The sequence below is a fragment of the Pelobates fuscus genome, chromosome 5 (assembly GCF_036172605.1).
Source record: "Pelobates fuscus isolate aPelFus1 chromosome 5, aPelFus1.pri, whole genome shotgun sequence".
Classification (NCBI taxonomy): Eukaryota; Metazoa; Chordata; class Amphibia; order Anura; family Pelobatidae; genus Pelobates; species Pelobates fuscus.
Window position 1 is genome coordinate 268,872,225 of NC_086321.1, and position 110,544 is coordinate 268,982,768.

Consider the following 110,544-nt stretch of genomic DNA (forward strand, 5'->3'; position numbering starts at 1 on the left):
ACTATTCATTGGGCATTGCCCTATCTTATAGTACATGAGAGTGTAATCGTTGTGCCCATTTCAAATGCTAGGTGCATGTATTTCATATCTGTCTTCCGGTTGCTATATGATGGTCAACACTATTTTTTGTTTTGTCAAGAATGTGAGAAGGAAAGTTGACACTTCCTAGAGGGCAGTTTTCCCAAGGTTCCCATATCCTCTGGAAGATTTTTAAAGTGCCTCTAACTCTAGCTGTTAGATCGTCCATTTGGTGAACCTCTTTTATCCTATTTATCACCCCTGCTATGGATGGTGTTTGGCTTAAGCCACACTGAGGCTACGGCTCTCCGTGCTGCTAATGTAATTTTGTGAATAAGCTTTTGTTCGTACCTAGTCCATCCATCTATGGGCCTGCTTAATAAGTATAGCCATGGATCTACCTCGCCTTTATCCGGTTCCAGAAAGTGACCATCTGTGGACATTCTCACCACATGTGGATATATGTCCCTCTCAATCCACAGCCTCTCCAACACTCATCCGTAGTGTTTTTTTCATTTGATATAGTTTGACTGGGGTAGTGTACCCCAGTTTTAATTGATTGTTCCTGTAGAGTGACACACACCGATGAGGTGTGATTAGCCTCCCAGATCTCCTGCCACTCTATACCCTCTAACTCCTCCCCTAGGTCTCTCCCCCAATGATCCGTGTAGGAAACCTTTCCCCAGTCTCTAGTTTCTGAGCAGAGGTGGGCATACATGAGCGTAATAAGGCCTCTCGGTATGGCTTCTTGTAAGCATATGCGTTCAAAGAAGGACATCTTTTGTTGAGCCGCCACTCTTATATGTTGAAGATTAGCAAAGTCCCTGATTTAGATATATCTAAAGAAATCAGATGGGGTAAGGTGACCCCTTTGTCTCAGCGTATCGAAAGGTATAACCTCCGCATCTTGGTATAAGTGGCAGATGCGCTGTAGCCCTATTCGCTCCAGGATTTTGAAGTCTCTGGCTGCCATTCCGGGGGTGAAAGCCCTATTTCGGAGGTATGGCATCAGAGGGGATGGGTTGGACGCCAAGTTAAATTTGTAGTTAAATACATCGCAGACTTTAAAGGAGTTGAGAATGGTCTGACAGGTGGCTCTAATCATGGGTCTGTTCACTTTGGGTACCCATATGAGGAATAGTGGCAGGTCTGCCCCTGTCATGAGAGATTATACATCTGCCCATTTCCTTTCTCCTGGGGGGGAGTGCCACATTGCCACCTGCGTCAACTGCGTTGCTTTATAATAGTAATAAAGGTTAGGTAAGCCCAGTCCCCCCCCCTCGTCTTAGGTCTGTATAATATGTACCTTGAAATTCTATTTTTTATTCTGCCAGACAAAGGACCCTATGGCCTGCTGTAGGGGCTGTAAGTGAGATTTGGAGACGCGGATAGGCAGCGCCTGGAACAGGAAAAGAATCCTGACATTCATTTTAACGGCATGGACTCTTCCGATCCATGAGATAGGTCTGTCTCCCCACGTTTCCATCTCCCGCACCAGTTGCTTCATCAATGGTTGTATAGTTTCTCTGGTTTTGCCGTCAGTCGGATGCCTAGGTATTTAAGTGCCTGGTGCTCAATTCGTATGTCGTGCGTATCGGTGTTGTTTCTGTCACTGGAACACCTATAGAGAGCGTACTGGACTTTGCCATATTGGCTCTGTAGCCTGATATTACCCCATAATCCCCTAGTACCTTCTGCAAGGCCTCCATCGAGTTCACCGGGTCGGTGAGCGCCAAGAGCACATCATCCGCATGGCTGAGACCAAGAATTCTCTCCCTCCCACGTTTACCCCCTCACTTCCGGGGGTTGCCACAGCGCCTGCAGTAGGGGTTCTAGCAATAAGACGAATAAAAGGGGAGTGAGGGGACGTCCCATTAGAGAGTTGGAAAGGGCATAGCGGGGCCCCTGAAATTTTCACCTGAGCTCTTAAATTGCTATACATGGCTCTGAGCAAGGCCATAAACTGTTCTGGGAAACCCAGGTGTTTCAGGAGTGTAAACAAATAAGGCCGCTTCAGTCTATCGAACGCTTTTTCTGCATCAAGCGATACTAGTAGCGTTGGGTTTCAAGTGACTGTCTGCTTCCATATCAGGTCCACGTTCCTTCGGGTGTTTTCAAATAACTGTCTGCCCGGTATGAAGCCTACTTGGTCGGCATTGATCATATTCACTAGGAAGGGATTAAGCCTGTCCACTTGGAATTTCGCAAGAATTTTCATATCATAGTTTATGAGGGATATGGGCCTATAACTTTCGGGAAGTAGTGGGTCTTTATCTGGTTTTGGCAGTAATATTATGGTAGCTGGAGACATATCTGGGTTTGGTGTGCCTCCCGTCCTAAACCTATTAAATACTGTAGTTAAGTGGGGTGTGAGTTTGTCTCGGAACGTCTTATAATAGCTACCATCGAAGCCGTCTGGTCCAGGAGCCCTATTAAGGCGGTGATTGATCTAACTATTTCATCCGGGGTGATGTCCGCAGCCAGAGTTTCAACAGCTTCCTGTGGTAACTTGGGCAGACCTAGGTCGCTAAGGAACTTATGCGTCAAGTCCTCTTCTCTTGCCGTCGACGTCTCTGAGCTCGGGGAGTGATTATTTAGTGATTTATAAAAGTCTGTGAATATATCTGCAATGTCTTTGGGCATGGTTTTTATGGAGTTATCGGGGTGGCGTATAGATGTAATGTGACCACGTCTTATTCTGGGTTTAAGGACCCTGGCTAGCAAGGTATCCATCTTGTTAGCATGTTCATAAAATGTTCTTCTGGACCATGTCATGGATCTCGCCGTGTCATCTAGCAATAAGGTGCATATGTTATGTCGTACCTCTTCTAAGCGTCTATATGTTTCATCATCTGGTTGTCCCTTGTGTCTCTGTTCTAAGGTCCGTAAATCGGTCAATAGGAATTTTAACCTCTTTTTAGCAGTTGCTATCTGTATCAGGGATCCCCTTATGACAGTTTTGTGTGCTGCCCATATAGTTTATGGCTGCATATCAGGGGTAGTATTGGTGTTTAAAAACTCTGAGATATTTAAACGGAGCCGTTCTACAGTCTCTGGGTCCCGTAATAAGGATGCGTTCAATTTCCACGTCCACGGGGATGCGACGCATAGGTTCCCCAGTGTAAGGTGGACATCCGCATGGTCAGACCAGGAGATGGACCCTATCTCCGATCCCACGACCCGGGCCAGCGCTCTGTCGTTAATGAGGAACATATCTATTCGTGAATACGTGCTATGTGGGGCTGAATAGAAGGTGAAATCATTAGTGCTCGGATGATGTGCTCTCCATACGTCCACCAACCCGGCGTCCGCGATAAACCTGTGGAGCAATTTTTCTTGTCCACCCTGCCCTTGTGATCTGGGGACCCCTCTTTGCGAGCTCCTATCTATGGCAGGGCTAGCTACAGCATTAAAGTCACCTCCTAGAATGATCATACCGTGAGGCAGAGCCTGTATTTTGGCGTTTAGTATGTCCCAAAACTCTGCGACGGGTTGATTTGGGGCGTAAACGTTAATAAGGTGAATCGTGTGTGAGAGTAATATGCCTGATATGATGATGTAGCGTCCGTCCTGGTCTATGTCATAAGTTGTTATTCGTATAGGACAGCTGTTGCGAATGAGAATAGCGATGCCATTGCGCTTGCAATGCGTTCTAGCTTCGTAAGTCCCTCCAAATGTATGGTCTTTTAATTTGAATTTAGCTTGTTTTGAAAGATGGGTCTCCTGTATAAACGCTATGTCTGACTTCATCCGTTTCAATTCTCTGAAAAGGAGGCGTCTCTTGTTCGGTGTGTTAAGGCCCTTTACATTTAAGGACGTAAGTTTCATAGCCATATTCTTGTCCCGAGGGTGTCGCTTCTTGTTATGCCCACCTCTGCTCCCGTGGCGCGTTGCTCGGCCCAATTTATGGGCCCCTGCCCCCAGGGAAAGAAGGGGAAAGGAAGGGCAGGAGAAAGAAAGGGGGTAAACAGAAGAAACATGTAAAAAGAAAGTTGAGCACTACTGGTGCTCAACCAGAATTGTCTGGTCTTACCATTTGCCAGACTAATGTAGGGTTCACGACCCCCCATCTCGCCCGCGACCAGCGCTGGAAATAGATGTGGGTCAATGAGCCTCTAACCTGACAACGCTGCTTTGTAACTGTCCTAAGCTGTGTTGAGAGAACTACTTTTCACCAATGGAAGGTTGGCTTGTGGATCGGTGTTTACTAATTCACTGCTATCATGTACATACAGTTAAAATATTTTACAAGAAGGATCAATAAGAAAACAACAGTAATGAACTATTGTATCATACGTAATTTAACATTGCCTAGACAAGGTGTTGGATGCCTTTAGTGTCTCAGTGGGTACAATCCCCTTGTGCATCATCTGGCACTCCCGATTTCTATCCCCAGCATATGTACATATTATATGATTGTGCCGTGTCTTAGGGTGGGGGAACCCCCCTCAGGTGTTGTGGGCAAACTGTGTCTCTATAAGTAAGTTGATCATAGCTCGACATCTTTCTCCACGGGGTTTCAGCCCACGTCCTCGTAGGTTTAATGGGGTCAATCCCGTTACGAGCCCAAGTAGGTAGGTCGTTAGCTATTAAGTTATGTTGGGCTGATCCAGGCCACTGGCTGTTAGGGTGTTATGCGTGTGTGTGTGTGTGTGGTACAGGTCGTATTGGTCATCTAAGGATGGGGGTATAGAGTGTCTCCAAGCTGTGTAACCTGGAGTCCTGATGGTGGTTTGGGTGTATCTGTATGGATAGGGTTTTTGTTTGTTTGGTTTTTTGTTTTTTGTTTCTATGCCAATTTTCTGTTTCTGTTCCCCCCCCCCCTTTTTTTCGGTGGGGGCAATCCAGGACCCATCAAACCAAGGATCGTTAATATCTGTAACCCCCTCCTCAGTCCACAGGGGATCGGTATCTCTCTACTCCCCACCTAAACCTGGGGTTGGCACACTGCTTTCCCCGGGGGTATAAATAGGCAGTTCCAGATGAAGTTCGATACCCCTGGGGGTGTTGCCGGGGCCTATCATTCGTTAGCTGTCTCACCGTAGAGAGTCATATCGTTAGCGGGTGATATTTACAAGCACTCCTTGTAGCATTACATGCCTCCCTACGCTCTCCTCCGATAGGAGATCTGTGCGCTCCCTCCACCTCCATCCCCTCGCCAGAGTGATCCTAGGCCCATACCCAGTATCCCCTCCCAATGGCTTCAGCTCCTCCCACCCGGCAGCTCCTCCCACCCGGCAGTAAGTGAGCATTGGTTTCCTATAAAATATAGAGCTCAATTTAAAATTCTGGTTCTTGCTTTCAAATCTCTACATAATGCTGCTCCCACCTATCTATCCTCCCTTATGCACAAGTATGTCCCGTCTAGGCCCTTACGATCTGCTGAAGACTTACGTCTATCTTCTGTCCGTACTCCCACCTCTGATGCTCGCCTTCAAGATTTTTCGAGGGCTGCACCTTTCCTGTGGAACTTGCTTCCCTCCTCCGTTAGATGCTCACCCAGTCTCCACTCTTTCAAAAAATCGTTAAAAACCCACTTCTTCGTAATAGCGTATCAATTAAACTGTTAATAGCTCCCAACTGGTTCCTCTTCTGCAACTGTCACTAGTCTAATACTATCCTTACCTTTTGTGTCACTATACCGCACTCCCTCTAGTATGTAAGCTCATTGAGCAGGGCCCTCAACCCCTCTGTTCCTGTGTGTCAACCTTGTCTGGTTACAACTACATGTCTGTTCGTCCACCCATTGTAAAGCGCTGTGGAATTTGACGGCGCTCTATAAATATCATAATAATAATAATAAGGGGCACAAAATCTCCAATCCCGCTAGTGAGTCCCAATAGCAGGGGGCAGGATCTTGGTTTACCTGTTTCCCCAGCAACTCAAGCCCATCCCCCTGCTATAAGTAATATAGTGTCCCATATCCCCTTAGGCCTTGACGTCCCCATTGTGATAGTACAGTACCGGTATTATTCATCAGTGTCTCCGGGCTCCAGCTTCTTGCCAATCCGTGGGTAGTGGACTCAGCTCTTCCGCCGCCATCGGAAGCAAGGTTAGCTGTGTCGGGGCTGTTGCTCCGAGATCTCTCAGGAATCTTGCCGGGTCTCCGCCAGCTGTCAAGACATGGGCTCTCCCCTCCCGGAATGCCAACAACTTGAAAGGAAATACCCAAGCGTATTGCAGGTTAGCTCTTCTTAAGGCCTCCGTTATGGGCTTCCAATTTCTCCTCCTCTGGAGGGTGCTAGGTGCCAGGTCCTGATACAGCTGTAATTCCGACCCTTCATAGTGGATCGCTTCCTCCCTGCTCCTCTGCATCAGGGCCTCCTTCATCTGGAAATGGAGGAATCTTATAATTACATCCCTTGGGGTGTTGGATTCCAGTCTCCTGGCGCAGAGTGCCCTATGGGCTCGTTCAATACACCATTGGTCAGCTGGTAGATTGGGGAGCAGCGGTTTGAAGATGGTCAGTAGTAAATCTTGTAAGGGTCTCTCTCCCTCTGACTCTGGGAGGCCCCTGAGGTGTAAATTGTTCCTTCTGGATCTATTGGCCATATCCTCCATAGCTAGCTCCATCTCTGTCATCCTGGCTTTGAGCTTATTTACATGAGTCACCACCTGATTATGTGCCCGGGATGTGTCGTCCATGCGGTCCTCCAATCTTGAGGTTCTCATGCCCAGGGCCGAGATCTCGGCTCTCAGGACAGACGTCGATCGTTTGATCTCCCCGGCCAGGTATGTTTGCAATTCGGCCAGTCTGGCCAATATCTGCGAAGTGTCTCCCATCTTGGGGTCTGCATTTGCCGCCGCACGTGGCAATGGGGGTTGCGATGAGCGGCCTGCTCCGGTGCCATCTTGAGTATCGGCCGGTCCGGTCCTTTGGGCTGCAAGCATGTCTAGAACCGTGGCGCTCCGGCTTCAGACCCCTTCTTGGGGCATTTCTTAGGGTTTCGCTTGTCCATTTGAGATTGAAGTAGTTTAATGAGTGTGCTTTTGTAGGCTATATGCAGCGTTTTGGGAACAGAGCTCTACACAGATGCGTCCAGCTTGTTCACTGGTTAGGCCACGCCCCTCCTGGCTCAGTATCTTGAATTATGTTTGGTCATAACTATAGTAAAGTGTATGGCTTTACTGGGATTATCAGCAACAGGTGCCTATTGTGGTCGTTCCAAATCTGTTTTTTTTGTTTGTTTGGTTTTATACATTTAGGCACAGATTTATTAAGGCAAAACATTTGTTACTATAATAATACATTTCTGCTGTTCTAGTATTGTTTTTTATTTTTTTTTAAGCAATTATGCTAACAAGAAATTGCACTTCATGATAATGGGTCTGTCACATATGCTATGCTGAATCAAAGTATGTGGCAAGTGTCAGATACCGGTAATTGTTGAAAAAGCTCTGTGTTCTGCCTTTGCTTTAGACTTGTTCTAGCTGGTTTTAGTAAATATTTCTTAATTCCTTCATGCATATATAGAGTGACTTTTGATATCTAAGACCATCCTATGTGACAATTAGATCCAATTACCGGTAAGTCTGCATATTTTGAAGGTATATACGCCTTTGCACAATGCTCAAAGCTTACTCTTTCACTGTGATTTTTGGTTTTACTTTGGGTGAGTCATATTGCAATATTAATAAACAGATCAGACCATTAAAGGACCACTCTAGTGCCAGGAAAGCATACTCGTTTTCCTGGCACTAGAGTGCCCTGAGGGTGCCCCCACCCTCAGGGACCCCCTCCTGCCCGGCTCTGGAAAGGGGAAAAGGGTTAAAACTTACCTTTTTCCAGCGCTGGGCGGGGAGCTCTCCTCCTCCTCTCCGCCTCCGTTCCTCCCCGTCGGCTGAATGCGCACGCGCGGCAAGAGCTGCGTGCGCATTCAGCAGGTCACATAGGAAAGCATTTACAATGCTTTCCTATGGACGCTTGCGTGCTCTCACTGTGATTTTCACAGTGAGAATCACGCAAGCGCCTCTAGCGGCTGTCAGTGAGACAGCCACTAGAGAAAATAGGGGAAGGCTTAACTAATTGATAAACATAGCAGTTTCTCTGAAACTGCTATGTTTATAAAAAAATTAGTTAACCCTAGCTGGACCTGGCACCCAGACCACTTCATTAAGCTGAAGTGGTCTGGGTGCCTAGAGTGGTCCTTTAAGGGTTAACCTTTGCAATACTTGGCCTAGCTCATTTTATTCTCAACCTGAATAAACCTATTGGGACCAGATTCATTCCACACTATTGTGGGGCAAAGTGATACATGTTGAGCCATTCTATTGGTGTCCATTGTGATTGCTCCATATTTAGCACTTTATCGAGATAAGCATGTATTTTTGCTTTGGTAAGTCTTCTTTTCTTTTGCATTTTGCTGCAGATCACTCCTTGTGTAGGCTGTAAATGGGGGAATCTAGATATCCTTTCTGTCTCTCTTACAATCCTCCAAAGGTAAGTAGAAAACTATACTTGGGTTTATTAGGGTAGGTGGGCGCACATATGAATTCAGTACCTACAAGATACTTGTGTTTTTCTCACCAGTAATGCCCGTTCATTAAACCAAAAGATAAAGATTAAACTAGTCTTGTGTGAAATTGTATTCTTACAAGCTTTAAAAATGTCAACTTTATTACTTGTGAATTTAAAACCTAACCACTAGGTGACAGTCAAACCTATTTAATCCTATTAAATGGACACTGGAGGCACTATAACCATTTCATCTGATTGAATTGTTTGTAGTGCCTGAAATACCCTGGTGCTGTCCCTCCATTCAGTGTTAAACCATTTTCGAGCAGTTAAATTAGGGATCCCGGCCACTCACATCCTGGTCCCCACTGAAGGTATGGCTAAGGTAGAAATAACACACTTCCTACTAGCCATATCAATTTATACCAACAATGAACAAAGTGATATGAAAGCAGTCAGCTGCCAATCACAGCCATCCATTTATTCACATCATCATGCTTCCATGATCATGCTTCCTTATCAGGGCTGCTGGGGAAAATCTTTTAGCATTAAGACATTAAAAACAAACGCTGAATAAACAGGGTGGCAGGGGACTTCAGATAATATCACTTCAATGGATTAACCAGGAATAAATAGGAATAGTCAGGAATAAAATAGGTATGCTGTAGATTTGTACACTGTAGAAAAAAAAAGGTTAGGCTAAATCAGTCAATCCAAAACAAAAAAAATAGGGTGCCTCAAAGTCGTCCATTCTGGTTCAGGGAAATGATTTTGGAATATGTTCTGGAAGACATGACAGGAAAAGACGCCTATTCGTATGCTGCATTACAAAAATGGCTTCAATATTGCCTAGCGTAATAGCCACACAATGCCAGGTATTTTTTGCAATTCCTGTTCTGAGTCAAAATTAGATCATTATATCTTTATTTTAAATTTTTTAAACTGAGAACTTTGCAGTTCTGTTTCACGATTTCTTAAATCAGATAAAGTCGAGCATGATCAATAAAATAAATGAAAGAGGCTTTTCCTTAAAGGACCACTATAGTGTCAGAAAAACATACTCGTTTTCCCCCGCCCTCAGGGTCCCACTCCCGCTGGGCTGAAGGGGGAAGAAGGGGTTAAACACTTACCTTTCTCCAGCGCCGGGCTCCCTCAGCGCTGGGGACTCTCCTCCCTCTTCTGATGTCATAGGCTGAATGCGCATGCGCAGCAAGAGCAGCGCGCATTCAGCCAATCCATAGGAAAGCATTCTCAATGCTTTCCGATGGATGCTGGCGTCTTCTCACTGTGAAAATGACAGTGAGAAGCGCGGAAGCACCTCTAGCGGCTGTCAGTGAGACAGCCACTAGAGGCTGGATTAACCCATATGTAAACATAGCAGTTTCTCCGAAACTGCTATGTTTACAGCAGAAAGGGTTAATCCTAGATGGCCCTGGCACCCACTATTATGATGGATATGGGAGGTGATAGACATTTAGGTTCTACTCAGTCTCAATGTGTGTACAGTGATAGCAGAAGAAAAAATGGTGGACATTAAAAATAAGAAATAATATTATACAGAGGTAACAGAACATAAAGATTGGCTACATTGTATCACGGATTCCCAGCAGGTAGCTCTCCTTCTAGGGTTTAATTCAACTCCTATGATCCTCAGCTGATATTTGCAGGTCTGAAGCTGAAGAGCTACCTGCTGACTATTATTTACTGCCTAATATTATTTTAAATAAAGTAAAATCAGCAGTTACTTAGAACTTATTTAAACCTGTTAACTCTATTTCCATAAGACCATGCACAGATAACTTGTGTTGCTTATGGTATTAATATTGGCATATGCAAAAGAGTGTGCCAGGTGTTCCCTGACATGCCCTACTGTCCTTTTAAACTAATTTTGGGCGACTCTAACCTGCATTATCTGTTATCACAATAATAATAATGACACATTATCAAGTACAATGGTTGACAATGTGTCATTATTATCTTATATAAGTGAACATTTTAAGTAAATCATTTTTAAAATAAAGGCTCTTTATAACAGAATTATCGATAAATATTCTAATTTTCATTAAAACATCCCTGTGAGAAAGTTATTAACCCAATGCTTGTCTAACACGTTCCCTGTATGCATTGTACATTAAATGGAGGTGCGCCCCCCGGTGGTATCCTGTGGATATTGCAAGAGTGTGTGACGTCAGTAGAGTGACAGCAGCAGTGCCTCTGACTGCAGAGATCTCTCCTTAACCTTAGCCAGGGAGCAGCTCCAGGCTAGAGCTTCCAGCCCAAACCCTGTTTGCCCTCAGTGCCATCCTCCTGTGCTGAACACACAGGGGTCTCCATCCTCCAAGGCAACAAGGTCCGCTGTCCAGAGGGTAAGGCAAAGTTCCTATTACTTTTAACACAATATAAAGCTTTTGTTTGATGTGAATGCTCAGCTAGGACCATATCTGGTCAAAATATTCAGTGTCACCAAAGGGGGACTCTGCGCAGCTTCCCTCTATAAATAGCACAGACAGTGTTCCTCAGAGATTTAGCCTGAGTCACTTATAGTGGGGACTCTAGTGCTAAATGGTATGTCCTGACTGCACACTCTGCTGGGGATTTAAACCTGAAACTTTCCCAGTGCTGAAAACGTCATTATTATTATTATTAATGTCAGATGACTATTATTATTATTTGTTTGAAAAGATAATCTAGAACGCTGAGTGTCTGTCACTGAATATTAAAGCGTGAGTGAATGAATAGTTCAGGCTGTTTGGGATAGAGAGAGGGATTCAGGGTAAGTTTACTAATTGTTACTGTTGCAGTACTGTGTAGGGAACAGGTGTATACTGTGTGCTCATTGTCTATGGGTAGAACAAGATTTTATTTCTTAATACAGATCAAATTCCCTTTGTAATATGAAATACAGAGAAAGTGAAGTCTCTCTCAGTGAGAGATGTGTGTATTTCAGCTTCATACGAGAGTTTTTTTTTTTTTGTTTGTTTTGTTTTTTAAAGAAGCCTATTTAAAATGTGGGCACCATTTCTTTTCATATTGTTTTCAATACTCATTTCCTTTAACCCCTTGAAGACCAATGAGTTCTCATGCTATTATTTCAGTCTGATTCCCAAGGACTCTATGTTAGTAGTGAATATCTTGCTTTATTTGTTGTTTGCACGGCTATGCAGTTATGTCATTGTAAAATGAGCCAGATGTTCCATCTTAATACAGGATCTATAAAGGATGCTTTGTTAGGATGGAATTAGTCCGGCATTGGCATTAAAGAGGTTAATATCACTGACAAGCACTCTTATCTATCAAAAAGAATGTTATCTGAATTCTCCACATTAAGGGACTGATATGTGCCCAAAATATCACCAGACATTATTGTAGATTCCATAGAATGTACTTTTTTGTCCCCTTTAGAATTACAAACATGTAACCCATCTAAAACTTATACTCAAGAAATACAAACAATGTCTGAATAGAGTACTTCACTGAACGTTATTAAGAAAATATCTCCGTTTTATTAATCTATCCATTAAGGATTTTTAATTGTTGATTCAGTATAATGTCAAATGCGGTTTATCTGGGTTACACCAACAGATTCTTCTTACCCTTCTAAAAGTCAAGTGATTAAGATCAGATTCTTTATTTAGACCCCACACCAAATATAACCAGACAGAAAGCCTTTGTCTTAAGTGATATTTATACATAACGCCATGCCTAATACTGACATTAGGTTGAAGGTGAACTTCGTTATTTGGATTTGATTTGAGTATTGAAATTATTTGGCAATTGTGGAGAACTGACAGAAATAGCACATTTTTATCCAAAATGGTAAATTTTTCCAACACATTTATTTTCCCAGACTGCTTACTAAAATTTGCTATTTCCGTTGATTGTTCTTCAGATTTCCCAATGTAATAACCAAATAATCTGTTAATTTTCTATCTTAAAAGCGCACCCTTGATTCTTGACATTATGGAATATTTAGAATAGCTGTGTGTGCATTCCATTAATATCTAAACTTTTTTTTATTAGCCCCCACCATGACTGCTTTAAGGTTTTTCGGAAAAGAAAAAAAAATGTATTTAAATTAATTCTTCCCAGCAAATTTCAAATAAAGGAACCATGGATGATATGACTCTGAGTTGCTTGCCCATTGAAGAAGAAGCATACAGGTTGCCAGCCAACTATGTTTGTGTGTAGTATTTATATATTGTAAAAATAGTCCTTATTGAAAGGTAAACTATAGTTGTAAATGGCCTCTATATATACTGCAGTACAAACTAATGCAAAAATAAATAAATACAAGTAAAGTTAAGCTACATTTTTATGTTTACATTTTTTTCTATATTATATGTATTTATTGATTATAAAAATCTTAAGCACATAATATTGCATCACCAAATACCAAAGTTTCTCTGTTATCTCCACATTGGATAACTCAGAGTATGTTAGAGATGTTAGGGAACCTAAACATCTGATTTTGCCATAATGGACACAATTTGTTGAAAATGGACTTATTAAAACCCGCAATGGCAATTCTCATATTTAATAACACCAATTCCAGTCGAAATTTGATCCGTCCGAATCTGTGTCATTTGATTTAAATTGTTCGGTCTCTAGTTTAAAATCAGTGCTTTTTGCATCCAAACCCTATACAAAATACAGGATTCAAAATATGTACAAAGCACAGTTATTACACTAAATCAGGGCCGAATGCGTCCTCCAGGATGCATATTCGCAAATTATCATTCACTTGCTTTTTGCTAGCTAATTATAATCTGAAGTACTATTTGCCCACGAGCAGCGCTCGCAGCCAATGGGCAAATAGTTTAAAACATTCGGCAATGCCAGGTTTAATCATGTAGCGGCTGGCTAGCTCTTACTAGCCTCCTGTCACATTTAAAAAGTACAATTTTTTTTTTTAAAGCCTATGATGTCGATATGATCACCATATTTCTACAAGGGAGGTTTTTAACCTCTGTTATGCCCCAATTTTCCATGCTGCGGATGAGTGCATATCTGCTAAGCAGTGAGCAGCCAATAGCCGTGAGCTTTGGACTTGCTATAAATGCCCATTTGTGAGTTTCTTGTACAGGAGCTCACCTTGTTTTAAAGTAAGCACAATTTTTAATCAAAGGAATGTGTTTTCCTTTGAGCTCATCATCCAGAAGTGTACTTCAGTGGGGGCTATCCCTCTCCCTCTGCATCTATATAACCAGAGCCAGACTTGGTTCTGATCAACCCAAGTGGATATTTGCTGTGGTTTATTTACTATGGGGTGAATTGAATTATTTGTTATTACATATTTACCTAAATCAAAGTTCCTTCTATGATATAAGGGAGAATAAGTCTACAGATGCTTCTAACTTACCGACCAGGTTTCGTTCTTAAGACCGGGTCGTAAAACAAATTGGTTGGTAAGCGAGGCACATGTGCACCAGTGCAGGTCTATATTCGGGGAAATTTCCCCGAACATAGACAAGCAGAGCAGGGAATACCCCAAATCTATGTTCGGGAAACATAGATTCCATGGATTCCCTGCTCTGGTGTATTTTTCTATGTTCAGGAAAATTTCCCCGTACGTAGACATACAGACCATTGCAGGGAATCCCTCTAATCTGTGTTCAGGGAAATTTCCCCGAACATAGACCAGGGAGGGAATCCCTCTAATCTATATTCGGGGAAAATTCCCCAAACATAGACCAGCTCTCTAACGTGGGAAATTCCCTACGCTAGAGAGCTGGTCATAAGTGCGAGCCGCCGCTAAACAGGTAGGTCGCAAACTGAGGACCACCTGTACGCATACTTGCTATGCAGTTGTAAACGTGGGGATTGCTTGCACAAGTATAGTGTGGAGTGCATGCAGCTGATCCAGAACTAAAATCAATTATCACACATTAGTTTTTATTACCCGCCTTGCACACTTTTAAGGAGCAGTCAGTGGCTGCTCACTGTAACGATAAACTAGCAAAAGGGCAGTTTGGGAGTGAAGTCTCTAGAGAAGTGAAACTTGTCTGTAACAGCGCTCTGATTGGCTTACAAGTGCTCTACCGAGATTACAAGGTGTGGCAAGCCTTTAAAAAGGGTTTTGCTACCTTGGAAGCTCATTCTACATGGAACCCTCACAGAGCTCACACAGATTTGTTTTTGTGGCGGGAAGTTTATTTTTTTGGCAAATCAGGCTTTTGTTTTTAGTAGTAACATTGGAAATTAATTGTGTTTTTGGCCTAGTATAACTTTTTTTTTCTGAATAAGGTAATAGGTACTAGCGCTTAAAGTGGTTGTTTAAATGAGGGAAATATTCCAAGAAAAATATAAAAAGTAGCAGCACAACACCAAAGTGTACAACTTGTCCCAAAATACACTAAGTAAAATAGAAAGATAAATAGTGTAGCGCTTATAAAATAGTAAACTGTACCTCGAATAAATTAAAACAATCCAAGTACCTAAAAGTATAAATAATACATCACAGTGCAGATTATATAAAATCTAAAGAATATATTTGAAAAAAATATATTTAACACTCACAAACAGAGTGCTAATGAACCTAGCTCTGGTGTGAATAGCCTTCGGGTCCATTTAGGGAACCCACCCCTGATGGATATGTACGTCCACTCTTATTGGAAAGTATATAAAACAAGAAAATAGAGTAGCACCAAATAAGTTGATAAAAAAAGTCTTATGCCAAATCAATACTCACAGACATAGAGCCCCAAATGGATCTATCACAGTGCTTTGTGTAGTTTTGGACTACACTCCCTCTTTGTAAGTAGCACGGAATACCGGAAACCAGGTTAAAAGTATAACAAATGTATTTCATACACACTTTAAAACATAAGAAATTAAAAAGGAACAGTGTCCATTAAGTTTTCCCACAACGCGTTTCACCACTAGATCGTAGCTTCCTCAGCCAGGTGAAAAGAATACTGGTCCCTGGTTTACCAGTTTTGATTATATACCTTCTCAATAGGGGGATAATAAACTGGTGTCTCTACACCTGTGTGTTATTACCACGTTCAGGTAATATGCTCTAATTCAAGCCTCCTTATCGAAGATGATTACTTACCACGGCAGTCGCTCTCACCTGGAGCTCCGTCGTGTTCCAAACCTCTCTTTCTATGCTCGGCGTCACACTGCTTCCTTGCGGTTTAAGCCTCATTCTGATATGTTGCCGACGTCACGTTGTTTCCTTGCGGTTCTGGCCTTGCTCTCATTTAATGTGTATCTGTCCTTATTCTGTTATCCTCCTTGTTGAGTCAGTCCTATAAATAGAGTCTTTATCTTGTGTATCTTACTTGCCTCAATCAGATATGTAATTAATTTTCCGACTAATATAGTGGTATAGTCAGCACTTCCACATATTGCAGGTTACATATCCATATAAAAAGGGAAAGAGTAAGAGAACATATATTATAAAAGTATAATGATATATTTTTAGTCACTACATCAGATGCCTCAATCTTTAAAACCATAAATGTAAAAAATCCCCCTGGTAGACCCATTGTAGCAGGTGTAGATGCGATCTCAAGTAGGTTGTCTCAGTACATTGATGTTTTATTACAATCACTAATCCAAAAAAACAAATCTCCCATTTAAAACATTTTTAAAACTTTTAGATGGATATAAATGGGAAAGTAAATATTTTTAGTGACCTGTGACGTCGCAGTATTATACAGCAGTTTACCCCACGAGTATGGTTGTAAGGCTGTTGAACATTTTTTAAAGGAATCCACTGAATTTTTAAACCCTCAGATAAATTATTTTAGAAGGCATCAACCTTATTTTAACAAATAGTTTTTTCTGGTTTAGGGAGGAATTTTTCTACAGATTAATGGAAAGACCATGGGGACTAAGTTTGCTCCCAGTTATGGCAATCTTTTTATGGCGTGTTGGGAAGAAACCTATATTTATGGTCATCACAACTGGGAGCATAACTCGGTCTCCTATGGCCGGTAGATTGATGACATTCTCTTTATCGGGAAAGGAGATGTGGTGGGATTGGAGGAATTCTTGGACTTTTTAAATGACAATATATGCTGAATAAAATTAACTAGCACTTGGAGCCAGAAAAAGGTAGTCTTCTTAGACCTTAATATCTATATCGAAGAAGGGAATATACTAACTAAAAATTATTTTAAACCAGTAGATTCTAATAGTTTTATTGAACATATTAGTTGTCACTTTGCGCCTTGGCTGGAAAATGCCCCTAGAGGACAGTTCCAAAGATCCCGAAGAAACTGCACAAGTCTAGAAACCTATGAAGAACAATCATTAAAAATTAAAGGAGACTTTCTAGAAAAAGGATATAAAGAAAATAAACTGGAGACATCGAGATTAGAGATTAAGAATAAAGAAAGAAGAGAAATGTTGGAATACAAAATAAAGGATAAGGAAGCCATGAAAGACGTTCCTTTTATTTGTAACTTCAATGTAGAAAATAACAAAGGAGGACAATTATAAGAAAATATTGGCCCATTTTGTTGCAGGATCCCCTTTTATAAACTATTTTACCAGCACAACCTAGATTCGTTCATAGAGGAGTAAGAAATTTAAGAAGTACCTTGGTAACAAATTTTATTAAGGAAAAAAAAGAACCACTCTATAATTTTTAATAATAAAAAAGTGTTTTTTGGTTGTGTATGTACAATGTACATAGTTATATAGCTGAAAAGAGACTTGCATCCATCAAGTTTAGCCTTCCTCACATATGTTTTTTGCTGTTGATCCAAAAGCACTTCCAATTTTGCAACAAGCTAGGGAAAAAAATCCTTCTTGACTCCAGAATGGCAGTCAGATTTATCCTTGGATCAAGCAGTTATTACCCTAGACTGAAAGATTATATCCTTGAATATTCTGTTTTTGCAAGTATGCATCTAGTAGCCGTTTGAACATCTGTATGGACTCTGATAAAACCATTTCTTCAGGCAGAGAATTCCACATCCTTATTGTTCTTACTGTAAAAACAACTTTCCTTTGCCTTAGACGAAATCTTCTTTCTTCCAGTCTAAACGCATGACCTCGTGTCCTATGTAAAGTCCGGTTTGTGAATAGATTTCCACACAATGGTTTTTTATTGGCCTCGAATATATTTGAATAATGTTATCATATGCCCCCTCAGGCGACGTTTTTCTAAACTAAATAGGTTTAAATGTGTTAACCTTTCTTCATAGCTGATATGTTCCATTCCTTTTATTAATTTTGTATCCCGCCTCTGCACTTTTTCTAGTGCCATAATATCCTTCTTTAGAACAGGTGCCCAAAATTACACTGCATATTCAATATGTGGTCTTACCAGTGATTTATAAAGAGGCAAAATGATACTCTCGTCCCAAAAATGAATGCCCCTTTTCATGCATGATAATACCTTACTGGCTTTGGCCACTGCTGATTGACATTGCACATTGTTGCATAGTTTGTTGTCTATAACAATTCCCAAGTCCTTTTCGTGTGTGGTTATCCCTAATTCGCTTCCATTAAGGGTATATATTGCTTGTGTATTCTTTACGCCGAAGTGCATAACTTTGCATTTTTCAACATTAAATTTCATCTGCCATTTGAGTGCACAGTCCCCCAGTCTATCTAAATCCCTCTGCAGCAAAGTAATATCTTGCTCACATTGTATTATTTTACAGAGTTTTGTGTCATCTGCAAACACTAAAAAATTACTTTCAATGCTTTCTTCAAGATCATTTATAAACATGTGAAATAGAAGGGGTCCCAGAACAGCCCCTTGAGGGACACCACTTGCCACCTCTGTCCAGCTTGAAAATTTACCATCAATGACAACTCTTTGTACTCTGTTTTTAAGCCAATGTTCTACCCAAGAACAAGCATTTTCATCTAGGCCGATTTCCTTGAGTTTGAACACTAATCTATTGCGTGGGACTGTACGGCTTGTAAAAAGTCAGGAAATACTAGAAGGAGTATTAAAGAAATTAACACCAAGGAAGGAGAGTCAATACTTGTTATTCAAAAAATATTATTTATCTTTTAAAATGTCCATGTGGCCTAAATTACATAGGTCGAACCACAAGAGCTTTACACATTAGAATTGGGGAACATATTCAAAAAGGGTTTGAGAACCATAGTGTGTCCTACCATTTTAAACAAATACATGGTCAGGACCCCAAAGGTATGTTTTTTATAGGTTTAAAGAAAGTGGAGATTGGAGGGGAGGGGATTTTATTCCAAAAATGTGTAAAACGGAGATGGAGTGGATTTTTAAAATGAATACTTTTATCCCATATGGATTACACTCTGACTTTGAATTTTGTCACTTTTTATAAGGTCCTGATTCATTTTTATTCCCCCCATTAATTAAACCCATAATATGAAATATAATAATAAAATATCCAGAATATTGTTAAATTATTTTTAATAAATCTAAAATGTTTAAGTCCAACGTTGGTCACAGGATTTTTTTGTCTGTTTATTTCCTATTCTCCCGTAGAGACAACAGAGTTATTTACAAAAGTGAGAATTCAAGGTGAATTCAAAGTGAATTTCTAATGTAAAGTAAAACCTGCTGAGAGGAAAACATTCTCTCTGTCAGCTATGCTTCTAGTTCAACTTCTCTGGCCTTAAATATTAAATTCACTTTGAATTCTCACTTTAGTAACTAACCCTGATAGATTCATACTAATACAGCAGGAACTGTCTCCAAAATTTGCTAAATCCATTTGATTCCTTGAAATTTGAGTAGATTTACTGCATCTCCAGCATTCACTGATACACTTTCTGGTGAATGCCATTGTTCTACAGTACTGTTTAGCAAAGTGTTAAAAGTGTGGCTTTCACTCCATACAGCACTTACGGAGTAGCCATTAGCTTATAATACAACAGATTGCAGGGGGTGTTTGTAGACTTGCCTGTACGCCATCACACATCTTGTCAAGCACTTGGGTAAAAGCTGCCAAGTCTAATCTCTTCGTGAAATACTGAGAATAAAGAGAACACATTTAATGTGAAAATAATGGATGCTGCTCTGATTAGCTTCTGAGCTAAGTTATGGTTAGTAAAGAATCGCAAATCTGTATGTATTAAAATGCATTGAAAATGAAGATGCCAGGAATCCTTGATAATTCATTCAATCTGGATGTTAGATCAATAAAATACTTTGTACGAAAACTTTTAAATATTAAACTGAAAATATAAATTTGCTCACACCCAGCCCTACATTGTTTTACATAAAAGAATTTAAAAGGAAACTATAGTGCCAAAATAATTACATATTTTTAATTTGTTTAAATTTGTTCCTGGCATCATTTTGAGCTCTGTGGTTTGAAGCCAACGATAACGAGTAGTCAGGTAAAGAGTGCTGAGGTCTGAAACCAGAGTGAGGAGCTAGGATGAAGGGTTGATCTGTAAATGTAGTCAGGACTGGAGAGCCAATATTAGAGGAAAACGATGAAGGACAAAGTTGAGATGTTGGGCCAAGAGCCTAGTCAGGTTACAAGAACCGTGGTCAGAAGCAAATGATGATGGAGAATAACTAAAACCCCTTCAGTGACTTTCCTGAATCCAGCGCAGATGTCCCTCGGTGCTGGGTCAGGCTCCGCCCATGCTCCTCCCCCGCCAACCTCAGCCGGCAGGGGAGACCTAATGCGTATAGCCGCGCGCGCATTAGTCTTCCCCATAAGAAAGCATTATTTAATGCTTTCCTACGGGGATTCTGGGGACGCTGGAGGTCCTCATGCATAGCGTGAGGACTTCCAGCGTCATTTAAAATGCTTTTGGTGTTTTGAGAACCCAGAAGTCCCTCTAGTGGCTGTCTGATAGATCATCATCTATAATAGCACTCAAGATAATTGGTCCGAATTACTACCATGGGCCGAGTTTGCTAGGAACAATGCTGACCATGACTCCTCAGGACATAGCCCATTTTTTGTTAATAATGGCCGTCATCCTACTGTGCTTCCGGCTGTTTTTTCTGACATGGCTAGCCCTGCTTTAGATGACCGCTTCACCTCCATTCATGATACTTGGGTCAAAGTTCACTCTGCTCAGGAAACTGCTGCTGACCGTTTCAAACATTAATCTGTAAATAAATGGCGAGGTGCCAACCCTGTTTACCAAGTGGGTGAGACGGTTTGGTTATCATCGCGCAACATCAAGCTTAAAGTCCCTAGCATGAAGTTTGCTCCTAGATTCCTTGGCCCGTTTCATATCCTTCGTAGAATTAATCCTGTCTTATATTCTTTGGCTCTCCCTACTTCCTTGCAGATTCTGAATACATTTCATGTCTCTTTGCTCAAACCGCTTGTTTGCAATACATATACTGTCCCACGTGTTCTCCCTCCTCCCTTGGTTGTTTCTGGACAGGAGGAGTATGAGGTCTCCTCCATAATTGATTCCAGATTTTCTTGGGGCACTTTACAATATTTAGTTGATTGGAAGGGGGCCTGCCGACCATTCTCGGGTTCCGGCCTCTGACATACATGCTGACGGCAAGATCCGCTATTTTCATGCCAAGTTTCCTCTCAAACCTGGTCCTGCCCGCCCGGTGGACGGTCTTCAGGTGGGGGGTAATGTAACATACTATCCCTCATTTTGCCATGTCTGCACCCAGCGGTCGTGCGCCAGCATAGCTGACACTTGCAGCATATTAATGGACGCCGGCTGCTGCGGATCCACGGCAAATTATACCCCCACATCTGACCACGTTACTGTTGACGTTGGCATGCATGTGACATCATGTGGGAGCCGTGCCTGCACGGTTTGGGGTCAAAGATCGATCTCGGACAATCAGAAAGCATGTTTAAGCCCTAAATGACCTTTCCTCATTGCCCTGTCGTGGTTTCCCTAGTAGTTGTCCGAGAGTGTGTTCCTGAACAGTTATATTCTGTTTTTTGACTTTGGCTTAGTTTTTGACTTCCCTGTGTTCTGGTATCCCTGACTTCTGGCTTTCCTTTAACATTGTATCTATTTCTGTATCCCTTGACCTCGGCAAGTATCCTGACTATTCTTTGGTACGTTCAGTCAGGCCATTCTAAGGCCTGGTAATACGTTACCTATTAGTTCTCTGTGTGACACAATTCTACGTGCTGGATCAAGTAGTAATCCTGACAGACTTCAAATATATATAAATATGTATTTATGTAATATTTTTACATAATTAAGTAATTTTATAGATTGCAATTTGAGGGACCTGCATGACAACCCAGGCCGAAAGTTCAGAGAATTTAATTTGGTAGCACTGTATTTAACTCTGTTACTTTCTATGACACCCTAAAACCTGTACATGGGGGGTACTGTTTTACTCAGGAAACTATGCTGAACACAAAAATTAGTATTTTAAAACCAGTAAAACATATCACAGTGATGATATTGTCAGTAAAAGTGAAGTTTTTGCATTTTTCATACAAAACAGCACTTTCACTGATGATATAATATTTGTGATACGCTTTACTGTTTTTAAACACTAATATTTGTATTCAACAAAGTCTCCCGAGTATAACATTAACCCATGTACAGGTTTTATAGTGTTTTGAAAGTTACAGGGTCAAATATATGGTCAAATTGTTTTACATTGAAAATTGCCTGGTTGGTTATGTTGCCTTTGAGAGTGTATGGTAGTCCAGGAATGAGAATTACCATCATGATGGCATACCATTTGCAGATGAAGACAACCCAAGGTATTGCAAATGGGGTATGTTCAGTCTTTTTAGTAGCCACTAAGTCAAAAACACTGGCCAAAGTTAGCGTTCATAATAGTTTTTTACATTTTAACACACAAACAAATATAAATGCTTTGGCCAGTGTTTGTGACTAAGTGGCTACTAAAAAAAGACTGGACATACCCCATATTGAATACCCTGTGTTGTCTACTTTAAAAAAAATATGTACATGTGAGGTGTGATTCAGAGATTTTACAATGTCACTATTGATACATAAATATATATTTTGAAACAGCAATTTCCTATTATATAACATGATACAGATAATGGTATGTAAAGAAAGCTCTTTTTGTCCTAAAAAAACGATATATAACTTGTATGGGAACAGTAAATATGAGAGAGGAAAATTACAGCTAAACACAAACACCACAAAAGTGTTAAAACAGCCCTGGTCCTTAACGTACAACATGGCCAAAACAGTCCGTCCCTGAAGTGGTTAATTAAGCAGTCTTTATGTATAGATCATGCTCCTGCAGTCTAACTGCTCAATACTCTCCCATTTAGGAGTTTATTCTCCTTTTTTATGCATTAAAAAAAATGTAAGTTTCAATCAGATGTTAACTTGCTTTAGACATTTTTATCTCCTTCTCTGGAAACGCAAGACCAGTTGATTTAGTACTATTGGTAGGGATTATGCTGTCAATTTTCCTGAGAGTAAGTTGTTGAGAACCATTTGTTCGTGTGATTTCAGTAAAATATAAAGATAGGAGATGGTAAAGAAGGTCTTTGGAGCAAAGTAAATTGGACAAGTTGTTAAACAGAAAAAGTAAACAGGACGATGGCTTGGAGGAATTAGAAAAGGTTTGTTTAGGATGTTTGTTACAAAGACAAGTTGTAAAGAGATACTATAGTGCTCGAAATACAAATCTGTATTCCTGGTGATACCGGAGAAACTGACGGAAGCCAAGCACAGAGAGATGGACACAGGTTTCTTCAGGAAGGAAGAGATTCTTTATTCGATTCACCGACCGGGACTCAGAGGGACTAATGTCACCAAAAAACAGCAAAGTCTGAGTCCTGATCATACAGTGTAGGTCCCTTATATAGGCATGTAGCTCCTCCCATAATCAGTTCAACCTACACATACTCTTATCTAATCAACCGAATAGAGACTAAATTCCTGTTTGACCACATGGCTTGCCCAGCACAATGGAGGAGGGGAAATACTTGTATATCCTGTATTCCTACACATGCTCCTTACACTACTGATTGTATCGTTGCCACGTACAACCAACCGACCGATACATCAACATATGCAAGTGCACATACCACGTAGCAATCTTGTCTTAGTAAATTTATTTTTACTGAGATTCCACCACACTGGCACTATAGTTTCCCCTGCCCCTCCCCTTCCTGCTCCCCCCAGCGCTACAAGGGCTAAAAACACTTGCAACACTTACCTGATTCAAGTGTTTGATGTCGTCCAAAGGGTCGTCCAAAGGCCAATATGCACCGAGATCATTGCTGCAGTGCTTTCCTATGGGGATTTCACTGATGCTGAATGTCGTCACCCAGAGCGTGACAATGTCCAGCGTCAGTTATACGAGCAAACGTCTGGTAAAATCCCGAAAGGGCTTCTAGTGGATATCTGGTAGACAGACTCTAGAGGCTGTCTTAGTGCTGCAATGCAAACAGTGATGTTTCTATAAAACTGCAATGTTTTACATTGCAGCACTAAGTGTGACAGGGACACTGCACCCAGACCACTTCAATGAGCTGCATTGGTGATGCCTATAATGTGCCTATAGGAAGGTGCTACTGTTTCTGTAAATAGAGAAATCATAAGTTATATGAGATTAGGAGAAAGACCTAACGAGATGTAATAGAGTCACAGTGGTAATTTGTAATATGGTTGGGCAATCCAGAAAGGACACTTGGTAGGTAACAGGAAGTTAAGATGGCAGGGTGGCCAGTGTTGTTATAGATTTAAACTTGTTCTTGAAATGTGTAGCATGTTCATTAAGATTGAATTGTAAGTGTGAGAATAAAGATTGGAGTTAAAAGTTGTGAAGAGCATTAGTAGGTTGGCTTAAAATTAGGCCAATAGTAGAGTTAAGTAGGAGAAGTAGAGTTATTTTGTGAAGTAAAGCGCAGAATTATAGTGTCACATAGACCTAAATGATGAAATCCTCTTGCCATTTGGATTTTTATACATTTCACGTTTTGCAGGGTGGTAACATTTTGTTTAATAGTTTTGATTTTGTTTACTAGGGCAGATGTATTTATTGCTTAGAGTGACATTTGGTGAAGGGACACTTTGATTTAGTGCTGAAGAAAGAGTGTTGTTAAAATAATATGCTGCTAAACAGTGACAGGAAAATGTAATTAAACAAGGAGGGAAAACATTTCAATGAATGTGAGGACTGAGCAAGGTCATTACTTACCAGCTGTTGATAAATACAAGTAGAGATGGGTGTGTCTCAGATGTTATAGAAGGATGGGTGAAATTACTGAAGATATATGTTGATATTCCCTAATTCCTTAGATGTTTAACCCCAGGCTGAAATGTACCAGACCTTGAGAGATCAACCACTTTTTTCCCTTTAGGAGACTCCTATGTATTTTCTGACACTTTTCCTTTTATATATATATATATATACTGGTGTAGATAAAATTTAAATATGAGCTTATTGCTCTGTGATTCTTTCTGGTACTGTTTGTCTGCCGAATCAGTATAGCTACTTAGTATCTTCCAATTGGTCTGCTAAATCACTGTATTCTTGTCCTAATCTCTCCTGGATTTAGGGCCTAAGAATTGTTGCACCCAGTGGCACATTCTAATGCTGGGGGCTCCAGTAAGCTTGTGGTCTGCACCTCCATATTCATTCCCTTCTGGGGTGGATCAAAGTATTGCTGTGGGTTACCATGTTAACTCTCTGATTCATTACCAAGTGCTGACCAAAGGGAGCAATGAATGTGGTTTGCTCCCCCTGGAGTTCCTGACCAGATAGCACTCCACCAGGGATCAACTACCTCTCCCCCCCTCCCCTCCAAAGTAACCTAGTGGGATGGAGGAATAAACTTTAGGTGTTTTTTTATTTACGCACACACCACTGCAATCTGCATCCTCACAAACACACAATACCGCAAGCAGCATCCTAACAAACACGGAACACCACATTCAGAATCACCACAGACGTGTAACACCACATGCAATGTCCCTCTGGACATGCAACACACGTAGTGCCCCACAGACATGCAATACTTAGGGCCTAACACAGAGAAAATACTCAGGCAGCATATGTCCACATACACAACACCACAAGTAATCTTCCCCTGCACATCCTCCATACACAACACCACAGTCAGCCTACATACACACAACACCATCTCCAAGCCATGTCTCTTTTTTTGTCTTCAGAAATACAACCCCACATTCACACATTGGTTCTCCACATAAATACACCCCCACATTTGCACACTAACACTTCCTAGAAATACATTCCCCACACGAGGGCTAATTGGAAGAGGGGTTATGTGATTGTTGGTGATAAGCATAGCCGACATCAGAAGGTGACAGCCAGTACTCAGTAAGTGGCCTGGTCGATAAGTGGGATCCATATATAAGGGACTGCATTGTAGAATTCTGTAGAATTGTAGAATTCCTTAATGGACTGCACTAACTGCCCCTTCTTCACTCTTGAGAAGCAGTACTGGGAGGAAGGAGTGTTGGATCACTTGCTTCCATTATTCATGGAAGCCACTTCTTGGCTGCCCTGTTCCAACTTAATCCACACTGGACCCCAGGAAGCCATACTTCAGCTGCATGATGGCAGCTAAAATGTAGGGTGGCTAACTAAAATTTATGTTTTAATGTGTGTATGTAGAGTGTATGTGTGTGTAGTAACGTGTGTGTGTACTCGTGCTTGTGTATAGCAGAGTCTGTATAGTTTGTTTAGCAATGTATATGTATGTAGCTGTGTGTCTAGCAGTGTGTTTATTAGTGGGATTTAGTTTGCATATTTAGCATCGTGCAGCAATGTGTATTTGTGTGTATTGGGTATGTGTGTGCGCCTGGCAGTGTGTATCTGTGTGTCCCATTGTCTGTTATTGTATTTCTGTGTGTGTAGCCTGCAGAGGAGTGGAATTCTCACCTGACAACTGGGACAGTTTCTTCTACCTTTAGCCCTCTCATGGGCAAGCAACAGGGCTACTGCAGGGGGACATGGGTAGAGAAGAGAGCATCTGATCTGCACCTCCAGTGGGCTGAGACCATAGTAATCGCTTCTTAGCTAGAACTGTCCTATAAACTATACTGCAGAAAGCTAAGCAGGATGGTGGAAAAAACATATAAACACACTACACACAGCCAGCATACACACACTCTACTCATAGCCTGCAAGCACGCACAATGCACACAGCCTACACACATTATACACAGTAGTCACCACACACCCATACACACAATGTGTTTGTGATGGCTGGGGAAGAGAGGGAGACTATGAGGGGCACAGGAAGAAACACTCAGTGTAACACCATTGAAAAACGGAGACAAAATGTTGTGATTATAGCAGAGCTGGAGAATTTTTCCAGATAAGCTTCTTTTGTTTCAGTATTCCCAATTAGATTTAAATTAGCAAAATTCAGTGTTTAGTGAATGTCCAGGGATCTAAGCAGCTGTGGCAAACTGAATCTGAATTTCTACCTGTGTGCCACTCACTATGTTATACAAGGATATGTCTCACATTGTTTTGAAATGTTTCAACCCAGCCTCCACCTTTTATGCAGCTTTTAATAAAAATGTGTATTTTTATTTGCCTTACCTATTGCCCTCCCCAAACACTACACATACCATTCTGATCATTCACTTCTTTTGCTATGAGAAGCATCTGATTAGCAGAGTGCAATGAGAAGCATTGGATCCAACAAACTTTATGAAAGCTCAAGGCAGGAGGTGGAGTGGCTGCTACAAGGTGAGTCACCTGGCTCTTGATTTAAAGTAAATTTTATGGCGTTTTAAAAATATTTTAATGGGCTGGGGCTGAGTCTAAATAGACCAGGGAACACTCTAACATTAAAAATAAACATCAAGCTTGATGATCACACTGTAGGGCATTCGGACTACAGTGAGGAGTCTGTCCCAGGAGGCCGTTTGCTAAATCTAGTAAAGAAACACATTTAACCAAAAATATAAATCTATAAATATATTTAATTTTTCATTCGTATGTTTCTTTAAGACACACTCAATTTTCCAACAAATTGTTCAGTGAGTCATATTCTTCTCTTAAAATTGTTATTCACCTCCTGCAGCGTGTTCAAGGAACTTAGCGTGCCTAAGTAGAAACACTTATTACAGCACTTACACCATTATAAATTGGGAGTTTTACCTTCTCCAAGTTAGGAAGATGTGTTATGTTTCTGTGGTATGAAATATACAAAGTACTCTTTTTCTTGTAATTTGATTACTTTCTTCTTTACTTCACATGGACAATGCATGGTATATTCTCTCACTGTTACTGTAAGGGAGCAGAAGGACTTTAATGGTCTCTTTGTAGCCAATTTTAAATGTATCACATATGCAGAGGATAATGTAAAGATTACAATAAATGAATAAAATTAGACACAGACGAGACATAAAGTAAAGTGACAATAAAGTAAAGTATATTTTTATAGTGAGTTTTTTATTGCCTTGTTTCTGCAGAATTTATGCTTTTCAAACACAAAATCAAACAAAAAGTTCAGACATATGACCGAGTGTCTTTCTTTAGGATTAAAGATAAATTCGCATTAATTGGTTTATTTCGCATTTTACTAGCAAGTCTGTACACGTAGCTGTTTACGTACCAGTCTGCAGCATTTGACGTTTATAAAAAAGCCCAATTGTCCCTGGTTTCAGTGGGACAGATGTTTGAAAGTGTCCTTAATAATTCTTCTAAAAGTCCAATACAAGTGTAAAGTTGAGCACGTTCACAGCTGCTCACAAACACCTAAAGCGTGTGTTTTATGTCAGGTACCACGAATGTGCATCCAGTGTACACTTTGTTCATACCAGAATCTTTACTGTATTTCACTGATATGACTTGTGTGAAGTTAAGTTCATAACTGAGACTTACCCTATAGACTATAGCCTACACCTTCGGCACTTCAGATGTTGTGGACAACATCTCTCACCAGGGCCAGCGCTATCTTAAGGCGAATAAGGCATTCGCCTAAGGCGCCAACCTGCAGGGAAGGGCTGGAGCGCTGGGTGAGCAGCTCCTTAGCCATCCCCCAGCGCAGCAATTCACCTGCTGGGCTCCCTTTGCTGCCGATTACCTGCTCAGGGAGCGGGGTATCTGTAACCCCAGCTCCCAAGCAGAGCACTCTGCTTCCTGCAGGCAGGGGAAGCTGGGACATGACTTGGTATCCTGGCTGCCCCCTGCCTGTGAACAGCGGAAGCACTCTGAGGGGAACAGGAAGTAGCCTATGCTCAGAGTGCACAACTCTCCTGCTCCCCCAGCAGAAAGAGCAACTTCCTGCAGCCTGGACCTCTTCTCCTCTTCAAAGCAACCAGGTAGGCTAAGGTTTTTTTTTATTGTCTGAATGGTTGTAAATTGGTGTGGGTGTGTGTGGTAAATTGCTGTGTTTGTGTGTGTAAATAAAGTGTGACTTTATGTAAAGTTGTGTGTTTGAGTGACAGTGTGTGTTAGTGAGAGTGTGCAAGTGACGTGTGTGTGTTAGTGAGAGTGTGCACATGACAGTGTGTATGTTAATGATTGTGTGTGTATGTGTGCTAATGAGAGTGTGTGTGTTAGCGAGAGTGTGCAAGTGATACTGTTTATGTCAGTGATTGTGTGTATTAGTGAAAGTGTCCAAGTAACACTGTGTGTGTATGTCAGTGATTGTGTGTATATATGTGTGTTAGTGACAGTGTGTTTGTGTGTTAGTGACAGTGTGCGGGTGACACAGTGTGTGTGTTAGTGAGGGTGCAAGTGACTGTGTGAGTATGTCAGTGATTGTGTGTATATATGTGTGTTAGTGAGAGTGTGCAAGTGACACTGTGTGTGTTAGCGAGAGTGTGCAAGTGACTGTGTGTATGTCAGTGATAGTGTGTGTGTTAGTCAGAGTGTTTAAGTGACACTATGTATGTCATTGAGTGTGTGTGTTAGTGAGATTGTGTAAGTGACACTGTGTATGTCAGTGAGCGTGTGTGTTAGTGAGAGTGTCTCTTTTTCCCTAAATGTGTGCTCACTATGTCTCTCTCCTAAATGTCTCCCAGTCTCTGTTTCCTAAATATCTCAACAGTCTCTCCATCCTTTCCCTAAATGCCTCCCCAGGCTGTTTCTGTTCTCTAAATTTCTCACCGTGCATCTGTTTTAACTTAAAGGGACAATATAGGCACCCAGACCACTTCAGCTCATTGAAGTGGTCTGGATGCACTATCCCAGGGCCCTTAACCCTGCAAAAGTAATTATTGCTGTTTTTAAGGGTTAACTCCACCTCCAGTGGCTATGCATGGGGACATCCAGCGTCACACAAAACACCATATGAAAGCATTGTATCATACTTTCCTATGGGTAAATCCTTATGTGGCCATTGAGGAGCGAGGGTGGACCAGAGCCAAGGGACATTGGCATTGGACCCGGGTTAGTGTCAGAATAGGTTTTGATCCCCTTCTGCAACACAGGGGGGATGTGCATGACGGAGGGGGAAGCTACAGGGCTACAACTGTGGAAGACACGAGGCGTCGTACTAACCTCAAGATAAGGGGTATCCCAGAGAGGGTACCGACAGCTGAGTTGTCACACCTCTTAAGAAGGCTTCTGGAAGCATTGCTGTCACCAAAGCAAGTTAAGCAAATTGCGGTGGATGGGGTATTCCAGATCCCTAAACCTAAGAGGGCTCCAGAAGGGGTGCCCAGAGATACCATAGTGAAATTCCAAAACAGCAGCGACAAGGCGACAAGAAGCACTCAAGGGAAAGTCCCCTTATGTATTCAAAAATATGGCTCTAACCTTCTACACTGACCTCTCTGGGGGCACTCTACTGTGGCGGAGATCCCTCCAGGCTTTAACCACTCTCCTTCGGAACAAAAAAATCCACTACAGATGGCTGTTCCGCACGCTCCTAGTACAGCACGGAGAATTATCTTACTCATTCCATGACATGCAGGAAGCAACAGCACTCCTAGACACCGTAGGCCTCCTGTGGGAAGCTTTGCAGATTAATGGGCCTCTGCAAGAAGTACTCCATTTGTTCCGCAACGAGCCTCACAGGACGCTTGAGCTCTGGTTACCATCTGAGGCGAACATCACTCACACACAAACCTGTTAACATAGGGGAGTTCTATGCCTTGACAGGCTTTACCGTTTTTTGTAACAATTCTTTTGGTTTAATACCTTAAGTTTTGTTTCCTCCCCCACCCCCCACCTTATTTCAGTGGCCGTTAAATAGACAACCGGTCTATTTCAAAGTGAGGTGTAATCATTTTTTATAAGGAAGTAGAAAAAGGTGGCACCACAGAGATAATATGTACAATTAAATATAAGCAAGTAGTAATATAGAAATAAACAATGATATATAATACAGAGAGAGAACAATAAAAAATAATATATATATATATATATATATATATGTATATGTATATATATATATATATATATATATATATAAAATATATCCAAACTCTGGCACTCAACCTAAAACCAAATATATATACCAGCCACTTGTACCCAGGTGCTTCCCAGCAATAATATAAAAAGATGAGCACGGGGATACGTTGGGTTACTGTGGTCACTGGTTGTTTACAGGCGGTCACGTCACGTCATCACGTTCCCGCGTACGTCATGACGCACGCACACACGCACGTATGCACGTCATCACGTACGCGCCCACGTCACCACGCACGCATTTCGGCAGTTTTCACTTGATGAGGAATGGGAATCACTTTGCACAGATGGGGTAAGTTTGATAGTTAAGATTTGCTATATATATGTATATTTTGGGCACTGTCTTGATAAAGACCCTGAAGGGTCGAAACATTGATGTAGAGGTGGTGATTTTTTTAAATACACTTTGAAAAATCCAAGAGAGTGCTCCTGTCTTCATTTTTTTGTTTATATTATTGCTGGGAAGCACCCGGGTACAAGTGGCTGGTATATATATTTGGTTTTAGGTTGAGTGCCAGAGTTTGGATATTTTTTATATTATAGTGTGCTAGAAACACACTCTCTGTGCACCACCACTATAGATTATTCATTACCTAATTTTTGTGATTGGTTCTTGGAACTTTATCAAGTTTATTGCCTGCTCATGGAGGATTTTTTTTGTCAAGGGCTGGGGCCCTTTTGGATACGGTAGAGACACTACAAATTTCAGAGGCAGAAGCTGAACATATTCTTTGGCCCAAATCAACTGATGGATTGAAACATGTGGATCAGGGATATATACAAAGAGCTTATTAAGCTTAAAAGGAGGGAAGTGGATCTGGATTTACATGGCACATTCATTTCTGACTATTATAGATCTAAGAGGATCCCAAGAGGATTCAGGGTGCGTAATGCTCCAACCATTGGGAGGTCCAATCCCGAATTTTGCAGGAAATGGGCAAGTATAGCAAACAAATGTGCCTTAGACTGGATGATTATCACAGTGGAAAAGTGAAGAGTGAACTGGCGGTGGTGAAGGAATCTATTAATAAATTGGAATTATCCAATACACCTTTACTCACAGCATCATCATCTGCACAACAAATGATTACATTACAGGATGAAATCATGAGGTATAGGAACGACCTAATCAAATTTAAGAAGCAGAAGCTGGAAAGGGTGAATTATGATTATACACATCATCAAGTATATCACTGGCTGAGCGGTGAGAGGCGCAGACCACCATTTTACAAGACAGAAATCAAAAATAAGGAAACCACAGTTCATGTCGATTGACACCAGTTCCGCTGAATCCATGTCTGAAGCGGAAGGAACAGAAACTGGAAGGTATATTAGATCACATGGGGGACAAGAGTCTGCACAGACTTTTTTAGGTGGCGATCAACATTCCAACGACCCCCCCAGAATACTAACAGCTTCACACACAAGAGGAAACATAGACCCAGACCCATTAGAAGGGGACAGGGAGGGAAGATCCATAAAACTAAGATCCAAACCCACAATAAGGAAGAAATGAATCCAGTTTTCAATTTGTCAACTAAACAGCTAACTGCTGACCATATCAGGATTTTATCCAAGGGGCTTACCTTTGTACCATTTGCTATACCAGACAAATTTGATTTGGAGGTGGAATTATTCAAGATGAATAGGACACTTAATCTGAATATCTCTAGAGACCAATGGGGACAGAAAGAGAAACACCCTTTTAAACTTAAAAATATATGGGAACCGAAAACCACACAATCTTCGATTAAGACATTTGGACAACTACTACGGCATGATGTAGAACATACCTTAAAACAACAGAAGCGGAATGGGGGCAATCTTACAAAAGGAGATAGAATTGCTTTGAAGGACCTGAGAGATGACAACAATATTACAATTAGACCAGCGGACAAGGGGGGCGCCATTGTGATTCAGGAGTATAAGGATTATAGGGAAGAGGTGCTGAACCAGTTAAGTGATGCTATCACTTATAAACCATTAACCTATGATCCGACCACACTCATCCTCAACAAATTACGAGCATTGGTGGGACGAGGAATGTCGGCAGGATAGCTTGATGAACACACAGGAGCTTATTTAGTGAATGAAAACCCCAAAATCCCAGTGCTATATACTCTACCAAAGGTGCACAAGGATCCGAGAAAACCACCCGGGAGACCAATAGTCTCAGCCCGTGGAGGGGTATTGGAACCCTTAGCGAAGTATGTGGATCACCATTTTAAATCCAGTATTGAGGATATTCCTACCTGCTTGAGGGATACTCAAGATTTTATCTCCAGAATACGTGGATTGATGCCACCTGATTCTCCTGTGTTTTTTGCCACAATTGATGTGAAGAATCTGTTCACCATCATACCCCATGATATGGGAATCGAGGCCATACGGACATGACTATGTGAATGTAACAAGCATCAAGGTCCACCTATAGAATTTCTGGTGGAATGTTTAGAGTTTATGTTATACCATAACTAATTCAGGTTTGCAAAAAATCTTCTACATGCAACTCAGGGGGACGGCGATGGGATCGGCAATAGCACCATCCTATGCTAACTGCTTTATGCATATCTATGAAAGATCTAATATTCTGCAAAAATATGGCTCGCAGATTATTTCTTATCACAGATTTGTGGATGATATTTTTATTATGTGGTCTGGTTCGGAGGTTGAACTCACCTCTATGATTAATACGCTGAACAATGATGAATCTCCGATTTGTCTTACTTTGACTTATGATACAGACAAAATCCAATTTCTTGATGTGGAGGTGTACAAGGTCAATAATCAGATTGGCTATTGTTTATACAAGAAACCGACTGACCGGAATACTTTACTATATTTTACTAGCCACCATCCCCCGGCATTAAAAAAGTCTCTACCGATTTCTCAGTTTCTCAGGGTGTTGAGGAACATTTCGGACAGTTCTACACGAGATCTACAAATAGAGAATATGCGCCAAGCTTTTTTGGAGAGGGGTTATCAGAAGCATATTTTGAGGAAGGCTTCTGATCGAGCCTATGAAATTTTTGATAAAGGCACTGCTCGTACTGTGAAGACCCAAATCACTATACCAATGAGATTCCACTCAGCCAGTGACAATATCACCAAGAGTATTAGAAAACATTGGGAAATCTTATCAACAGATGTAACTTTAAGCACGATTTTTTCCAATCCCCCCAGAGTATCCTATGTCAGAAATAGGAACCTGAAAGATTTGCTTATGAGGACGGATCTACCACGAGATAAGTTGGTCCCTAATATATCAGAGAGGAAGGGATGCTTTCGTTGTCCTGGCTGTGTGACATGTGGACACATGCTTACGGGCTCATCTTTTGTACATCCACATTCCGGCAAGCGGTACAAGATTTCACATTATATATCATGCCTAACGGATCACGTGGTATATTTAATTTCATGTCCATGCGGTTTATTCTACGTTGGAAAAACTGACCTAACACTCAGGGATAGGATCAGAGGGCATAGATCGGCTATTACAACAGCGTTCAGAGACGGGAAGACGGAAAAGCCTGTGGCGAAACATTTTTTGCAATTTAACCATAGGTTGCCTACGCTCAAATTTATTGCTATAGCCAGAGTTCCGGTCTTGCCCAGAGGTGGAGATCGCTCTAGATTGTTACTACAGAGAGAAACATTTTGGATTAAGCAACTGGACTGAATGAGTACATATCATTTAGTTCACTTTTGGATACTCTCTAGAGTACTTATTTGTTTGGTAGCAGGTACCCGTTATTATGTTTAGCCTATTAAATGGGTATATATGCATAGTTTTTATAGGCAGGTTCATAGATGTTGTATAATTGTCATATATATTTTTTATACCTAGGGGTTAGATCCTGATCTTTATTTATTTACATGTAGTCAATATTAATAATTATTAAGGGGTTCTATTTGAATATGCTTATTGAGGTATACTTGTAGGTGATAGCTGCTATATTTAGACTCCCAGGTTATTGGGGTACTATTGAAGATTTATCCACTTTTTTGTATGGTCTACGTGGGTCTAGTTGTTCACTCATATGCTAGAGGGGTACCTACTTGATTTCACCATCACTCTCACTGGGTTTAGTCACACTTTTACTGTTTTCTTGTTTACACATGGGTGGGTTTTATTTTCATTTTTATTTCTGTCATTTATTTATTCACCCACATTTATTCACACACATGTACATACTCACATATTCATTCACATATATATTAATTTTCTTTATTACATCACATTGTTCTTTTATTTTACATATCTTACATTCACACAGTCCACTCACATTTTCTCTAAAGATCTTTATATTGTTGTTACACCAGTACATTTCTTCTGTGTATTATGTGACCCTGTAGCTGTGGGAGGGTAACTCTCCACTGATTTGGTGCATCTCTGGTATGTTACACTATATCTTATTTTGTTCCCCTCCATGAAGCTAGATGAGCACGGGGATACGTTGGGTTACTATGGTCAATGGTTGTTTACACGCGGTCACGTCACGTCATCACGTTCCCGCGTACGTCATGACGCACGCACACACGCACATATGCACGTCATCACGCACGCGCCCACGTCACCACGCACGCATTTCGGCAGTTTTCACTTGATGAGGAATAGGAATCACTTTGCACAGATGGGGTAAATTTGATAGTTAAGATTTGCTATATATATGTATATTTTGGGCACTGTCATTATCTTGATAAAGACCCTGAAGGGTCGAAACGTTGAGGTGGTGATTTTTTTAAATACACTTTGGAAAATCCAAGAGAGTGCTCCTGTCTTCATTTTTTGGTTTTATATATATATATATATATATATATATATATATATAAAGAACAGTCCAAAAAGAGTCCAGTAAAACCTTGGGATGAGAGAACAATCACACTCATATAATCCCCACTTATGGGATACGCGAGGGAGTGTTGTAAGTAGATATCTTGTCAGATGGGGACCATATGTAACATAAAAAACAACAATAGTGCTCACTGTGATAAAACCAGGAGAGTGTATAAAAATACCAAATGGTTACTCACATTTAATTGGGCAGATGCACTGCTCAATGATAGGGCGTAAGTCATATAACCCCCACCAAGGATGCTTTGGAGTAGTATCTCTCTGGAACAAGTAAAACTCAGATGCAAGGTAGTAAAATAATAAAAATGGTAAAAAAGATAAAATGGCTAACTCACAAAAAAAGAAAGTGGCCAAAATACCTTTATTAAAATACAGTTAGTTAAATTATTACCAAATCCCCTGAATCCACACTACTATTAACATAACACCCAGCACTCCCAAGCAACCAAGTCCTGCTGAATCTTCAGAGCAGAGACTGGGCCCCTTAAAACAGCATTAACACCCAGCACTCCCAAGCAACCAAGTCCTGCTGAATCTTCAGAGCAGAGACTGGGCCCCTTAAAACAGCATTAACACCCAGCACTCCCAAGCAACCAAGTCCTGCTGAATCTTCAGAGCAGAGGTATCATCTCTGGAAGATCTACTCAAGAATACCTGTATTCCTGTTTCCTTTAAACTCTTATTTTAAAATTGTGTTCTATTCCATCTCCCTCCCTATACTATCACTACTTAATTGATACCTATATCTCCCATCCTGATCTTCTGTTCTTGTTTTGCTTAAAGCTGCTGTGATCATGTCATTTTATGTTCATTCTTTAAGACTTTTTGTTAATTGTTTGTTTACCTAGTGTTACTACTCACTGATAATCTTGTAAATTTATGTTCATGGTTTATGACTTTCACCTATCTGATCCTTCCTATCTTTTTATCCCAAATGTTATCTCCTTTTAGTTTTTCATCTCTAATTAATTACCTCAATAGCCCCATGTCTCCCCACCCATAATAGTGTGTTTTATTTATTTTATTTTTTTCTAACCTCAGACCTTATATTTCAGACTGGGCCCCTTAAAACAGCATTAACACCCAGCACTCCCAAGCAACCAAGTCCTGCTAAATCTTCAGAGCAGAGGTATCATCTCTGGAAGATTGCCCACCCACCCCTCCCCACACCATCCCACCCCATGGTCGACAACTTACTTATAGATAGTGCACATCAGCTGGTTTCCTTAACACACCAATCAAATCACTAAACCTCTCCTCACCTGAATTTATTTAACACACTGCATCCTAACATTGGTTTAATCACTCATTGATATTTGTGTGTTTGTATATATGATCTACATATCTATATAATACACTTTTTCTAATGTTCTCCCTTCTATTTTTCACTTTAACACGAACTTCTCTCATCACTAAAATATCCCTATCCTTTCACTCACCTGTCCCTAGCAACACCATAATTATTACTTCCACCTTACTCCCCTCCCCTCTATATTCATCTCATGCACTCTACACATACCTTTCCAGCCTATCTCCACCAACTCCTCCCAAATCCTCTACATACATACCCTCCTACAAAACTTTCAAATCCTACTCCCACCTTCACTTCCTTTCTATCCTTCTGCTCCTAGCTGCTGGTGATGTCTCTCCTAACCCCGGCCCCCTCGCAACAAACTCAGCACATACTAACCCAAGGATCCACACTAATCTCATACCCATCTCATGTTCCTCTAAATCCTCCTTCAATACTGCCCTCTGGAACGCACGCTCTGTTTGCAATATAACTAAATCCACTGCTGTCCATGACTTCTTCATCTCTCGTTCTATAGATTTACTAGCCATAACAGAAACCTGGCTCTCCCCCTCTGACACTGCCACCCCTGCATCTTTGTCCTTCGGTGGTCTCCAACTTACCCACAACCCAAGAAACTCTGAATGTAAAGGTGGTGGTGTTGGGTTTCTCCTCTCCCCTCACTGCTCTTTTAAACCTCTTCCCACCCCCCCTTCTCTCTCTTTCCCATCATTTGAAATACACTCAATTCGCCTTTTCAAACCCTTCTCTGCTAACATTGCTGTTATTTACCGCCCCCCTGGTTCCCCTCTTCTCTTCCTTGACCACTTTGCTGCCTGGCTACCCTATTTCCTCTCTTCTAACATTCCATCCCTAATTCTCGGGGACTTCAATATTCCTATAAACCCACCTTTGACCTCTGCAGCCACCAAACTACTTTCCATGACTTCCTCCCTCGGGCTATCGCAGTGGGCAGATTCTCCCACCCATGTAGCTGGCAATACCCTTGACCTAATCTTCACTTATGCATGTACAGTATCTAATATCTGCAACACTCCATATCCACTCTCTGATCACCACCTCTTATCATTTGCTCTCACATACCCCCTCACCCAAAAACCTCAGCCTAACCCCCCTCAACTCAGGAGGGACCTTAATTCTCTTGATCTCCAACAGTTGTCAGCTGACATTGATTCACAACTGCTGTCCATCCCTTCCCTCTCCTGTCCTTCACAGGCCATCTCCATATATAACTCTACTCTTACATCTGCCTTGAACACTGCAGCGCCACTCCAAACAAGCACCTCGAGGAGGACCCGCCCCCAACCATGGCATACTAAATCAACGCGCTACCTGCAAAGATGCTCCCGTTGTGCTGAACGCTCCTGGAGGAAGTCTCGTACACAATCAGACTTTCTCCATTATAGATTCATATTGTGTTCATACAGTGCAGCCCTTGCCCTTGCCAAACAGTCCTATTTTTCCACTCTCATTAGTTCATGTTCCCGCAACCCCAGGCGTCTCTTTCACACCTTTAATTCTCTTCTTCGCCCTGCTGTGGCCACCCCCAAAACTAACCTTACTGCTGATAACTTCGCATGTTACTTCACTGACAAGATTGAACAGCTAAGGAAAGAATTCTCCCCTCCTTGCCTTTCTGTTTCTCAATCGCACATAGATCATGCCTTTCCTACCCTTCAGACATTCTCCCCAGCTACTGACCAAGAGGTGGCTGCTCTTCTTTGCTCCTCTCGCCCCACCACTTGCCCGCTCGATCCTGTCCCATCTCACCTTATTAGATCTCTCTCCACTTGTCTCGTGCCTTCTCTAACACACATCTTCAACTGCTCGCTCTCCTCTGGCATCGTCCCTGCTGACCTTAAACATGCCACTGTAGTACCTATACTAAAAAAACCATCCCTCGACCCATCCACCCCCTCTAACTACCGTCCCATATCCCTGCTCCCTTTTTCCTCAAAGCTTCTGGAAAGACTTGTCTTTACCCGTGTGTCTCATTTCCTCATTTCCAACTCTATCCTTGACCCTCTTCAATCTGGCTTCCGCCCTCTCCACTCTACAGAGACTGCCCTTATCAAAGTTACTAACGACCTAATCGCAGCTAAATCCAAAGGCCACTACTCCATACTAATTCTTCTTGACCTCTCAGCGGCCTTTGACACCGTTGATCATGCTCTCCTTCTTCAAACTCTTCAATCGCTTGGTCTCTGTGACTCTGTCCTCTCATGGTTTTCCTCTTATCTCTCCCAACGCTCATTCAGTGTCTCCTTTTCTAATGATACCTCCTCCCCTTGCCCTGTCTCAGTTGGAGTTCCCCAAGGCTCCGTCCTTGGTCCCCTTCTATTTTCTCTTTATACTGCCTCTCTTGGCAAACTTATTACCTCTTTTGGATTTCACTACCACCTGTACGCTGATGACACCCAGCTATATCTCTCCTCCCCGGACCTCTCCCCTGCCGTCCTGCAACGTGTCACTGCTTGCCTTTCTTCCATCTCTGACTGGATGTCCTCCCGCTTTCTGAAACTCAATCTCTCAAAAACTGAGCTCCTTGTCTTTCCTCCTCCTAATACTGATCCTCCTCTTTCGCTCTCCCTCCAAGTTTGTGGTACCAACATCAGTCCATCCTTGCAAGCGTGCTGTCTTGGCGTCATACTTGACTCTGGTCTCACCTTTGAGCCTCACATCCAGCATGTTGCCAAATCCTGTAGATTCCATCTTAAAAACATAGCCCGCATCCGCCCCTTTCTTGCACCAGATACTACCAAGGAGCTTGTCCATGCTCTAGTAATTTCCCGCATGGATTATTGTAACCCTCTCCTGATTGGTCTCCCCAATAGCCGTACTGCACCCTTACAGTCCGTAATGAATGCTGCTGCTAGATTGATTTTCCTCTCTAGTCGTTTCTCTCACACCTCACCCCTCTGCCAGTCCTTACATTGGCTTCCTGTATGCTATAGGAGTCAATTCAAGGTACTAACTCACACCTATAAAGCACTGAACAACTCTAGCCCCTCTTATATCTCCTCACAGATCCATAGGTATGTCCCTTCTCGGTCTCTCCGTTCTGCCCGTGACCACCTCCTGTCCGTTGTCCGCACTCGTACGGCCAACTCGCGCTTGCAGGACTTCTCGCGGGCGGCTCCCTTCCTATGGAATAGCCTGCCTACCGCCATCAGACTCTCCCCTAGTCTTGCATCTTTTAAGAAGTGCCTTAAAACCCATCTCTTTAGGAAAGCTTATGGCCTCCAAGACTAACCCTTACCTCACATACCTGTCTCTTGCCCTCTCCGAAAGGGCAGCCCACCTTATTTGATTGTAAATTCCTGTCCTAATGTGTTTTACACCCCACCTCCTATAGAATGTAAGCTCGTTTGAGCAGGGTCCTCTTCAACCTATTGTTCCTGTAAGTTTATTTGTAACTGTCCTATTTATAGTTAAATCCCCCTCTCATAATATTGTAAAGCGCTACGGAATCTGTTGGCGCTATATAAATGGCAATAATAAATAAAAATAAATAAACACTTAAAATTGTGCAATGTATATGATGTGCCATGAAAATTGTATATTTGTTGAACTGCTGGTGACACCTGTCGTGGCTAGGCAAGCCTATCTGTCTTTGCACACCAAAAATAAAGAATAAAAACTAAAAATAAAAAATATATGAAAGGTGCTTTGCTGTACACCCTGTTCTAAATTATTATGCAAATTATATTTTTCTCAATTACCTAAATAATTGATGTAAATAACAGTGAGCATAATTGTAGATTATGCTAACGTAGTGTACCTATAATCTTAATTTTAATAATGATAGGAGGCGAGTATTTTGCATAACTTTCTTTACTTATGCCTCCAGCAGCACAAGACAATCAATCAAAACTTTTTAACCAATCATAGGCCAACATAGCCTGTATATAAGTCCTTGATGGGCGTGTCTATTCCTCTTTCTTTGATGTGTTAAATCCTGTAACGTCAGGTTGTGATGAACTTTCTAAACTGGAACTCTGTTAACTTGAACGACCGTAACTTGGATCGAGGCTTGAAGGGTTTTTGTCATCCGACTATCGAATTATGCTGAAAAGAACAGAAATAGGTGAAAGGTGGTGGAAATTAACTATTGTCCGCATATAACATATAGGCATGATTTATTTATTCAATATATCTTGTTGTGATAGGCTATCCCATCAGGATGCATATTATATCTCTTGACTGAATCTTATTTCCTTACTGTCTACCTAAGTTACATTAAACGATATGTAGGTATTGTCTATAATGTTACAATATATAACTATATACTAATAATAGCTGTAGACCATGGCTTCTCCCCTTACCAATAGTATAATGTTATCGTAAATATGCTTGAAATCGGTGAGTATTAGGGAGGGACAAACCGAAAACCTACGGGGGGGGGGGAAATACTCGCCTCCTGTCATTATTAAAATTAAGATTATAGGTACACTACGTTAGCATAATCTACAATTTTATCACATGACAGGAGGCTTCCTATTTTGCATTTTTAACGCTGCGGTAACAACAAAAAAGATGCGTGTGATGTCTGTCTAAAGTAAAAAACCCTGAAGGTATTTTCTCTAGTCCAGTCTGCGGAGCGTAGAATATCCGCTAACGATGCTCCCGCCGAATATGCGTGTGAAGCCGCCGCCCCGCGTACCGAGTGGGCCCCGAATTTTGGGTCTACCCTTGCCAGGGATAAGAGCCAACGTACCCATCTAGCCAACGTGGTGGTAGTTACGGGTTTGTATGGTTTGGTGTACGATACCAGTAGCTGACCCGATCGGGAAAAACGGAGAGGTTCGGTTACTTCAACGTACCGTAGAAGCATGTTCACTACGCATAGACGAGGAACCGTCGGAAAAAAGGGGTAGGACACGGACGTAGAGTCCGTCTTGGTCCTGCGAGACACCGTGAAGGTAACTCCTTCTGGTGTCACCGTGAAACCGTCCACGTCGAAAGCTCTAACGTCCGAGACTCTTCGAAACGAAACTAAGCATAGCAGGAGCGTCAGCTTGGCTGTTAGTTGTCTCAGTGATAAGGTCTCGTTGTCAGGCCAACTATTTATAAATTGGATAACCAGATCTACATCCCATAGACTGTTATACTTCGGGGTCGGAGGTCTGGACAGTTTGATACCCCGAAGTAGACGGCATATCAAAGCGTCCTGACCCACTGGTGTTCCGTTTATCGGAATGTGGGCCGCCGAGATGGCGGATCGGGTGATATTAATCGACCGGTATGCTCTTTCTTCCGAGAATAGACTTGACAGAAAATTTAGAATGTAGAGAATAGGTGCTGTAAAGGGATCGAGGTCCCTCGCCATGCACCAGCGATTCCATGTGTTCCATGCTGATAGGTAGTTGCGTCTAGTGCCAGGTGCCCATGAGTCCCATAGTAGGTCCCTAGTCGTCTGCGATAGGCCTGAGACGTTCCAGGATCCCCAGAAAGACTCCAAGCCACTAGCTCCAGCCGTTCCTGTGCTACTAGTGGGTGAGATTCCCCTCCCGGGTTCGTTAGGAGGAGTGGGAACACTGGTAGGATTAGTGGATGGTCCTGTGACAGCGCTAGTAGGTCCGGGAACCAAGCTTGGCTCTTCCACAATGGAGCGATCAGTATCAGTGATGTCCCCGATCCGCGTAGGTGGTGGAGGACTCGTGCTAGCATTTAGAACGGTGGGAACGCGTACGCTCCTGTCGGTGGCCATTGTTGTAGGAACGCATCCACCGCTTCGCTCTGTGGATCCGGAAGCCAGCTGTAGTATCTCGGTAGTTGTGTGTTTGTCCGTGATGCGAAGAGGTCTATGTGTAGGGGACCTCTTACCATTTTTATCCTGTGGAAGATGGTGGTGTTTAGGCGCCAATCGCTGCTGTCCCTCCAATGTCGAGAGAACCAGTCCGCCGTGAGGTTGTTGACTCCAGGTAGGTATTCTGCCCTGATCGTGATGTTGCGGGGTAGGCAAAATCGATAGATGTCCCTCGTTGCTTCTGTTATCACTCGTGATCTGGCTCCGCCTAGATGGTTTATGTACTGGACTGCTGATATGTTGTCCATGCGTAAGAGTATGCAGCAGTTGGACATGTGTTTGGCCAGACTGCATATCGCCAAGGATCCCGCTATCAACTCCAGGCAGTTGATGTGTAGGAGCTTCTCTTCTTCTGACCACGGGCCTCCGGTGGATGCTCGTGCGCAGTGGGCTCCCCAGCCCCATAGGCTGGCATCCGATTCCAGGATGAAGTCTGGGTTTGGTCCGAATATGGCTCTGCCGTTCCATGCCTCCATGTGGAGGAGCCACCATCGAAGTTCTGTCCGTACTTCTGCTGACACCGGAATCCAGTGGTCGTATGTACGCCCTTGTCTCAAGTGGTGAGCCTGCGCCCGTTGCATGGCTCGGTAATGTAGTGGTCCCGGGAAGATCGCTTGTATGGAAGATGATAATAGGCCTACCATTCTGGCCAGTAGGCGGAGTGTTATTGAGTCTTTTCGGAGTACCCGGCGTATTTCTTTCCGTTTCGTCGCAATTTTTTGTCGTGGGTAGCCGCAGGGTACACGTTCTTGAATCGATTTAGAATCCTAGAAACTGTACCACCTTGGTTGGTGATGATTTCTCTCTGTTTACGATGAATCCCAATGATTCCAGTAAGTGCACTATGGATCTCGTTTGAGAACGAAGTCTGGATGCAGTCTCGCAGAATATTAGGTTGTCATCCAAATATATTAGGCAGCGGATGCCCTTCTCCCTTAGGTATGCCATTACCGGCTTCATGAGCTTTGTAAAGCACCAGGGGGCTGAGCTGAGGCCGAATGGGAGACAAGTAAATTGGCATGTGAGGTTTTTCCAGGTGAATCGGAGGAAGGGTCGGCTGACGTGAGCTATCGGTACCGAGAGATAGGCGTCTTTTAAGTCTAGCCGGGTGAACCAGTCGAGTTTTTGTAGTAGGTCTCTGAGAAGATGGATCCCTTCCATTTTGAAATGCCTGTAGGCGATGAATCCGTTCAGTTGACGCAGGTTGATGACCGGTCTGTAGTCTCCTGTTTTCTTTAGGACTACGAAGATGTTGCTGAAGAAACCCGTATCGTCCGGGACGATCTCCACAGCCTCTTTGTCGAACAGGGCCTGGATCTCTTTGTCTATGATTTTGGTGTGTAGTGCCGACGCTCTTATTGGCGGTGGGTGACGGTTCTGTTCCGGGGTGTCTGAGAACTCGTTCTCGTAACCAGCCACCGTACGTAGGATCCAGTTGTCCGAAGATATCTTTCCCCATTCCTGTGAAAAGAGAGACAGCCTGCCTGCAGTCATATGAGAGTACAAAGAGATCATGTTGGGGTTGCTCACTTGCATTGAAGCGTCCACGTCCGCGGGTGCGGGTGCCTCTGGAACGGAATGAGCCTCGTGGGAAGTTGGTTCTTGTAGATGGGAAGAACGCTTGAGATGTTTGAGTTCTGGGGCCTGCAGACCAGAATCGGCTGGTGGCTCGGCCCCTTTGGCGACCAGCCCTGCCAAAAACTCCACGGCGTGGTGTGGTATTGCGAAATACTTGTTTGATGGACGTCTGTGCTTTATTAAGTGCAGTGAAGATGTTCACGTGCTTTTTTAGTTCTGTTATGAATGAGTCCCCGAAAAGCTGGCTGTTCGCCAGTGGTCCCATCTCTTTCTTCCCCAGTTCCATTAAATTGGGATCCATTTTCAGTAACGCTGTCCTGCGGCGTTCTGTGCACATTGCCGCGTTAGTGTTGGCCAGGGTACAGATGGCCTGCTGTACCCATTCGCGTATCACGTGGGTGTCCAGAGCGGTGCCCTGGGAGAGGGCCAGGTCGGCCAGGTATAGTATTTTTGCCAGAGGGCCTAGGAAGGCCATTCTCTATCCCTTTCCTGGGTCTCGGCCCGCGCAGGACATGAACAGGGACACAGTAGTGTCAAATTCTGGGGTCTGTGCAATTTTGTCTGGTAGCATGGGTCTTGGACATTCTGCCCGTAGTCTCGCCCTCACTTCTTTTTCCATTGGTTTTCTTAGCCAGAAATGGATGAACTGGGCCAGATGCTCCGGCAAGCCCCATTCTGTCGATCTTGGATGTCGGATCGTGCGGGGGTCGAACATGGCAACCCCTTGGGAGTCTAGGAAGGTGCCCTCCTCACGGTTGTCCCGTGAGTGGTGGGAGTCCTCCTGTGAAAAGTACGTGTCCTGTTCGTACTCTGTATCATCCCTTGGGATGTCTTGCCACTCCTTGTCTTCTGAGTGCGAAGCCTCCGCTTTCCACTCGTCCATAATTTCGAGCGATGGCGGAGGGATGTGGTCATCGTCCTCCGAGGACGGAGAGTCTGGAGGGGATGGTTCCCTTCTGACTGTTTGACGGCTCCTCTTCAACGGAGCTTTGCCTTTTGGCTTCTGGGTGCCTGAGCCGGTGCCCTTCCGTTGCCGTTTTATGGCGGGGAAGTCTCCGGTGAAGGTAGGCTACTTTGTTTCCGTGGCTGTTTCCGTGGAAGTATCCGTTTTTGGGTTCTGCCCCAGCAGCTTGGCAATAGCCTTTTCCACGGAGGCGGCCACCGCCGAGTTAATCAGCGACTGTAAGTCCGCTGGTGGTGATTGTGGTGAATCACTCAGCTTGACGCAGCTGGGGATTCTGTCTGCGGAAGACAGGAGAGTGTTCGGTACCGAAATACGGGCACTGCAGTCTAATTTGGCTTCCACTTACGACTGGGGATCACCCAGGCTGTTTGCCCCGAGTGGTTTGGGGAAGGAGTTTACTCTCTGCGCGACCGGGATGAGCGGTCGTATAATTGGGTCACACCCGTTAGGGGTGGAGTGCCTGTGAGGTTAGGGTCAAGGAGGGGGTCACCCTCTGTGCAACCGGGGTCGGCGGTCGTATAATTAGTGGAGCCCGATTATTGTCAGATTTTTCTCCGTCCCTCAGTGAAGGGTATGGATCACCCAAGTCGTATTGTGGCTACCATATATAAAGACAAATATATAGCTATGACGATGTAGCAGGGCGAGCCTGTGTGCGCTGCGCTTCCTAGTGATTATAGCAGGGGATGAGTGTAACGGATCGCCTGGCACCCCGACTGAGTACCTCCGTTAATGGATGCTCCTAGTGCTTCCTGAGGACTCCAAGCACTCTGGCAGACACCACAATCACCGAATCCGAGAAACCTTTTAAATTCTCCCAAGCATATGAATGCTGTAGACCATTGAATAGGAACCATACGAATAGGCTTGTACTCCTAGCAGTCAACTGGAACAGCATGCAATAAATCCTTCCCCCCAATAATGAGACAACACATCACTTTGAGGGTAAAACAGGAACTCTCGACTGGCTCATCCAGCCTGGCTTTTATTACAATAATCCACATACAGGCCACACCCAGGGGGAGGCATAAAATAACCAATCACATACATGGTTCAGCCCACACATCCCCTCCCCTCAGATAACATTAAACCCAATTATCTGGTACACTTTTCCAGCCAAGTTCTGGATGTACCCCAAAAACAGGGGGTCAACATATCCAAAATTCAAGTCATTCGGATGAACAGTTCGGGAGATATGAGGTTCCAAAGATTTGACCGACCGCATGGGTAAAGTATCCGAAAACAGTTCCATGCATTTTGGCCCTGCGGTCGGTCACAAACAAGGGAATGAAAACAGACGAATTGCCTGTGTTATAGAGCCTGGAGAGGGTTTGAATGAATTCCCTTGTTTGTGGGGTTCTTTCTACCGAACGGCGGGTCATTCGGTAGTTTCTATACGAATTTCTGGAAGTATGGAGGTCTCAGCGGTGTTTGCCTAGTCAAGTGTCCGATTTTAGTTCCAGACACTCGACGGCAAAACACCGCTGTTCGGTAGTTTAAGATGGCCACCGCCACGTGTTTGTTTCCCGAATGGCGGCCACCCAGAGGACAAAGAATACATTACACTGATTGCCAATTACCCGTTTGCAACATTGTTGCAAACTGTAATTGGAGGCACACTTATTCCTGGGTGGTCTGGTTGTTCGGTAGTTTCACTCAATATAATGAATGGAGTGATTCTACCGAACAATCAGTGAATGCTGCATACATATCCCAGGTTAAACTCAACACATAAAGACATATGTAATATTAAAGGCAGTATACTGGAATATGCTCCACAGTCTTAAAGGGACAGTAGTCCCAAAAGTCCCAATATGTCCATCGCTGATTTTAAAGGGCCAGTAGCAGCAATATAAAGTACAATATGCCCCAAATAACCCAGGGGCCATAGTCAGCAGGTAGGAGGCTAGCAAACAGGCTTCTCCAGGGCCCAGTGGCGAGGTTGGTTTCGCCACAATGAGCCTGCTTGCACTGTGACTCTTAATAGATATAGCAGGGGATGAGCCTGCTTGCATTGAGACTCTTAATAATAATATAGCAGGGGATGAGCCTGCTTGCATTGAGACTCTTAATAATAATATAGCAGGGGATGAGCCTGATTGCACCGTGGCCCTTAATGATATGGCAGGGGGTGAGCCTGCCTGCATTGTGACTTTAATTGTACGGCAGGGGATGAGCCTGCTTGCCTTGTGATTCTAATTATATAGCAGGGGGTGAGCCTGCTGCATTGGGGGTGAGCCTGCTGCACTGTGACACCCTGTGTAATGTGGCTCCACTTGGGAGTCACCCAGTGCAAGGGGGGTCACCGCTATAACCACAATTGCAGTAGTGGGGGTCACCCCTGGATGAGGGGTGTCACTTTATGACATACACTTAACAGTGGGAATGTAAATGGGAATGGGAATGTTGATTTTATATAAGTATAATTTACTCCTGTAGAGCTTTTATATGTTTTATGGTTTGTTTTCTAGACAGTGAATTGACTATCAAATTAAACAAAATATATCGTTATTGCACAAGTTCCAAGTTATAACTTTCCATCTTATTTAAATAGTCTACAAAAAATTATGTTTAGATAATAACTACATACATTGCATATTTGCAAAGGCTTTGCAACAACCGTTCTCATTGGGCAGCGCATGCAAAAAAGCGGCTGGGATAAATGGACTGTTACAAAACTGCCATTAAATTCTTCAGTCTAGTTTAACGGGATACTCCAGGCACCCAGACCACTTCTTGCAGGGCGAAGTCCTCCTCTAGTGGCTCTCTACCAGACAGCCACTAGAGGGTCGTCCATGTTCATAGAACACGAAAAGTGTTTTAAGTGATGCTGGACGCCATTCAATGCTTTCCTATGGGGAGGTCTAATGCGCGTGCACGGCCATTGCCGCGCATGCACATTAGGTCTCCCCTGCTGGCTGAAGTCGGAGGGGGAGGACAGTAGGCAGAGCCTGATCCAGTGCCGAGGGCAACTCGCTGGACTCCTTCAGCAAATTGGGATGGGGGGTGGGAGGGCAAGGGGCACTCCAGGGTCCTGCAGTGCTGGTAAAATGAATATGTTTTCCTGGCACTGGAGAATCCCTTTAAGGTGTTATATGATGTCATGAGAGTCAGAGAGATTCATATCTATTTTACAATTACACACATTAAACTCATTCTTTACCAGGAAACTTGCCAAAATGGTATTCACAATAGTTATATTGTAATATTTTACTTCATATTACTTAATTCAATAAACTGGTTGTGATACGTTTTCTGATTACCACTACATATGCATGATGTGCAGATAAACAGTTCAATGTGTAGAAAGCAGCGTTACTAGTGATGATCCATGACACCTAATTTTATACAAAGTTAAGCTTTGCTTAATTGCAAATTGACCTAATCAGCAAAATGTGTTTTTGTATATTTAAATATACTTATTTGATTGTTTTTTACTTTTTTTTGCAGGTTCAATTGTAGCAACCAATAGCTAAAAATATTAAACATGTCGATTAGAAAAGACTTAGAAAAATACCGCGATGTTGATGAGGATGAAATCTTAAAAAGGCTGACGGAAGATGAAATTAGAGCACTAGAAGGAGAGTTGGAAGAATTAGACCCAGATGTAGGTATTTTTAATTTTATAGGTAAAAAATACAAAGTTTACAAAACAGGGTTTAAGACCCGTAACAAAATTATTAGTGTTGTCTTTTCATTATCCAATAAAAACATACTGGCCTTTACAATTTTTACCATATATACTAATGGGACCAAACTTACCACTAACCATTTAATGTGCTGTGTAGGCATGTGCATGGGGAAAATTTTTCGGTTCGGCATTCCGAAATTCTGGGCTTTCGCAATTCGGGACTTCGGAATTTCGGAGCTTCAGCATTTCGGAGTTTCGGGACTTCGGCACTTCGGGACTTCTCTTGCAGCCACTTAGTAGATAACTCCCTAATTCCCACGGTATTATGGAGTTATCTACCAAAAAGTTGAAAGACCTAAATTGGTCTTTCAGACAAATTTACTAATACTAAGTATGGTCCTATTGTCCTCCCCCCAGGCCCCCACCCCTGAGCGGCGGATGGGGGCCCTAAATACTAATAGGGGGGGACCTAATGTCCTTCCCCCCTGGCCCCCACCCCTGAGCGGTGGGTGGGGGCCCTAAATACTAATAAGGGGGGGACCTAATGTCCTCCCCCCCAGCCCCCACCCCTGAGCGGCGGATGGGGGCCCTAAATATCAATAGGGGGGGACCTATTGTCCTCCCCCCCGGCCCCCACCCCTGAGCGGTGGGTGGGGGCCCTAATAAAAATGTTACCCCCCCTCCCCCCCCTCCCCGGTGACTAGGGGTCCCCAAACTCCTAGTCACCCCCACCCAAAAAAAAATTAACCAAATACCTACCCCCTCACCCTAAACATAATGAGGGGGGGACCTTTAACTAAGTACCTGTAAAAAAAAATCTTCTTTTTTCAGTCCCAAAAAAGGCCAAAAAAAAATCCATAATAACCAACGCACTTAACATTCTTCATTCTTCCACTGGGTAAGTATATTAGTTCTTAGGTAATACTGTGCTTCGGAACTTCGACAATTCGGAAATTCGGTAATTTCGGAACGTCGGGACTTCGACAATTCGGCAATTAATCTATTTGGACATTCGGAAGTACCCGAATGTCCGAATTGCCTGAAATTCGTCCGAATTCACATTCGGACCGAAACGAATTGCACATGTCTAGTGCTGTGCCCTTTGTTGTACCTGGTAATTCTTCATGCAATCTTTACATGTAAAAAGTTGACTGCACCCCAGTTAGCAGAACCAAGTGAAAATAGACTATAAAGATAGAATGTTTGAACAGATCAATAAAATTAATTCAGACCTGTTTTGGGTCAGCCATAACCAAAATACATCTGAATAACTGTGTTCTGCTCCATTGGACTGATGTCAGTACGCAGGTTCCAAAGCACATACTGCAGTGCCATACTGCAATCCAAATCCTGAATACCACCAGAAAACATTTGGTGGATCAGTATGGAAAGGTCTACATAGTCATTTCTAAGACTTTGCGATAGAGAAGAAAGATCCCACAGTGCCTAAACAGGTTACAATGTTGGGCCCTGCTTTCACATAGTATAGGAATGGTTTGCCATGTATTTACATGGTGCTTGGGCCCTAATCTAAGCATTGGGCTCTAGCTGGCTATGTTACCTTATGATTAATCTGGCTATGCTTTGATTTTATGCTGACCCGACAGAACCAAATTGCCAAATGTAAAACTTTAAAAACAGTAATACATTTTCCAGGAATAGATGTCCTGCCAAAATCTATCCAAAAACAACTTAGTCCAGTGGACTTCTAGATTTCTATAGGATAATATTCTGGTGTCTGCAAAGATCTCACTTCTGCTAATATCAGTGCATAAGTTTAAAATGTTCCCATGGTCTAGTGACTAGACCACGGCAGACTCCTGTCAAAGTATGGATCTAAACTTCAAGCTAAGAAAGGTATTCGACTACATAAAACCTAATAAAAGTATATGTATGTTTTAAAATCTCTCTGTATTTTGTAGAACCAGTTACTGCCCGCAGGCCTAAGACAAAGGGACCAGACCCATAAAACACCAACGGGACCATTTCAACGGGATGCTCTTCTTGACCATTTAGAAAAACAAGCCAAAGAAATGAAGGACAAGGAAGATTTAGTGCCTTACACTGGAGAAAAACGAGGTGTGTTCTAACACTTGTTTAGCAGTGTTGAAGAGTATTTCAATGAATACTAGCATAGATAGAGAGCTATATTGTTTGTCAAACATTGGTGATATGTACATGATGGGTAGGCTCTAAATGGTGATATACAAGTAATATAAAGGTAATATACAGGTGCTGTGTTTTTAGGTTGGTGAATGGATGAGTTATATGTGATACATGTGTGTCTCATGTTTACTCATGATTAGTTCATGGCTGCTGTGTAGATATTGACATGGCTTCATCCTTGTGACAGTTATGCTTTTGTTTGATCCTTAAAGGTGGCTATAGTGCAGAGAGCTATCGGAGCTGTGGAATGTGCAGTGTATAGCCTATGGTGAGGCCATCCTTTATATGATGACTGCTCTGGTGTGCCATATGAGGGGATTAAAATAAAGTCTGTATGTACTTCCTGGAAGTGTTAGGAAATATGTCTGAAATGTAACTGTTAAGTTGATTCCAGCACTGTGATCGGCAGATTTCTTCAAGATGCATGAATGAATTTTGAAGCGTAGAACTTTCATTTACAGGAATACTCCAAGCACCATAACCACTAATTACAACATGGGCTACTACTGTTGAAGGGACAACAATATACACTAGAGCCACTATGACTTAATGTATTGGTTCTGGGGCATATAGCATGTCCCTGCTGGTGTCAGAGACACTTGGATAGCCACAATAAGGTCCTTCTGGACAAGGTCCTGCATGAAGATGCTGAAAAATGTTTGATTAAAGGTGCAATTGAGGTATTTGGGCTTTGATACCAGATAGTTGAGTTCACATTGTTTTTTTAAAGGTTTGAAATTGTTTTTTTCTTGGTTGTAAGTGCTATTTAGTGTGAACTAGAACCACTGTCTGCAGAAAAGACAGTTACGGTACTATGCAGAGAATGTTACTATAAATTGATTCAATCATTGTGTGGGAGTCAAATGGCTTTGTTAAAAAAAATGAAAGATCAGTAACTTGTTTTGATGCAAAAAGTTAAATCTACGACTCTTCCCGAAGCCTGTTTGCAAAATCACATTATGGCTACAACAAGCTGATGAAGTGCTAGTGACATTACTGACAGCATAAACTGACTGAGGTTGAATCACATACATTGGTTATAAGGTGCTGACACTTCAAAGATTGTTGATCCTTTGCAAAGTGGCCAATATGTAAACTATGTTGTAACACTTGTATGTAAAATAAACATTGTGAGGCGTTTATAAATTATTAAATGTAGAGTTTTATTATCATTTTGAATACAATACATGATTCAATATTACTGTGCGACTGCACTACGTAAGGCAGGAGCTGAGGTTCTAAGTTCCTTGTAGGACTGGCAACTGGTTTCCATGTTTTCTTATTTTTGGTAGGTGACTTTGAAAATACTTTGTTAACTAGAATGGATAGTTTGCATGACCATTTTATTGCCAGGAACAGAATGATGTAAGTCACTATAGCAACCACCAGGGGTCAAGTCCTGGGGAATAAATTGTGGGAACTCACCCAAGATCCACCCCCTCCTCCCCCCCCAAAAATAAAATAATAAACACTTGACAATATATATATATATGTGCACACACACTCACAGACACACACACATACTCAGACACACACATTCATAGACACACATTCACAGATACACATACATACACTCCCAGACACACACACATATACTCACAGACACACACACTCACAGACACACACATACTTAGACACACAGACACACACACACTCACACACACATATTCCCAGACACATACACTCACAGACACACACTCACACACACACACACATACACTCACAGACACACACATACATTCCCAGACACACACACATACACTCACAGACACACACTGACAGACACACACACACACACACTCACAAATTGTTATTATATTTTTAAATTTAAAAATGTCCACCCAGCCTCCCTACCTGGAGAGCTGGCGTGGACCTGTCCCTGGGGCTGTCTCCCTGTCAGACGCGGCGAGGGAGCTGTGTTCTGTCTGCTCCATCTTGCCGCGCGGGCTGTCTGCTGATGCCGGGAGCTGGAATATGACGTCATATTCCGGTTCCCGACATCAGCAAACGGCTCACAAGGGAGCAGATCAGAGTGAACACAGCTCCCTCGCCGCGTCTGACAGGGAGACAGCCGCCTGCTGGGGGGTCCATCAGGTGGCCATTAGGCCACCTCTTGGGCCCCCCATGACAGGGTGAACTCGGGAGGCATTTGGGGGCGGCCCCTGAGTGCCTGCAGGAGCAACGAGAACGGCGTTTCTGCTGCAAAAAATAATAAAAAATAATAAATATAATTCTACATGTATGTTGATATTAATATTAAAATACACTTAGGCAGTGTATGTGTATGTATGTATATGTGTATATATTGTTTTATTTTAAACTGTGTTTTAACTTTTTTTTATCTTTTACAGGCAACAGGGGGACTGTCTGTCATTACAGGCACTCCCCCTGCGTGCACTGCTGTGGACGGCTATTCCGTCCATGTGATCGTGAGGTCCTCGCAAGGACCTCGCGATCACATAACCCAGGAGGGCCGGAACGGATAGGAGGACTCCCTGGCATGGCAGGTAAGTCCCCCCACCGCGATCGACGGCTAGGGATCACTGGCAAGACGGTAAGTACATAGGATGGCAGGGACGTGCTATGCCGTCCGCAGGTGTTTAGAGCCAGGTCCCCAAGACCGCATAGCACGCCCGCCATCCTTAAGGGTTTAATACTTATGAAGAACTTAATTTTTGTTTATTTTTGTTATTATGTCTGCCATGCCAAAAAATAAGTAAAGAGTTGTGAGAGGAGAGTGAAGGTACCGCCTGGAATTACTTATGAAGTTAGATAACTATTTTCCATTTCCGGTAAATCCCATTAAATATTAGAAATGTCAACATGTTTTTCCTTGATTGCTTTGTCTTTATATTATTATTATTATTATTATTTTTACACATACACATACACTGCCTAAGTGTATTTTAATATTAATAATTATATAATTACATATATATTAATATCAACATACATGTAGAATGATATTGATTAAATATATGTAAATACGTAAAAAAAAAATTAAAAAATAATAATAAATAAATAAATAATATATATATATATATGTGTGTAATTTCCTTCTAACTGTATTTTGATCTTAACATATATATATATATTGATATCAAAATACACGTAGAACGAAATAATATATATCTATATACATAAGTATATACCTATATATAAATACAAATAATTTTTTTAAATTATATATATTTATATATATATATATATATATATATATACAGTTGCACTCCAGCTCTCCTATGGATAATGCCCGGTGCTCAGCAGCACAAATGTATACAATTTCAAAGAGATGCTAGCACTCAGGGACTTTAAATGTTCAAAAAAAGTAGAAGAAACCTTTTATTCCGAAGATCGACGTTTCAGTCCACCACTGGACTTTCATCAGGACATAAAATACACGATAAAACATTCAGCTTAAATAAGGAAAAAACTAACTTACCGAATTTCCTTCACCTGTGTGCCGGCGTGGTCTGCTACCCATTGCGCATGCGTGTCTAATCACCCTACCCCTTCCGGTGCGGAAGTGCTAGCTATCCGTTACCATAGTGATCAAAATACACAGATCGCGATAAACGGTGATCTGTATGTGTATACTCATAGGAGCTGTGTCAAAATAGACAGATCGCGAGGAACAGTGATCTGTGTGAATGTGCTTATGTGAGCTATAACAAATGTGAATTACTAAGCACGATCTAAATGTCGAGCTGACATATAAGTACTCTGATGCGTCTGATGGATGGATCAATGGATAGATCTCTACTCAAATGTGTACAAAGTGACTAAATATAGGGATAATACCTCTATTATATAGATCTCTATCGAGATACCCACAGTATGAGTGAAAAAGTGTTAAAAGCAGTGAAAAATACTGTGCCTAAGAAATAGTATAGAAAAAAAGTGCCAGTGCTTCAAAACACTAGAACGTGCAGTGATGTGTTAATCCCTTAAAGTGACAAGTGCATACATTCATGAAAATATTGCCTACAGTTAAACACTAAGTAAAGTTGGAAGTGGAGACACTTTGCTAATTAAGGGTAGCAGTGTGATATATGCTAACTACAAAATTACTTATAATTAACTAAATAAATAGTAAAATAGTTATCTGCTGCATATCAGCGAAGAGACCTAGTGAGGGGCGATATCAACTTAATACTGACTTGTGGGTTAATTAATCTCCATAAATCATGAGGCTTACTTACAAACTCACTGATCTATATATGTACAATGAAAAAATGGCCATTATAGTAGTAATCCTACTCACAGGTCTATATGTTCACAATGTATGTGCCTAAATTCAAATTAATATGATATCCACTAAGGACATATATGTTGATATGTTTGCAGAAACTAAAGTAAAAACTAATTGCTCGTCTGAAAATTCAAATAAAATAAATAAACGTCAATTTTTCATTGAGGCCCATGGGAGCCATGGTATTAAGTTCTCGGATCCAAAATGCTTCCCTTCGCAACAATGCCCTGGATCGATCTCCTCCTCGTCTAGATAATGGAACATGATCAATGGCGATGCATTTCAATGTCGTCAAGGGATGTTTATGTTCAAGAAAATGGCGGGCGACTGGTTTATCCGTAGTGCCATCTCTAATCGCCATCCGTATACTCGAGCGGTGTCCCCTTATTCTTTCACATAGTTGTGTGTCCGTTTTGCCAACGTAGTTTAGTCCACACGGACATGATAATTTATAAATGACATGATCTGTTTTACAAGAGATGCGATGCCTAATTGTATATTTCTTCTGAGTGTGGGGATGTAGAAAGGATTTAGTGGGGATGAGATGCCCACATGTCACACATCCTAAGCAACGACAACAGCCCAGATTAAGGAATTTCTTCTGATCTCGCAGATAACTCTGTTCCGGATCAGTGCGGACGAACAGGTCTCGCAAATTCTTTTCTCTCTTGTAACATATCATCGGCTTTTGGGAAAATACTTTTGGCAGAGTCGGATCTCCCGTGAGAATATTCCAATTCCCCCTCACAGCTTGAACTAGTTTAGTACTAGCTGAATTAAACTTCATAGGGAAAGTCAGTCTCGGTGTCTTAAGTTGTTGCTGAATGCTCATGGGTTTCTCCCTTTCCAATCTTGCTTTGTGTAGAGCTGTGTCGAGTGTATATCGATTATAGCCCCTCGTGAGGAATTTGTTGTACATAGCATCTACTTGGACTTCAATCCTTTCAGCAAGGGAATTGTTCCGAAAGACTCTTAGAAACTGGGTGTATGGCAGAGATTTTTTACTGTGTTCCGGATGTGCACTCTTGAAATGGAGTATGGTATTCCTGTCGGTCGGTTTTGAGTAGAGTTGATACTCAATTTTGCCCTCTTTAATAAAAATCTCCAAATCCAGATATTGTACAATGGTATCGCTGATATTGGCGGTGATTTTGATGGGACTAGGTAAACTGTTGATGTCTTTGACAAATTGTTCGGCTTCAATAACCGAACCTTTCCAAAAGATCAAAATATCATCGATAAATCGTACATATTGTACAATCTGTTCTGTGTATGGCTGCAAGATGTTTTCTTTCTCAAATATATACATGTATGCGTTGGCATACATCGGCGCCATTGCTGCGCCCATCGATGTTCCTGAGCATTGTATGTACCACCGGGTCTCGAATCTAAAGTAATTCAGTTGTAAGGTAAGCATGAGCAATTCCATTATGAATTCTATTGGGGGGCCTTTGTAAAAAAGGGACTCTGATAGTATTTGTCTCATCGCCTCTGTGCCGTCTTCGTGAGGGATTGTGGTGTAAAGGCTTTGCACATCTAGTGTGATTAACACCAAATTAGTAGGAATCTGTTGAATTGCCCTCAATCTGTTGATTAGGTCCTGTGTGTCCTTAATGCACGTTGGCAAGTGTTCGACCGGTTCTTTGAATAGAAAGTCGAGATATTTGGCAATGGGCTCTAACACCCCGTCAATCGCCGATACTATCGGGCGTCCTGGTGGAGATTGCAGGCTCTTGTGTATTTTTGGCAGTGTGTATATAATTGGCGTTCTAGGGTTGCTTTTTTTCAAGAAATTGAAGAGATCCAATCCTATATATCCAGCTCTTAATCCTGTGACGAGAGAGTCTTCTATTTTACACATCACTGCCGAAGTAGGGTCATGGTTCAAAGGAGTATATGTTTTTTGATCTGCCAATTGTCTATTGATTTCAGATGCATAATCCTTATAATTAAGTAGCACGATCCCACCTCCCTTGTCCGCCGGTCTCAATACGATGGAGGGGTCCTTGGATAGACCCTGTATGAGATTGTGTTGAGCTCTAGACATATTGCTATGTCGAACTCGATGTTCCTTCAATATATTATCAGTATTAGTCTTTAAGGACGTAAGAAAAGTCCTAATCGCGGGATGGCTTGGTGGAGGATCGAACGAGCTCTTCAATTTGAACCTAGGTGTTTGGTTAATATGGTCTTGTTTCCTATTGCCTTTTTCAAAAAAATCTTTAAGTCGTAAGTTCCTGCCAAATTTGAACATTTCTACTTGCCATTGAAATGTATTCGGTTGAGAGGTGGGGATAAAGGAGAGTCCTTTGCTTAAGATATCCATTTCCGAGTTCGTTAGTGTTCTATCTGAAAGATTAAATACCGGAGTTAGGGTCGTATTGGGGGTTTCCCTCCTTGACCAATGTGGGTACCCTTTTTGACCTCGCCTGGTGTTCCCTCGTTTGCGTTTCTGTTTCTGCTCCTTGTGATCGTGCCCTGTGTTTCTTGCGGGCTCCCTGATGCTAAAAAATTGCCTGGTCTTTGGGTTTGAAGATTTTCATGATCAGACCCAGATTCGCCTGATGTAATGTCAATCGTATTAATGTTAGGCCTGATGATCCGTTTTCTTATACGTCTTGGTCTAGGGCGTCTGTCCCCAGAGAGCCATCTGTATACCTGATGTTCTTTGTAGTCCTGCTGGACCAGGGGTCAAGTCCTGGGTAAAAAAGTGCAGGAACTCACCCAAGATCCACTCCCCGCCCCCTCCCACCCCCCTCACCCCAAAAAAATGATACGCTTGTATGCAGGGGCTGAGTAAGGGCACGGGGCTGAGGAGGGGGACAGGAGCTGAGGAAGAGGGACAGGAGCTTGGGGGGGGGCATGGGCTGTGGAAGGGGACATGGGCTGAGGAAAGGGACAGGAACTGAGGAAAGGGACAGGAACTGAGGAAAGGGACAGGAACTGAGGAAAGGGACAGGAACTGAGGAAAGGGACAGGAACTGAGAGGCTGAGGAAAGGGGCAGGGGCTGAGGAGGGGGCATGGGCTGAGGAGGGGGGCATGGGCTGAAGAGGGGGGGCATGGGCTGAAGAGGGGGGACAGGGACTGAAGAGGGGGGACAGGGACTGAAGAGGGGGGACAGGGACTGAAGAGGGAGACAGGGACTGAAGAGGGAGACAGGGACTGAGGAGGGAGACAGGGACTGAGGAGGGAGACAGGGACTGAGGAGGGAGACAGGGACTGAGGAGGGAGACAGGGACTGAGGAGGGAGACAGGGACTGAGGAGGGGGACAGGGACTGAGGAGGGGGACAGGGACTGAGGAGGGGGACAGGGACTGAGGAGGGGGACAGGGACTGAGGAGGGGGACAGGGAGGGGGACAGGGACTGAGGAGGGGGACGGGGCCTTAAATAGGGGGACGGGGCCTTAAATAGGGAGACAGGGACTGAGGAGGGAGACAGGGACTGAGGAGGGAGACAGGGACTGAGGAGGGAGACAGGGACTGAGGAGGGGGGACGGGGCCTTAAATAGGGAGACAGGGTCTTAAATAGGGAGACAGGGACTGAGGAGGGAGACAGGGACTGAGGAGGGGGACAGGGACTGAGGAGGGGGACAGGGACTGAGGAGGGGGACAGGGACTGAGGAGGGGGACAGGGACTGAGGAGGGGGACAGGGACTGAGGAGGGAGACAGGGACTGAGGAGGGAGACAGGGACTGAGGAGGGAGACAGGGACTGAGGAGGGAGACAGGGACTGAGGAGGGGGACAGGGACTGAGGAGGGGGACAGGGACTGAGGAGGGGGACAGGGACTGAGGAGGGGGACAGGGACTGAGGAGGGGGACAGGGCCTGAGGAGGGGGACAGGGCCTGAGGAGTGGGACAGGGCCTGAGTAAGGGGACAGGGCCTGAGTAAGGAAACATGGCTTGAGGAGGGAGACAGGGCCTGAGGAGGGGGGCAGGAAATTAGGAAGGGGAACAGGGCCTTAAATAGGGGGACAGAGACTCAGGAAAGGGACAGGCCTGATGATGGGGGCAGGGACTGAGTAAGGGGATAGGGCTTGAGGAGGGGGGCAGGGACTAAGGAGGGGACAGGGCCTTAAACAGGGGGTCAGGGACTGAGGAGGGGGGACAGGGCCTTAAATAGGGGGACAGGGACTGAGAAGGGGGACAGGACCTTAAATAGGGGGACAGGGAATGAGGATGGGGGTGCAGAAACTGAGGAGGGGGGACAGGGCCTTAAATATGGGGACAGGGACTGAGGAGGGGGGGACAGGGCCTTAAATATGGGGACAGGGACTGAGGAGGGGGGACAGGGCCTTAAATAGGGGGACAGGGACTGAGGAGGGGGGCAGGAACTGAGGAGGGGGGACAGGGCCTTAAATAGGGGGACAGGGACAGGCCTGAGGAAGGGGGACAGGGCCTTAAATAGGGGGACAGGGACTGAGGAGGGGGACAGGGACTGAGTAAGGGGATAGGGCTTGAGGAGGGGGACAGGGACTGGGGAAAGGGACTAAGGAGGGGGGCAGGAACTAAGGAGGGGGGACATGGCCTTAAATAGGGGGACAGGAACTTAAATAGGGAGACAGGGACTGAGGAAAGGGATAAAAAAAAAAACCTAAAGTGCCTTCCCCCCTTCCTGAGGCTTACCTTGGGCCAGGAGGGGTGGGACAGGATCTGGAACCTGCAGCCTGCAGTCAGTGGAGTAAGCCGGCCTCTCCTGATGATGTCAGGAGGAGGGGGCGTGACTTCCTCTGCTCCCCAGCGGTCCTGTGAGAAGAGCAGAGAAAGTCACGCCCCCTCCTACTGACATCATCAGGAGAGGCCGGACGACTCCACTGACTGCAGGGGGAGAGGTGAGTTTAAAAATCCGAGTCCCCAGTCAGAGGCAGGGGATTCGGATTTGTGCTCCTCCTGCTCTGGCAGCTGCTTGTGCCAGCCCTGGGTCCTGCAGGACTAGTAATGGGAACGGCGTTCCTGCTGTGGAAAAAGTGCAGGAACGCCGTTCCCACGCGTTCCTGCAGGACTCGAGCCCTGTGCTGGACTCTCTCTTGTTTTTGTCTTTTAAACTTAATAATTTATTTTTATACTTCAGGCTTTCCTCGGCTAATTTCAGCTTCATTGCTACGCCTTCCTGTGAACTAAGTAGGATAGCATGCTGATTTTCCAACTCCAATATCCTCTTACTGATGTTCTGTAAATCCTCCTTCACGTCTTTGATAATGACTAACATCAGGTCCAGTGAGCATTTATTTAAGACAGCTGTCCAGTCTCTACATACATGTGCTTTAAGACGACCTATGGTGGGGATGTTATTTACTCTGAATCCACGTGGGATTTGTTTAGCACGGTGGTAATCTGAGAGGAATAATCCATGCAGGTCTAAATCTATTTCCTTCTTCTTTAATTTCAATAGTTGGAAATATATGTCTTTAACCGTAGTAGTATCAGGTAAATCAGTTGTAGTGACTTCCCATAGGATGTCTTTAGTTTCCTCCTCTGTAAACTGGAGTGTCTGGGCTTGTGATGCCGTGGCCCCCGCCTCAATCAAAAAGTTATCCATCAGGCTATTTTACAGAGAAAATTAAACTCAATAGCCTGGCAATAGGATAGACAAAGCCAGTTAAAAAATGAAAAAATAAGAAAATTTTATTGGTGGTATATCACTTTAAAATTAAGTCCTCACGCAGAGTAGGTAAAAAATAAGCAAGCAGAATTCCTTTTGAAAGTAAATGGACTATGAAAAATTCCAAAAGTTGCTCAACTACTAGAGCAAATGGAGCAGGTGCATAAACCAGACCTTAGTGCCTATAAGGTCTAAATTTGCACTCACTTTAAGGGATTAACACATCACTGCACGTTCTAGTGTTTTGAAGCACTGGCACTTTTTTTCTATACTATTTCTTAGGCACAGTATTTTTCACTGCCTTTAACACTTTTTCACTCATACTGTGGGTATCTCGATAGAGATCTATATAATAGAGGTATTATCCCTATATTTAGTCACTTTGTACACATTTGAGTAGAGATCTATCCATTGATCCATCCATCAGACGCATCAGAGTACTTATATGTCAGCTCGACATTTAGATCGTGCTTAGTAATTCACATTTGTTATAGCTCACATAAGCACATTCACACAGATCACTGTTCCTCGCGATCTGTCTATTTTGACACAGCTCCTATGAGTATACACATACAGATCACCGTTTATCGCGATCTGTGTATTTTGATCACTATGGTAACGGATAGCTAGCACTTCCGCACCGGAAGGGGTAGGGTGATTAGACACGCATGCGCAATGGGTAGCAGACCACGCCGGCACACAGGTGAAGGAAATTCGGTAAGTTAGTTTTTTTCCTTATTTAAGCTGAATGTTTTATCGTGTATTTTATGTCCTGATGAAAGTCCACAGTGGTGGACTGAAACGTCGATCTTCGGAATAAAAGGTTTCTTCTACTTTTTTTGAACATTTAAAGTCCCTGAGTGCTAGCATCTCTTTGAAATTATATATATATATATATATATATATATATATATATATATATATATATATACATACATATTCAAGAAAGTAGAGAGCACTCACGAGACTTTAGACAATATTTTCCAAAATTCCAAAAATTGATAAAGACCCTGAGGGGTTGAAACGTCGCTGTGTAGCTGCTGGTTCTAATAAATTGCCTATTCTTTGGAATTCGTTGGAGTGCCTGGATTATTTTCTACAATTAATAAGTTGACTTGGAGGGAGACAGACATGGGACTAGGAACACTTGAGGAAGGAAAGACCAGAAGTAATGTTTTGGACAGGTTGAGTTTAAGGAAGTGAGCAGCCATCGAGTTGGAAATCGCGAAGAGGCAGTCAGAGACAAGAGTCAAGATGGGCGGAGAGAGATTAGGAGAGGACAGGTAGATTTGTGTGTCATATGATGATTTAAGCATATGCTTGTATGTGCTTACCTACATTATACTTTATATCCCTTTTTCTCAAAATAAAAAATGACCACAACAAAAAATTAGGTACCTCCTCAACGGCAACTGAGAATAAATGTTTGGGAGTTTAAATTATGATATATTGTACAGCGCTACGGAATTTGCTGGAGCTATATAAATAAAATAATAATATAACAATAATACTAATAATATATGTATATCTTAATAAATATTTTAAATTAAAATGTATACCATCTTTAAAGCTTCATAATCACCAAACAAGCTAATAATAAATAATCTCCATTTGTTGTGGTTTTAGACAATGCAGCACATTTTCCAGAATGGAGCACAGCTGTTCAGTGTTTGGTGGACAGACAAGTTTATAGGATGGCAGATGTTACAGAGTTAGTTTTGCTGAGTGGCTTGATGAGTGGCTGTTATGTTTGGTCTGTGTGAGTGGCTGATATTTCACAAGACAGGGCTGTTCCTTTGTTCCCTTGTCTGGCAATCATTCAAACTTTCATAACTCTTCCTTAGGGGATAATCCATAAATAGATGTTATTCTAACATTCTTGGACTATTGTTGCTCTCTCTGAGCAGTGCCTGCATGCCATCTCTTGCTAACAGATTTATTCAGTTCACATGGAGTACACTGACAATGTAAACGGCATATAAAAAGAATAAAATGAGATATAGTGCTCGCTGTTTCAAAAAATAGTACTTTTAAAAAAAAATATCTCAAATCTACTCACAATTTCAAAAGCAATTGTTGCTCAATTATATCAGCTTGGGTCGTATGATCCACCAAGGATATATATGCAGGTAGATGGGGAGGTTCTTTTAGATTAAAAAATAAATTGCAGGATACAAAATAAATATAAAATTGTGAGGGTAAAAACAATGTTTACTGTAATATAGAAAAACAAGTAGCAAGAGAGGTGAGAATGGACAACAGCTCAATTAGCCTGCCCTTCGGTGGGTCCCCGCTCAGATCTCAAGCTGGTTTTAGCTCATCTAGTGCATATCAGACTGGTCCCACCCGTACGGGCAGTCCAGATCCGAAATGCCAGCAATATATATAAAAGACTGTTCCTGTAATGGCTACCCATATAACCCTAGATATTAAAGGGACACTATACACCTGCAATGTAAACATTTAAAATGTTTACATTGCAAGGTTTAAATGCCTTTAGTGGCTGTTACTCTGAGTCTCACAGAGATCATCTGAGTGGTGCAGCGTTCTGCCGTGCATGTGCAGTAGCCTCCCAATGCATTACAATTGGAAAGCATTTAATTGGCTAAGATCATCATTCTCAATGATCTTAGCCAAGGAGGCAGGACGGCAGCAGTGAGACTGGCGCTGCAAGGGAGAAACGGTAAGTAAAAAGGCATTTTACTTCCATACAAAGGGGGGCCCTAAACAAGGTACTATAGCGTTAGGAATACACATTCATATGACTTACACTATAGTGTTCCTTTAAGGAAGGCTGTGCATTAGACTTGGGTACAGACAGCATTTTCATTTCGTCCAAATATTTTAGGACCAAAAATTTTTTTGTTTTATCCGAACCCAATTTCGACCAATGACGCATTCATTTTCAGGCGAAATTCTGACCTTATTTTTGTTTCATAAATTCCATTTGGATTAATGGAATTGCGCCGAACAGTTCAGAAGAAGTGAAACAAGGTTGTTTACTAAAGTCCGAATGGCCACGATCCGAATGGGGCAAAACCATTCGCTGTTGTATGGGTCCAATTGGACTGCAGTAATGGGCGACTGGCTGAGAGTGTAGGCTGACCGCTTTCCAGTCTGATATGCTTCAGATGTGTTCTCTCTATAATGGCACTAGATGAACTAAAACCAGCTTGAGATCTGAGTGGGGACACACCGAAGGGCAGGCTAATTGAGCTGTTTTCCGTTCTCACCTCTCTTGCTACTTGTTTTTCTCTCCTTAATGACAGCCACCTATTGCTGGTATGAATTGATATGGATGAGGAAGAGTGCAGTCTCTGCCTTAGCCATATTTCCAGTGTTTTCCAGGCTGTAGGTAGACAAGCACCCTCATTCTGTGTTTAACTGCCTGAAATGGTTTAACACTGAATGGAGGGAGAGTGCCAGGGGACTTCAAACACTCTAACTTTCCTGGCTAATCATGGCAGCATTTAACATATGGGTTTAGCTCCTCTCTCTAATCCTCGGGACAGGAAACACAAACAATTAAACAATTAAGCATACCTTCCCCTGGTATAATAGGAACCCCATCAGCCATCATACCTCAGTCTTTTTCCTGTCCTCATAGCCCTAGGACAAGTAACAATAATAATTTATGTACCTTACCATTTCTGGGAGAGGTGCTTTTTGGCAGACCACTTGAGGATGCTATTAAAAGAGCGGCTGAGGTCAAGCAAATCTTGCTTCCACAAGACAGGCGTCCGAAGAGACCACAACAGGACCATCGTCCTTACAGGGCAAAGGGAGATTGTAGAGATAGTAAAAACTATTGACCAGGCAGAGAATATACTCGGCTCTCCAATTGGAAGAGTGGTCAAACCGGAATATCTTCCAGACCAAAGGCTCAAAATTCCTCCTTTAGCCCCACCAGATAGTTCTGAAGGTGGCTTACGCCAGGTTCCCCATGTAGGAGCACGCCTTTCGTTCTTCTGGAGGACCTGGAGTGTGCTTCCAGATGCTTGGGTGAATTCCGTAATCACCGCAGGATATTTTCTGGATTTCGAAGATATTTCCCCTCCACCAAGATTCATCAGAACAAGACTCCCTGTCGACAGACAAAAAAGAGAAGTCTTAACCCATTATGTTGCCAATCTATTTTTAGAAAGGGTCATTGTTCCCGGTTCCTGTGAGAGAAAGGTTCCAAGGGTTCTATTCTCCCCTGTTCTTAGTAAAGAAACCAGGAGGAAAGTGGAGACCTATTCTAGATCTACACCAGCTCAACATCTTCTTAAGGATAAGAAAGTTTTGCATGGAATCCATCCGTTCCATCATTCCAGTGATACACCACAGAGACTGTTTAATCTCAATAGACCTAAAAGATGCCTACTTCCATGTTCCTGTCACAGAAAGACATCAGAAGTTTCTTCGGTTCTGTGTAAAGAAGGAGCACTTCCAGTTTCAGGCTCTTCCATTTAGGATAAGTACGGCCCCAGGAACCTTCTCGAAGATACTGGTCACGGTAATTGCTTTCCTGAGGAAGATGGATGTAGCCATTTACCACTACCTCTACGACATACTGGTAGTGGCCTCAGACTTCGAGATGTTACTCCAACACAGACATCTAGTACTCGAGACTCTCTCTCAGTTTGGGTGGCTCATCAACCACGAGAAGAGTCATCTACAACCTTCAAGGGAGCTGGTGTTCTTAGGAGCAAACTTCAATTCCCTTAAGGCGATGTTATCTCTCGCCCAAGAAAGAAAGTTGAAACTGCAGAATCCTATTCAGGTTTTTCTTCAAAAGGCTTCTGCTTCCGCAAGGGAGTTTATGAAACTCCTGGGTATAGTAGACTATAGATCTGGTCAGATGGGCACATTGGAATCTTCGTCCACTTCAACAGTATCTCCTGAAGTTGAACGGTTCTGGTGTACCTAATGTACCACACAGGAGAGAGGGAGACGGACTAGCACTAAGCTGCTCAAAAACTGGTAAAGATAGGGATTCACTAAAAACCTATATAGAACAAGGGAAAATAACTCTCTAAAAGAGTGGGAATACCAGGAGCTGGCTTAGTGACTAATGGTAAAAATACTACTAAGTAGAGAATAAAAAACTGGTACTATGCCTTTAAATCTGAAATAGACAAAGTATCCCTATAAATGTGCAAAAATGTAAAAAAAAAAGGTGCTATGAGTGAATCAAATAAAAGGAATATCCCTTTAAATGTGCAAAAATACAAAGAGAATGCTGCTATACCTTTAAATATCCTTAAGAATGTGCAAACATGCAAACATGCAAAGCAATGCTATATAAGGGTTTGTAATATATAGAAAAAATATATATATATATATATAATGGAAAATTTATTCATACTTACCGTAATTTTCTTTTCCTGGTTATATGCCATGGCAGCACAACATTGGGTAGCTCCTCCCTATCCCCATTGGACAGGAATAATAATTAAGCCGTATAAGTACCACCTCCTGCCCCTCCTTCCCCAGTCACGTGTTCCAGCAATATCCCCGGGCGGGACCCTTGTGCTGCCATGGCATATAACCAGGAAAAGAAAATTACGGTAAGTATGAATAAATTTTCCATTTTCCTGGCCATATCCATGGCAGCACAACATTGGGTAATACCCAAGCAATAAAACCAGGGAGGGAAAGAGACACAGACTCAAAAAATTTCATAAATGCAAAGTGTATTAACACCACAACAAGTGACAGACACAGAGATCAGGAATTAGATACAGACAGGACTGATTTAGCAAATTGATCAGACAACCCTGCTCTAACATCAATCTGGTAGCTCCTAATGAAAGTGTTAGAGGAAGACCATGTAGCCGCCTTACAGATGAGTTCAGGGGAGACATTAGCAGCGGCTGCCCAGGAAGATGAGAGAGCCCTAGTGGAATGGGCTTTAAGACCCACAGGGACCGGATATCCGGCGGACTGATAAGCCAGAATGATAGCCGCTACTATCCATCGGCTAATGGCAGATTTGGGAGCTTGAGAGCCCTTTCTACAGCCGCTATGAAGAACGAAGAGACTGTCAGAAGAACGCCAATCAGAAGTCCTATCGATATACATCCGGAGGCATCTCACTAGATCCAGAGAGGACAGGTCAGCAGAATTCCCCATTCCATGGGCGTCCGACCTCAGAGACGGAAGAACAATATCCTCGTTGATGTGGAAGGAGGAAGTGACTTTGGGACGAAACACTGGAACAGTACGGAGGACCACTCTGTCCTTGTGGAAGATAGTAAAAGGCTCTTTGATGGACAGAGCACTGAGCTCAGAAACTCTCCTGCCAGAGGCTAAGGCCACCAGCAAGGCAGTCTTAATAGAAAGAACCTGTAGGGAAACTGAATCAAACGGTTCAAAAGGTTTCAACTTCATGGCATCCAGAACCAGAGGGAGACTCCAGGAAGGGACAAACGGTTTAATAGGAGGTTTCATGTGAAGGACACCCTTGATGAATCTGATGATATCCGAGTCCAGAGCCCATCTATGACTGGTCAGGGCGGACAAGGCTGAAATGTGTACCTTGAGAGTGTTATAGCTCAGTCCTTTCTCAAGGCCTGATTGCAAGAAATCCAAAATATGGGAGGAGGAGGGATTCTGGACATCCACATTCCTGTGAAGAGCCCAGTTGGAGAAAACTTCCCATACTCTATAATAAGTGGCCGAAGTGGAATGCTTACGAGCCCTCAGCATAGTATCAATCACGGTCTGGGAGAACCCTCTATTCAACAGCCGGTTCCTTTCAGTTTCCAAGCCATAAGGTTGAGAGAGACAGGGTCTGGATGAATGACAGGACCCTGGAACAGAAGATCCGCAACTTTGGGGAGTGGGAGAGGAGGTTCCACCGAAAGACTCAGAAGCAGAGGAAACCAAGGTCTCCGAGGCCAATAAGGCGCAATCAGGATGAGAGACACCCGCTCTGATCTCAGCTTCCTCAGGAGTGGTAGGATTAGTGGAAACGGGGGGAACGCATAGCCCATTGAGAACCTCCAGGGGCTTGATAAGGCATCTCTTCCCAATGCCAGGTGGTCCTCTTCCTTTGTGAAGAAAAGGGCTACCTTGCTGTTGGCCCGAGAGGCTAGAAGGTCCACTTGAGGCAGACCCCACTTGTCCACAATCATGCGGAACACCCTGTGAGCCAGGCACCATTCCCCCGGATCTATTCTGGATCTGCTGAGGAAATCTGCTAGTTGGTTCCGTTTCCCTGGGAGATGAATGGCTACAATGCCCGCCAGGTTTCTCTGAACCCACCACATCAGGTGATTCATCAGTACCATCATCTTGCAGCTCCTGGTACCCCCTTGGTGATTGACATAGGACACTACGGTGGAGTTGTCCGTCCTTATCTTCACCCATTGACCCTTGAGCTGGGACGAGAAGTGCTTCAAAGCTTTGAGGACAGCCAGAAGTTCCAGCAGATTGGAATGAACCTTGCTTGTCTCGAAATTCCATTCTTCCTGCGCAAAGTGGTGGAGATAATGAGCGCCCCAACCCCACTGGCTGGCGTCCGTTGTCACGGTCCTCCATGCGATATCCCCTAAAGGAAAGCCGTTGGCTAGGTGCTTTCTGTTCAGCCACCAGATCAGAGAATGGCGTACCTTCAGGGGAAGCTTGATGGGCTGGAACAGGTTCCCGGATAGGAAACGATTCAGGAAGTTGGCCTGGAATGGTCTCATCCTCCACTGAGCCCATCTCGTCAGACCTATTGTGGAGGACATAGAACCAAGGAGGCTCATCACCGCCTTTGCAGGGGCAACCGGGGAATTCAGCATTCTTCTCAATAACTTTCTGAGTTTCAGGATTCTCACTGATGAGAGCTGGACAGTACCCTTTAGGGTGTCGAAATGGGCACCTAAGTAAACCATAGATTGAGTCGGGTGGAGGTGGCTTTTCTTGACGTTGATCTTCCAGCCGTGGGCTTGCAGAAACTGAATGCTGGTGATAGCTTGGGATGTCACAGAATCCACGTCGTTTCCCAAGATTAAAACGTCGTCCAGATAATGGTAAATGGCAATGTTTTGCTTTCTGAGCTCCGCGATGAGAACAACTAGGACCTTTGTAAACGTCCTCGGGGCAGTGCTCAGTCCAAAGGGGAGGGCCCTGAACTGGAAATGACCTTCCTCTACAGCAAACCTCAGGAACTTCTGATGGATTCGGGCAATGGGTATGTGAAAGTATGCGTCTAGTAGATCTATAGACAGCATCCATTGGTTGGGTGACACAACCTTTATTATAGACTGCAGAGATTCCATCTTGAATCTGCGAACGTGCAGATGCTTGTTCAGCCTGTGCAGATCCAGAATGGGTCTCCAACCCCCTGAGGATTTCCTTGTCAAGAAGATGTGAGAGTAGAATCCCTGAGTTCTTTCGCCTGCCGGTACTTGGACGATGACCTCCTCCTTCTGCAAGGAATGGACGAAATTTCGTAGAGCCATGCATTTCTCCCTGTCCCCTGGCCATTTCGTGAGGTGAAAGGATCGGTTGGGAGGATGCTTGAAGAATTCTAGCAGGTAACCTCTCCGAATAATATCCAGCACCCAAACGTCGCTTGTAGAGATGGTCCATCTCGAAAGATATTGGAGAAGACAAGCCCCGACACCTTCGGTTTTGGGCCGTACGTAGTCATAGATTCTTCTGGTCCTTAGAGGAAGACGACCCACGAGACCTGCCTCCTCTGTACCCAGAAGGGGCACCTCTCCTCGGTTGGAATCGGGAGTATTCCCTACCCGGCTTGTAGGACCTACTGTCACGAAAGGAATGGTACTCTTTCCGGGCGCGAAAGGATCCTTTATACTTCCTCTCTTGGGGTAAAAAGGCTTTATTCCCTTCAGCCGCCCTCTTGATGCACTCATCCAAATTCTTGCCGAATAACATGTTTCCGTGAAATGGGAGAGAACACAAACTATTCTTGGAGGAAGCGTCGGCCGCCCAAGACCTGAGCCAGAGCGCCCGCCTGGAGGAAACCGAGAAGGACATATTTCTAGCAAGGTTTCTCACCAGATCCACTGCGGCCTCCGAAGAGAAATCAATCGCTAGACGCATATCCTTCAGGGCATCAACAATAGAGGAACGGCTCCTGCCCCTCTTGATGTCCCCTTCCAGCTCCTGCAGCCAAACCTTCATAGCTCTTGAAACAGACGTGAGAGCAACGGCAGGGTGGAGACTCGTGCCTGAGGCTACATAGGACTTAGACAGGCAGTATTCCATCTTACGATCCATTGGATCCCTGAAGGAGCCTGCATCATCCACTGGCAGGGTAGTGCGCTTGGCTAGCCTAACCACCGCAGCATCCACCTTGGGTGGAAAATCCCATGTTTCAGCATCTTTGGGATCAAACGGATATAATCTGGAGAATTTCCCTTTAGCAGAGGATCTCCTATCGGACCTGGACCATTCTTCTTTAATAAGGTCACTAATAGTGGTATGCACAGGGAAAGCCGCTCTTTTCTTTCTAAGATCTGAGAAATAGCGGTTAGATGTAGAGGGTTCCTCCTCCGAGGGCTCTTTCAAAGTAAGGGTTTCTCTGACCCGAGCAATCAAATGATCCACCTCCGCAGGTATCAGGAAGTCAGGATCAGGCAAAGCATCCTCCTCCGAGGAAAAAGCCAAGTCTCTCAGCGAAGCCGTGTCCATGAACTCATCCTCCGAGTTATCAGGAGACCAATCTGACGGCTCAGAATATCTAGGTCGCTTGTGGGTCTTACCAACCTCTTTAATGCCCCGGGCAACTGCATGCTTGATAAGCTGCTTAAAGTCAGGTGTTAACTGAGAAGGTCCTGCGGCTGCTGAGAGACAATTCGAACAGAGACGTTTCCCTTCTATGGCTCTGTTATCACAGGATACACACAGCGTCCTTTTGGGCGACTTCCCTTTGGACGATCCTGAAGTCTTTGTACTTTTATCACTGAAATACACCAAACGTGAATATTAGTACCTTACCACTCTTTTAGATATCAGAGTATCAATAAATTCCAAAATTGGATGGCTTACCTATATCGCTTAGATTGTGACCTACTATGATGAGAAGATTCTGATTCTCTAGATCCTGAGCGCGAATCCATCTATAAATAATAGATGAAACAGCGAAACAATAACCCAGAAGAAAAACTACAGGAAACCAACAAAGAGAAAGGAAAAGAACTTACTTCGGAAGAAAAAGACGAAGAATCAACAATCCACAGAACTTAATGGTGCCAGAAACTCTCCAGGAAGCAGAAAATACAAATTTGACAAAAAAGGAGGCCTGGCGCTTTAAGAAGGCGTCTGACGTCATCGCGCATGCGCAGATGACCGAAAAGACGCGCGAAAAACGGCCATTCGCGCGCGAATTCCGCGCATGCGTCCCAGAGTCCCCAGAACCGCGCAGGCGCCCAGGAGACCCATACACGCCGCGCAAGCGACGCCTACACGCCGCGCGGGCGCTACACGCCGCGCGGGCGCACAGGAGACGCCTACACACCGCGCGGGCGCACAGGAGGTTCCCGAGAGCCATGCAGGGAGACCCCAGAACGCTCAACGAAAAAAAACTTTCCAAAAGAAAGGAAAACCAACAGGTAAACTAAAATAATATTACCTTAAGCCTGGTGGGAGGATACCAATCCGGAAACCAGTCGCAATCCATGTACCTTTCCATGTCATCACTGGAAAAATGGAAAGAAAAAACCCCCGGTCACTAAAGGGGTTTTCTCCAGGGGGACACCTTTGCGCAGGGCCGTATACTGGAGACTTCCCAGGGGAGAGAGGGTGAACTCCCCAAGGGCCAGAGGAACTAATCCTCAGGTAAGCCATAAAAGAAAAAAAATTTTAGCAGTCTGAAAAGACCGACATGTCCTAGGGATAGGACAGGAAAAAAAGACTGGGGAAGGAGGGGCAGGAGGTGGTACTTATACGGCTTAATTATTATTCCTGTCCAATGGGGATAGGGAGGAGCTACCCAATGTTGTGCTGCCATGGATATGGCCAGGAAATATATATATATATATATATATATATATATATATATAAATAAATAAATAAATACAAAAAAGGGGAAAATAAGAAACCAAATTCTCTGCTGGATGACCAATATGTATGAAACTGGTGGCTATATCCCAAACAACGTGAGGGATAAATGATACCTGTTGCAAATAATATACTTTGTAAAAGATAGAAGTAACAAATAAGATACTTTGTAAAAGATAGAAGTAACAAATAAGCAGTACAAGGAACTGTTAGTTTAGGCAATAAAGATGGAAACAATATATCGCTGGAAAACTGAAGCATAAAACTGGATCACTTCATATAAAAAAATGCCAGTTTATTGAATATATTAAAATAACTTTGAAAAAGTTGAATATAATAAAAATACAGGTCACACTAGATTCAGAGATGCATTACCAGACTGATGCATTGAAAAATAACAGCAAGGACCTTTGGATTGTTAGAGATGGATACGGATTGTGATGATTCAATATACAGCTGCCGGTGAGCATGGTGTGTGTCTGTGAGCACGTCCCGAGCAGGAGCCTCACTTCAGGGGACGTGCAGGACAGATGCCTCCGGTGGCGGTACTTTCCAAACAGGTCCTGTGTGCGGAGATTAATGGTGCTGCTGGTACATGCGTCTGATCCCGTGTGTTGCTGGGACACCTGTCTTATGCGTTTTGTAGGGAATGAGCCCTACTTCATCAGAGACATAATCATAATAATTTATGAAGTATGAAGAAATTTTCCCTAATTTCAAAGAAATACAATGGTAAAATGGTTGCAGTATCCCTTTAAAGGGTCAGTTTAGGCTAACTGCCAAAACGAGCGGTCGCATGGAGTGAGAACTCCATGCTTCGGATGACTTCAAAGCTCACCACTCTCATCACGCACAGCCCCACCAGCGACTACCAAGCCTGGGAACGCAGCCTTTATGATGGCACCTGCCAAACAAACAAAATTGACAGACCAAATCTGTCCTGCGAGAAAGGACCGCGTGTGGCCTACACAAGATGGCGACGACGGACACGCCTGCTCGCAGCCTGCTGAAGGCTCGCTCGACTCAGAAGGAGACTCCAGCCCATACACTGACGCTTCAGTAACGGAGAAACGGCTGTACCTTATGCTGCAAGACTTTAGAGTCACTCTGCAATCCGACCTCAAGAGAGCAACCAGTGAGATCAAAAGGGAGATCTCTGACCTGGGCGAACGCACTAATCAGCTAGAAGCCCACACAGAAGACATATACACCGAGCAGAATGCGCTGGCAAATAGAGTGCCGCAATTAGCAGAAGAACAAACTCAGCTCAAACGCAAGTTAGCTGACTTAGAAGACCGATCCCGCAGGAATAATGTTAGATTCCACGGGATACCTGAACACGTGGGCACAGAAGAACTCCCCGCATTTATCAAAGGGCTTTGCGCAACCTTACAGCCTGATATAGCTGACGGAGCATGGCTCTTAGACCGAGCCCATCGACTACCACGACCACCGAGGTTAGCACAAGATACACCTCGCGACGTGGTTGCTAGATTTCATTATTTCACCTCCAAGAACGCTCTGTTAACAGCGTCACGCAAACTTGACAAACTACCCGAACCATACACTACCATCAATATATATGCGGACCAATCGGCTTTAACAATGGCCCGGAGAAGAAAATTCATCACAGTGACGAAAACGCTGCGGAACCACAACATTCCATATAGATGGGGATACCCGACGAAAATACTTGTATGGAGGAACGGCAAAAACCACATGGTAAATGAACCGGAGGTAGGCATGCGCCTCATAAGAGAATGGGGACTGTTCCCAACGCAATCGACGGTAGCGGCCGCTTCTGCATCACCACAAAGACCGCAAGGAGAATGGCGGATGGCGGGATTGCCGACCAAAGCATAAAAGACTCCTGGCACTCTTTCCTTCACCGAAAAAAGCTGATTTGGGGACACGGTGCCACCCAACCCCACATAACTATAAGATATGCAATCCGACACACATGACGTGGGGAAACTGTACATGGTCCGATTAATACTGGGCTATGTGTTGTAACTGAATAAGCATAACAATGGCGGGAGGAGGGAAGAGATCCTGGGAGTGTTCTAATGTTCTAATGTTCTAATGCTATAATAATGTAATGTAAATGTGAGTACAGAGATGTTTACCATGAGAGGGCTGTGTAACCACAACTAGCATGTAAGTCATCCACACCCCGCTCCTACCACCGAGCGCACCCCAAGGATGAGCGTAGGCATATCCTACCTACCATATCCCCCCTGAGCCGAGCTATGCCACCATCAAGTCAAACACGTTTCTCACGATTTAGCATGCCACTACCCACACCAAATGGATAACACTTTAAAAATTCTTTCCATGAACGTTAAGGGTCTCAACAGCCCACACAAACGCAGGCTGGCAGCCCAAGAAATGGCCAAATCCAAGGCGGCTATAGTATGTTTACAAGAGACTCACTTTAATATGCGCAAACCACCAATCTTCAGGGTCAAACAATTCCGTCAGGCCTACCATGCCATGTCCAACACAAAATCCAAAGGGGTCTCACTTTATTTTCACAGGGACTGGGTTTTTACGCCCACCAAACAATACATCAGTAAGGATGGCAGGCTGCTCATATTGGTGGGCTCCCTAAATGGCCTCCAAATGACGATTGCCTCCCTGTACGCCCCAAATGACACACAGCAGGATTTTCTAACTAAGGCGTTTCGCAAATTAGACCAATACCAGTCAGGGCAAACCATAGTATGCAGAGACTTTAATTGCACCCCTGACCCACACGTAGACACACAGAGGGCCCAAAACCGACCCCCAAAGCAGCCATCATTGTCTTTGAGCCGACACTTAGCGAACCTATTAAATTCTTCTGAACGTTACGATGTATGGCGCAACCTATATCCGAGCGCGAGAGACTATACATTTTACTCCCCAGTCCATATGACATACTCCAGAATAGATCTATGCCTCTTTGACAAAAGCACACTACCGCACGCCATTGACATGCACATCGGCCCTATCACATGGTCTGACCATGCCCCTCTGATAATAACAATGAAAATACCGCACCCAGCGAGAGCAAGAGGAGCTTGGCGCCTCAACGAGGCCCTCCTAGAGACCCCTCACCATTTCGAGCGCATACGCGATACCCTAGACGCCTACGTTGCAATTCACGAACACTGCGAAACCACACTCGCTACACCATGGGTAGCCCACAAAGTAGTTATGAGGGGAGAATTTATCAAGCTGCTAGCAAACACCAAGAGTGCAGCGTGCACGGAACAAACCAAACTCACTCAGGACATAGCAGACACTGAGGCTGACCACAAATCAAACCCATCCAAGCAAACCCACAAATGCCTACAAACACTCAGGACCAAATTACGAGATTTGCAACTACAAACCACAGAGAAACATATGCGATATATGAAACAAACTCACTACACGCTAGGGAACAAAGCTGGCAAGCTTCTAGCTGGCCACTTGAAACAAAAATACCTCCAGGCCAAGATCCCCTACTTTGTTTTCAAACGTGGAGACAAACTCTACAACCCTCAGGACATAGTGAACACATTAGCGGAATACTACGCATCACTTTATCAAATCCACACAGACCCAGGGACACACCAACCTTCTAAGGCTGGAATAGACTCCTTCTTTGAAAAAGTCACCCTCCCCAGTATATCCCAGGACCTTAGTGCATACCTAACCAGTCCCTTTACTGACGAAGAACTAAGGGCAGCCATAAAATCACTCCCCAAGCGCAAATCCCCGGGCCCAGATGGCCTCTCGAATTATTATTGCATCAAATTCACGGACCAATTAGCCCCTCACCTCTTACGACTGTTCAATGATATTGCAGACTGGCAAAATGCCCCGGAAATGCTAGAAGCTTTTATTGTTACTCTGCCAAAACCTAACAAACCCCACACACACTGCGCCAACCTGAGACCAATCTCGCTTCTCAACTCGGATACTAAATTGTACGCCAAAATGTTAGCTACAAGGATCAAAGCACTCTTTCCCACGCTCATCTCCGCTGAACAGGCAGGGTTTGTGCCGGGCAGGCAGGTGGGGGACAATACCCGCCACTTTCTAAATCTTATTGACTGGGCAAACCACTCCTCTCAACAGGGCCTGGTGCTGGCATTGGACGCCGAAAAGGCGTTCGACCGCTTGCATTGGGGATATATGGAACAAACCCTGGCTAAAATGAGTCTTCCACAGACCTTTCTAAAGTATCATGGCCCTTTATCAGTGTCCATCGGCAAGGGTCTTTAGCACCGGCTTCCTGTCAGCGCCCTTCACCATACAAAATGGCACATGCCAGGGCTGTCCTCTATCACCACTTATCTTTATTCTATACCTCGAACCCCTAACACGACTTATAAAGGATAATGCACTGATCCAAGGCCTGTCAACCCCGGGTGGCACACAGAAGTTGGCTTTATTTGCCGACGACATACTCATGTTCATAACGCATCCCGTCAGCTCCATCCCAGCACTGTTAGAACTACTCAGAGAGTACAGAGAGGTTTCAGTCTATAAGAACAACACTGCCAAGACACAAGCATTACTGATCAATCTTCCACACCAAACACAAGCACAACTAACCTCCGAATACACCTTTGACTGGCGCAAATCATCCCTCACATATCTGGGGATCAAACTGACAAAAACCCACCAAGCCATCCCTAAAGAGAACCACTACCCTGTAGTACACAAAATGCGAATGACCCTGGAAAAATGGGAGAACCTAGAGATCTCCTGGTTGGGCCGAGTAAATACAATTAAAATGATGGCTCTGCCTCATATCTTATACCTCTTCCGCACGATTCCAATATCACTTCCTAATAAACTGATCAAATTAATGCAATCGGTTATTAATGCACATGTCTGGAAACAAAAGCCCCCAAGAGTAGCCCAGCGCAACCTAGGCTTTCCCTTCACCAAAGGGGGCCTGGGCCTACCTGACATCAAAACCTACTATAGAGCCACATCTCTAGCACAGGGCGTACACATCCTGAGACTCAAGGATAGCTCCCAAAAGCCTCTGTGGCTAACGCTGGAGGATGCCTACCTGCACCCACACAACACGTCCCGCATATTGTGGACCAGTGCCCCGGCCAAACCTGATGGGGCATACCTATCACACTGCTCCCGTTTCCTGCTGAGCTCATGGCGGACTTGGAGCCACCTGATTATGGACCCGCACCTGCTCTTCAGAGAAGCGCCACTAGAAGCCATGACCATTTTCTCCCCAGACCTACCCACAGTGAGCTGGATAGCCAGGGGCAGCCAGGGAGGGAGACGAGATCCAAACGTTCCCTGATCTCCAGCGAAAATTTTCCCTACCCCAAAGGGACATGTACCTCTCTCTTAGAACAAAAAGCATATTACTACCCCACACGTGCAGAGCAAAAGAAATGCCCAAAGACCTACCCCTGCTAATCACTCAGGTCCTCTCTACTAAACTAGGGAAACCCCTGTCCATGTGCTACAATGCCCTTCTGGAGGGTCAATCAGGTGAAGTACGATCCTATATGACACAATGGGAGGGAGAGGTAGGCAACCAACTGACACTGGCACAATGGTATGAGGCACTGACAAACACGAAGAATGCTTCCAAGGAGGCATACTGCTAAATAGCCATGAGATGGTACCTGGTACCACACAAACTAGCAAATATTTACAAGGGTTACTCCGGGCTCTGCTGGCGCTGTGAGGGGGGTGTGGGTACCATGTTACATGTGGTTTGGGAATGTCAGGCATTAGGAGCATTCTGGAAACAGATACAAGGCCTTATTGTGAGCACTACCGGCCTCCTGATTCAGTTGAGACCAGAACATTACCTGCTACATATGATACCCGGGCTCTCACTGCACCCCCATAAGAAAGTACTAATAAACATACTTACGGTAGCAAAAATTCTACTAGCCCAAAACTGGAAAAGCAAAGCAGTACCCACCATAGTGGCAATTACAGAGAGAATGGATGTCATAAGCTCCTATGAGCGTATGGCTAACAGGATCCAGGGTCAGGGGAATAAATACGACAAAGAATGGGCAAGCTGGGTACCCCATGCTTCAGGCATTACCGATCACAAACCAGACCCGTCCAACTGTTGACATAGCACCCAAAGGTGCTAACTAGAACGTGCAGGCACTGGGTAGCAAGGCTGGGGACTCTAAGTCTCCACTCCAAGTTAAACTTACCTTCCCCCCCATATGTTCCTGTTCTCCCCAAATAATGCCAACACAATACCGAATGCACACAGACCGAGCCTCGGTGTGAGGCTAAACTAGTTCAGGAGCAAATAGCTAACCATTATTTGTTTGTAATAAGCATACAATAAATGTTAAATACTGTATAAACTGTAACAATCGAATGGCAGCAATACTCGTATCGCAATGACATGTATACCTGGTGTAAACAAAACTGAATGTAATGTATGCTTATTCATGCTGTTGGCAAAATAAAGACTATATATGGAAAAAAATAAATAAAGGGTCAGTTTATAAAAGTCTGAATAATTACAGCATTGGTGCAACAGTGCACACTGGATGCTTCCCCATGATTCCATGTGCATTCATGAACTGTGTGCAAGGAATCATGGAGCCTTTACATTTGCTTCGGATACCGGGCTAAATTGTATTTATTGGAAATATTATGTGTTTTAGTTGGTGTGATGATGTGCTAGTGGAAGTTCTTCTTTAAACACTTTTGTGCAATGTGTAGTATTTCTGTTGCTTTTGGCGAAGGTCATCTGTGATCTTTTTGCTATGAACACCATCTAGGGTTGCTTGCTGATGCTGCTTATTGATAGTCTGCCATCTGATGTGTGCAATACTTACCAGCAGAACATTTTCTAAATCAGCATTGTTCTTTGCCTTGAATTGTGTCATCTCATATTTTAATATTTATCAATTTCATCACGGGCTATTTGGAAAGAAAGTCACATTTATACAAGAGATAGAAGTAGATAGAAAACACAAGCATAATCTATGCATCGCTTAATGACAAACGTTTCACTTATTTTTTGTTAGTTTCTCGTCTTTTGAAAAAAAGAATGCAAAAAATAAACAAAAATTACATTTCATTAGAAATGTTAACCAGAATTGACTCTGCATTAATCACAGTTGTTGTATTCTTCTGCATCTTTTCACACTTCTTTTCATTTCTGGTTTTTAATGTATTCTTTTGTATTTTTTTTCTTTTTCTTTTCATGAGTGAAGGAGTGATGTCCCATATTACTCATGTTCAGTTTTCATTTCTATTTTCAGTGATGACTGTAAAAATAGTTAATTATATATATATATATTTTTATTTAGATGATCATTCTGTATATCCATGATATTCTTTTGATATAAATGAAATAAGTCATGTTTAGAAATTTAAAACTTATGTTAGGTAGAGAGAGGCTTGCAATTTGATTAAACACAGAGTTAACAAATATATGTGTCAACCTTTCTAATTCAGACAACAGTGAAGGGACAAAGCAATTTGAGCAACATAGCAATTTCAGCTTAATGAAGTGGTTTAGTTGTATAGATCATGCCCCTCAATATGGATGAGACTCAAACAGCTTCCTTATACACTTCCTGAAAAAGAGTTTACATTTGTTTAGCTTCCCTTATTGCACAGTGTGTTTAATGTGGCATCTCTTACTTCCTGCTTGTTAATTGCTTGTTAGAACATGCAGCAGCCTCTTGTGTGTGATTAATGTTCAATTAATAGAGAAGAGATAACTTCTTAAGTAAACATGCGGTGCTGTAAGATCTGATTGAAAATTAAAGCATTTTGTCAGTTACAGCCAGAGGGGTGTGGCTAGGGCTGCATAAACAAACACAAAAAGTGATTGAACTCCTAAATGGAAGAGAAGGGAACAGTGAGCCTACAGGGGCATGATCTATACACAAAAACTTCATTAAGCTAAAGTCTTTTGGTAGTTAGAGTATCTCTTTAACAAAGTCCATACAGACAGCCAGGGAAAAGTTGAAAACAAATCCACCAATCTTGTTGATATAAACATTCATGTTTTTTTTCCTAAAAGAAAATTAGTCCAAGTTCAGTTAAAATTTTGCATGTTTCTTCCATTAAACGGGATTACTCATAGTTGGTATGAGTATTATTTGTATTATTATATTTTGTTGAATTTTAAACCATACTGGCTTCAATGTGCTGTGTTAACAAAAATGTATAATAATAAAAAAAAATATTTCTATGCAGGAAAGCCATGGATTCCTAAGAAGACGGTGGTTGACCCTGTTTTAGAAAATGTAACTTTGGAGCCAGAACTAGAGGAAGCTTTAGCCAATGCGTCTGACGCAGAGCTCTGTGATATTGCTGGTGAGTTGTAGATTGAATGAATTATGGATCGTAAAAGGTTGTAAAATTATTAACACTACAGTTTTAAAGACCCTCCTCTAGAGCTGCCCCCCAAGTGTTGGTAAAGAAAATAAACAAAAATAAAATAAAATTACTTACCTTCTTTCCAGCGCCGAGTCTCCTTTGGCTGCCCTGACCTCCACCTCGTCTGATGTCATACTGGAGGTTTAACTCTGTTTAATCTATTATAAGGTAGTGAGAGTTGTACTCCAGCATCTGAAACAACAGAAGCCATAAGCCCAATTTGGTAAAGAATAAACCTTGTTTCCCAAGTCAACAACCTGAAAATGACAATGTCATTAAAATGGTAAATATAAAAACAATTACTGTTTGAAGGAACACTCTGGGCACCATAACAACTTAATTCATTGAAGTTGCTATGGTGCCAGGAGGTCCTGGCTACCATCCTACCTTTAGAGGTTAAACGTTTACAAATAGTTTAACCCAAAGTGCGTCCACACTGCCCCTTGCCTTCTGGTGATGGTCCGACACTTCAATGGACTGGGCACCACTAACAGGCTGAGAGTCTCAACCCATCCTTAGCTCCCCATCCACAAAACTGTGTGAGAAAGGTATGTACCCCTTTATCTCTGTGTCTTCATATGACTGTTTCAGTAATAATGTAACAATATTGAAAATAATGCATTCTCTCTCTTCGTGGATGTTTGAGCTGGGAGCCATAGAACCGATGACAAATTGGGTGCAGATAGCAAATATTGTGATGGGGTCAAGCGGTTTACTGGGTTTGTCATACATTTTCCAGTTAAGCTATTTTGTTCTATAATTTGAAATTCACTTTGAATTCCCAACGGTTCCCACTTTAGTAAATAACCCAGATTTTGTCCTTACTTTCTATTATTAAGAAAAGGCTAGAAAAAGAGTTTTTCCTGAGATTCTAAAAACAAGATAATTTTTTAAGATTAAAACTTTTAAAAAGTTTATACTGGAAACCAAGGGAAAAAAAACAGATAAATTTTACGGGTAAATTGGTCTGCATTTTTATTTATTCCAAGTACCCTTATTAGGCAGACTGTAATTAAAGGAATTCAATAGTGTTAAAATACAAATCTGTATTCCTAACACGATAGTATCCTATCTCCCCCTCCCCCTCCTTGGCATATGAATGGTTTATTTACTCACCCAATTTCAGCGCTGATGTCCCTCGGCACTGGGTAGGGCTCACCTCCTCTGACGTCATCCGATGTGGGGGGGACCTAATCCACATGTTAGGGAAGTGTTGCCAGCACACTAGGCCTTCTCCATAGGAAAGCATTGTCTCATTGTTTCCAATGGGGATTTCACTGACGCTGGATGTCCTCATGAAGAGCGTGAGGATGTCCAGCTGGGTTTAAGAAATTCAGAGTCCTTTAGAATCCCAGAAGCTCCTTTAGTGGCTGTCTGATGTTTTACATTGCAGGACTAAGTTGGACAGGGAAACTGCACCCAGACTACTTCAATGAGATGAAGTGATCTGAGTGCCTATAGTGTCCCATTAAATTATCTAAAATTGTAATCCTGCTACCAGAGCAGTACTGCTGAGGGTCAGTCATCTGCTACTTTATGTACCATGAAGCAAGACAGATTGAAAACAATGAATGAAGGGTAAAGAGGTTTTGTTGAATGTCGTTTGGGTCTTATTAGAATCAAACTAATTGGAAGTGCATCTTTAAATCATAAATGTAGAATATTTTTTTTCTATCCCCTATTGCCATTTGCCTTTATTTGTATTTATTGTCTTTTCTTCATCGTGCTAAATCTCAATATCTGGGTGGCTCCATTTTGTTCTCCTTTGTCCATGATGTCTGCAGTTTGCCCTACAAACAAAAAAGGATTACTGTAAAAGCAAAGCCTGCAAAGTGGCAGGGCAGCTTTAAGCAAATGATGAAAGCAGTATTTTGTTTAATCTCAATTAACATTCTCTGTTGGTTATTCGTATAACATAACATAACATCTAGTTATTATGGTCTTACATACGAAGTTTCCAAGTAGCACAGTTTTGGTGTTAATATTTTTTTTAAGTGAATAACCATGCTTAGTGTTCCACCAATACACACATTCATATCAGAGACTGCGGACATTGAAAGATTCCATCTGTTTGAAATACTTAGGTAGCATCTCATGTATTAGCGTTTTGTTGTCATTAGGAGCAAACTAATAGCAGTAATAGCTAATAACAGTAGTATCAGAGCGTACCATATAATTGGTAATAGGGTGTATATTGCCCAGTATTAACATAGTGTGTATTGTATGTTCAGTGTATGTGCTTGTGTGTGTATACACATTGCAAGTACAGGGTACGTTCTGCTAGTAATTGTATAAAATCATGTGTTTGCAGTGTGTGTGTGTATATATATATATACGTATAAAAGCTAATAAAAGGGTGCACTCAAAGATCTTTAACCCCTTAAGGACACACGACATGTGTGACATGTCATGATTCCCTTTTATTCCAGAAGTTTGGTCCTTAAGGGGTTAAAAAACAAAACATGTTTAATTAATCACAAAATTACATAGGTGTCTGACCGACGTTTCGACCCGTTCGGGTCTTCCTCAAGATCCACAATTTTTTGGTCATTTATATATATATATATATATATATGTGTGTGTGTGTACACACATGCACATACACTGCGAGCACATAATATAATACAATTAAAAGCAGAACGTAGCACATACTTGCAATGTGTACACTGCCAGTGTTTGAAGTGAAATTAGAGGACGTACAACCACATCCAATAATAAACAGACAGTAAAGACTTTGTTGTGACAGTAAAACGTACTAAAAATACGTATTAATGGATTTCCAGATCTGATCAGCTCTACCTCACCTGCATGAGTATCCGTAGTGCTACAATCACTGTGTATCATTTTATCCGTCCTAATTCACATTTCCAGCCAGTCCTTTTTATCATACTCAAACTATATCTGTTTCTTCCAGTTTTCTTCATGCTCCATGACATCATGAACCTTTTAGAAGCCTCTGAGGGATTGTAAGAAATTGCTTTCAGTACATCACGTTAATGTTCTGTAATGTTGTGCTTCTTTTCCAAAAATAAGAATGCAGGCCGTCTCCAGCTTCTCTTGCTAAAGAAGGAAAAAAATTGGCCTTGCTTTGTTTTTATGGTGTTATGCTCTGCTATCCTGCGGTATAATGCTTGCTGTTAATGTTATCTTCTCTGTGTACGCAGTCAAGATAGCTTTGCTTTGTGTATACAGTTCTTGTTTATATTTTCTATTTAAAGGACATCATTTCTCAAGTGTTGCCATATATGCCAGTTTTGTTTGAGAAAACCTCATCGCCTCTCACTCTATTTTGTCTTCTGTCTTATTTCATACTTCGGTATAGCACTTGTGTCATTGTGTTCGGCTCACAGAGCATTATAGGAGCTGTAGTCCACCAACAGCGGGAGAGTGCTGTTCAAAACCCCCAGGCACTTTTTCCTCCCCATCTATATTCCACTGTAGACCGAACAAGTAAAAGTTGTTCCATGTGCTCTTTGAAAAGGAAAGAACTATGTCACCTGTCCTCTCCCTAGTTCTAACTGCTAATAATGCTTTTTTTCTAAAGATGAAAAATATATTTCAACTGGATTATGTGTGTCAGTGAAACAACCAGAACTATATTACCCGTCAGCCAAGAAAAACTATTTTATTATGACATTGTGTCCCACAGACACACACAACATAAATTTGTGGTGCGCTTCATATGTAATGATGCTAATATGGCATTGTAATTCTCATCCTAGCTACAATGCCTTTTATAAGATGATAAGGTGACACATGACAAGCACCTGAAATAGATCATGTCTGTCAACAGGCTGTGCTTGCTGGCCAAATCCCAAAGCATCCAAAGCATTGAGAGTCTCCGGGACTTAACCAATAATAATTAGGACACTTATGGTAAACGGTCCCCCCCCATTCCCTCATTACACACACTCTACTACATGGCTTACAGTAGCCCAGGTGCAAGTCTGCAAATACTTGGTCCTTCTTCTCATTATTTGATTGTGAGATTGGGGGCAATTTATGTACTAATGGGCCATGGGTTTCCAATTCCACAATGCCCACATCCTGTATCTCTGTATTAGTCATAGGACATGGAGTCCATTTGTCATAGGTACCCTACCCTCCACAAATGCAATGTATTCCAATACGGGTACCCAGTTTTTTCGTCCCAAGAGCCATATTAATTTGGTGTGACAAGAGATATCCAATGCCTTACATATATTGGGTTCCAGTGATTTTGTATGATTCCCTTCTTAAATGTCTGAGTGCTTCTTGAGACTGATGGGAATTCTATTCCAGGGCTACAGCCACATCTCAATGCTTCCAAAATTCATTCTGCCCCCTCTTATCAATGATATGTAAGGTCAGGTACAAAGGAGAGTGAGACACCATATTTCCCTCTGTCTAGCTTCTTGTCCGGCCTTTGATAAGTCATGCAGTAAATCCATATTGCATGGGGTTATATGGTACTGTACAACAAGGTGTTTGAAAACATAACTTATTCTTTGACGTAACAGGCAAGTTATGTAGTTATAGCTATATTTCAAATATATAGGGCCTCAGCTGCATATTGTTAGACCAGCTTTTCAAAAGATATTTCAAAAATGTTTTCAAAATATTACATTATCAAAAATATACAATAAATAAAAAAATATATATCAATATGTAAAAACATACAAATATTACAATATTTTTTCAAAATATGAAATCATCTTAAAAGTTTATTCAAAAATATAAAATCGGGGGTATAGATAGAAACATTACTGTTCTGCATCACCTGCATATCTGCACTTTGAAATATTAATGTGTGGCACAGACATCATGTTTCTACAGCTATCCCAGAATTCCCAGCTTGACATGTAAATAAGCACAGACAGGCATTGTGTTTCAGATTTCACACTGAATATCTACAAGTACCCTTAGCTAAGGTTAACTGTTTTAAACACAGCATTTTTCACACCGCTTTTTTATTAAAGTGACACTACGGACACCAAAACAATTTCAACTAAACAACTTCATCTAAAAGATGTTGTTATGGTGCCAAGGGCCCTTGGAGGCACTTTTATTTCAAGGGGTTAAACCATTCCAATCCCCCGCAGGCGGCATCTAGCTTCTGAATTTTCAATTGGTGACTCCTAATTCAGTAAATTGGCTTGGAAAAAAACATACCTTTTCCAAACCAGTTTAGTGAATATGGTGTCACATGACCGTTCTCAGCCAATGAGCGGCACCCCTTGTTTCCTGAATCGGAAATTTCTGAAGCCGCCGGGGGAGTATGGGGGGGGACGAAGAGGGGAGGAGAAGTGGACATCTCTGCTGGAGGCAATTTTAGGGTTAAACTGTTCGAGAATGGTTTAACCCCTTAAGAACCATAACAAATTAATTTAGATGAAGTTGTTTTGGTGCCTGGGGTTTCCCTTTAATCATCCATAGTTGCAAGTGAACAGGAAAGTCTGCGCCCAATGTCCAGTTTGAATTATGCAGTTGACGCACAACAGTAATTTTTCTATCGGCATCAAATTGTGGGTAGTTTTATTGGGGGGGTCTCACCACAAATTATTTAGCACATATTTATATTTTAGATTACAAAAGCAGCAATATAGTATTGTACTTTGGCAGTGATTTTTATAAAGCAGCAACATATTAAACATAAATAATTGACAGACTACATACCATTAAACTATTAGTATTTCAGACATACTGTAGGGGTCATCCTCTCTTTTTTTAAATATAGTATGACAGAGATGCAAATACAATGCATGGAGTATGTTTGAGCAGTTAGCATTTACAAAGTGTTACGGTACATAGTTTGATTAATGTGCTTGCGGTGACTGTCCACCTATGCATTTTGCTTTGCAAATCAAGTTGCGTCATTGATATAATGTGTATCCAAGTGGTTTGTCAGGTTCTTTACATGTTTTCTGCATGGCAAATACTTTGAGGAGCATGCAGTGCTGGAACTGTGTGTGTTGTTTGTACATCAATACATGGATTATTGAGCATTTATTATTGGTGGTCTTACTGCATTAAGAGAAACTAGTTAAACAGACATATGGGTGGAAAAAAGTATCTGTGTTTAAAAAAAATAAAAAAATTCAGAGAAGTTACAAGTGGGAAATATTTGTAAATAATCTGTTTAAATTGAAATTTCTTGTACATGAGGACGTATAATATAAGATATGTAAATAGATTGAGTATGAAGACAGAGACATTGCTGTAGAATTTTGTTTTTACACATCTTACAAAAGTGAGTACACCCATCACATTTTTGTAAATATTTTATTATATATTTTCATGTGACAACACTGAAGAAATGACATTCTGCTACAAAGTAAAGTAGTAAGTGTACAGCCTGTATAACAGTGTAAATTTGCTATCCCCTCAAAATAACTCAACACACAGCCATTAAGTGGAAATGTCCAAATTGGGCCCAAAGTGTCAGTATTTTGTGTGGCCCTCCATTATTTTCCAGCACTGCCTTAAACCTCATGGGAATGGAGTTCACCAGAGCTTGACAGGTTGCCACTGGAGTCATTTTCCACGCCTCCATGACGACATCTCGGAGCTAGTGGATGTTAGAGACCTTGCGCTCCCCCACCTTCCGTTTGAGGATGCCCCACAGATGCTCAATAGGGTTTAGGACTGGAGACATGCTTGGCCAGTCCATCACCTTTACCTTCAGCTTCTTTAGCAAGACAGTAGTCATCTTGGAGGTGTGTTTGGGGTCATTATCATGTTGGAATACTGCCCTGCGACCCAATCAGAAGGGAGGGGATCATGCTCTGCTTTAGTATGTCACAGTACATGTTGGCATTCATGGTTCTCTCAATGAACTGTAGCTCCCCAGTGCCGGCAGCAATCATGCAGGCCCAGACCATGACACTCCCACCACCATGCTTGACTGTAGGCAAGACACACTTGTCTTTGTACTCCTCACCTGGTTGCTGCCACACACACTTGACACCATCTGAACCAAATAAGTTTATCTTAGTCTTATCGGACCACGTGACATGGTTCCAGTAATCCATGTCCTTAGTCTGCAGGTCTTCAGCAAACTCTTTGCGGGCTTTCTTGTGCATCCTTTTTAGAAGAGGTTTCCTTCTAGGACGACAGCCATGCAAACCAATTTGATGCCGTGTGCGGCGTATGGTCTGAGCACTGACAGGCTGACCTCCACCCCTTCAACCTCTGCAGCAATGCTGGCAGCACTCATACGTCTATTTCCCAAAGACAACTTCTGGATATGATGCTGAGCACGTGTACTTAACTTCTTTGGCCGACCATGGCGAGGCCTGTCCTGAGTGAAACCTGTTCTGTGAAACCGCTTTATGGTCTTGCCCACCCTGCTGCAGCTCAGTTTCAGGGTCTTAGCAATCTTCTTATAGCCTAGGCCATCGTAATGTAGAGCAACAATTCTGTTTTTCAGACCCTTAGAGAGTTCTTTGCCATGAGGTGCCATGTTGAACTTCCAGTGACCAGTATGAGAGAGTGTGAGAGTGATAGCACCAAATTTAACACACCTGCTCCCCATTCACACCTGAGACCTTGTAACACTAACGAGTCACATGACACCGGGGAGGAAAAATGTAGAATTGGGCCCAATTTAGACATTTCCACTTAGGTGTGTACTCACTTTTGTTGCCAACAGTTTAGACATTAATAGCTGCGTGTTGAGTTATTTTGAGGGGACAGCAAATTTACACTGTTATACAGGCTGTACACTTACTACTTTACATTATAGCAGAGTGTCATTGCTTCAGTGTTCTCACATTAAAAGATATAATAAAATATTTACAAAAATGTGAGGGGTGTACTTACTTTTGTGAGATACTGCATGTTCTAGAGCAGGCATAGGCAACCTTCGGCACTCCAGATGTTTTGGACTACACCTCCCATGATGCTTTGCCAGCATTATGGTGGATGTAGTCCAAAACATCTGGTGTGCCGAAGGTTGCCTATCCCTGTTCTAGAGATACACTAATTTTGAAGCATGTTGCACACTGTTGGAACAGGTAGGGTATTTGCAGCTCACAGGGTGAATATAAAAAATGTTAAACTGAAAGAATAAAGCTGCAAGAATACCTAGAAAGAGTAGCAGTAAAATTGTGTTATCTGTAAAAGTTGTAATAGGAAGTTTGCATGGTGGATGTTTGTATACACTGATGGCTGTGAGTGATGTGTGTTGCTCTCCATGGAGATGCTGAACTTTCCCCATAGAGATGCATTTATTGAGGAGATGCTGACTGGCCAAGCCTATGTTATTATAAGGAGAGAGAATGGTTAATTGAGTGGTAATATTGTATAGATATGGGGTTCTATATATAAAATGAGTGGGAAATATTGTAGTGGTATGACCATGCTGACATTCTTTTTGTTTTGGAGTGTCTTCATTTAGGGTGAAGCAAGTGGTCACTGATGTCTAATCAAGAAATTGAGTCTTTCATTTGTGGAGTATTGTAGGCCTCAATTTAATATGGACAAACTCTTCAAATTATTTCATATTTTTGGACAAACTTTTCAATATTTTAGGATGGTATGAGAAATATATATATTTTAGATACAATATATATTTGATGTTTTAATATTTTGAATAACTAATTTTCAAACTTTTAATACAAATATAAAAAAATTTCAAAAGCTCATCCAAATATTAAAACATGTAAAAAGCGCATCCAAAAATATTAAATAAGGCCATATACATCTTTTTTTGTATATTAATGTTTTGTAAGTGTAATTCTTCACCTGTAATGTAACATATTGCTGTTGATGTAGTTCCTAAGTTGTTACACACATACCTGACAACCTGTTTATATATATTGTTTATATATGGTATGTACCTCATTGAGATATATATATATATATATATATATATATATATAATAAATTAAAAAGAGATGCACTCTAAGGTCTTTAGAAGAAATCACTAAGGTCTTTAGAAGAAAAAATGCCCTGGTGCAATCCCACGCTGAGTATAGACAACAAATGAAAAAGAGATGCACTCTAAGGTCTTTAGAAGAAATCACTGGTATTTAATATCCAACAAAGTTACATAAATCCGATCAAAGTTTCGACCTCTTCAGGTCTTCCTTAATGTATTGTCTATACTCAGCTTGGGATTGCACCAGGGCATTTTTTCTTTATATGTAGAGGAGGAAGACCTGAAGAGGTTGAAACGTCGATCGGATTTATGTAACTTTGTTGGATATTAAATAACAGTGATTTCTTCTAAAGACCTTAGAGTGCATCTCTTTTTCATTTATTGTCTATACTCAGCGTGGGATTGCACCAGGGCATTTTTTCTTTATATGTAGACAACATGAAAGGGTGAGTGCCACTATACTTATATATAAATATATATATATGTTTTATATGAAAACCCTTTAAATGTGGCACAGCTCTTTTTTGTCAGTGAATGGGCTCATTCTTTATTTGTTGTAATAAAAAAGAGTTAGATTTGTGGTGGACTGAACAGTATAAGAACCAAGTAGTATTTTTAAAATACCTAGCTTAATTGTTTAAAAAGGGTTACTTTAACCCTTTGATGCGGAGGACCTTTTCTGTGTAAAATGCCCTATTGGGCACCGCTCTGATTGCAATAAAACCCGGTGCTAACCTCCACACCCCGTCCTCATGTCACAGGCTTTTCAAAGAGAGGCCTGTGATTGGACCAATTGCCAGCTCAGAGCGCATGCGTACTCTCCAAACCAGTGAGGGTAGGTGCTCTGCCTGCAAGGGGAATATTTTAATGTCTGTTGGCAGCATTAGGCAGCCCGGAACAGAGTTCTTGAATGCCAATGTCAAATATGCTGGGGTGCAATTTGCACCCAGCTCCCAATTAAAAAGATCTCTGGATGTGTTTCAAGCAGAAACACTGCACATACATACTCCTAGCACCATGACCACTTACGTTCCCTGAAGTAACCCTTCAAGCTACATATCTATTTAGCTTCTGTGTGCTAGCAAACTGTAAAAAAATAAAAAAGCAAGGAGTTGAACAACGAGCGATAATTAAAAGGAAGTGAACAAGAAATTGTTAGTGCAGATCGAGAAAGCGCAAGAGAAATGTACAGACTACAGTGATGGGGGTCATACATCTCCTGTAAATATTAGCGTCAATGTTTGGTGGGACCCGTGCCAGTACTTGAGATATGAGGTTAGCAACAGCGATTGATTATTGGGAACTCAGAAGGTGAGTCTTTTTATTTTAAACTCAAGCTTGATTTGCTGAAATTCTAAATTGCATATTTAATACTAAGCCTACAAAACATAGATACTATTTAAGCTGGTAAGACCTGCACATCACTAATCGAATGCTTTCTATGTTCTGATTTGAGTAATGATATGTTATATTTTCCCAGCCATCCTTGGAATGCACACACTTATGAGTAACCAGCAGTACTATCAGGCGCTCGCTAGCAGTACTATCGTCAACAAAGAGGGTCTAAATAGTAAGTCTAAATTGGTTAAACATCTTAAACTGAACGTTAAGCATTTTTTTACAGACCGTACATGATGTTTCATAGATGTCTATGTATATATCGTTAAGTGTTTCTTGTGTAATATAGAAGGTAAACATAGATTTTCAGGGGACACATATAACATTACATACCAATGTTAAAAAAAGGACAGCATGGAAAAATATGTATTTAAAGTGACAGTAATGTTTAAACTGAAGTTATGTTTATGTAAAATAGCACTCGTAGAGATTGGGAAGTATATATATATTTATATAACAAAGCTAAGGAACATGCCTATATTTAGTTTGAATGCTAAAGAAAGGCTATATTTTATGAAAGCTCCCATCTAATCAGGGACACTTGTAAAAAAGAAAAATACATATGCCAGAGCTACATTAGGTAATCACAACGTTTTCTATGGGCGACTATTTTTTTTTTTCATTGAAAGAATAGGATTGTATAGGAACACAAACCCACAGTGTAATTTGTCGCAGGCCAAACATTTTTTTTCCCCAAAACAATGGGACAATGGTTCTGCCACACTCCAAACAGCACATAGCAGACCAATCTAAAAACTAATTGAAGCAATTATTGACCACTTAGGCCTTTGGCAGAAGCAGCCAAATCTCTCCCTCCAACAATATTCTGTAAATATGCATATCTATCCAGAGGGACCCCACTGATCCCGTGGGCCACTATGTAGCTATTACACTCACTTATATATACTGTATGGAATGAGTAGATGCTGTCTACTGGTTAATTTTGCATCACTTGTATCATTGTCAAATAACCTACTCCTCCAATCCACTAATGGCTATTTAGTGAGCAAAGGGATCAGCTGGGGCTCTGACTCTTCATTAATCTCTTTAAATAACACATTAAGACTTCCCTGTTTGTGGGGCCCCATTTGTTTAATCACAGGTCACCTTTGGTTATAGGGAGTTTGTAAGCATTATCTCAGAATGTATTTAAATGACCCTCTAGACCAACAAAGCAGGAGGTAAATTGTGTTAACAGTTAGGATACATTTGGTTTTGGCCTTGGTATGCATTATATAAACTCCAAGCCAGATAAAAAAAAACCAAACTATTTATAATGGATTATTTAGAGTAATGCGTTAAAACTACTAGTCACAATCTGTCTTTTTTTCTTAGGCGTTATCAAACCAACACAATATAAGCCGGTCCCTGATGAAGAACCTAATTCAACTGATGTAGAAGATACACTGGAACGGGTTCAGAACAATGATCCAGATTTGGAAGAGGTTAATCTTAATAACATTAAAGTAAGTGGCCATGCTCTTTTATAGATGTTATATATTTTATGTCTTAATGTGGTGACAACATATGAAGGGTGCTCCCCGTGAAGAAAATGGTCAACATCTTGGACCTTGGTTCCTCCATCACAAAAGGCTGCCTTCAGTGGTTGAAACTGTTTTCTACAATCCTACGGTCAGGCAGGAAGCAGTGTCTTAGGATGCCAACACCCTGCAAGTGGCATAATGAGCAATGTGCTTAGGTACCAATTCCTGCCACCTAAATCTGCTCTTATCCCTTTATAACGTGCGCCCAATCTCAGACTATGGAAAAAAGGTCTCTATGAATAAAATACAATTGTGATTTGAAGCAGAAAGCTGAGCAAGTAGATTCAATGCCTGTTTGCTAGGCATCCACAGACACCTCTGCCCAGTCCTTGTCCCAATAGGACATTTGAAAATGTCCCCAATAGGTGTTTGAAAAATCATGTGCCTTAGGACTGGGAGTACCTAAACCTTCTCCTCATCCATTATGTACCTCATTGGTACTTTGGGTGATTTGTCTTTTTATTGGAATTACTGATGGGACCTTCATTTTTTTGGCACAATGGGTTAGTTTTAATGTAGCTTTATAGCTTGATTTCCTTCAAGAAGAGTTTTCTTTTTTTTGCTTATGTCTAGATGTGGTGATGGTGTTTTTCTGTTTTGACACACAGAACAGTCATACTTTTCCTCTGCTCTGTCTCTTTTACAGTTTTAAATGGACACATTTGAAACACAAATCAATTTTAGCATTATGAAGGGGTTTTGGCGTCTAGATCATGCCCCTGCAGTTTTACTGCACAAGTATCCGCAATTTAGGATTTACATCTCTTTGTTTATGCAGGCCTAGCCTCACCTCTCATGTCTGAGACTCACACAATCTCCCTACACACTTCCTGTAAAAGAGTCTGTTTTTTTAGCTTCCCTTATTGCACAGTGTGTTTAATTTAGGATTTTGTATCTCCTCTTCTGTTAATAGCCTGCTGTGGCCTACACCAGCCTCCTGATTAAAGTTGAATTAAGAGCAGAGAAAAGTTTGATTAGCAGAGTATGAGATAACAACTTCTAAAATAAACTCACTGTGCTGGTAGATCAGATTGAAAATGAAGCCAATTTTTTTTTTCTAATGAAAATTGTATGAGTCTCAGCCAGTTGAGGCGTAGCTGAGACTTCATAAACAAAGTGAATTAACTCCTAAATGGCAGAGACTTCAGAGTGATACTGCAGGGGCATGATCTATACACCAAAACAACTTCATTAAACTGAAGCTGTTTTGGTACTTAGAGTATCTCTTGATTGTCTTACAAAGGTTCCGAACAGTCAGACATTTTAACTAAGTAACCTCGAAGTGCTTCTGAGCACGTTTTTTTGCATTTCCTTTTTTATTTACACCATTTCTCCTCTCCTGTATTTGGAGGTCTGTTTCTGACAATGAGTATGCTTGCAGAACAATATAAGGTCTTTTCTTTCTTGCCATTTATTGTGCATTGAATGTATGCTGCATGTCAGCCTTATCCTCTCACCTGTTACATCTGTTTGACCTTATCCAATTAGTGTTTCACCCATAATGTGGTTCTGCCTGCTTCTCATTAACACTTAAGGTGTTTGGAAATTAATTCATGGTTATAAGTTACCGTATTTATTGGCGTATAACATGCACTTTTTCTCCCTGAAAATAGGGGGCAAATGATGTGTGCGTGTTATACGCCGATATACATATTTTTCGCTCCATAAGACGCACTTTTTTTCCCCTCAAAAGTGAGGGGAAATGTCTGTGCGTCTTATGGAGCGAATGTGAAGGTTTACTTACCAGTCTTGAAGCGTGGGCCGGTGTTCAGCGTGCACCGCGGTACTGGAACTTCAATTTCAGGTTCCGGTTTCCGGCGGGACTGAAAGGAAGTGCGCACTCAGTGTGCACACTTCCTTTCAGTCCCACCGGAAACCGGAACCTGAAATTTAAGTTCCTGTACCGCGGTGCGCGCTGTGAAGCCGGACCACGCTTCAAGACAGGTAAGTAATTATGGGACAAGGGGAGGGAAAGTGCACTATGGGACAAGGGGAGGGGGGGACACTATGGGAGGGGGGGAGAACACTATGGGATGAGGGGGGGAACACTATGGGAGGGGGTGGAAAATACTTTGGGGGGGAGAATACTATGGAAAGGGGGGGTACACTGTGGGATGAGGGTGGGGGAACACTATGGGAGGGAGGGAGAATACTATGGGAGGGGGGGAAATTTCCTTCTTAAAATGAGGTGCGTGTTATACGCCGATAAATACGGTAATTGCTTTCTCGCTGTCCTGAAAGGGTATATATGCCTGTGTGTTGTCAATCAATAATAATTAGATAGGTAGATAGTTTGTTCGTGCTGTATGATTACATATACCTACGTGTCTCTAGCATGCTATTTTTGTTTCACAAATATTTTTTTATACACATCTACCAGTGTATACAAGCCTTGCATTCTAGAATGAATGATATTTGATTTATATGCTTCTTTTGTCTTTTAATTCTATATTTCATCATTAGAACATACCTATAGTAACATTAAAGGCTTACGCAGAAGCAATGAAAAAAAATACATACGTGAAGAAGTTAAGCGTAGTAGGAACACGAAGCAATGATCCCGTTGCCTTTGTGAGTAATATTAGTAAGATTTTAACTAAGTTTGCGTTTATGAAACTGAATAAATTTATATATATTTTTTGAAAGTTAACATATCTGTAAAACATTTTATTTAAGAAATATATAAAAGTAATGGAATTCAATGTAGTAGTTTTATTTTTGTATATGATTAAAGGAACATTATAGGGTAAGGAACACAAACATATATTCCTGACCCTATAGTGTTAAAAACACCACTTAGCCCCGCTGGCCTCCATTCCCCACTAAATATAGTAAAATCGTCTGTTGCTGTTTGCTCGGCCTCTGATCTGCCTGCTTGGCTAACATCATCAGAAGTGTTGCTCTGGGCATGCAATCACAATGCTTTCCGATATGATTGGCTGAGCTTGTCTAGTAGGCAGATCAGGGGCAGAGACAGCACGAGTCAAACACAGCTGGCCAATCAGCATCTCCTCATGGAGATGCATTGACTTAATGCATCCCTATGAGGAAAGTTCAGTGTCTCCATGAAGAGGGTGGAGACACTGAATGTCAGTGATGCACAGTGTGCAGCACTGCCCCAGGAAGCACCTCTAAAACGCACCTCATGTAAAGAGGGGCCTGTGGAGATATCCCTAGGCGGTAATGTAAATACTGCCTTTTCTTTGAAAAAAAACAGTGTCTACTGCAAAAGGCCTGAAGGGAATGATTATACTCATCAGAACCAATACAATAAGCTGTAGTTGTTCTGGTGACTATAGTGTCCCTTTAATATTTTAAATTATAATAAAATCTTCCCGGTAATACAGAGATATTTCTGGATTGCTGGCGGAGGTGTAACTCTACCTCTCCTAGTGAAGGAGGGTGTAACTAGGCAATATCCTATCTACAAGCCATGGAGTTACTCCTGTTAGCTCATATCATTTTTGCAAGTGTAGTGCACAGTATTGTCAAGAGAAACCAAACACACTCTTTCTGCGGCTCCTGAAATTCTAAATGTTTATGAGAATATTGGATGAAATATCTCTCCAATGTAATCCACTAGTTGTCCACACATTGCATACATTAGTGATACATTAGTGATATGCAGTGCATTGATTCAAAGTATTGCACAGCATTATAGTGCTTAGATTGTTAATATGCTCTAAAAGGACATACATAGCTTGAATTGGTGCTTAATTTATAAAATATAAAATGTACCCTGGTGTGATAGCCGAACTCCTGAGCCTTATACTAGCTTTTATGTTTTAAGCGTGGTAATTAACAAGAACTTTTAAAATTCCAAAGCAATCCAAAAATATCATAAGACAAAGTTGGAGCTGCTTTGTCTTCTGGGCAAGCCTGAGGTGGACACAAGTTGATAAAAGACAGAGCCCCGCTGTCAACTTTTGTCCAATCCCAGCAGCCATCACAAATGACGGCTGTGAGATTCAGGCATCAATCTGTGGGGGCTCCCGTGTGATCCTCCTTAGACCTCAGTGATGTACTCTCACACATGCGCAAGGGTACAGAAATTACACAGCTCTGCCAGATTTAGCACCAGAGACAGTGGAGGCTGTGAGGGACAGATTCAGGTATGTAAAACCTCTTTCATCTATAACTTGTGGCCACTGAACCCTAACTAGAGATATGACCTTCAGGAGTCTTTGCTAATTATCCAAAGACCTCTGAAAGGGACTGACCCACTTTAAGAAAGGGCCTTTGCAAGGTAAAGGTGAATTACCTGACCATAGTATATAGGTAAAACTGCTTAGTGAACATTGTCTTTTCATAACTCTCTTTCTTGTGTAACTGTATGCCTCCAGTCCTGTGCCTGTGCTGTGTACTGATTTAGGGCTTCTTCCATTTTTAAGGCTTTGGCAGACATGTTGAAGGTCAACAGCTCATTAAAAAGCTTAAATGTGGAGTCCAATTTCATTAGCGGAACAGGCATACTTGCTCTTGTTGAAGCCCTCCAATATAATTCATCTCTGGTTGAACTGAAGATAGATAATCAGGTAAGTGCATAATCCAGACAGCTGCAATGGTGATGGGGTCACTAGCAGTGATACATGCATACATACAGAGAAATACATACATACACAGTCACAATGACATACTTACATCTGTTCAACCTGGTCCCTGGGGTGCATGCTGTCCGGCTCTGTGGAGTCCCGCCCTGCAGCCCAGCCCAATCACTGGGCGCCAGCCGCGCTGTGTGGTACACAGGGAGCAGGGATATGATGTAATTCATATCACCGCTCCCCCCACACAGCCTGCGGCAGACACCAGGGTAGGAGGCCGGGCAGGCGGTTGAAGGCTGGGCTCCGCGGTCAGTGCGCTTCCCTCCTGTTGGTCAGCCTGACATTGCGCCCCCAGGGCCAGTCCACCCTATGGTAGCGCCGGCCCTGCATGCACCCTGTCACCCCTAACCTGTCATACTGCCATACACCCTGTCACATATTTCCTTACACTCACATACAGTCACCCACCTACTCACAGTGACTCCGCCAACTGATTAACATATATATACACCAATCCAGCCCAACTTGTCTTATCTTACTCATTATCCATCTCCCTGTTCACGTACCTCTATCTTAGTCACATACACCTACCAACCTGCCTAGTCACTCAGTTCTCCACAGCAGAAATTCAGAGAATCCAGAAAATATGGACTCATATGTAGGAAAAGTACTGTAACATGTAAATAGTTGATCTACCTCCTAGTGAGTTGAGCTGTTTTTTTTGTTATTGTTTTATTGTTTTGTTTTTTTTCTTTACACGGACTTATGCTTTTTGTTATAATACATATGTGTATTTTTTAATAGAGTCAGCCTCTCGGGAATAAGGTAGAAATGGAAATTGCAAATATGTTGGAAAAAAATTCATCCCTTTTGAAGTTTGGCTATCATTTTACACAACAAGGCCCCAGGATTCGAGCTTCGAATGCAATGATGAACAATAATGATCTTGGTAAGTTAAAACATAAATTAACACAAACCCAAGAGTGTTTCGTATTGGAATGTGTTTGTTGGTAGCTATTTTTCGATGTAAAAATATACTAATTATAATTTTTCCTTCAGTATACTTTAATGGGCAACTTTATAACAATGATATTATGTATATATACATTTATTCCACATGTAATGTTGGCCTTTGATCTTAAAGGACCACTCTAGTGCCAGGAAAACATATTCGTTTTCCTGGCACTAGAGTACCCTGAGGGTGCCCCCACCCTCAGGGACCCCCTCCCGCCGGGCTCTGGAGAGAGGAAGGGGCTAAACTTACCTCTTTTTCCAGCGCCGGGCGGGGAGCTTTCCTCCTCCTCTCCATCTTGATCGCGACGTCATCGGCTGAATGCGCATGCGCGGCAGGAGCCGCGCTCGCATTCAGCCGGTCGCATAGGAAAGCATTTACAATGCTTTCCTATGGACGCTTGCGTGCTCTCAATGTGATTTTCACAGTGAGAAGCACGCAAGCGCCTCTAGCGGCTGTCAGTGAGACAGCCACTAGAGGATTTGGAGGCTGGATTAACCCTCATTATAAACATAGCAGTTTCTCTGAAACTGCTATGTTTATAAAAAAAAGGGTTAATCCTAGAGGTACCTGGCACCCAGACCACTTCATTAAGCTGAAGTCGTCTGGGTGCCTAGAGTGGTCCTTTAAATGAAGAGATCCATATGAAGTATGTTTTAGGTATTTTTCTCAGTTTTCTTTTTTTTTTACTGAACACTTGAGAGACAACTGTCTCATTCAAAAGCTTTAGCTTTGAATGAGTCAGTTGCCTTACCCTGCTTTTTTCTGCAGGCTTATAAAAGCAGGTATATATATTTTTTTCTATATTTACCTGCTTCTTCTTTCTTATGCTTTCCACACACACTTCAGGAAGGACATTGATTGAACCAATCAGTGTCCTATCCCTGGGAATGCTGGTATAGTGCATTGGGCATGCCTGACAGAGAGGGAGTCTGATCAGTGTGATCAAGCAAAGCAGGCTCTGGTGTCCGGTTTCTTTCTTCTGCTTCTGCACGATGCCCTGTTTCTTTCATTAGTGGATTTGTCTGAAACTAAGGTGGGTATGTAAGAGGTAGAGGGTTGGATGCTGAAGAAACTCCCCTAACAGAGAGGCCTGCTCAATAATGCAATCTGACCAAGTTTATACTACATTGATAAATGTTTATTACATACTTTTCAAAGTTTTTCTTGCTTTTTTTATGATTTGTATATTTGTTTAAAAGTGTTTGCTTACTGGTTTAAACAATTATTGTCAGGTGATGCATGTCCCTTTAAGTGCTTTCTTTTTGTGTGTTTTGAGTAAAACATGTTAAAGGAAAGCACGTGAAAAGTTCTACATTCATCTGCCGGCCATTATTAGTGAACATAAAAAATATCCATATACTGCAGGGCATATACATGCATTATCAAGATCACTAAAGAGGGGCAGGCTTATGAGTGCTGAAGAGAGCCCTGTTTTTTGTCAAGTTGTTCATAAGCAGTTTGTCAAAAAAACAAATAAAAAAAAAACAACAAAACCAGGAAATGGACCCCATTGAATCATAGCACTATAACCACTGCATTGAACTGCATTTGTTAAAGTGCCTAATTAGGGATCCATAGATTAACAGCAATATCGCTGCCACATTTTAATTTAGCTTTTTTACAAGACGACACTTCATGAGATATTAAAAATACTTTAGAATGTTGAATTTGGTGGGATTATCATGGAAAAGATTGTAATATGTTACATAAGCACCTGTGTAATTATTTGCAGATTTTTGTTTTAATTTAATAAGCTTGTTAAATGATTCAATACTGTCAGGAAACCTTTCTAAGTGATTTATCTATAAAAAATAAACGTAGATTTCAATGGTGACTTCTGTAGATAAATCATTTTAAAAGCCTAATAAATTGAGACCTCTAATATAGTGTTAGTAATAGAAATCTGCATTGCTAACACTATAGTTGCCTCTGCCCCCCTACCTTGCGTCCCCCCTCCCAAGCATGGAAAGGGTTAAAAACACTTTATTTACTTACCTGATACCAGCACCAATGTCCCTTACCACTGGACTGGTGTTCCGCCTCCTCTGATGTCATCCGACGGGGGGGCAAAGCATTGAATCAGTGCTTTCCTATGGGGAATTTACTGAATCTGGGTGTCCTCGTGGAGAGCGTGAGGACGTCCAGTGTCAGTAAGACAACTAAAAGTCACCTAGCAAGCAAGCAGTCTCGTAGACAGCCACTAGAGTCTGTCTTAGCACTGCAATGTTTGCAGCTGCAAAGCTAATGCAACAAGGACACTGCACCCAGACCACTTCAATAAGATGAAGTGGTCTGGGGGCCTATAGTGTCCCTTTAATTTGAATCTGATGAATTTAGACTCATAATGAAGAAGAACTCCCTTCTTGGGGTTTTCAAAACCCGTTATTTACTTACCTTATCCAGCACCGATCTCCACTCCGCACCCATGGACGTCCCACGATGAGCAGGCGCTAATGCACATGCACGGCAAATGAATCAATGCTTTCCTATAGGGAAAATCTGACTCTGGAGTCCCTCATGAAGAGTGTGAGGATGTCCAGCGTCAGATAACGGACCAAAGGTCTGTTTGGATGCAGGAAACGCCTCCAGTGGCTGTCTAGGAGACTTTCTCTGGCACTAAGGGCAAAAGCGACACTGCACCCAGACCACTTCAATTAGCTGAAGTGGTCTGGGTGTCTATAGTGTCCCTTTAAGCCCCCTCTGTTTTTTAATATTGCATATCACTTAAGGCATTCTATCAGATCCATTTTATGGTAAGGTAGGTTTGATCGAAAAAAAAAATGTTCCTTTTTAAAATTGTATTGCAAATTGTAAAAGTTGGTTCTGACTTGCATCTTGTTTACAGCACGTATGCATAGAAGTGATGGGCCGTGGCATAACATTCCTGCTCTGGACATGGAGGATGTATAAGTATAGACAGAACTTCTATACATTTCTCTTGGCATCACTTCTTCATTACCTGTGCCACAGGCAGTGCTCTATGCTGCCACCTTCTGTTTTTTCAAAGCAGTTTTCTATAATCTTGCTTTCTTTATATCCACCATGGTTTTATTTCCCAGAATGCCATTTTCTTGTTCATTTCTTCTTTTTTTGTAATAATTAGATTTTACTGCACGGATTGTGCACCGATCATTATAAAAACTTCAGAAAACAAGGAAACACAAAGAGCCCTCAGCCAAAGTCATACATAAAAATTATATGATCTGTTTTGCAGTAATCCAAAGGGGATATATTGGAAAATCCTATTTTTTAAAAACAAGTGAGGATAACATAATACATTAACTTAATATTAGCAGACTTTTTTTTTTATTAGACTTCATACAATGCATCTTCTGAATTGCATTGCTTGAAAGCGTATTGCAAATTGGTAGATTATCAATCTCACATTTCCCATTTTATATAGCACTTAGTAAGTAAAGTAATTTTAAAAAAATACAAGGCTAAAATATATTAGGAGATTACAAAAATGATACACAGAATAGCAACAGGATAGAATCACAATTTCATGGTTGTGAGATAATTAGATTAAATGGACAGTATAGTCACCAGAACAACTACAGTTTATTGTATTTGTTCTGGTGAGTATAATCATTCCCTTCAGACTTTTTGCAATAAACACTGTCTTTACATTACAGCCTAGGGATACCTTTTACTGGCCACTCCTGGCCACGGTGTTTACATTACAGCCTAGGGATACCTTTAACTGGCCACTCCTCAGATGGCTACTAGAGGTGCTTCCTGGGGCAGTGCTGCAGCACTGGCATTCAGTGTCTCCACCCTTTGCATGAAGACACTGAACTTTCTTCATAGAGATACATTGATTCAATACATCTCTACATGGAGATGCTGATTGGCATGGGCTGTGTTTGGCTTGTGCTGGTTCTGCCCCTAATTTGCCCCTTTGACAGTCTTAGCCAATCCTTTAAAAAAGCATTGTAATTGGCTCAGAACAACACTTCTGAATATGTCAGCCAAGCAGGTGGATCAGCGACAGAGCCAGCAGCTACAGAATTGAACAAAAGTAAGATTTTACTATTGTTAGGGAGGCAAGGGGGAGCCAGGGGGGCTAGCTGGTGGCTTTAACACTACAGGGTCAGGAATACATGTTTGTGTTCATAACCCTATAGTGTTCCTTTAACTTTAAACATTTGATGCAGAAATTGAAGAGCCCTCTTCTCAACAGCTATGCATGATTGGCATGCGTAAGGAAATAGCACAGGTTACTGGAATAACTATACAGTGTAATGTCCGTAGTGTCAGTATTACTCGTTGCTATCGGCTGCAGAAAGTCACTACTGGCTACAAAGATTGCAGGGATATGTTTTCATTCGGAGGTGTTTAAAATGTTTTATTGAGTACATTATAATTATTGAGTACATTATAATAGGTTAATCACTGATATCTGTATTTTTTTTTCCCACAGTGAGGAAAAAGAGGCTGGCCGACTTGGTTGGGCCAATCTATCCCAAGTGCCGGAGTGGAGTGTAAAGCCGCGGTGAAGACTGTGCCTTACGGCAGGACCCCCTTTCATTGTTTATTTCAGAAAGTGGAATCGTCAAAGAAGAGCAAGAACGTAGCACCTGTGCCATACCTCAGTTGTGTCTGACATTATGCATCAAAAGGATCATCACAATGACAACTATGACACAATATCCATACAACTATTTTTTTCTTGTTATTGTTTTTTTTCCCCAGACATACAAGTCATACAACTGCATTGGGAAATCAAACCATTTTGATCTCTGTGCCCTCAGATTTGTTTTGTAGGTAATCGTAGCTTCAATCGTATGTTTGATCAACACAAAATCAATCGTATGTTTGATCAACACAAATCCTCTTCCTTCAAAAAAGGCCAGTGATTGTCACTTGATAATTACAAATGTCCTTTTCAATGTCCATGGCAGAATTAGCACTAAGGCTTGGCACTGGTTAGTTTAAGATTGTTCAGTTGGGTAGAAATGTGCCAGGTTGTACGAATACCAATATATTGAGTTTTTTGGGGGGGTTTGTGCAGCATATGGTTATTCCACATTCATTATTTTTTTAAACTAATCGTATTAGCCTAAGAAGTCGAAGCAGCTAGTTTTGCTTATTTGACACCTGCTCTCTATATTATGTTGCTCAACCCAATTCCTTTTAAACAACATTTGAGAGAATTCCATTTCAGAGAAGGTAAAACCTTTGTTTTAGTAGAATTTGGTGTTATAAGTGATATTTGTGAATTAACAAATATAGATAGGTGAGTAAAGCACACAGTGCTAATTAGTGCAGGCTTTCCTCTGACCAGAGAGTTACTCCCAACCCCTTTTAAACATAAAAGCAAAGTGAATAGAAAATATCTATAAACAATATCAGGGCGCCACAATCACTTTATAGTTATGAGCTTTCCGGATGTTGTTCTCATAAATTGAGGAGACAGAGAAACGATTAGAAAATAGTCATACAAAATTTATTGAGTGATTGATAAAAAATAAACAATAAAACACTTGCATTAGACAATGACACGTTCTAATAAATGTGCAACAATTGCAATATTAACTTCAGTAGATTTAGTCTGAAACTATATAAAAATCTCAAAAGTGAAATGGCTATCAGCCCGGAGGTACCCATGATATTGTTTGTAGATACTTTCTGTTCACTTCGCTTTTATATTAGTGAATTATTCTGTTGATCAAAGCTGTTGTGAGCATAATTTTGCTTTGGTCCAATATATGCAATGTATTTAGAGCCTTGCAACTTACCGTAATTATATTTAAAGCCTTTTTAACAGAACACAGCACCATTTTTGTGATGTCATTTTTTTCTTGCTGTTCTGTCACTAACGTACTAAGTATATTATTTAAGTCCATAATGTAGCACTGAACGTCATGTTACAGAAAATATATAATGGCCTACATCTTATTGGTGACAATCACTAAATCAACGTTTCCTGTTTTTATGGATTGTGAGTAAAGGTAATATGTGTATTTCCACAGATGAAAACCACCCTAAAATGTATAATAATATCTAATAAATTAGTCTGTTATACATGTTTCACATGCTTATAGTTACCATAAGATCAGCAGAGGGCAGCTTGTATTTTGAGAATTTACACAAAAATAACAGATTTTACTGATTTTTGTTACTTTTGCCTAAATTCAGTAATCAGTCTGTTCTCAATAAATCTCCACTGTTTCATGTTATTAAATATAGTTAATAAACATAGTTCACAAACAGGTATTATATATATATATATAAATATAGGCATCCAGATCATATTATGTCAATGAAGTGGTCTGGGTGCAGTGACCCTTTAGTTTTAATGCAATGTTTCAATTGCCGGGTTACACACAACTCTAATGGTTGCCTTCCTGACAGCCACCAGAAGTTCCCCTGTGTGAACTATGTCAAACTCGGATCTCAATCACATGCTGCTCTTGGAGCATTGATTGGCGCAACACAGGTATTTGTTGCACATACACCATAGCTTTCCGATGCTTCTCTATTAGGAAGCTTTGGATTGGCTGGGATGATCAATCTTGATGATCTTAACCATTGGAGGGGATGCGGTGACACCAGCACAATGAGGGAGTAATGGTAGGCAAATAAATACCTTTTAATCCCTCTTGGGGGAATGAACACTTAAATAGGTAAGGTAAAACTATTGTGTTAGGAAAACATGTTTGTATTCCTAACCCTATAGTGTTACTGTAAGCCAGAATATCTTAACTTGTACATTTTTTCTTTCATGTACTTCTCGGAGAGATCAGTCTATTTCAAAATCAGATTATTTTCTAAGGTTAATGGTTATTGATATACCGGATGTTTTTATGCAGTAATGTTAACGGTTTAAATAAATATCTATATATTTTACTTTCAAGAATTCACAATAATTATATCAGCTACTAAGTCTAGAATTATAGGCATATCTTAACAATTGTTAAAAACGTTTTTGATGTTCCTGTTCTTTGCTTAAAGGGACACTACAGGCACCAAAACAACTTAACCTAAATTAAATTATTGTGCTGCCATAACCTCGAGAATGGTTTAACCCCAAAGTTGCCTCCAGTGGCATCCGGCTTCTGAAATTTCAGGGGCACTGTTGATTGGCTGAGAGTGGTCGACGACTCCCAATTCACAAAACTGACCTGAGAAAGAAATTTATCTATTACAATATCAATGACCAACATATTGTAACTGCCTCTCTCAATCATTGATTTTACATATGTAAACAGATTTGCCAAGCTGAATCAGATAACTGTGGCCTTGTCACTCTACACCTACCTTGCTCTGATCTACTCCTCTTCTCTTCTTTTCTTATAATCAGTTCTTCCTTTTTTTGTTTTTTTTAATTCTTTTTCTCCTAAAATAGAGTAGTGACTACCTTGGCTTATGTATTTTTCCTCCTGCTACATCTATCAAGCTCAGTCACTTCCCCCATACACATTAATACTGTATTCTCGCAAATGTGCAAACCTGCACGTGGGCTCTGGCTGATTAAGCACCAGGAACTGAAGAAGAAGATGGCTTTGCCCATGGACAACAGCATCAGGTAAGTATAACTACCCTCACTGTACCCCAGGGCCATTGCACATCAACCGACAATGTCTCATTGGGTATCTCTGAAAAATATGCAGAGACCGCAAGAGGTAACAGGGCAGCTTTAAAGGATGAAACTACTACTTGTGAAACAATGCCTACTTTCCCCAAACCCATATACCTTCTAAGGTAAAGAGGGACATTTTTACCCTGTATTTATTTTACTTTAGTTTTCCACAATATTTTTTTAGACCATCTCCAGTATCATCTAATGGTCAAAGTGTCTTGTGATACCAGAATGCCAAAATTAGACTTAGAAGAACACTTGTGTATTTATGATGTCATGCTTTGTTTTTGTTTTTTTATTATTTAATGTGTGAATGGTGCATATTTTAACTAATAAATGTTCATGTAGATTTTATAAAAGGCATCTACTATCACTAATAGCACATTAAACATAACAAATTTGTATCAAGGCCACATTGTTTCATTTAAACAGCAATCATGAAAATGTCCTATGATCTTCCCTTTATGAGGGATAGAGACTCTCTGAAATCCAAACTATCTTAAAACTATTTTTAATGAGTTTTCAAAATGAACAGAATTGTTCACTAAAGTGAGAATTCAATGTGAATTATTTAAGGTTAAATTTGCTTGAATTCTCACATTAGTAAATAACCCTGCAGGTGTTAATGCGTTCATTCTATAAAATATTTTATTTTAAATCATTTTACTATTACAATAAACTATATAACTGACTATGCAGATCATAAAGGATCCTGAATATTTCTTCGTCGGGGTACTCATCTAGCTAGTTATCTGTAATTCTGGAAGGCAAGAAAGAGTCAAAATTGATCAGTTTTACTACCATCAAAATTATATTTCCAAAGGACTACAACCTAATAATAATAATGTTGTTTTTGCAATGATTACAAATATTAATAAATAATCAATTCCATTGCTAGGCAAAGATTATTCTGGGGAGATGCAAAGTTGGGCATTTGTTGATTAGACTTCCATCATATTTCACGAGGAATTAGGAAATAAATAAATAAACCTTACCCTGAACAACTGCAAAATAGGAAAGTCTTAAAGGGACACTATACGCACCCAGACCACTTCAGCTCATTGAAGTGGTCTGGGTGCGGTGTCGAAGTGGTCTGGGTGCGGTGTCCCAGGTACCTTAACCTTGCAATGATAATTACTGCAGTTTTTGAAAAACTGCAATAATTACCTTTGAGGGTTAACTTCACTTTTGGTCCCCTAACTGATGCTGGATGTCCTCACACTATGCATGAAGACATCCGGTGTAGCCCAAAACCGCAAGTGAGGGGGCACTTTAGGGAGCTATAGTACCAGGAAAACAACTGGTTTTTTTTTGGCACTATGGCACTTGGCACTTCCTTTAAGCCACAGTTAATTAAAGGGACACTATAGTCATCAGAACAACTATAGCTTATTGAATTTGTTCTAGTGAGTAGAATCATTACCTTCAGGCTTTTTGCTGTAAACACTGTCTTTTCAGAAAAAATGCAGTGTTTACATTACAGCCTAGTGATAACTTCACTGGCCACTCCTCAGATTGCTGTTAGAGATCCTTCCTGGGTCATGGCTGCCTAAAATACATCCAAACATCCAGTGTCTCCTCCCTCTGCATGCAGACACTGAACATTGATTCAATTCATCTCTATGAGGAGATGCTGATTGGCCAGGGCTGTGTTTGAATCATGCTGGCTCTGCCCCTGATCTGCCCCCTTGTCAGTCTCAGCCAATCCTATGGGGAAGCATTGTGATTGGATCAGGCTACCACTTCTGATGATGTCAGCAGACTGCTTTTTTTTTTTTTTTGTTAAGGCAAACAGCATGCAGAGTTACAGCTTCAGGCTTGAATACAGTGATATTTTGCTATATTTATGGAGGCATAAGGGGCCCAGGGGGCTAGATGGTGGTTTTAACACTATAGGGTCAGGAATACATGTTTGTGTTCCTGACCCTTTAGTGATCCTTTAATGATCTCTGAATTCCAGCAGTAACAAGAAGCTTCCTAAAAATATCTACACGAACACACTAGTCACCCACCAACACTGCTTAAAGTGAAATTTTTACTTATCAGGATTTGTAATGTAACATTTACATATCTCTATAGTAGATATATTGGCAAGGTATGAAAAATAAAATTAAAGGGATTCTAGCGTTAGGAATGCTGCCATAATAGTTTAGGCATACATGACAATGAAGATAAACTACTTATGCCAGAGATTACTGCACTCAATTTGTGTAAAAGACAGGTATAACAAGCAATATGAACAACCTGCCACAGAGTGCAAACTAAGATTATTAAAGGGGAAATCACAGCACAATTTTTGTAAGGCCTAAACTTTGTTGAGGTTATCTAAGCCTTAGGCAAAAATGTAATACACAGGAATGATAGGCTAGTTAGGCATGTAGGTTGTAAGGAAATCTTAGGTACAGAAGACAGGCTCAGCACACTTAAGCGTGGTGAAGCATGCTGGAGTAACACAAAAAATAAAGTATAGCTTAGAAGCCACTGGGTACTAATGGGCATAGATAGGGAAAAAAACAACCTGAAGCCCTGCACTAAAAACAAGGTGGAAACATTGGAATCTATATTCTCTCCGCATGGATACTCAGCCGATGCCCTGAGATGGGAGGCTGCTGATACTGGAGTGTGACACCCAACCACCCCAAAGCTCGTATGAGATTCTGCGATTCAGCTCTAGGAATCACAACATCTTTGCCATTTCCAGGGACCGTGTCTCTGGAAGGTTCCAATGCACGCAGCAGACTCCGGCGAGCTGGAACTCCAATTGCGTGGAATACAGAGGTAAGATTAGCCCCTCCTGGAGTGCAGCTTTGGGACACAACGGGGCTTGAAGGTAGGTCTGCCACGGGGCACTATCATCCTCAGCCCCTGGCTCTTATCTGGGTCCCGAACGCACGGAGCCTCAGGCACCATGCGGGCAGAGATTCTCTTCCAGAAGTTAGCACACAGAGCATCAAATGTCAGCAGCAGTGGATCCACTCTAGCATTCCTCTGTGGGCCTAAATAAGGCTGGTACTAGGCTTTGGCAGAGGATCGGCTGCCTTCTCTGCTACAAATCTCACATATGCCTCAAGACAGTCCAGCACGGTCTACAACTATCAGTACCAGGATAGCACAATCCAGGTATTCAGCTGAGTGTTCCTCAATTAGTTGGGAGTTTGTGAGTCTAGAGTTGAAACGGTTTTGCAGGATAATCAGTGTTATATCAGGCTTATTAGGAGTTCAGTCATGTGCGACCTGCTCAGCTGGCTGTCAGGCCCCGCCACATCTGTCAGTAGTTTTAATGTTGTGGCTGATCAATGTGTATGTTCTAAACCAGGTTGGCTCCTTACAATAGGGGGGGCACCAGAGCACCCCTGATACCATAACACGCTGTAGTGGTAATGGTGCGTTGAGAGTGTCTTTAAGAATTAAAGTAGCAGTTCTACACTTTATTTACCTAAAACTGAGCAGTCAGCAATTCCCACATCCAACATTCCCTAAGGGGATTCCTGTCTGATCTGTAAGGCGACTTGGCTCAGCAGCAGAACTTGACCTAGAAGCAAAGTACTTGATATTCCCAAATTTTTGCAAATTAGAGAACCTGCCAAAGGTTATGTCCGGCTATTGAGGGAGTTTCTAAAGAGAATAATCTTTGTGATTTAGGATTTTGTGCCAACTGTGTATTTACTTAAATAACCTTGTAGAAGCCTTGCTTAGAAATAAGAAACTCAATGAGAATAATTATAATTTATTTGATGTAGAGAAAAAATGTTCTTTGCAAACATTAAAAACCGAGACGGATGAAAATCTCCCTTATACAAAATACATCATTTAAGAAAACCAGATTTGTTTATAAAAAAAAAAAAAAAAGTATGATTTAAGGAAAACAGATATTTTTCCAATATTGCACTACACACACACATTACCAGCAGATACAACCGACCCAATTACTTTTTATTGTGAGATAGTATTGCACACCTTGCATCATGAAATCTGCTAAAATCTCCATCTGACAATCACAATTGTTTACACTTTTAGGAAGGCAGAAAAGACTGACTGTTTGTTCAAAATAACTATACGGACTAGATTATGTTCGCTTTGATGTCAGTACAATATATATACGAGTGAATTTATTATTATTTATAAGTGAATTTGACCTCAGTCCGAAAGTAATAGTTTGATGTTGAAATTCTGGGGTTGTCAACATCAAAAGTACAGAGTGCCAGCACCTTTTTTTATTTAAAATAAAAAACATATTAAAATAGTACATATCACAATATATAGTTTAAGAGAGTACCGGCATCTGTGTTATTGGTAAGAAAAGGACAGTATCATAATATGTATTCCCCCAAATAAAGTAATACACATCTAGCATTTCAAACTATTGACCAATACTAGGTTGCTCTTCTAATTTGGGGCACCCAAATCTCAGGGCAGCACCAGGCAACCATGTCCCTGCCTGCCTAAGATAAATGAGTGTAACACTCTGCTACCATTTCTAGTAACCCTCCCAATAACGACCCGAGGAAACAAAAACAGAGCATTTCAGTCTCTCTGGTATGTAGCTATTGGAGCAGGGGGTGTCAACTGCAAATAGTAGCTGCTGCCTAGGAGTGTTACTTCCACCAATCTTGGGCAGATTGCGCTACAATTGAAGCAACCCAAACTAAATGGAATCCTGTATTAATAAAAATACATAAAGGTGTAGTGTGAATTTTAGAAAGGCTTGAGAAAAGCTTAATTGCTGAGCTGAAAGATTGCTTAATCTGATCCTTAATAAAGCCTGCTAAGGACAATGCTTTGTGTGCCTAGACATTTATTTGTATATTATAGATAAATAATTTCATCTTGTGGTTCTGAGGACATATATAAACCACTTGACCTTTTGTCTCATGGGTTCATTAATGATGATGACATAAACTCTCAATGGGATTGTTTTCCCATAAAACACACTGCACTATTATGCAAGTGTGGCAAGTTCCCATTTAGGTTATGAATAGGTATTATCTGCACACAGTCCTAGCAAGATTGTGAGCGAATTAATATATTAAAAGACAGTTAGCCCAAAAAAAAGACTTGCACACACAGCTGCCCCCAAATGATGCAAACTGCATTATTCAATTCCTGGCTTACATTTGCATGCTAGGAGTTGCGTGGTACAACTGGATCTTTTGATGCTGTCTTTGCCGTTTAGCTGACAGCACAGCAGTAGTGTGGAAGGTAAATTATGCAGAAGTCTTGGAAGGTTAATTATGCAGAATAATGTTACACATATATGTTTGCTCTCAATTTGGCCGGTACATTTCATAGACATGTTATGCCCTTTAATTTGCACTTCAGTTT

The 110,544-nt window shown here is 42.0% G+C and overlaps 1 protein-coding gene across 2 annotated transcripts; it reads left to right on the top strand.

The window, feature by feature from the left end:
- The first annotated feature begins 10,694 nt into the window (after nucleotides 1–10,694).
- On the top strand, nucleotides 10,695–104,489 carry TMOD1 (tropomodulin 1). Of its 2 annotated transcripts, none has more exons than XM_063455283.1 (10): nucleotides 10,695–10,839; nucleotides 48,694–48,850; nucleotides 50,797–50,953; nucleotides 80,097–80,216; nucleotides 90,620–90,709; nucleotides 91,873–92,003; nucleotides 94,545–94,652; nucleotides 96,473–96,616; nucleotides 97,427–97,571; nucleotides 102,061–104,489. In XM_063455283.1, the coding sequence occupies exons 2-10, from the start codon at nucleotides 48,731–48,733 to the stop codon at nucleotides 102,123–102,125; spliced, it is 1,080 nt and encodes a 359-aa protein (XP_063311353.1). In that variant the 5' UTR covers nucleotides 10,695–10,839; nucleotides 48,694–48,730; the 3' UTR covers nucleotides 102,126–104,489. The 2 variants fall into 2 exon arrangements, with proteins under 2 accessions (XP_063311353.1, XP_063311354.1); XM_063455284.1 differs by lacking the exon at nucleotides 10,695–10,839 and adding an exon at nucleotides 11,007–11,038.
- Nucleotides 104,490–110,544: the final 6,055 nt, after the last annotated feature.

Excerpts from the sequence above, each read along its gene's own strand:
- TMOD1 (XM_063455283.1), top strand. The coding sequence starts at position 48,731 with ATGTCGATTAGAAAAGACTTAGAAAAATACCGCGATGTTGATGAGGAT. Across the intron at positions 90,710-91,872 it reads CAACAAAGAGGGTCTAAATA|GCGTTATCAAACCAACACAA; the intron begins GTAAGTCTAAAT and ends TTTTTTTCTTAG. Across the intron at positions 97,572-102,060 it reads GATGAACAATAATGATCTTG|TGAGGAAAAAGAGGCTGGCC; the intron begins GTAAGTTAAAAC and ends TTTTTCCCACAG.